Here is a 118,593-nt window from a genome sequence, read left to right as displayed (position 1 = left end):
AGAACAAACTTGGCAGTGTCAGTAGTGAGTTGTAGACAGACAGGCATGAGCCAGCTGATGAAGCCACGCCCCTGCATTAGGCCACGCCTCTTGTGTGAAGCCACGCCCCTCCACCGGACCACCTCCCACCTGAGCCAGGACCACACTGCTGAGCCACACTCCATCCATTTTGCTTTTTTCATCATCATCATCATCGTTTTTATTATGTAGTTGTCCCAAGGAGCTACAATTTCATGTCACAGATTATAAAAACATTGCTTCTTGGTCAAGGCCAAGCCTTCCCTCAGTTCTCCTCCATTTTCCATCGCTTGTTGGTTTTTACATACTGTACCTTGGTTATCCTGACTACATTTGCTCACCTTTGTTTTCTCTCTCTCTCTCCAGATGTTCTCGTGACAAGAGATCCTTCTTCCTCCACCTCCTGAGCAGCTGGGATGTCGGGCATGAATCACCACACCTAGGCCTCGTCACATGTCTTCATCCTTGGCAATAACTCTTCAAGGTAGGTACTGTCTGTTACTGCTTTTACAGAAAGGGAACAGGTAGTTCCCAAAGGCCAGAGGAGGTCACACAGCTGGAGAGAGACTGAGTCAAGATCTGCCTGAGTCAAAGTTACAGCCACACACACACACACAATTAGTACAAAGTATATACAGTTGGGATATAATCCATACACATATAATTGGGTGGTATTTGGAGCACACAGAATGTTGTACAAACCATCACTTCCAGATCATTTCATGAGCCTGTCCCCAGCCCCTGACAAGTCGCCTTCCCTGTGTTGGATCCAGTCTGTTCGGGACGGTTTCCTATCCGTGGAGCCTGACGCTCTCTGGGCCCTGCGAGTCTGCTGCTCTGGCTGAGTGCTTGGCCTCAGGGCCCCACCACATCCAGGGAGGGTCAGGATCACAGTGTGCACGAGCAGGGCCCACCCACCCTGGGTGTGCCCCTGGGAAGTGGAGCAGCCAGCCACGAGGGCCCTAGTGTCCCCCAAGGGCCTACTCAGGGTGATCAGACAGACCCACAATTCCTCTTCAGTGAGCAGAGCTGGGTGTGTTTTTCACACGTCTCAGGATCTAAGCCGAGTACCACACGTGGCTCTCTACCCTCACCCCCACTCTAGTCTGAGGCTATAACCCTCCTCAGCCTCCGCTCTGGGGTCTTCTCAGATACCCCTTCTTCCAAGAAGCCCTCTGGACAGGAGTGATTCTTTGCCTAGCTCCACCCACCCACCAGCACTGGCCCAGTTTGTGTGCTAGTTCTGGGACTTGAACTTAAGGCCTGACAGTAGTCTCTGAGATTTTTTTTTTTTTTGGTCGGACATGGGGCTTGAACTCTGGGCCTGGGCGCTGTCAGCTCTTCAGCTCAAGGCGAGCGCTCTACTGCCTGAGCCACAGCGCCACTTCCGGTTTTCTGGTGGTTCAGTGGAGAAGAGACGCTCATGGACTTTTCCTGCCCAGCCTGACTTTGAACTGTAATTCTCAGCCTCCTGAGTAGCTAGGATTATAGGCGTGAACCACCAGCACCCAGCAGATTTTTCTTTTTTTCTCTGCCATTTGATTCATAGCTCCATGTCTGGCTTTTTGGAGATATGAGTCTCATAGACTTTCCTGTCCGGGCTAGCTTCAAACCAAGATTCTCAGATCTCAGCCTCTTGAATGGCTGGGATGACAGGTGTGAGCCACGTGGGACAGGACACTGGGCCCACCGGTGGGTTTGTAAGGCCATTTTCCCATGGTCAGCGTTAGCCACACAGACTCCCAGAGGGATGGGAGGAGGTCTGTTTTCTCTCCTTCAGAGACCTCAGAATGGGGGCTGGGGGACCCAGTCTCAGCTGCTGGCACTTCTTATAGGCCTGTGGTTGAGTCAGTCAGTCCCCAGAGAAGTTGAGATTGACGTGTTGATAATGACCTTTCCTGTCCTACCTCCAGGACAGGCTGTCTTGTCTCTTGGCCTGGGGACTGTTGGATCCTGGCCACGTCTGATGACACCACTGGGCTCAGGGAAGCTGGCCCTGCGGAGGTGGCCAGGCGCGTGACCTCCTTGAGCTGTTTCCTCATCTAGTGCACTAGCATGGCATTGCTCTAGTAACGGCATCCCGCTGCTGGCCATGGTCTAGACCTTCAACGAATTAAAATAGTTTAAGGCTTGAGCTGGGGGGGCGTGGCCCAAGTGGTAGAAGTGACAGTTATTGCCTAATGGTGGGTGTGGCTTGAGGGGCGGGACTCAGATTGCAGGGGGTGTGGCTTGCATGGTAGAGCCACTGCCTAACAAGCTCAGAGTTTAAAGGAAAAGGGGGGCGGGGGGGGGGGGGGGTGGGGGGGCGCTCAGTGGTAGAGCGCTTGCCTTGCATGCATGAGGCCCTGGGTTCAATTCCTCAGCACCACATAAGCAGAAAAAAGCCGGAAGTGGCACTATGGCTCACAGAGTTCAGCCCCATGACCAACCAAAAAATAAAATAAAGGAAAACAGCCAGGCACAGGAGGCTCAGGCTTGTAATCCTAGCTACCCCGGAGGCTGAGATCTGAAGATCCGGGTTCTGAGTCAGCCTATTTATGAGACTCATCTCCGATTAACCATCAGAAAGCTGGCAATGGAGCTGTGGCTCGAAGTAATGAAGCACTAGCCTGGAGCAAAAAAAAAAAAAAAAAAAGCTCAGGGACAGCACCCAGGCCCTGAGTTCAAGCCCCAGGATGGGCAAAAACAACAACAGCAAAAAACTTATTCTTTTGGAAGTTGCACAGCTGTGTACCTTACTTACATGCTTCCTACCCGGGCACAAATGTGCATACACAAACACGCATGCGTGTGTGCACAGGGAAGAGTGGCCCATGCATCTAGGGTTCCAAGTCCAAATCTGCAGGTGGCGCCCAGCCTTTGAACAGACTGGGTGAACACTCTGTACCCCGATGTGTTTCCTAGTTAGAAGGGTACCAGGCATACTGGATTTGGGTCCCAATCATCTCAAGTTAATTGTGTACCCCCTTTCCAAATTAGACCACATTTTCAGGTTCCAGAGGTCAGTGCTTTAACACCTGGTGGTACTGGGGTTTACTTGAGACGTGCCCCCAGACCTTTTCCTTGTTTTTCAGCATCACTGCCAAAAGAGATTCTCCTATTTCTGCCTCCTGAGTAGCTGGGGTGGATGGCAGGTGTGCGCTACCGTGCCTAGCCCTACAACCTGATTGTGCTTTTTCAGTGCTGAAGCCACGTGGAACCCAGGGACCTCTCACAGACAAAGGTCAGCTCTTCCAGCCCTCTGTTGCCCTCTGTGCTGTGCACCCCCCCCCAGTAGGGAGCAGCAGAAGGGGTGTGGCACTTCCTGGGGAGATCATAAGCCTGGCTTTCCAGACAGAGCTGTCTTTTCTCCCAGCGTCTCTCCCCAGCAGGCCAGCCCTGCTCTTTGTCCCCCTCCAACTGGTCATCTTCCCTCTTGGACCTCTACCGCAGGGTGTGGCCCCCTCTGCCAGGCTGTGCTCAGCCGTGGAGGGGGGGGTCCTGGGAGGTGTGGGGTCCTGGGGCCCCAGGGAAATGCCTGGCCCCCTCCTCAACTCCTCCCGAATCTCGGTGCAGTCACATCATCACCACCCAGGGGACGTGTGCCACGCGGGGGGGGGGGGGAACCGCACAGCTGGGGGGGTCACGCTGGGGGTGGCTTCCCAGGCACAGCTGGAGGAAGGAGCAGGCTTCCCTTCGGCGCCCCACCCCTCTTCTCTCCCCGCATTGTTCCTCAGGCCCGAGCCTCCCACCCCACCTTTCCCCGGGAAGCCCCTGGGGCTCGGGCCCGCACCCCCTGGCACACAGCAGGCGCTCGGAAAATGCCTTTTGGAGAGCTGGGAAGGGGGGATGTGGAAGGACAGAGGTCTGACCCCACTGGGTGGGGTGTGGCTTGTTGCGTTGACCTCTGGTCTCTGCCGTTTCTCAGCCACTACTGTAGGTGGGCAGGGGTGACTCAGTTTCCCCACTCAAGCCAGGGAAGGTAGAATGGAGGGCGAGGCGAGGTGGGGACAGACAAACGCGCTCGCCGCCCCCCCCCCCCCCGGCCTCCACCCGGCCCTCTCTCCATCAGATCACATGGGGGTGCAGGGGGGCGCCCCGGGGGGGGGGACGCCCCTGGGCCGCGTCCCCCTCCGCGCGCCCTGGGCGCGCAGCCCGTGCGCTCCGGAGCCCGCGGCGGGGCGCGGCGGTGCCAGCCTCCCTCTGGTGCCCGCCGGGCGCGGTGTCTGCGGCGGCCGCGGGGGGCTGGGCCGCGGGGCGGGCCCGCCGCACAGACCCTCCTTTTGTGAGCGGCGCCGTCCCCCGGCGGCCTGGCGCGCTCGGCCCGGGCACCGCGCCAGCCCCCGAAGCCTCCACGCCCCACAGCCCCGGCCCAGCCTGACCTGCCCGGCCCGGCCGCCCCGGGCCGAGGTCGCGCGGGGTTGGAACCGCAGCTGCCTGGAGCCTCCTGGGGTGCAGACCTGCAGGTACCCCCCGCGGTGTGCACCCCCTTTCTCTTGCACGCCAAGGCTTACTGTGTGCAAGCATTCACAGGCTCCGTGCATCACCCACGGTGGGTGTGCAGGCAGGCGTGCAAACGGCCGTGGAGAGACGATACACGCCTGCCCTGTGCACGCGCGCGCTGTGCACACTCGCTCCGTGTACAGGCCAAGTTCACATAGTCCTGAGTGGAGACAGACGGAGCTGAACACTTTCAAACGTCTATGGAAGCACTGGGGTGGGGGTGGGGTAAAGTCCCCAGTTCATGCACTGTGTGCACCCCGATTAATAAGTCAGAGGGGACCCGGGCCTCTAAGTCAAATGCTCATGTGGGGCTGGGGATGCAGTTCAGTGCTAGTGCGGTTTTTGTCCCCCAGACGCCTTGGATTCAATCGCCTGCCTGTGCAGACACCGGCTGTGCACACAGATGCACCCCAACACTCCCTCTCTGCAAGCCCCCCCTCCCAATCTGCAGCTTACTTGAAGAGAGAGTGCTCTGCTTCAATTTTGTAGCTCTGAGCGCCCTCCCCCCCAGTGTAGCAGGGAAGGGGCTTCAATACCTCTTTGCTCTGTGGGTTTGGGAGAGCAGCTCAGGCAAAGCCCCGTTGGGGGCCGGGCCTGGATCCTGGGTCTTCCAGGAAGCCCTGGGGCAGGTGCGCAGGCAGCCAGTCTCTGTGGGCACGGTGCCAGTTCTTGGCTTCCCTGAAACTGGGCACAGTGGCTGGGAGAGGTTTCCGGGCTTCCTGGCCTCACCTGGCCCCGGGCACTCTGGAAGATGGGCAGGGCCAACAGGCGGGCGTCCAAAGAGCAGCCGGGCCTGGCCTGCACATGCCCGCACAGCCATCCACGGCTGGAACTGTGTGCGTGTGAGCAGAGGAGTGTGCATGTGGTCTGTATGCACATGCATGTACACACAAAGATCATGCCCGTGCAGATATATACTTATTTATACATGCGTGTGCCGGGACAGAATGAATGGTGACCGCTCAACACACCAAGGCACATGCTCCAGCATGCACACAACTGTGGTTACACATGAACACAAGCCCAGTCTCCTGAGGGCTCCACCCAGAAGCTCCCAGGAACAGACTTTTGTCTGCTTTGCTCCCTGGATCTCCAGCACCTGACAGTTTATGGGTGCTTGGTAAATATTTGGACAAGTGCATGAACACACGGACATATGTGCACATAAATAAATGCTCCCAGCATGCAGACACCTGTGAACAACAACGCCGTCTGTGGAATGGACCTCCGGAGCTCCTGCACTGGAGAGGGAACAGACTTCCACTTCCCAGGCCTTGGGCACACCCCCCATGTTGACCCCATGTTGAGTGGCCGGTGAGTTGGCTCTAGGTGGCTCATTTACAGAAACTGAAGATGCCTGTCATGCCCCACACCTCCTGAATTGCCACCTGCTTTTTTGTTGTTGTTGTTCCAGTCCTGGGGCTTGAACTTAGGGCCCGGGCACTGTCCCTGAGCTTCTCTTGCTCAAGGCTAGTATCTACCACAGTGCCACTTCTGGCTTTTTCTGTGTATTTGGTACTGAGGAATCGAACCCAGGGCTTCATGCATGCTAGGCAAGCACTCTAAGCCACATTCCCAGCCCTGCCACCTGCTTTTGCACACGTTTCCCTCCCGTGATCGCCGGTGCCACCTCCTCCTAGGGTCCCCCTCTAGAAGCTGCTGGGTGTCCAGGCCTGGGATTGGAGAACTTCCCGGGGTGTGGTGAACCCCAGACCTTCTCTTTGCAGAAGGTTTCACAATCTATAATTTGCTTAGGAGTTAAGCCATTGCCTGCAGAAAGCTCTAGGGAAAAAAAAAAAAAAAAAAAGCACAGCCAGGCTTGGCAGGTGAGATTTGTGTAGTGAGGCAGAATGGGTGCTTAGAAAAGATGTTTCCAGATGTCCTTAGCAGCCCTCTTCCATATTGCCACATGGAAGGAAACTGAGGCCCAGAGCTGGAGAAGGGCAGGAGGGACTTCCTGTCCAGCTGAACAGAGAGGGGTGGTGAGAAACAGATGCCCAGCCTTGGTCCCGCTCCTTCCCAGGCAGCCAGAAACCTAAAGTTCCCACAGCCAGTGGCAAGGGTGGGATAGGAAGATGGGAACCCTGCTGGGAGGAGGGGAAGGCAGGAGGAGGAGGGGCCTGCAGGGAAGAGGGAGGAGGGAGGAGGCTTTGTAAGCTCCAGAGAAAGATGCCGAGACTCCCAGAAAGGCAGGCAGACAGACAGACAGAAGCTCTGACAGCCACCGCAGACACCCACCCTGTCTGCTTTTCCTGTCAGAGCTTCTCAGTCCCGTCTCCCAAGAAGGTCCCATCCCAGTTGGCATGCGTGTGCGTGTAGGTGCCGGTGCCTATGTCATATGAGTGTGGGTGTCCCTGCGTGTGGGTGTGGGTGCAGCTGTGCATGTGGGTGTTTGCAGGGTGTCTGTGGATCTCTGTGTGTCTGCGTGACTGCTTCAGTGAAAGTGGACGTGCACAGGACTGCGTGCGTGTGCACAGCGCAGGTGCAGATGTTTGGGTGGCGCTTGGTGTGCGTGGGGTGGGGTCGGGGGGAGGAATGCAGCAGACGGAACATCCAGTACGAGTCTGGGTGACAGTTTCTCCCGGGTGACGCTTAGGTGTGGCTTCTTGGGCCCTGCAGGCCCAGTCTCTCAGCACACAAGGACACCCATCACCCTCCCCAGACCTTCCCGGGCCAGCCTCTACCCCCCCTTTCCCCCCCACAGACGGCCCCCAGGCTGCCCTGGACCCCACCCAGCGCTTCAGCCCCGAGCCGCCGCCGCGGGGCCTTGGAGACGCAGACGGGCGGCAGACAGCGCGCCGGGTTCACCTCCGCGGGCGCAGCCAACCCGTCTGGTCCCGGCAGTAATTAGCTCCCAGACGGAACCGTCTCGCAGCCATCGCGGTGCCCACAGGCCGCGGGTCCTGCGCCGCGCGTGAGGGTGGTGCGTGCGCGAGTGTGCACGCCCTCCCCCACCCAATTGCACCTGGAAAACCAAGCCAGGGTTCGTTTGCACCCCTGCAACGCACCCAGGGGCGCCGCAGGAGGGAGGGGCGGCTGGGGGCGGGGCGAGCGCAGCCGGGCCGCGTGGGCGGGCTCGCGCCCCGCCCCTCTCTGTACTGGCCCCGCCCCCACGGCGACCCTGACCCCGCCCTGGTTGGGCCTCGCACTCCGGTCGTGGCCACGCCCACGACAGTGACTCCGCCCACCACACAGCGGTCCTCCCCCGCCGTGTTAGACCACGCCCCCTGCGCCCGGGCCCCGCCCCCTGGCGCGAGTCCCGGCCGGAAGGCCCCGGGCGGCGGCGGCAGCCGCGGGCGTCACGGGTTTCCGCGGGCCGCGCGCGGGGGCCGGGGTTCCCTGGCGCAGGGAAGCCGTGACGGCGGCGCCCGCCTGCGTGGTCGCCGCCGCGCTGGGCCCGGCCCGGGGCTGACGTCAGCCCTACGTGACGGCGGCGGGCGCGGGCGGAACTGGAAGGAAAGTGACCGCCGCCGCCGCCGAGTTGTGTTTTTCCCCCCCGGGGCTCGAACTCGCGGCCTGGGCGCTGGGGCTGGCGCGCTACCGCAGCTCCACTCCGGCTGGTTGCTGGATCGCGGATGAAGAGCGTCTCACGGACGCCGCCCGCTCCGGGGCTGGCTTCGAGCCGCCGTCCTCCGAGTCAGCCCCAGCCGCCGCCGCCCTCCTCTCCTCTCATCGCCCCCCGAGTGTGCAAAGCGTCTATTATGGGGGGCCCGGCGTCCCCGGGGGCCTGGGGCGCTGATGATCTGTATTCGGGACTTGGGAAACTGAGGCAGGCACCGCCCTTCCCCCTCGCTCGGTCTCTGCGCGGCAGGGCACCGGGTCGGTGGCGTGGCCTGGGTTTTCCCAGAACCCTCTGGAATTATCCGATCTCCCTCCCCTCCACCCCCGGTCCCCACGCTCGCTGGGTGCTGGGTGCTGAGTGCTGGGTGCTGGGTGCTGAGTGCTGGGTGCTGGGTGCTGAGTGCTGGGTGCTGGGTGCTGAGTCCTGGGTGCTGGGTGCTGGGTGCAGGGCTTCCTGGCTTGGGCAGAGCTGTGCTCGGGCCGGGCCGGGCGCGGGGGCCGCAGGCGGTGCCCGCCGGGCCGGGCCGCCGGGGCCACCCGCCGCCCTGGTGCCGCCCGGGGAACCGAGTCTAAATATAGCCGGGAGGAGCCCGGGCTATTTTTACCCCGGGTGACTCGGGGCCTCCCCGTTCCCAGGTCAGCAGCCGCGGGGCGCGGGGCGGGGGGCGGCGGGAGAGAGCAGGGGCGCTCCCCACCCCGCGCCCCTCCCGCAGCCCTGGGGAGGGTACTTTGGGGGGGGAGGCCGGGTGAGAAGGGTTCCCCTCCCCCCTTGGAAGAGGGGGTTCCTCCCCCTCCTCCTCCAGGTTCACCTGGCTCCAAGTCTGTGCCCCCCCCCAGCCCCAAGCTGCCAGCCAGGCCTGGCCTTTTGTTGGGTTGAGTCTCTGGTTTCTATTTTTAGAAGGTGCTGGAATAATTTCCCTGGCTATTTTTAGCAGGTTTGGGGATTCCTCCACCCAGGCTGGCCCCTCAGCTCCTCCCTCCTCCTCCCTCCTCCCTCCTCCCTCCTCCCTCCTCCTTTCCTGCTTCCCCCCCCCTGCTGACATGCAAGCTGACCTAGCAGGGGGTAGGGGGTGCAGGCCTCTAGTGTGTGGGGGGAACCCCGTTATTTCCTGACTGTATGTGAAGGGAAGCCGTGAAGGGGCGGGGCCCACGTTCCCGGTGAGCAAGACATTCTCCCCAATACCTCTGACACCCCACCTCTGAACTCTGGCCTACAGGACAGGGCGGGGCTCTGACCTTTCACCTGCTTTCTGGCTTGTCATTCCTGCCTTGCTGAGAAAGAGGTGTTGACCCAGGGACAGTCTGGAGGCTCCTCCCACTCCAAAGGGAAGAACTGAACCATGAGGGTAAACTGAGGCATGGGGAGGCCAGCACTGGGGAAAACAGGGTTTATTGTGGGCTCGTCCTCAGTGGATTTTGTTTCTGACCACGCTCATGTCTTGTGTGCTGGGCTGCCATGGATTGGTTACTTCACCTCTCTAGGCCCTTTTAGGAAAAGGTGTGGGCAGAGAACTTGGATCCTGGCAGGGGCTGGGGCTGGGGGGGGCGGGTCCTAGGTAGGTGGGGGATCCTGGTGGGCTGCACGGAAGCCATACTGGAGAGACCTCCTAACCACTGGTGGGAGCAGCTCCAGGCTGCCTAGGGGATACCGAGGCCCTGGAATGATTCCACCAGCGCAGTGTCTCATGACAGGTGACAGGCTGTGACCCACGTCGTATTCCAGAGCTGCCTCCTGCAGGCCCTCCCTCACCCAGGAAGTATTTGTTGGGTACTGCATGAGCTTTAGACATCAGCCAGGGATTCGTGTGTCACGCCTGTAATGTCAGCTACTCAGGAGGCTGAGACCTGAGGATCGCCACCGTTTGAAGCCAGCCCGGGCAGGAAAGCCCGTGAGACTATCTCCAATGAACCACTAAAAAGCTGGAAGTGGAGCTGTGGCTCAAGGGGTAGAGCGCCAGCTTCAAGTGAGAAAGCTGAGGGACAGCACTGAGTCCAAGCCCCAGGACTCACACACACAGAGGAAGAGTTTGAGGTGGAGACACGGATCCTGGGTGATCCTGGAACTTTCTGTGGGACAGTGATGTGGAGAAATGCAGGCCGCGGTGGCAGCGGGGATGTGACCAAGCCGGGCAGGGAGGCAAGTGGCTGTGGAGGGCAGGGGTTCCTTCTCCCACTGCCTTCCCCAGAGTGGCCAGGAGAAGCAGGCAGAGCAGTTCGGAGACCCCAGAAGGGCCGGGACTCAAGGCTTCTGCCCCCTCTCCCCACGTTAGCCTGTAGTGCACCTTTGACCCTGAGGTGCACCCAGCCTGTCCCATAGAACCTGAGGAGGGATTCAACTTAGGGCCTCCTGCTCTCAGAGCCGGTGGTCTGCCCCTGAAACCCCGCCCCCAGTGCCCGAGCCACACCCCTGCCCCTGGAGCCACGCCTTCAGCTCCTTTTTATATAGGTTATTTACCGGAGCAGGTGGGTCTCACTTGATGCTCTGCGGTCCTCCTGTTTGTGCGTCCTTTGGGGTTGGTGGGCACATGCTATCACACCCAGCCATTGGTTGAGATGGAGTCTAATAAACGTTTTTTGTTGTTGGTGGTGGTGGTGGTCATGGGGCTTGAACTTGGGGCCTGGGCACTGTCTCTGAGCTTTTCTGTTTAAGGCTATCACTCTACCATTTTGAGCCACAGCTCCACTTCCAGTTTGGTTTTCTGGTGGCTCATTGGAGATAAGAGTCTCACAGACTTGATTTATTTTGAGATCAGGTTTTGCAAACTGAGGCCACATTGTCTTGGAATTTGTAATCCTCCTATCTGTGTTTCCCCAGGCTGGGATTACAGGTATGTGCTACCATAACTCCACTTGATTTGAGGCTGTAGAAGAGGGGGGCCATCTGTGTTACAGTATATTCAGTATTATTCAGTCCCAAGCCTGAGGTCAAGTCACTTGCAGGAAAGTGAGTGGAATTGGTGATTATCTTGCTAAGTGAGATAAGCCAAATTGGGAAAAACCAAATGCCATGTTTTCACGCACAAGCAGAGTCTAGATCTAAAAATAACCAGTAGCAGGGAGTAGGGGAAAAGGAGAGGGGTTGGTGGCAAATATGACTGAAAAAAACACATGTCATGATGAGACCCACTACAAAATATTTTTTATAAAAAAACAGAAGGGACGCCGGGCGCCGGTGGCTCACGCCTGTAATCCTAGCTACTCGGGAGGCTGAGATCTGAGTGATCGAGGTTCAGAGCCAGCCCGGGCAGGAAAGTCCGCGAGATTCTTATTTCCAATGAACCACCAGAAAACCGGAAGTGACGCTGTGGCTCAAGTGGTAGAGCGCTCGCCTTGAGCTGAAGAGCTGAGGAAAGGGACCAGGCCTAGTTCAAGCCCAAAGCTTGAAAAAAAAAGGCTGGGGGCGTGTCTCCAGTGGTAGAACACCTGCCTAGCCAGGTAAGGAAGGGCCTTGACTTCAAGCCTTAATTCTAAAAATGGGGGAGTCTGGGCCCTACATTCGGGCTTTGCACACCTTCCTTCCCCCCCCCCCCCCGCCCGCCCTCTCACCCATCTCTCTGAAGCTGGACAGTTGGGGCTGTGAACACGGGGCACATTGCTTTCTCCACCTCCGCCAGGAGTTCTGCCCGGAGTGAGAAACTTGGGGGAGAAGTGAGTTGTGCATTCCTGGGGCCACCCGCCCGCGAGGATGACATCACTGTTTCTGGGTGAACTCTGCTGCCCCAGGTCATGCGCACAGGCCTGCAGCACACTGGGCCCCGAGCCCCGCCGGGGACCCAGCCCCAGGCTGTGCCCCTGCTGCCCTCTCCCCCACCCCCAGGCTCTCCTGCTCTGGCTGTCCTGTCTGGAGGGTGGCCGCACCCTCACCGGCCTCCTTGGCTGCTGGGCTCTGGGAGCCTCCAGTGTCTTGGGGGACAGACAGGCAGGAGGGGTGGGGACTGGAGGTGGAGAGGGGAAAATGGGGGAGAAGTTGAGAAAGAGGTAGTCACAAATAGAAGTTTCAGGAAACAAGTGCACCCCCCCCCAAAGAAATTCTGCACCAGGCACTGGTGACTCCCGCCTGTCATTCTAGCTAAGATTTGAGGATGGTGGTTCGAAGCCAGCCTGGGCAGGAAAGTCCGTGAGACTCTTATCTCCAATAAACCACCAGAAAGCTGGAAGTGGCGCTGTAGCTCAGGAGTAGAGCGCTCACTTTGAGCAGAAGAGCTGAGGGACAGTGCCCAGGCCCTGAGTTCAAGCCCCAGAACCTGCAAAAAACAAACTGTCCTTTAATTTTCTTTTCTTTTTTTCCCCTCTGTGATTAATTGGAGATAAGAATCCCAAGAACTTTCCTACCGTGGCTGGCTTTGAACGGTGATCCTCAGATCTCAGCCTCCTGAGTAGCTAGGATGACAGGCGTGAGCCACCAGCACTGGCTCCCACCTGAAATTTCATTCTCACCCATGAGAGGTAAAGTATTGATGGGTTCTACCGTTTTCGGTTTTGTTATTGTGTGGCTCACAGGAGTCCTGATTTCTCTCTCCACACACCTGCGGCTCAACCGCTGAGGAAGGTCCAGATTTTCACCTTTCTGGAACAAAGCTTGGAAACATTTCCTTTAAGATCTTTTGGTTTGTTTCAAGACAAGACTCTCTGATTATGTCATTCAGGCTGGATGTGGCTGCATGATCCACCTACCTCCGCCTCTCTCCAAGGGCCGGGATTACAGGTGCACACTACCACGCCCAGCTTCCTTCCAAGTTGCCCCCCCCCCCACTCCCTCCCCCCACCCCCGCCACGGCAGGTGTCTTTTGTTTACTGGGTCATGGAATAGGTGGGTGCTGAATGTGATAGGAAACTAACTGTTGGATCTTTTTCCAAAGAGCCTGTTTGTCGTTCGTTCTCCAAGCCTGTCCCATTGCTCCACAACCTCACCCAACCCGCCGGGGTTAATTTTAGTCACGTAGGCGGGGTTGTTTTCTTTTGTTTTAATGGAAAAACATGCACAACAGAAACAAACCAAGTTCATTGTTTAGCGCAGTGGCCTTGAGCACATCACATCGCCAACCTCCACTTCCAGAACCTTCCATCTTTTTTTTTTAATGCCAGCCGTGGGCTTGAACTCAGGTCCTGGGCACTGTCCTGAGCTTCTACCACTTGAGCCACAGCATCACTTCCGGCTTTTTCTGTGTACATGGTACTGAGGAATCAAACCCAGGGCTTCACGCATGCAGGGGAGCACTCTACCACTAAGCCGCATTCCCATCTTCCAAACTGAAGCTCTGCCCCCATTCAGCACCAACTTTCCTCTACTTCCTGTCTCTGGATGTTTTAGGTAAGAATCAGCTTCCATGTTTAGTTTCTTCAATGGTGTGGGTGTTCTTTTCTTTTCTTTTTGTGCAGGCATAGAGAAGTTCTAAAGCTTTCAAATTGTCTGAGGAGGCTGAGATCTGAGGATCATGGTTCAAAGCCAGCCTGAGCAGGAAAGCCGTGAGACTCATCTCCAATGAACCACCAGAAAACCGGAAGTGGCGCTGTGGCTCAAAGGGCTACAGCACTAGCCTTGAGCAGAAGAGCTCAAGGACAGCAGCCCAGGCCCTGCGTTCAAACCCCAGGACTGGAAAGAAAGAAAAAAAGCCCCCCAAACCCAGAATGATCAACCAAAGGCCTCGGCTGCTTCTCTGAGACCTGCAAGTCCCCGCTTCACGTGTGGGATCTGGAAAGCCTTTCCTGGGTTTTGGGGTTCTCCCCCAGTGCTCCCCCAGCCAGTGTGGGCCCTGGAGAGGAGGAGGAACCCACAGCCACAGAGAAAGGACAACAGAGCCTTTTATTGTGTATGAATTCACTTTTTAGTAACAATAACCCCACACAATAGTAAAACACTGTGAGAAAGTGAAGTTTAAAATTAAAAAAAAAAAAAAAAAGCAATCAGAAACAAAAATCACCAGACACCCCAAAACACCGAAAGGGAGAGAAGCTGCCGGAGCAGCTGGCGGCTGGAACTGGGGGAAGAGGATCTCGGTGATGTCTGGCAACGTGTGTCTGTCCTGGGGTGGCGGTGGCGAGGGCACGTGGTGTCTGTCTCAGGCTTTCCACAATTTTACAAAAGAAGGGGGGCCCGGGGGAGGGGGCGGGGGAACCTGTCCCAGCAGCCAGGGCCCAGCGTCCGGTGCTTTCTCGAGTCCCGGGGCTGTGATGGTGGCTGCTTCCTGGCCAGTGCCAGGAAGAACATGGTGATGACAGGTGACAGCGCGTCTGTCCCACTGCGCCCAGAAGCCTCTGCAGGGGATGGAGTGATGTCATCCATAGGCGCCAAGGGGGTGGAGTCATGTCCTTACTCTCCCCCCAAAGTAGGGGAAGGAAAGGACGGCGGGGGGGGGGGGGAGGGGGGCAATGTGGCTGTCACCCCACGGGTGGCAGGGCTTCTGGGGGCAGTGATGAAACTGGGGTTCACCCCGTGTGTCTCGCCACCCACCTTGGTTTGGAGTGCAGGTGGGTGGCCTGAAGTCTGATTTCCCCTGATAAGGGGTATGGGAGGGAGCAGGGGAGACAGATACTGGTGTGTCCCCCAAAGCTTCCAGGATGGAGCAATGGGAACACGGGGTGGGGGGGCACAGGAATGCTTCCACGCAGGACGATGTTGAGCACGAGCGGGGTCCTGTGGTTCGCTAGGCCAAAGAGCCTGAGGCGCCTCCTGCTCGCTGTCCCCCCACTCCCCCCCCCCGCAGTCCCGGGGTCCTGGGCTACGTGAGGGCCAGGCTGGGGCACCGGGTCGGGTGTGGGCAGATCGTGCTCAGGCCCCTGAGCCGGTGTGGTGTGGGGGTCCTCTCCGGGGGACAGGAGGGTGTGACTTGGGGGACACAGCACACACTGTCATTTGGCTGACTTGAGCAGCCCCCCCTTTCCCTCGGCCCTGGGGTTCTGGGCGCCGGGGTCTGGCCAGGGGTGTTCAGGCTGGGCACAGCTGTGCCCCCTCCACCTGCACCCTGGCAGGGAAGGCGACAGGAGGGCGGCTGGGCTGCGGTCCCCTGGGAAGCCTGGTGGCCAGGGGCTCGGGGTGGCAGGGGAGAGAGGAGGGAGGAGGCGGGGAGGTGCAGGATGGGGCCGCTGCAGGGGTTAAGGCTTCTTTTAAAGAGAAACAGGGATGGGGGGGGCTCTCCAAATGGGAGGCGTTGGGGTGTAACCAGCAGCGCCTGGTCAGCCCCGCTGCCTGCGCTGCTAGAAATCCCTCCTCCCATAGTCCCATCCCCAGGCAGTCCCCTGGGTTTCCAGAACATTCTTTGATTCCTCTCGGCCATTCCCTGCTGTTCGGGTTGGTTGAGGAGGTGGGGCCGTTACCCAGGGCTGCTGGCACCCAGGGAAACACCAGATGGCTAGAATATTTTTTTTTGGTGGGGGAGAAGAGATGTTGAGGCTCTCCTGGTCCAAATGAGCCGGGCCCCCCAAAGCCCCACTGCTCTGGGGCCAGGCCCCCATGTGCGCCCCCCACCCCTGGAGCCAGGCAAATCCCTGCAGCCTCTCCTCCCGCACCCCAGCTTCCCAGACGTGCGTGGGGGCCCGTTCACAGCGGGGCAACCGTCCAGGGACCCCCAGCATCGGCTTCCAGCAAAGCCTTGGGGGGCTCTGAGTCCAGGGGGCGCGGGCGCCCCGATGCTCAGGCAGGGCGGCAGGCGACGCGGGCGGGCTGGGGGGGGGTGCCTGCAGTTGCTTCCTCCCTCCACCCATCCCAGGGGCCGTCCTCACGGAGGACCTGGTCACCCTGAACACAGACCCCGCCCCGCCCCCATCAGAAACATCCACGGCTGACCTGGGGGTCATCAGGGCAGACCAGAGATGGGGTACAGCCGAGAGACCGGGGCCACCACCAGGCCTTTCCCATCACCTCAAGATAATTTAGCAATTCGGCCTGCCCCAAGGGGCTGGGCAGCGCCACCCAGCACCAGGCCACAGCCTGAGGACGGGCGTCTCCATCCCGGCAGCCAGGGAAACTGAGCCACAGCCCACCTCAGGTGGAGACAGAACCACACACAGCCCACCTCTCCCCACCCCGCCCTGCAGTGGCCACTGCTCCCCAGGACAGGAGGTGTATGCAGCTCTGGGGTGCATGGGGTCCCCTGGGAAAGGGGGCAGCTGTGGTATGGTCAGTGCCACCCAGATGGGCTGTGCTGACACATAGAGGGTGCAGTTTATACATTAACCCCACACACACCCCGTCTCACCCCACACACACACCCCGTCTCACCCCCCAGCTCTATCTGGGCTGGTGTGGCTGCAGGTTCAGCCCCAAAGTGTTGATTTTCATCAGGATGCAATTGCGGGCCATCAGGACTCTGTCACCCACACCCCACTGATCAAAAAAACCAAAACCCCACACCAAAACCCAGCAACAGAGAACCATGTCCCGGCACTGATCTTCACGCCTGTCATCCCAGCTACTCAGGAGGCTGAGATCTGAAGATCTTGGTTCAAAAACTAGCCCAGGCAGGAAAATCCGTGACTCTCATCTCCAAGGAACCAGCAAAAAAGCCAGAAATGGAGTTGTGGCTCAAGGAGTAGAATGCCAGCCTTGAGTGAAAAAAAAAAAAAGCCAAGTGAGAGTATAAGGTCCTGAGTTCAAGCCCCAGTTTTGGCACACACACAAATCCCAGCACCCCATGTAGACTTTTCCCAATTAATTTCCAGATAACTGCCGGAGGCTGCCTGGGCCTCCTTTCTCTCTTGGTTCTGAGTCAGTTATTCAAGCAGTGATTGAGAGGTTTGTGCATTGGCCGGGCCGCCATGGTGGGCTGGGGGAGGCGGTGAGGAGTTGGGGTGCTGGGTGAGAGAGCCCAGCTTCACCAGAGGACAGACTGTGGCCCCTTCTGAGCATGGAGGAAGACTCCGGGGCCGGGGCTTTTGGATCTCACCCAGCACCCCAACTCCTTTTTGTGGACTTGGATGGTTTTTCTTGAATTAGGAATTGAAATGGGGCGAGGGCTGGAGGCGTGGCTCAGCTGGTAGAGTGCCAGCCAATGAGCCAAAGTGTCAGGTACTGAGTTTGAGTCTCAGACTGAGAGAGAGAGAGAGAGAGAGAGAGAGAGAGAGAGAGAGAGAGAGAGAGAGAGAGAGAGAGAGAGAGAGAGAGTGAGAGAGAGAGAGAGAGAGATGGGGCAAGCACACACAGAACAGAGCTAGAGGATGATGCAGGGCTTCTTGTCCTTGAAGGGGTTCTCAGACGCGGGGACACCGACCAGCAAGGGGTCGCTCCTGGCATGCTGCTCGCAGTAACTCATCAGCTCAGAGGAGGCTTTGGACACCTGTGTGTAGACAGATGGGGGGGCGCTGAGAAGGGGTGGGCCCAGGTGTGTCCACACCAGTGCAATCCACCCAGGCCACAAAGTGGAAATGGCCCTGAATGCAGAGGTGGATGTGTGAACACCCACAGTGTGGTCTGTCTCCATGCTGGAATATTCCTCAGCCAGGAACAGGCTGAGGTTCTGACATACGGACCCTGAGGCCACTGCACTCAGTGAAGGGAGCCCCACAGCGTGTAGTTCCACTGGCAGGCAACGCCTGCCCGCCACAGGGGAAGCTGCAGATGGGGTGCTGCTCACGGGGCTTGGGCTCCTCCTGGGGGGATCCCTATTGGAAGTCAACAGAGGGGTTGGCTACCCTATGTTGGCAACAGACCAAATACAGCCAGTGAGGGCTGGAAGGGTGGCCAGTGGTGAGGCTCTGGGTTCCAAACCCAGCAGCGCACACACAGACACAGACAGACAGACAGACAGACACACACACACACACACACACACGGACATAGATACACAGTCACACACATATACACGGGCTGTGTACCCTTCAGCAGCATTGCCAGGCTTTGAACAAGAAGGACCAGCAGGCTGGGAAGGTGGCTCAGTGGTAGAGTGCTTGTTTAGCATGCATGAAGCCCAGGGTTCCATTTCTCAGTACCCCATACACAGAAAAAGCCAGAAGTGGTGCTGTGGCTCAAGTGGTAGAGTGCTAGCCTTGAGCAAAAGAAGCTCAGGGACAGCACCCAGGCCCTGAGTTCAAGCCCCATGACCGACAAAACATCACCAATCAAGTCCCCACCCTGGGACCCAAGAACCTGGGCCTTTGGTGCTTCCCCAAGTTGCCAGGATGGGCTGCAGGACCCTGCCAAGCTGATCTGGGGGGGGGAGCACCCCTGACCCCAGAGCCACTCTTGGTTTCCACATGCAGGCTGCTACCCTCCACGGAGGCCCTGGAGGAATCAGGTTGGCTCCGGCATGGGGGGGGGGCCCCAATCTCTCCTCCCTTCCATTGAGAGAAAATCCCCTCGGGCCAGCAGGGCCCCTGGTGGAGCCCCAACTCCCCACCGCAGACGTTCAAACCCCCCTGGGGCTCCTCCAACTTCAAAGGACCTGATGAGCGGGAGGCCGGCTCTCCCGGCCCGGCTGGCACAGGGCTGGCACCGGCCCACGGAGGGAAAACCACTTCAACCAGGCCCTGCGTGTCTTCAGCCCCCAGGAATGCTTTGAGCGCTCCCTGCTCAGGTCTGTCCCCAGCTGCAGGAATCCGGGAACCCGTGGGAGGCACCTTGAGCCCCGCCCCCTGCTGCAGGGATGGGGACCCTCAGCTGAGAACAATCCCTTTCCTGACTCCTCCTCCCACACCAGCAGGTGTGTCTGTCTGTCTGTCTGTCTGTCTGGGACAGACAGGTCTGGGAGGACCTGAGGACTCATGTTGTGTCGCTACTTTAGATGTTGGTGGGAAGGTACTTTTTGAGGTGATGGTCACCGGACTCCCTAGACTCTGAGTAAGTTTGACCCTTTGATGTGGGTGGGCCTCGTCCAATCAGTTGAAGGAAGTGACTTAAGACATTCTCCCCTCCCCCACCGGCCTCCACAACAGAATGCTGTCTCCAGGCAGAGGCAAACATCCAGCCTTCCCTGTGTCCCCAGTCTGCCCGCCTGGCCAGCAAATTTCACACTCACCAGCCGGCACGGCACACCCATGGGGGCCAACTCTTAAAATAAACCTCTCTCTCTTCTCTACACACACACACACACACACACACACACACACACACACACACACACACACACACACACACACACACACACACACACACACACACACACACACACACACACACACACACACACACACACACACACACACAGCGTCCACGCACCACTGTATGCAGAAGTGGAAAATGTAGACACAAGTCATGACTTCCTTTACTGGGACTGTCTGTCACTGCTAGAGTTGTGCAACCCAGGGGTCAGAGGTGACAGGAAGGAACACAGGGTCCCGGCGCGGCTACCTGCTCCCGCTCGGAGCTATGGAGGAGACTGAGCTCTGGGTGTTCCCGGGAGGCTCCAGGTCAGCCCAGGCACCACGGGCTGCCAGACTCTATCTCAATGGGAGAGGCTGGGTGTAGTGACATATGCTTGTCACCCCAGCTATGGCAGGAAGCTAAAAACAGGAGGATTACTGTCCAGGCACTTGTGCGGGCAGGAAGTGAAACTCAAAAATACCCAGCATGAGCCCAGCGCACGCCTGTTATCGTAGCTACTCAGGAGGCTGAGACCTGAGGATTGAGGTTCAAAACCAGCCCAGACAGGAAAAGCCCATAGGTTCTTATCTTCAGTAAACTACCAAATAGCTGGAAGTGGCACTGTGGCTCAAGTGGTAGAGCACCAGCCTTGAGTGAAAAAGCTCAGGGACAGCTCCCAGGCCCTGAGTTCAAACCCTAGGACTAGCGCACGCGCACACACACACACACACACATAGACACACACACAGGCGTGGCTTAGAACTAGGGGTGCAGCCTAAGCATTAGGGGTGTAGCTTCAGTGGCAGAATGCTTGCCTAACAAATTTGAGGTCCTAAGTTCAAGCTTCAGAAATCAATCAGGGGCTGGGAAGGTGGCTCAGTGATAGAGCGCTTGCCTTGCATGCATGAGGCCCTGGGTTCGATTCCTCAGCACCACATAAGCAAAAAGAAAAAAAGCCAAAAGTGGTGCTTGGCTCAAGTGGTAGAGCGCTAGCCTTGAGCTGAAGAGCTGAGGGACAGCGCCCAGGCCCAGAGTTCAGGCCCCATGACCAGCAAAAAAAAAAAAAGAAAAAAGAAAAAAAATCAATCAATCAATCAATAAAGACAGGAAGGAAGGAAGGAAGGAAGGAAAGAAGGAAGTGGGCGGGGCTCAGCTCCATCTCTATCTCTGGCTGCTTCTGCCTGCTCTGCTGAGTACTGGGGCTCAGGGAGGTTCAGGGGTGGCCCCAGAGGGAGGCCCTGGTGCCCACAGCCTGCTCAGGGTCCTGGGGTCCGGGGCCCGGGGTCCATCCCCGTCCGCAGGCTCACCTTGATGCGTTCCATCCCGGCTTCGATGCGGAGTTGCTCCACCAGTTTCCGGGCCTGCGCTACGTTGTTAGTGGCTGACATTGTTTTGCCATCAGTGTGGGCCCCACGTCCAGAGAGCTGGGGGGAGGGGCACACAGATGTGAGCTGGCTGGCGACACCCTGGGACAGACACCCCTTCCAGGAAGCCCCCCCACCCCGCAGGCCCTGCTGTGGACAGGACTGGGTGACTGTCACCCGCATTCCCTGCCTGGAACTGGTCAGGGCTCAGCACTTGCTGCCCAGGGGCGATGGCTCGGAAGGTCGGGGTACTGGGGACGCCTGGCGGGGTTGTTCTCTGCGGGCACCCTGGGCCCTGCAGGGGGCTGAGCCATGCCCCTCATCTCTACCACCCCATGCCAGGAGCTGCCCAGTCATGCCAGCCACACATGTCCCCAGACGTGACCCAGTGTTCCCTGGAGGGGGCACCTCTGGAGACAGTCGCTGCCTGTGGATGGGGGTGACTCACTGGAGAGTCTGTGTATGTCGTCTGCTCTGGGGGTGCGGGTCTATGGCACTCATTCACTCCTTTATTCATCTACTCATCTGTGTATTCATTTATCCATCCATCCACACATCTACCATCCATCCATCTACCCATCCACATCATCCATCCACCCATCTCCATCCATCCACCCATCTACCCATCTACCCATCACCATCCATCCACTTGTCCATCCATCCATCCATCCACCCATCCATCCATTCATCCATCCATCATCATTCATCCACCCATCTCTATCCATCCATCCACTTGTCCATCCATCCATCCATCCATCCATTAATCCATCATCCATCCACCCATCTCTATCCATCCATCCATCCACACATCCACCTATCTACCATCATCCATCCACCTATCTCATCCATCCATCCATCCATCATCCATCCATCCATCCATCCACACATCCACACATCCACCTATCTTATCCATCCATCCATCCATCCATCCATCCACACATCCACCATCCATCTACTGATCTCTGTCTATCCACTTGTCCATCCATCCATCCATCTATCTATCAATCCACCCATCCAACATCATCCATCCATCGATTTATATCAATCCACCCACCTACCCACTTATCTTTCCATCCTTCTGTCTACTCATCCATCCACTCACCTTTATGTCTGTCTGTCAATCTGCCCACCCTGTCCCTTCCTCCCTTCCGCCAACCTGCCCAGAGCATTGTGGCTGTTCACCCTGTGTGCCAGAACTATGTTGAGAATTCATCTAAAATCTCCATGTGTCCCGGTGCCCAGGGGTCCGCACTGGGAAGCAGCGGCCGTCAGACCTGAGGGAGTGGGGCAGGGTCGGCTGTCCTGGAAGGCAGCCAGGTGCTGTGACCTCGGTTTCCACTCTGTGACAACCCCTCCCTCTCACTTCCTGCTGGGGAAGAGGCAGCAGGGGGCACTGGTGTCAGAAACTCTAGGACCCCAAGACTCAGCGGTCACGGAGGATTGGAGGGGACCACACAGTGGGGGTTCTGTGTCCTGGGGCTGCCATAACAAATGGCCACGACAGAGCAACTGGAAACCGCAGGAATCAACCTTGGATGGCGGGGGGGGGGGGGGGGGGGGGGGGGGGATCCAGGCTGTGTGCACACTAGACAAGCGCTCGGTGCTGAGCTGCAACCCAATCCCTCTTCTTAGAAGAGCCCCAGCCCCTGCACAGGGCCGGCCCTGCTTCAGTGTAACCTCTTCAAACACCATCACCAAAGGCTCCATTTCCCTTATTTGGAAAGGGAGCTATAAGGTGAGCAACCTTGGGAGTGGCTTCCTCCCGCTCACATGTATCAGTGTTTCGTTCCTTTTCACTGCTGTGTAATATTCCATGGTACAGATGAGTACAGAGTTGGTTAAAACATTCACCTGCTGAAGGGCTTCTGAGCCAGTTCTAGTTTGAGTCTATCTGAGTAAAAGGTGCCATAAACTTTCCCGTGGACTGGGACAGGTGCCAGGGAGGGTAATTACTGCTTGTATCGTAAATGCATGTGTAGAGTTTTGTTTTAGAAACTGCTAACTCTTCCATTTTACCCCTGCTTATCAGAAACAGAGAGGCAATGTTAATTTTTATTTTTCTGGTTTAGCTTTCCAAATCTTTTTTTTTTTTGGTTGGCCACGGGGCTTGAACTCCAGGCCTAGGCACTGTCTCTGAGCTCTTTTTTGCTCAAGGCTAACTTTTTTTTTTTCTTTTTTGCTCTATCACTTGAGCCATAGCTACATTTGTGGTTTCCTGGTGGTTCATTGGAGATAAGAGCCTCAAAGACTTTCCTTCTGAGGTTGGCTTCGAACCACAATCCTCAGATCTCAGCCTCCTGAGATCTAGCTAGGATGAAGGTGTGAGCCATCAGTGCTCAGCCTTTTCTGGGGCTTGGCTTCTTTCATTGCATTCTTTTGGTCCTGGGGCCTGAACTCTGGCCTGGGCGCTGTCCCTCAGCTCTTCAGCTCAAAGCCAGTGCTCTTCCACTTCAGCCACAGCGCCACTTCCAGTTTTCTGAGTGGTTTATTGGAGATAAGAGTCTCACAGACTTTCCTGCCTGGGCTGGCTTTGAACTGCAATCCTCAGATCTCAGCCTCCTGACTAGCTAGGATGACAGGCGGGAGCCACTGGTACCTGGCTTCTTTCATTGCATTTCTATTTAGGCATATCAACAAGGGGCAACTCTGTCCCCCAGGGCCCCTGAGCTATGTCTGGGAATGTGTGACTGGCACACTGGAGAGCTCAGCGTGGAGCACGGAGGGGGGAGGCAGGGAGGCAGGGATGCTGCCCTCCCTCACCCCGTTTAGCACCACCTGAAGTGGAGGTTGGTGCTATGTGTCAGTATCATGTCTAGAGAGCATATGTGCAAATGTCCTGGGGTGCCCTTGGTTCCAGGCAGCAGACACTCCACCAGGTATTTAAGCAGGACTCGGTGTCTGTGTTGCAGTCAGTGGAGCTAGGAAGACAAGTAAAGACAGATTTCAGAATTTCAAGAAATTCCTAGTTACTCATAAACTGGTATGTACAAATCTCCCTGGAATGATAAGGGGGCGGGTGGTTTGCCGGCCAGCCCTGATTGCTTCTGTGGGATTCCAGGCATGTCACACAGCGGGGTGACAGGGACACAGCATGGGCCGGTCTCTGGTTGGCAGAGGGGAGCAAAAGACCAGCATTTGTATGAAGGGGAGAGGGAGATGTGCACTACCCCACAGCAGTGTTAGGTCTGGTGGGGTGCAGAGGCCCCACAGCAGTACCCCTATAGGGAGAGGACACCCTCCCACATACACACATACAAGAACACATGGAGTTTCTGGATCACTGTGGCCGAGGACCTTAAGTGTTAAAAAAAAAAAAAAAAAAAAAAACCCACAGTGGATACTGGTTGCTGCAGCCTCTAATCCCAGCTGCTCAGGAGGCTGAGATCCACAGATCTCAGTTCAAAGCCAGCACACGTAGGAAAGTCCTTGAGTCTCTTATCTCCGATTAACTAGCAAAAAGGCTGGGAGTGGAGCTGTGGCTCAAGTGGTTGAGTGCTAAGTCTTGAGTGAAAAAACTCAGGGACAGCACCGAGGCCCTGAGTTCAAGCCCCAGGAGTGGTGCAAACACACACACACACACACACACACATACACACGGATGGATCTGTGTGCCTGTACACATGTGTACCTCTGCATGTGTGCACACCCGTGGGCAGCATTGTGTGTGCACGGTGTGCTGTATCACGCAGGCACCATGCGTGCAAGCCTGTCTGTGCACACGTGTGCCTGGCATGTGTGCTCACAGCGCGGTGTGACTCACACTCAGGGCCCCGGTGTTGCCACCTCCTGCTGTCCGGCTGCGCTGGTGTCACCAGCTGTCCTGACTCAGCCGTGCCTCAGCCTGGAGGAGGCGGGTGGCGTGGACCGGGCCACGCGGGGCGCTGAGTCAGCCCCCGGCCGGCCACCCTGGCAGGCCCGCCGGGCCGGCCGAGCGGGCAGGTGGGCAGGGGTGGGGCCCGGTGGAGGGAGGCCCCGGGCCCGGCAGGCCGGTGACCCCGGGCAGCCGCCCAGACAGGCAGGCCGGGGCTTGGCCAGGAGGCCCGGCGGTGAGGTTCTCTAAAAATAACCCGCAGTGGCCGCTGCCAGCCTGGCTGGCCCCAGCACAAAAGGGGGGATGCACGCCCCGCTTCCAGGGTGCCTGCTTTGCAGATGGGACACCCTGCCTGCAAGGTCACGGCAAGGACGCCCCCCCATCACCTCCAACCCAGAGCGCAGGGGTCAGAAGCACAGGACTCACGGGGCCAGGGACAGGCAAGGCCACCCGACCAACCTGGGCCTCTGGGCGGGCTCAGCAGAAGGGGCGGGGCATAAGATCGGTGGGCGTGGCTTTACATTGGTCCGCTAAGCCTCAGTAGAAGGGGCGTGGCTTACATAGTCAGGAATCACGGGTAGGCGCATGGCTTAAAGACAAGGGGCGTGGCTTACATGCCGGGGTGTGGCTTGTGGTGTAGGGGCGTGGCTTACAAGGTAAAGTCTTACGTTATAAGGCGTGGCTTAAGCACAAGGGGCGTGGTTTAATATAGCTTGTACAACAGAGGCTCTGAGTTCAATCCCCAGCTCAGGCAGGAAACTCACCATCACCACCAACAAAACCTAAAAGCTGCCGGGCGCTGGTCTGGGTGGCTCACGCCTGTCTTCCTAGCTACTCAGGAGGCTGAGGTCTGAGGATCACAGTTTGAAGTCAGCCCGGGCAGGAAAGTCCCTGAGATGTCTATCTCCAATTAACCAGCAAAAAGCCAGAAGTGATGCTGTGGCTCAAGTAGGAGAGTGCCAGCCTTGAGTTAAAAAGCACAAGGACAGCACCCAGGCCCTGAGTTCAAGCCCTAGGACACACACACACCCACACCCACACCCACACACACACAGAGTAAGAAATGTGGTAGGTTGGGATTTTGCACAGCAAGCTGGACAAATGGGTGGCCCGGCATGAACAGAGCAGAGCATCTGGACATTGGAAGTGACAAATGGTGTTCTAATCCCTCACTCTGGGCCTGGAGCCCAAGAGAGCAAAATTACAAGAAATAAAAAGCTATAGATAGAAGGTGCTGACCTAGTTGTTATTTATAATAGCGAGAAGTCGGAGCAAAACCACACGTTGTGAAACAAGAGGGCAGCTAATTCAACAGAACGCTCTCCCCGTGGGATGTTTTGCAACCATTAGAAACGGTAAGTGAAAATGTGGCGGGGAAGCCGGCAGGCATCAGGCCTGTCATCCATCCCTGCTACTGGGGGGGGGGGGGGGGGAGGAGGGCAGGGTAAAGGGGAGGGACTGAGATGAAGAGGATCACAGTTTGAAAGTCAACTTGGGCAGAAAACTCCATGGGACTTTTATCTCCAACTGACCACCATAAAAGACAGACTGGAGGTGTGGCTCAGATGGTACAGCAAGCTGAGTGAGAGAGCATGAGGGCCTAGGTTGAAGTCCCAATATTACCACCAAGAGCAAAATTACACGTAATGAAAGAAGAAAGAACCCGGCGCTCGTGGCTCACGCCTGTAATCCTAGCCACTCAGGAGGCTGAGAGTTAAGGATTGTGCTTCAAAGCCAACCTGGTAGGAAAGTCTATGAGACTTTTATCTCCATGAACCACCAGAAAATTGGAAGTGGTGCTGTGGCTCAAAGTGGTAGAACGTTAGCCTTGAAGCAAAGGAGCTCAGGGACAGCACCTAGGCCCCAATTTCAAGCCCCACAACCAACAAACAAAAGGGGGTGGGGAGAGGAAGTTTTAAAAACCAGGTGCCGGTAGCTCACGGCTGTAATTCTAGTTACTCAGGATCACGGTTCAAAGCCAGCCAGAGCAGGAAAGTGTGTGAGACTCCTCTCCAATTAATCACCAGAAACCTGAAAGTGGTGCTGTGGCTCAAGTGGTGGACCACTTGAACAAAAAGCAGCTCAGGGACAGTGCCCAGACTCTGAGTTTAAGGCCCAGGACTGGCAAAGAAAAAGAGGGGAGTAGTGACTATTATGATTCTTTTCAATGAAATACAATCCATTTTATTTCCACGCAGTGCAAATCACCCTGGTGGCTCATAGTAGTTGAGGTTTGGCAAATGCACATGGCTGTAACCCCCTTTCCTAGTATATGGAACACACAACCTTCTATAAACATTGCCTTGTTCTTTTTCATGGTTGAGTAATATTCTACCAGAGGATCAAATCATTATTTGTAGACCTACTGTCTACGAAGGGGGCATCTGAGTTGCCTCTAGTTTTTGGTGATGGTGAATGAGGGTTGGATAAATATTCAGGTACAGACCACAAAAAGGTAGGTTTCTACTTCCAGTTCCTAGGGCAGGGGTGTGATTAACTTTGTAAGTTAAACTTTTTCCCCCCAGGTTCCAAACACTGCATTAACTTGGATTCCTGCTAGCCATATATAGGAGATGAAATGGGGCTACTGCCTGGACATTATGACTTGGCTGCTGCCCTGTGCTATGAGAACAGAAGATTGGGATGAGGAAGGAGGAGAATGTGTATATATATGTGTAAACATATATTCATATGTATGTCTACACATATGTATGTGTGTGTGTGTATATATATATATATATATATATATATATATATATTTCTCAACAAGAGGCTTGAACTCAGGGCCTAGATGTTGTCCTTTATCTTTTTTTTGCTCAGAGCTGGGTCTCTATTGCTTGAGCCATGCCCTCTACAGAAAGACAATGCTTCCAGTGGGTTTTTGCCTTTAGTTATTATTTTTTTTCTTGATCATGGAGTTTGAACTCAGGGTTTGGGTGAGTCCTTGAGCTCTTCTGCTCAAGGCTAACACTACCACTGGAGCCACAGCACCACTTCCGGTTTTCTGGGGGTTCATTGGAGATAAGAGTTTCATAGGCTTTCCTTCCCAGGCTGGCTTTGAACTGTGCTCCTCAGATGTCAGCCTCCTGAGTAGCTAGGATGACAGGCGTGAGCCACCAGCGCCAAACTAAAGGTTCAAATTTCACCAATACCCATTGGGTGTGTCCAGGAGAAGCTGGGCAGGGCACAGCCTCCTTTCTCAGTGAGCAGAGGCAGGTGAGGTGCAGCATCAACTCCCCACCAGGCAGAGCTGCTCTGAGAAGCATGGAAGAGATTCTGGCCTTGGCTCTCCCAGGCTGTGTAGCCTCAAGAAAGTTGCCTACCCTCTCTGAGCTCAGTAGATGCAGAGGGAGAATCCTATTTCTGCACAGGTTCCTGGGAAGAAAATGAGGTCCCCACCCCCACCCCGAGACCAGCAGCCAAGTATTTGGTAAAAAGAGAGTTACTGCAGAGACAGAGGAAAATATCAGCCCCAAATGAGTGTGGGAGAATGGGTTTGCTGGGGGGAGGGGGGCGTGGGGTGGGAGGGGTGGGGGGTGTTGAGCAATCTTCCTGCCTCGGCTCACAGGCACCCAGCCACTGCTGCCTTGACCTACCCAGAGGCTGGGTAAGGTGGGACTGGGGTAGTGTACCTTGCTCCAAGAGACATGGAAAGAGCTGGTAGTTGATTGCATTAAAGGGCTGGGAAGGCGGCTCAGGGGTAGAGCGCTTGCCTTGCATGCATGAGGCCCTGGGTTTGATTCCTCAGCACCATATAAGCAGAAAAAGCTGGAAGTGGTGCTGGGGCTCAAGTGGTAGAACATTAGCCTTGAGCTGAAGAGTTGAGGGACAGCGCTAGGCCCAGAGTTCAGGCCTCATGACTGGAAAAAACAAAACAAGGCCCAGAGTTCAGGCCTCATGACCGGAAAAAACAAAACAAAACAACAACAATAACAAAACATGAGGGCTGGGAAGGTGGCTTAGTGGTAGAGTGCTTGCCTAGCATGCATGAAGCCCTGGGTTTGATTCCTCAGTACCACATACACAGGAAAAACCAGAAGTGGTGCTGTGTCTCAAATGGTAGAGTGCTAGCCTTGAGCAAAAGAAGCTCAGGGAGAGCACCCAGGCCCTGAGTTCAAGCTCCAGGACTGGCAAACGAACAAACAACAACAACAAAAAACACCAGCAGGCACCGGTGGCTCATGCCTGTCATCCTAGCTCCTCAGGAAGCTAGGATCTGGGTTCAAAGTCAGCCCAGGAAGGAAAGTCCTGAGACTTATCTCCAATGAGCTACCACAAAACCAGATATGGTGCTGTGACTCAAAGTTGTAGAGTGCTAGCCTTGAGCGGAAATGCTCAGGGATAGCACCCAGGTGCTGAGTTCAAGTTGCAGTACACACACACACACACACACACACACACACACACACACACACACACACACACACACACACACACACACACACACACACACACACACACACACACACACACACACACCATTCTGCATCTCCCAGTGGAGGTATGATGCCATCCCTCCATGCTCTGTTGCGTGTCCTGGGAGTGGAGAGCAATTAGTCATGCCTGGGTCACTTGTCCTTTATGGCTGTGATGACAAGCCACGTCCTCTGGTGGGTGAACTCAGCTGTGCAAACCTTTGCTTATTAACATTGCTGGGCCCATTCCAAGGCCTCGAGGTGGTCCCTGGACCTTGAGGATGGAGGGTACGGAGCATGCCCACAACTGAAAAACCACAGGTCTCCTCCTAGCCCCTGGGGGCAGGGCTCATCTGGGCTCTGTGTCTGACTTGATCTTGGCTTTGTTGACCAAGAAAGAAGAAGCTTGCTAAGAAAGCAGGTGCCATGGCTCAAGCCTGTAATCTGGGCTACTTGGGAGGCTGTGACAGGAAGGATTGATGTTGGAGGCCAGCCAGGTAGAAACAAGTTCCTGTGCCCCCCCCCCCAACCCCCATCTCAACCAATAGCTGAACCACAGTGGTACATACTTGTCATCTTTAGTTTTACGGGAAGCATAAAAGGTGGATCAAGGTTCCAGGCAGGAAGCAAGACCCTATCCAAAAAAGCAGCAGAGCTGAGGGGGTGGGGGGAGGCCTGGAGGGTGGAAGATGGGAAAGAATTTCCACCCAGGATCTGGGATGATGGACCGATGCCCAAGTGGAGGGGTGGATGAGTGGTTTCCTGAGAGAGTGACCTCCTAATGCTGGGGTCCAGATGCAGAGGTGAACGGTAAGGACCCCCGAGGGGGAGAGCTTGGCCAATGTTCCCCTTTGGCAGAGACAACCAAATCTAGAAATGCAGATGGGAAGGACACGGGCTCTGACAGCAACTGCCACTGAATTTTGAATAATGTCTTTCATTTCCTTTTTTTTTTTTTGGAGGGGGTAATAGTACTGCAGCTTGAACTCAGGGCACTGTCCCTGAGCTTTTTCACTCAAGGTTGGCAGTTTACAACCTGAGCCACAACTCCACTCTTTGCTGGATAATTGTTGATAAGAGTTGTGAGAGTCACACCGATTTTCCTGCCCCAGCTGGCTTTGAACCTACAATCCTCAGATCTCAGCCTCCTGAGTAGATAGGATTATACGTACGTGCTATGGGCACATCTTCAACCCCCGTACTGGATGCAATGGTCCCAGATTGCTAATAACCCTGGATGTGTGACAGAAATGAACATTTCTGTGGAGGAAAACTGCATCCATTCAAGACCTCAACTTACTTCTGTATATAAACTGGCAAATACAATGTCTAGCCCACAGGCTGACAAGGTGACAAGACCATATGAATGAACATCAGCAGGAAAGAAAATGGGCAATACAAATTGAACCCCAGGGATTCCACAGGCTGGAGTGGATGGAGATTTTAATGGTATTAATTACACTTGAAGAGATCAAAAGATTGGATGAATAATTTACCAGTAGATTGCAAAGGAAGGGTTAAAAAAGAATCAGCAGAGCCTGGCGCCAGTGGCTCATGCCTGTAATCCTAACTACTGTAGTAGTCTATTAGACTTTCCTGCCTAGGCTGGCTTTGAATCAAGATTCTCAGATCTAGCCTCTTGGTAGTCAGAATTACAGACATGAGCCACTGGCACTGCACTAATCAAGCAGTAAAAAAAAAACCCCAAAACCAAAAAACAACAGAGTTGGGCCCCAGTGGTTCACATCTATAATCCTAGCAATTCAAGAGGCTGAGGTCTTAGGATGGAAGTTTGTACCAAGCTGAGGCAGGAAATGCCATGGAACTCTTATGTCCAATTACCTGCCAAAAAGCTGGAAGTAGAGCTGTGACTCAAGTGGTAGAGCACAGCCTGAGCAAAAAAGCTCAGGGACAGCTCCCAGGTCTTGAGTTCAAGCCCCAGAACCAGTACAGCAAACAAGTAAAACCAAAATTAAAAACAGAAAAAAAAAAAAAAGAAGCTTAGGTTGTTAAAATAAAATCCACATATCCTCCCTCACCCCGCAGTCAGAACTAAAGCGAAAGATGAAACTGAGCAGGGTGCCAGTTGGCTCACACCTGTCATCCTAGATTTGAAGATCAAGGTTCAAAGCCAGCCTGGGCAGGAAGTCCCTGTGAGACTCTTATCTCCAATTTATCTACTCAAAAACCAGAAGTGGTGCTGTGGCTCAAGTGGTAGAGCTCTAGCCTTGAGCACAGACAGACTCAGGAACAGCTCCCAGGCTCTGAGTTCAAGCCATCCACACCCACACCCAAATCCACACACCCACACCCATACACACACACACACACACACACACACACACACACACACACACACACACACACACACGATGAAAGCAATCATAGGCTTGTGTTGGATGAAGAAATACAAACTTTGTGTTTGGGGGTGCTGGTCTGGGTGTGTCGCAAAGGGTGCCAAGGTCCCATGGACACCAGGTGTGCAGGGAATAACTGCTTGGGTCACAGACCTGGCCTCCTCCATGGCCCCTCTGAGCTTGTAAATGTCACAGCTAGAAAGCTGTTTTAGGGAATCTGACCGCCTGTGGGGTTCACTTGGCCATCCTTGGCCAGATTCCACTTGTGTGCATAGCATCGTCCCTCAGTGTCCTCCCAGGGAGTTCCCTGGGCCTCCGTGGGTACACAGACCCATGTTGGGAGAGACTCTGACATTCCCCATACACCTGAAGGCAGTGGCGAGGCCATTCACACACCAACAGACACTAGGCAAGCAAGAAATCTGTATGTGTTAGGCTGACATAGGTCCTTCCTTCCTTCCTTCCTTCCTTCCTTCCTTCCTTCCTTTCTTTCTTTCTTCCTTCCTTCCTTTTATTGGGTCTCAAGTCTTGAGCCTAGCACTTGGTGTTTTTGCTCATGTCTGGTGCTCTACCACTTGAGCCATGCCTCTAGTCTGGCTTTTTGTTGGCTAATTGAAGATGGAACCTCTAGGACCTTTCAACTGTGATCTTCCAAATTGCTGCCTCTTGAGTAGCTGGAATTACAGGCAGGCCATACCACATCAAGAAAGTGGTGTCCCCCCATCCCCCAACTCCAGCAGATTTTCCTGGCAGCTTTTCACAGGTGAGTTATATGAGATTGTGCATTCCTGGAAGGGGGTCATGGATGGGGCCACTGCCAGGGCCAGGTGAAGTCAAGCAAGGCCCCATTTCTGTCCCCTCCCTTTTAGAAGCTTCACTGGCATTTGCAGATAGTTTACCTTGAGTGTGTGTGTGTGTGTGTGCGCGTGTGTGTGTGTGCACGCGTGTGCACGCACGTGCATACGTGCACACTAGTTCTGGAAGTTGAACTCAGGCCCTGGGCATTATCCCTTAGCTTTTTTGGCTTAAGGTTAGTGCTCTACCACTTGAGCAACACCTCCACTTCTAGCCTTTTGATGATTAATTGGAGATGAGTGTCATGGACTTTCCTGCCCTGGCTGGCTTTGAACCACAATCTTCAGATAGCCTCCTGAGTAGCTGGGATTACAGATGTGAGCCATGGTGCCAGGCTCTTCTTCTTGATGAGGCATTTGGGGGATATCTGCCGGGAGCCAGGAGAGCAGCGGGGCAGTGCAGAGCAGAGGGGCACAAAGCCACCAGTGGGCAGCAGTCCTGGGGGGGAGGGGCTTCCACAGATTCTCCCACCTTCCTGGGGCTGGGCAGGGAACGGAGGGGTCCCCCCTCCCGCTGAGCCCCCCAGCCCTGGCTGTGATCTGTGCTGCCACTGCGACCCCCAGAGGTGCTGTGGTGATTTCCAAAGGAGGTGACAGAGGCGCAGGCCCGTGGTTCCCCTGAATTCCAGGCATAGCTGGCGTGGTTGGGGAGGCCACGCCCAGCGGCCGGCCGGCGGCCAACCAGGAAAGAACCGGAGCTTTCTGAGAATTGGCAACGGAGCTGCGTAGAGGGCCAGGAATGTGAGGAATGCAGGGGCGGGGGGGACAGGGACAGCAGTGGCGGGGGAGGGGGGATCCCCTGGCAGGTTCAGGAGGAAGGGGTCATCCTGAGGTCCCAGCCCCGAGGGCCTGGCCTGAGGTGTACCCCCAGGGGAGCCTGGTGCTGCCAGCAAAGCCCGTGCACAGGAGCCCGTGACTCAGGAGCCAGCTGAAGGGTTGGCTCCCTCAAATCTGCTGGCCAATGGCGGTGCCGGCTACGGCAGGTGGCTTGTTGACACTGGAGGGGGTGGGGTCAGAGCAGGGGTTCCCTGTCGGCCTCAGCGTGGAGGTCACTCAGAACTGGATTCTTCTCTGTGGGTGTTCTGGGCCCTGCAGGTCCATGGTGCCCCGGTGTCTGCAGCCGGCCGCCCCACCGGGATCTCCCCGCCATTCTATTATGTCTTACTTGACCTGCACCACCCCTTCAACAAGGTCAACACAATGGGGGGCTGGTGCCCACCCCCCATGACCTCGGATGACCTTTCCCTTTGAGTGCTGGCCTGGACCCCTCACAAAGTGGTGGTGGCTTAAGAAAGGGGGAGGGGTACTGCTGCTGGGCCTTACCTAATCAGGTGATCGTCCAAAAGGACCAGCACTCCCCCGCTTTTTATTGGGGGGGGGGGAGTGCTGGGATTTGCACACAGGGCTACACACTTGTTCAGCTTGATACCCAGTCCTACACCCATCTGGATAGCTTTAAAGATGATTTCTTGCTCTGAGTAACTCAGCAGCCTGGTCCATATTTCCACTACAGCCAAGTAAGACAGCCCCACCCCACCCCCAAAGGGGAGGATCCCCAGCTTGCCTGGCCCTGACTCCAGACCTCCAGAACTGTGAGATAACTGAAGTCCAGGCATTGTTTTAAAGGGCTCATTTGAGGTTGTTTGTTATGCAGCACTGCTAGCAGATACACAAGACCGGAATGGAGAATAACATGGCTGCTGGCGTGGGGGAGGGGAAGGGGGGGTTTACGGCATCAAAGTTTAGGCCCAGAGACTCTTGACACCTGTGCCAGGCAGTGACTGCCCTGCTCCTGGCTAGCCCTTCCACAAGCCGTGCCAGCTGGGTGCAGGCAGGGGCATTGTGGGAAGGGTCCAACTGGCCACAGCGGGTCCCCCTGCCACTGCCCAGTGCGTTCTCATGGTCTTTTTTTCTCCCAATCTCTTTGCTCTGACTGCTGTTAAAAAGCTTGGGAAAAGCCGGGCACTGGTGGCTCACGCCTGTCATCTTAGCTACTCAGGAGGCTGAGATCTGAGGATCGTGATTCACAGCCAGCCCAGGCAAGAAAGTCCATGAGGCTCTTATCTCCAATAAACCAATCACCACCAGAAAATGAAAGTGGCACTGTGGCTCAAAGTGATAGAGCTCTAGCTCTGAGCTCAAACCCATGAAAGACCCCCCCCCAAAAAAAACCTAAGCGGAAAAAACCAAAACCTAAATACCCCAAAACCCAAACAACAACCTCCGGGTAGATTCTGCAGGGTGAGCTCGCTAGCGCGCGCTCTCTCTCTGACATGGAGCCATCAGCTGGCCAAGCACACTATGTTCACTAGTCACTGTGTTCAGATACAAAAGAGCCGGCAGTGTTGACAGAGGAAGGTCCAAAACCAAACAAAACCGGAGTGAGGAAGGGAGGGAGGAGGGAGGAGGGAGAGAGGAAGGAGGGAGGAGGGAGGAGGGAGGACAGGTCTCAGACAGGCTATGTTCCCCAGAGGCACAGCAGGGTGGGGCTCAGCCATCGCAGTCACCCTTGGCGCCCCCCCCATCACCCATCTCACAGAGGCTCCCAGGGCTGGGGGGCGTGGGGGGTGTCTCTAGGTTACACAGGGGGCACTGAGGGACACACATAGCTGTCACAGCGGGGGGAGGGGAGGTCCTGGGTCCCCCCCGTGGGCAGAGGCCAGGGATGCTGCTGAGCCCCTGGAGGTGGCCCAGGATACCTCACAAGGAACAAGGGGACCCTAAATACCTACAGAGCTGAGGGGAGATTGTGGCTTTAGGAGAAGGTACCGGCCTGGACGCTGAGCTCAGGAGGGGCTGGATGCCGCACCCCCCTCCCACTGGAAGGAGGACTCCCCCTACCAGGCCCTCTGTCCCCAGCCAGCACCCACAGAATAATGCGAGGTAGCCCACACAGCAGGGCACTGGCTGGACTCCTGTGGACAGAGACACATCCCTGCTTCCCCAAACCCTCTGGGGGCTCCTCCAGCACAGTCCCCCCCCCTCAGAGACGGAGGCTCCCCGTGGCTGCAGTCACAGGGTGGGGCGTGGGGAGCAGCCACGTGAGGGCCGGGGTGGTGGTGCTGGTGAGTCTGCGGACCACGTCAGCCCCCGTCGCGGGGGCTTTGGGGTGATGTTCGTGAGGGATTGTGGCTAAAAAACAAGATCCTGTGACTCCCCATCACCCCAATGCCTTTGTCCCTGGGGCTAAATCGGTCCCAGGAGGCTATAATTAGAAAGAAAGGGGACAAGAGGGACAAAGAGCAGTGAGGGCCAGGTCTTGCTGTGGCCTCGGGCTCTGTGCACCCGGCCCCAAGAATGCTCCAGCTTGTTCCCCGGCCAGGCCGCCTGGATGACACAGGGTGACGGCGGCGTGGCGTGGGGCTGGTCACCAAGGTGACCGCAGCCGGAGAGAAAGCTGCTTTCTGTCTCCCGGCCTGTGGGGGTGGCAGCCATGTGTGTGTGGGGGGTGGTCATGTGAGGGTTTGTAAGCTCGGGAACGGAGGCCAGGCAGGCCAGGATGAAGCCCCCGTGCCTCGTGTCACTCCTGTCCTCGGCTTCCCGGCACGAAGGAAATGTTGTCACCCTGGCCCTGTGCCGGGGCGAGGGGGTGGCGCCAGGCTCATGAGGAAGCTCAGTAACGCAAGGCAAGCGGCCAGGTTGCGGGGAGAGCTGACAGGGCTGCACTGGGTCTCCCCACCTCTGACCCAGACAAACTCCTATGCGTCCTGCAAAGTCCCACGCAGGGGTCATGCCCTCAGTTAATCTCATCAACAGCCATGCCCCAGTGAACTATGCTAAAACTCACTCCCCACAGGGCTTTTCCACAGCTCCTGGCAGGTCCCTTGTGGGCTGGGAAATGTTTCAGCTACTGAAAACCACACATATTTGCCTGGGGCAGGTGGCTCATGCCTGTAAGCCTAGCTACTCAGAAGGCTGAGATCTGAGGATCATGGTTCAAAGCCAGTCCAGGCAGGAAAGTTCATGTGACTCATCACCAATTAACAATCACAAAACTGGAAGAGATATTGTGGCTCAAAGAGGGAGAGTGCTGGCCTTGAGCAAAAAAATCTCTGGGACAACACCAAGACCCTGAATTCAAGCCCCATGACTGACAGAAAAGAAAGAAGAGAAAGAAAGAGAGAAAGGAAGAAAGAAAGAAAGAAAGAAAGAAAGAAAGAAAGAAAGAAAGAAAGAAAGAAAGAAAGAAAGAAGAAAAGAGGAAGGAAAGAAAAGAGGAAGGAAAGAATGAAAGAAAAGCAGAGCTGGGCGCAGGTGACTCACACCTGTAATCCTAGGGAGGCTGAGATCTGAGGATCGCGGTTCAAAGCCAGCCCAGGCAGGAAAGTCTATGTGACTCTTCTTTTTTTTTTTTTTTGGTCATGGGCTTGAACTCTGGCCCTGGGCGCTGTTCCTGCACTCTTCAGCTCAAGGTGAGCGCTCTACCACTTGAGCCACAGCGCCACTTCCTCCATGCGACTCTTATCTCCAATAAACTACTAAAAGAAAAGCTAGTCAGGCGCTGGTGGCTCACGCCTGTAATCCCAGCTACTCAGGATGCTAAAATCTGAGGATCTCGGTTCAAAGGCAGCCCAGGCAGGAAAATCAGTGAGACTCTTATCTCCAATTAACCACCAGAAAACAGGAAGTGTGCTTTGGCTCAAGCGGTAGAGTACTATCCTTGAGCTGAAGAGCTCAGGGACAGTGCTCAGGCCTAGAGTTCAAGCCCCACAACCAACAAAAAAAAAAAAAAAAGAAAGAAAGAAAAGAAAAGAAAGGAAAAAAAAGAAAAGCTAGAAGTGGAGCTGTGACTCAAGTAATAGAACACCAGCAGTGTTGAGTGAAAAATTCGCTCAGGGATGGTGACTGGGCCCTGAGTTCAGGCCCCAGTAAAAACAAACAAACAACAAAAGAAAAGTGGAGTTCCGTGCTAGTTCCAGGGAGAGGGGCTGCGCAGTGTCGCAGGTGTGGAGCACACAAGCCTCCTCTAGAGGGGGGCAGTGCCCTCCGGGGGGACCCTGAGCCTCAGCTGGCTGCTGCAGCTGGGGGACTCCTGGCCTGGAGGAGGTGGTGGAGGCTGGGGAGGCAGCTCGGCCCCAGGAGGCCCGCAGAGAATGTGCAGAGTTGGGGGTGCTGGGCTGTGGAGCGATCCAGCCCAGGGCGAGCCTCCTTGTGAACCCCCACTGCGCTTTGGCCGCAGTGGGGTGACAGGAGAGGCCTGGAGCTGCTGTGGGATGTCCACAGGCCTCACCCCCCCCAGCTCCCCCCGCCCCCGTCCCAGGCCATGCGGCCCCAGTGTCCAGTCTCGGCTCTGCAGGGGTGGGGGGGGGGCACCAAATACAGACACCAGCACTGCCGGGGAAAATGTCTCAACACCTGGACCAGATCTTGGTTTGACATCAGCCCCCTTGTCCTGTCCTGGGCTCATCTACCATCTCACCAGAAAGAAGCCAGGAGGAGGAGGAAGAAGAGAGGAGGAGGAAGAAGGGGAGGAGGGGGAGGAGGGAAAGCCTGCAGTCTCATCCGAAGGCTGGGCTGGGGAGAACACATTTGCCATTAGCACTGCAATGTGCTGTACAAAATTTGGGGTGTCTTCCTGTGGAACCTCCAGTCAGCAGCCTGCTGCAGGGAGGAAGAGCAGGTGCAGGGCTTGCTCACGCCCCCCCCCCACCCCGGGGGACCTTTCTCTGGGTCCCTAGCAGCTTCTGTCCCAGCGGAGGCCCTGATGACTCTCGTGGAATTTCTAACAAGGAGACTGAGTGTGTGGTTTTGCTCAGACACATCCCATCCATTTTCCATTACGCCTTTTCTTTCAAAGGCCCAAACACAGCCAAGGCTGCCTGGGCGAAGGCTGGTTCGCATGAAGTCTTTATGGGACAGTTGAAGGAAGGCCAGGGTTTCTGGGGCAGGGGTGGGGGCGGCTGGCAGGGCACATCACCTGTATCCCCACTTCTAGCAGCCTTCCTTGGCTTCTTAAATTAAATGACTTGAGGAAGTCCAGGGACCTTTGAACTCTGGACCTTGTACTTGCTGGCCTGGCACCCAACCACTTGAACTATAGCTTCATTTCCTAGCTTTTTGGTGATTAATTGGAGATCAGTCTCATGGACTTTCCTGCCCAGGCCAGCTTTGAATTGTGAGCCTCAGATCTCAGCCTCCTGAGTAGCTGGGATGACAGGTGCGAGCCACTGGGGCCTAGCTTGGAGGCAGAATTTAAGAGTATGCAAAAAGCTGCTCATTGATAAAGCATATGTAATAGGTATCGTGTAATATGTATTGTGTGAATGTTAATGAAACCTTACTGCAAAACAACAACAAAAACCCAGGCTGGAATGTGGCTTGGTGGTAGAGTGCTTGCCTAGCATGCATGAAGCCCTGGGTTTGATTCCTCAGTACCACATACAGAGAAAAAGCTGGAAGTGGCACTGTAGTTCAAGTGGTAGTGATAGCCTTGAGCAAAAGAAGCGCAGGGGCAGTGTCTAGGCCCTGAGTTCAAGTCCCAGAACTAGCAAAAACAAAAACAAAAACCCAACAAACAAAACACCAAAAAACCTAGGTGGACTCTGGGCTAGTGCTCTACCACTTCAGCTACAGCCCTACTCCCAGCTTTTTTAAGTGGCTAACTGGAGGTAAGAGTCTCACAGACTTCTTTGCCCAGGCTGGCTTTGAACAATGATCCTCAGATCTCAGCCTCCTGAGTAGCTAGGATGACAGGAGTGAACCAGCAGCAGCCAGCGGATCCCAGTTTCAGGCCAGTCCACAACAAAAGTGAATGAGACCCTATCTCAACAAAAAAGCCAAGTATGTCTTGAATGATACATGCCTTGAAGTCCAGCCATGTGGGAGGTGTCAACAGGAAGATCAAGATCCAAAGGGGAAAAAATGAGACCTTATTTGAAAAATATGTAAAGTTAAAAGCACTGGAGGTGTGGCTCAAGGGGTAGAGTACCTGTTTAGCAAGCATCTGGTCCTGAGTTGAAACCCTAGCATCACCAAATGATATACTGTAATGAGTGATCTTTTTAGCCTGGCTCCCTCTACCCTGGTCCTACTTGATATTTAGCACTCTTGGGGGCCAGAGGAGACCCAGGAAGTAAAAGGTGGAGGAAGCCGAACCCCACTGCCCAAAACTCCCTCTCCGTTCCTGAGCTAAATAATGAGCAGGCACTATGGCAGGTGGTGTTTGCAGAGGTGAGGAAGTGGAGATCTGGTATGAACTCCTCACCCCCAAACCAGTCCTGCCTCCACTCATCCCATGAGCCCCACAGCTGCTCCCCAGCCCCCGTCTCAGCCAGCCATGTTTCCAGAAAGAAGTCAGCCCAGAAAATGAAAATGCACAGCAAGCTGTGCTATCAGGAAACCCAAAACACAGAAGAAAGAGGGGAGATCGCCGATCCTCACCCCACGGGATCCCTGTGGGAACCAGGGGAAAAACAAGCAACCATGGGGCGCCAACAGCTCATGCCTGTCATCCCGGCATCTCAGGAGGCTGAGATCAGAGGATTGCTGTTCAAAGCCAGCCCGGCAGGCAAGAAAGTCCATGAGACTCTTAGCTCCAATGAACCCACACAAAGCCAGAATTGGAGCTTTGGCTCAAGCAGTAGAAGGCCAGCCTTGAGTACAAAGCTCAGGGACAGCACCAAGGCTCTGAGTTCAAGTCCCATAACAAAAAAGAAAAGACAAGGAGCCCAACCCAAGAGAAGGAAGGAGCGAGCAATTGCCTACGAATCTGAGACCTAGGTTCTAAACCCCTCAAGGCAAAAGCCAAAAATTACACACACACACACACACACACACACACACACGCACACACACACACACACACACACACACACATACACATCTCGATTTCTTTGGCCTAACAGCCCAGAGTACAACCCAAAAAGATGAAACACAGCCTACCTTTACCTATTTCTTCTGGAAGAGAGGTGTTTTTTGTTTGCTTTTTGTTTTCCTGTTTAAAAAAAGAAAGAGAAAGACATGGTTACATAGACTCCAAATGTTGTCCAACATGTGGAAAATATAAAAGGACCACGTTCTCCAGACTCTCTGAGGAAGAATCAACTTTATTTCTTTTTTGGTTGGTCCTGGGGCTTGAACTCAGGACCTGGGCGCTGTCCCTGAGCTCTTTTGCTCCAGGCTAGCGCTCTACCACTTGAGCCACAGCACCACTTCTGGTTTTCTGGTGGTTCACTGGAGATAAGTGTCTTATGGACTTTTCTGCCTGAGCTGGCTTTGAACCATGATCCTTAGACCCAGCCTCCTGAGTAGCTAGCATTACAGGTATGATGGCGCCTGGCTTCTTCTTCTTCGTTTCTTCCTTTTGCCAGGCTCAGGGCCTGGTGCTGCCCCTGAGCTGCTTTTGCTTAAGGCTAGCACTCTACCACTTGAGCCACAGCATCACTTCTGGCTTTTTCTGTGTATGTGGTACTGAGGAATCAAACCCAGAGCGTCATGTGTGCAAGGCAAGCACTCTACCACAGCCCTTTTTTCTTTCTTTTTGAGCTCAGGGCCTCATGCCTGCAGGTGCTCTACCAGTTGAACCACACGTCCAGCTCTTCCTGGTTTTTGTTTCATAGGAGATTTCTTTTTTTTTTTTGTCAGTTGTGGACTTTGAACTCTGGGCCTGGGCACTGTCCCTCAGCTCTTCAGCTCAAGGCTAGCACTCTGCCACTTGAGCCACAGCACCACTTCTGGCTTTTTCTGCTTACATGGTGCTGAGGAATCGAACCCAGGGCCTCATGCATGCAAAGCAAGCACTCTACCACTGAGCCACCTTTTCAGGCCCTCATGTGAGATCTTATGTTTTTGTTTTTAAGGGCTAGTTTTGGACTGTAATGTTCCTACCTGAGCTGCCAACACAGCTGAGATTAAAGATGTAAGCCACTATGCCCGCTTTATTGTTGAGATAGGAGTCACTAACTTGTTGCCCCAGGGTAACCTTGAATGAGGCCCTTCCCAATCTGCTACCTCCAGAACAGCTGGGATTACAGGCCCACCTGTAATCAATTTAATTCTTCACCACCCATCCATTCCCAAAAGACAATAAGTTCTCTCTGTGGGGGAAGTGGGGTGGAAAGGGGTCACGTTTTTTTCTTCTTGAATTTGTATTCTTCCATTACAGAACACGAGGTTTCCCCAACTCGTGGTCAAAGTCTCCAACATCAGATGTCCCCCCCACCCGGAGCAGAAAAACAAAATTCTCCAGCTCTGAGTCTCCCTCCATGTGGAATAGCTGGGTGTTTTTCCGCCCTCTGCCTTTCTATTTGATGTCAGCCACGAGGAGGGAACCGGGAGCGCTGGAGGGCAGACCAATTAACCTGGGAAGGGAGGGCTGACAGGCTTAGGCAGCAGACCCCACCCCCCAAATCACATAGTAGCCACCAGCCTGGGGCATAGGTCAGCAGGAAGGAAATGAGAGCAGTGAGCGGACTGGGGAGGGTCTGGGGTGCTGCTGGATGGGGTGGGGTGCTCCAGGGGGCAGGAGACCCCCCCCAACTCCTTGATTCTGCACCAAATGGAAGGAGGCTGGCAGAGGCCTGGTGCATGCTGGGAAGCTGCAGGGCTGGCAGCCCAGCCGACCTCCTGTTCTTGGGGATCCCTATGCCTGGAGCCGTGGATGGCCCGGTGAGGTCACCGGAGGCCCACCCTGCGCCGGGCTTCCTGACCTGCTCGCTGGGGCGGCTCGCGAGGCTCAGGCTGTTTCTCCGCAGCCCTGGTGGCCCCTGTGGTCCCTGCCAGCCCCCAGCCCCCAAACCCCTCTTCCTTGGCAAACAGTTGGTGTTTCCCCCAGAATAACAGGGGTTTTCCAGCCTGACTGGAAAGCCTGGCTGCAGGGCCCCCTGCCCGGCCACGGGCCTTTCCAGCCACCCTGGGCTCAGGGCTGGGTGTTGGGAGATCTGGGGTAGGGAAGTTGGAAAGCTGCAGATCTCAGGGGCTCAGCCACAGAAACAGGGTGTGGGGGGAGAGTGGATGGGGCAACTTTCTGTTAATTCAGAGGCCCCTGCGCTCCCTGCACAAGGACTGGGTTGTTTCTGAGGGTGTCCCAGGCCTTGCAGGGGGCTCAGCCCCACCCATGCCAGGAGCTCCCCACAGCAAAGAATCACAGCCACACGTCCCCAGGTGGTGCCAACCCCATGTTAAAAGATGGAGGGGAGCTGGGTGCAGGTGGCTCATACCTGTAATCCCAGCAACTCAGGAGGCTGACATAGGAGATGGCAACTCCAAGCCAGCACAAGCAGAAAAGTCCATGAGACCCTTAACTCCAATGAGCCACTGAAAAGCCAGAAGTGGAGCTGTGGCTCAAGTGATAAGAGTGCCAGCCTTTGGGGAAAACAGGGACAGTGCCCAGGCCCTGAGTTGAAGCCCCAGCACTAAATGAATGAATGAGTGAATGAATGAATGAATGAGTGCATTAAATAAATAAAATACTCAGTTTCTGTCCAGCCAGGCAGGTTGGCACCTCCTGAGATACGGGTAGTCACCTCGCCCACCATGCTCCATGCAGAGGAAGATTCCAGAACCCCAGCACAGGCTCTGTGATCACTGTTACCCACCACACATCCTGTACCTGAGGCTGATGTGTGTGCGCGTGCCTGTGTGTGCGTGTGCGTGCATGCATGAATGGAGGCCGAGAGCTGGCAGTTCTTTGGGTCTCTAGGCCACGTGATCCTGAATCTTAGGGACCCTGGGCCAGGTCTGGGGACATGAGTGTGTGTCAGGACTTGGGGGGGGGTGCTCCTGGCCTGGGGGAAGCCAAAAGACACCGCTCAGGGCCCCCGCAGGACCCAGGAAGCCCCAGAGGGTGACCCGGCTGATTGTGCCTGTTACAGGGGGAGTCCCCAAATCGGCCCTTTCCTTCCTTTCCCCCTTGCTCTCATGGTGCCCGAGAGCGGGGTGGGGGGGCCCCCAGAAAGCAAGAAAGAGGAAGGACTGTGGGCCTCAACGGGTAATCCCCTACACCCCTTTTTCTCAGAAAGGACTCCTCCCAGCAGGGCTGGCTGGTACCCCTGATACCCCCTTGGTTTTGCAGGAAACTGCAGGGAGGCTGGCCGAATCTCCAGGCTGAGTCACATGCCAGCGCCCACAGCTGCCACCCTTGCCAGTCATCCCACACCCCAGAGGGCACAGCCACAGCACCACAGAATTCTTTTGTTGTGTGCCAGCCCTGGGCTTTGAACTGAGGACTTGAGCATTGTCCCTAAGCTTTGTCACTCAAGGCCCTCACTTTGCCACTTGACCCACAGCTCTACTTCCAGCTTTTTGGTGGTTCAACGGAGAAAAGAGTCTCAGGGACTTTCCTGCCCAGGCTGGCTTCGAACTATGATCCTCAGATCTCAGCCTCTTGAGTAGCTAGGATGATAGGCATGAGCCACTGGGGCCCCACTGCAGCTTCTTAAAAAAAAAAAAAAAAAAGCTGGGGGGGCTAGGAAGGTGGCTCAGTGGTAGAGCACTTGTCTTGCATGCTCGAGGCCCTGGGTTCGATTCCTCAGCACCACATAAGAGAAAAGCCGGAAGTGGCACTGTGGCTCAAGTGGTAGAGTGCTAGCCTTGAGCTGAAGAGCTGAGGGACAGCACCCAGGCCCAGAGTTCAGGCCCCACGACCGGACCCCCCCCCCCAAAAAAAAAAAAGCTGGGCACTGGTGGCTCATGCCTGTCATCCTAGCTACTCAGGAGGCTGAGATCTGAGGATGGTGGTTCAAAGCCAGCCTGGGCAAGAAAGTCCCTGAGACTCTTATCTCCAATAAACCACCAGAAAACTGGAAGTGGCGCTGTGGCTCAAAGTGGTAGAGCGCTCGCCTTGAGCTGAGGAGCTCAGGGACAGTGCCCAGGCCTAGAGTGCAAGCCCCACAACGCACCAAAAAAGAAAGAAAGAAAGAAAGAAAGAAAGAAAGAAAGAAAGAAAGAAAGAAAGAAAGAAAGAAAGAAAGAAAGAAAGAAAGGAAGGAAGGAAGGAAGGAAGGAAGGAAGGAAGGAAGGAAGGAAGGAAGAAAAGAAAGAAAGAAAGAAAGAAAGAAAGAAAGAAAGAAAGAAAGAAAGAAAGAAAGAAAGAAATCATCCTGGATTTAGGACCATCCTTGAATCAGCTGCTGAGTCAAGGTCTTCAAAAGAGATAGAAGAGGAAACAGGTTTGTGGAGATCTAATTTGCATACCACCTATGTTATTCCTTTTATTTTTGTTGGTCATGGGGCTTGAACTCAGGGCCTGGGCGCTGTCCCTGAGCTCTTTTGCTCAAGACAAGTATACTACCACTTGAGCCATAGCTCCACTTCTGGTTTTCTGGTGGTTCGTTAGAGATAAGAGTCTCACAGACTTTCCTGCCCAGGCTGGCTTTGAACCATGATCCTCAGATCTCAGCCTCCTGAGTAGCTAGGATGACGGGCATGAGCCACCAGCACCCAGCTCATTTTTGCTATTTCTCCAAGTGTACCAATCAGCAATAAAGCTGTGCTACTAACACCCACTAAGTCTAGAACATTCCATCAGTCCTGTCCCCAAAAGCAATCACTCCATTCCATTCCCTCTCCAACACCTGCCCACCCACAAGTCTACTTCTGGTCTCTGGTCTCTGTGGATTTACCTGTTCTGGATGTTTCTACCAGTGAGATTGTGTGTGTGTGTGTGTGTGTGTGTGTGTGTGTGTGTGTGTGTGTGTGTGTGTGTGTGTGTGTGTGTGTGTGTGTGTGTGTGTGTGTGTGTGTGTGTGTGTGTGTGTGTGTGTGTGTGTGTGTGTGTGTCAGGTCTCTGGTCTCTGTGGATTTACCTGTTCTGGATGTTTCTACCAGTGAGATTGTGTGTGTGTGTGTGTGTGTGTGTGTGTGTGTGTGTGTCAGTCCTGAGGCTTGAACTCAGGGTTTGGGTACTGTCCTAGAGCTCATTTTTTCAAGGGTAGGGCTCTACCACTTGAGCCATACCTCTGCTTCAGCTTTGTGGTATTTAATTGCAGATAAGAGTCTCATGGACTTTCATGTCCCGGCTGGCTTCAAACTTCCGCCCTCAGATCTCAGCTTCCTGAGTAGCTAAGATTACAGGTTTGAGCTACCAGCGCCCTGGCCTATTACCAGATCTGTAAGAGCAATTCCATTCAGGAAACCCTTTCCTTTTCCTTGACCCAACCCCATCCTGCAAAGCCTGAAACAGGAATACTATACAGCTAAGAACCAGACCAAGGCAATTCATGTCCACACTTGGAAGGCCCAGGAGGGAAGTGCTGGGTCAGAAGGAAAGGGCTTCCTTGTGGCCAGGTGGGGTACAGGCACAGTACTGAGCCCCCTCCTCTGGCACAATCATGCCCTGATGGGGACAGGCATGGGGTTCAGTGTCTCCTCAGGGCCCCAGCCCTTCCCAGCAGGGTGGCCGGGAACCCATCTCTTCCATGTTCTCTAGGAAGAATGATATAAATGTGGATTCTTTCCTTCCCTGGCGCTTGTGCAAGCGAGCAGGAACAGAGACAGGAAGGAGCTCGAAGGGCCCTGTGCGTGACAGAAATGGACAACAGCTGTTCCAAGACACCCCGGGATCTCAGCCTCTTGTGGCTGCAAGCCCAGCAGGGGGCTGCAGGGACCTTGCCTGGGTCCCCAAGGCTCCCCCGCCTCGCAGGGAGCCTGCTCAGACTTCTCCCCCCACGGGTTCCCCATCTCTGTGGGCTTGGGGCTGGAGGCGTGGCTCTGTTGGTAGAGTGCCAGCTAATGAGCAAAGCCTCAGGTACCAAGTTCGAGTCCTGATCTAGAAACAAAAATGAAAAAGAAAGAAAAAGAACAATGTGTGGATGGTGCCAGGCTGCCACTAGGTGACAAAGTCATCCCAGATTGGGGTAGGAGGGCAGTGGCTGAGATCTCCCTTCCCTCCTCTTCTCTCCCCTCCTCTCCTCACCTCTCTCTCCTTTTTCACTTGTGTGCTGGAACTGGGGCTAGGTGTTTTCCCTGAGCTTTTCTTGCTCGAGGCTAGCACTCTATCACACGAGCTACAGCGCCACTTCTGGCATTTTCTGAGTAGTTTATTGGAGATAAGAGTCTCACAGCCAGGTGTCAGTGGCTCATGTGTGTCATCCTAGCTACTCAGGAGGCTGAGATCTGAGGATTGCAGTTCAAAGCCAGCCTAGGCAGGACTGTCTGTGAGACTCTTATCTCCAATAAACCACCAGAAAACTGGAAGTGGCGCTGTGGCTCAAGTTGTAGAGCGCTAGCCTTGAGCTGAAGAGCTGAGGGACAACGCCCAGGCCCAAAGTTCAAACCCCACAATTGACAAGAAAAACAAGGGCTGAGAGAATTTGTAGAGTCCTTGCCTAGCATGCATGAAGCCCTCGATTCGATTCCTCAGTACCACATACACAGAAAGGCTGTTAAGTGGTGCTGTGGCTCAAGTGGTAGAGTTCCAGTATTGAGCTAAAGAAGCTGAGGGACAGTGCCCAGGCCCTGAGTCCAAGACCTGGGTCTGCCCCCCTCCCCCAAGAAGAGTCTCATAGACTTTTTTTTTTTTTTGGGTCTGGTCGTGGGGCCTGAACTCTGGACCTGGGCGCTGTCCCTCAGCTCTTCAGCTCAAGGCTAGCGCTCTACCACTTGAGCCACAGTGCCACTTCCAGCTTTTTTTCTTCTTGCTTATGTGGTGCTGAGGAATCGAACCCAGGGCCTTATGCATGCAAGGCAAGCGCTCTACCACTGAGTCACCTTCCCAGCCCCTCTCATAGACTTTTCTGTCCAGCTGGTTTTGAACCACCATCCTCAGATCTCAGCCTCCTGAGTAGCTAGGATTATAGGCATGAATACAGGCACTTTGGCTTCATCATTAATTATTTAAGATTAATTAATTAATTTTTTGAGACACGGTCTTACACTGTAGCCTAGGCTGGCCAGGAACTCATGATCCTCCAGCCTCCACTTCCGAGCGCTGGAATTGCAGGCGTGCACCACCGCACCAGGCTCTCCAGCACGTGATTTTTCTAAAGCAATCAGTATTTTCCTTTGTGGCTGGTTCTCTCCCGGAAGGCTTATTCTGATGTAAATAAATCAGCTTGAACTGTGTTCCAGCCACGTGCGCTGTGCTGCGGTCCCTCGGGGTTTATGGGAAGTGCACGCCCAGGGCTCTGCTCAGTAGCCTGAGGTTTTGTCCTCCTATGATCCTGAGAACCTGAGAGTCACAGCAGCATTTGTTTATCTCTGCTCACCACGGCTGCCCTGGAGCCAAGGCACTCAGGCTGGGTTGTTCTCTGAGGGGCGACCAGGGCTCTGATCCCCTTCCCACCTCAAATCCATGCCAGGAGCTAACCAGGGCCAAGAATGATGGCCACACGTGTACCCAAATGGCACAACCCCATGTTAAAAGACAGTGGGGAAAGCCGGGCACTGGTGGCTCACGCCTGTAATCCTAGTTACTCAGGAGGCTGAGATCTGAGGATCGCGGTTCAAAGCCAGCCCCGGCAGGAGAGACCGTGAGACTATCTCCAATAAACCACCAGAAAACCGGAAGTGGCGCTGTAGCTCAAGTGGTAGAGCGCTCGCCTTGAGCTGAAGAGCTGAGAGACAGTGCCCAGGCCCAGAGTTCAAGCCCCACGACCGACAAAAAAAAAAAAAAAGACAGTGGGGAAGCCAGGCACTGGTGGCTAACGCCTAATAATCCCATCTGCTCAGGAGGCTGAGACCTGAGGATCAAAGTTCAAAGCCAACCTGGGCAGGCAAGTCTGTGAGACTCTTAGCTCCAATGAGCCACCCCCCCCCAAAAAAAAGCAGGAAGTAGAGCTGTGGTTCAAGTGGTAGAGTGCTAGCAAAATAAACCCAGGGACAATGCCTGGGCCCTGAATTCAAGCCCCAGCACCAGCATAAAAAAGAAAAATGATGGTGGCAGATCAGAGCTAGGAAGGGGTGACCCAAAGACCAATGGAACAGATTAGAAGATCCAGAAATAAAATCACATATCTACCTGGGTGCCGGTGGTTCACGTCTGTAATCCTAGCTACTCAGGAGGCTGAGATCTGAGGATCGCGGTTCAAAGCCAGCCCGGGCAGGAAAGTCCATGAGACTCTTACCTTCAATAAACCACTAGAAAACTGGAAGTGGCGCTGTGGCTCAAGCGGTAGAGGCTCGTCTTGAGCTGAAGAGCTGAGGGACAGCACACAGGCCCAGAGTTCAAGGCCCCCTCTCCCCCCCGCAAAAAAATCACATACCTATAGTCAGCTGATATTTGACAAGAGCCAAAGACATACAGTGGAAGAATCATAACCTCTTCAACTATTGGTGCTGGCAAAACTAGGCAGCCACATGCAGAAAACTAAAAGTGGACCCCAGCCTGTCACCATGCGCTAACATCAACTAAAAATGGATGAAAGACCTTAACATCAAACCTGAAACTCTGAAACTACTGCAGGACAGAGTAGGAGAGACACTAGAACTTATAGGCACAGGAAGGAACTTCCTGAACAGAGTCCCAGGGGCACAACAAATTGGAGAGAAACTGGACAAATGAGACTACCTTAAAATAAAAAGTTTCTGCACAGCTAAAGACATAGCTGCCAAACTAGAAAGACAGACAACTAATTGGGAAAAGATATTTACCAGCAACATATCAGACAAAGGCCTAATATCCATTATCTACAGGGAACTCAAAAAAAAAGAATCCCTCCTAAATCTAACAATGGGCAAGGGAGCTAAAGAGAGAATTCTCAAAAGAAGAGATAAAAATGGCAAAGAAACACATGAGGAAATGTTCATCAGCCGTGGCTGTAAAGGAAATGCAAATAAAAACAACCCTGAGATACCACCTTACCCCTGTCAGAATGGCCCACATCCTAAATTCAGCCAACGAAATGCTGACGGGGATGCAGAAAAAGAGGAACCCTATTGCACTGCTGGTGGGAAGGTAAACTAATACCACCACTTTGGAAAGCAGTCTGGAGGTACCTCAGAAAGCTAAACTTAAACCTCCCCTATGACCCAGCCATACCACTCCTAGGCATATACCCTGAACAACAGGAGCCACGATACAGGGACACATGCATCTCCATCCATGCAGCACTGTTCACAATAGCCAAGATATGGAAACAACCCAGATGCCCCTCTATGGATGAATGGATCAAAAAACTGTGGTTCCTATATACACTGGAATATTATGCAGCCAATTAGAAAGGATAAAATAATGGCGTATGCAGGGAAATGGATGGAACTAGAACAAATCATTTTGAGCAAGGTAAGCCAAGAGCAGAGAGACAAATGGCACCTGCTCTCCTTGATATGTTAAATATGCTAATATGTTAAATCCAAAACACAAGGAGATATGACAAAGTAAACAGGACTCAAGAAACAAAGGACCGGCTGGGAAGGTGGCTCAGTGGTAGAGCGCTTGCCTTGCATGCATGAGATCCAGGTTCAATTCCTCAGTACCTCATACATAGAAAAAGCCGGAAGTGGTGCTGTGGCTCAAGCAGTAGAGCACTAGCCTTGAGCTGAAAAGCCGAAGGGCAGCACCCAGGTCCAGAATTCAAGCCCCCTGACCGACCAAAAAATAAAAAAAGAAACAAAGGACCTCCACTCAATTTGTCATATCATTTCTAAATGACTCCATGTTCTTGACCAGAAATATGGTGTGTGTGTGTGTGTGTGTGTGTGTGTGTGTGTGTGTGTGTGTGTGTGTGTGTGTGTGTGTGTGTGTGTGTGTGTGTGTGTGTGTGTGTGTGTGTGTGTGTGTGTGTGTGTGCGCCCCATCTGAGGGAAAGTAAGAGGAGGGCACAGAATCAGAGGAAAATGGGAAAATATACAACAGAGGGGCCCGTCAGCTGCACTGGACATGGCTGAAAATGAACTAAGCAACTCAAGGGCAGTGATGGGAGGAGGGAATGAGAGGGAACGAGGGAACAGCTCACCCTAAGCAAAAGGAAAGAAACGGACATATCACTTGATGTAGAAGAAATAGCTGCATAATAGCCGTATGGTCAAAGCTCATAGAATCCACAAACTTTATAGACTGTGATCATGACGATTTGCCTTGTGAAGGTTACCATGCGTCTGTGACTTTAACTAAGTTATCACTATTCCACAATACTGTGAAATATGTGAAATGTATGTAATCACTTCATCTCAATAAAAAATTATTTAAAAAATACTGATGGGGGGGGAGAAAGAAAAACGAGATGGTGGCAGGCAGAGCTAGGAAGGCGGGGAGCCTTCTGCATGGAAAGCGCCAGCCTGGTCCTGAGCCAGCAGCTTCCCTTTTCTGTCACTTGTGGGCCAGAGGCCAGGAAATGAGAGGAGGGATGAGAATCGTGCCTGCCACCCCCCCTCGGGTGGGGTTCCCAGCTGCAGAACCCCCGCCAGGACAGGGCCAGACAGAGGCCAGGCAAGGTGGCCGGGACACGCCTGTGGTTTGCAAGTTCATAGCTACTCAGTGCCATCGTTTCTGCCAAGGCTGCGCCTGGCTGGGTCGCGGTGACCTGGGCCCTGAGGTGGGGGGGCCTCAGAGGATGGGCGTGGCACCAGCCTGGCCCCAGAGGCTGAGAAGCCTCAAGAATTTGCCCCGTCCAGGCAGCGCTGGCTTCTGCCTGTCATCTTAGCTACTCAGGAGGCTGAAGTCTGAGGATCACAGTTCAAATCCAACCCCAGGCAGGATGCTTATCTCCAGTGAAGCCACCAAGATCGGCAGCTCCACCTGCTGCTACTTTCCTGGGGACCCTGGAGGGAGAGCAAAGCACAAATTGTGAGGGACAAATTGGCCCTCTTAGTCTGAGGATGGTGGGCATGCAGGGTCGGCTTCTCATCAGGGCTGTGTTCGAGTCTTGCAGCCGCTTAACCAAACTCAGGCTGGGAGGGAATGGCATGCAAACTGGAACCCAGAGCAGAAGAGGCAGGTCCAAGGGGCCACATCCCTCCAACGCCTGGGGCTATTGGCACCCCTTGGCTTGTACCCCTCTTGGACACACAACATACCACTGACCACTGGTATTTATTTGTTATTTATTTATTTATTTTGCCGGTCCTGGGGCTCAACTCTAAGCCTGGGTGCTGCCCCTGAGCTCTTCAGCTCAAGGCTAGCACTCCACAGCACCACTTCCGGTTTTCTGGTGGTTCATTGGAGATAAGAGTCTCATGGGACTTTTCTGTCTGGGCTGGTTTTGAATTGGGATCCTCAGATCTCAGCCTCCTGAGTAGCTAGGATGATAGGCGTGAGCCATTAGCACCCAGCAATAAAGGAGTAACAGTCCCAAACGCTGTTGCTTTTTTAGGGGGTGACATTTGGATTTGAACTCGGGGACTTGTTCTTGGTAGGTGGGTGCTTTACTACGTGAGCCACACAGAAAGTGTTTGTTGTTTTTTCAAGTAGGGTCTTGTCCTCACACCTGGGCTGGCCTGGGCCTTGATCCTCCTATCTATGAGGAGATACAGGAACTGGGTTATAGGCAGGAACTATGACCATAGCTTGTTAGTTGACATGGGATCTTGCTTGCATTTTTGCCAGCCTTGGCTTAAAATCATAATCCTCCCAACCTCTTCCTGCTGTCTGGGATTACAAGAAGGAGCCACTGAACACTTCTCTCCTGTAGCTTCCAGAAATCTTTTTTTGTTGTTGTTGTTGGTCATGAGGCTTGAACTCTGGGCCTGGTCCTGTCCCTCAGCTCTTCAGCTCAAAGCTAGCGCTCTACCACTTGAGCCACAGCACCACTTCCAGGTATCTGGTGGTTCGTTGGAGATCAGAGTGTCTCACAGATTTTCCTGCCCAGGCTGGCTTTGAACTGTGACCCTCAGATCTCAGCCTCCTGAGTAGCTAGGATTATAGGTGTGAGCCACTGGTGCCTGGCTTCCAAAAATGTCTCCTAGCACTGGCCCCAGAGTTCACACATGGGATGGGCTCGTGGTCCTGAAGCAGGTGGATTGGGCAGGGGTTCGAGGCCACACTCAGCACTGAGGCTCCCCCCCCCTCCTGCCACCCTGCCCTCACCCTTCACCCCCTCTGTGGAGGGGAAGGGCCACCACTCAGGGCATGTCTGCAGCTTTCTGCCTGTTCTCAGGGTGTGCTGTCCTCTCCCCCCCCCCCCCGCCATGTCACATGACAAGAAAGATTGGATACAAGCTTGCAGAGACCCCCTTGGCTCAGTTCTCGCCCCCCTCCACTCCTGTCTCCTGCCTGCCTGGCCCCCCAACCTGAAGGGTCATTAATCTCTGCTCAGCCCCTCCCCTCCCCCACTGGGAGGGTCTCAGGGTCAGAGTGTGTCCCCTGGTCTAGGTGACAACTCTACCCAGTTCTCAGACCACAGGGGGCTGAGAACAGGACGCAGTGGAGTAGGGGGGTGTGGGAGCCTCTTGCTGCCCCAAGCAGGGCAGTCAGATGGTACCCAGAGCCAAGGGCCCCTGCACCCCGAGATGGCTTTCCCAGCAATGTAGGAGGTGAACGTTTCTCTCCTCAGGACACACTCAGAGGCCAGCACATACACCACTGAGCCACAGCCCAGTTGGTCTCACACTCATGATGCTCCAGCCTCAGTCTCCAAGGTGTCGGGATTATAGGTGTGCACCACCATGCGGGGCCCCAACCTTCAACATCCAGTTTCTATTGGCCATGGATACATGGAATCGGGCCATCACAACCTTGGACTGTGTGCATATGAGGGTACACGTGCCAGACACAGACACACACAGACACACATGCACACACATGCCTACATGCATGTGTCTGCTCAGGCTAGGATGCATGAGGGAAGAAATGGGAGAGAGAAGCAAATGGAATATCTGAGAGGAAAGAAATGGTGGCTTCCCTTGTAGTATTTATTCCTGCAACTGCAGAAAATCAGAACTGTGTGAGAAGAGACAGAAGAGTCTAGAAACAGGCTAAACTGGTTTCCTCTCAATTGAGGCAAATTTTCATTTGGAAAAAAAAAAAAATGAATGCTGGGCACCAGTGGCTCACGCCTGTCATCCTAGCTACTCAGGAGGCTGAGATCTGAGCATCATGGTTCAAAGCCAGCCCGAGCAGGAAAGTCCCTGAGACTCTTATCTCCAATAAACCACCCAAAAACCAGAAGTGGTGTTGTGGCTCAAGTGGTAGAGAGCTCACCTCGGGCTGAAGAGCTCAGGGACAGTGCCCAGGCCCAGAGTTCAAGCCCCTGACTGACAGAAAAAAAAAAAAATAAAGGTTGTCATTTATATTGTATAAAATCCACCCTCTTAAGTGTCTCGAGTGATTTTTCAGGAATTTTCCTTCTTTAAGTCTTCCTGTATTGCCTGGTTTCTTGAAGCAATGACTTAAACCTATATTGTTTGTGTAAAAGCAAAGCAAATTGCTTGATTTCAGTCTGGCACTGGTGACTCACACCTATAATCCCAGCTAATCAGGGGCTTGAGATCTGAGGACCACAGTTCAAAGTCAGGCAGGGCAGCAAAGTCCATGAGACTCTTACCTCCAATGAATAAAACCAGAAGTGGTTGTTATGACTTAAGTGGTAGAGCACTAGCCTTGAGCCAAAGAAGCTCAAGGACAGTGCCTAGGCCCTGAGTTCAAGCCCCAGGATTGGCACCAAAAAAGAAGCAACAAACAAAACATTGGTTTTGGTTTTGGTTTTTTCCAAACTGATTTTGCTGGCCTTCTGTAGCCAGTGGATCTGGGATGGGGCCAGGCCTGGCTTTCTGGGGCTGTGTGTGGCTCTGGTGACAGGATGGAATCCAGGAAGGCAGGGTTCTGTGGCCAGTGCCAGCCCCTCCCTAGGGTGTCCCTGTCCCGGCCTCCTGCACTGGGCATCGGTCTCCCATGACTGGTCCATCATGCATGGGTCATAAACACAGTGTAAGAACTGCAGATGGGAACCTGGAGCATATGGGGGACAGCAGACAGGTAGCCCATGGCCTTGTACCCTTGCCCCAAGCTCAGATGCTACTGTGAGGAGTGGAGGGGGGCGGGGAGATGGATGTTCATCATCACCCAGATGAACTCGAGTACAAATCCCCATCCTTGATATTTGACAGTCAAGGAGAGTCAAGATTGATTCCTATCATTAAAAAAAAAAAAGTGAAGCCGGGCACTGGTGGCTCACACCTGTCATCCTAGCTACTCAGGAGGCTGAGATCTGAGGATTGTGGCTTGAAGCCAGCCTGGGCAGGAAAATCTGTGACTCTTTATTGCCAATTAACCAGCAAAATGCGGGACTGGAGGTATGGCCCAGGTGGTAGAGTGCCAGTCTTGAGTGACAAGGCTAAGCAATATAGTGTGAAGTCCTGAGTTCAAGGCTCAGTCCTAACTTCGTGGAGAAGCTGAGTGTGTGTGCCCTGCACTGAGTGACCCAGAATAAATGTGGCAGGGACAGCTCATGGGGACACCATGTGCCCTTGCCAGATGGGGACAAAAAGGCGCTTGACCCCTGAGGTCATCCTTGCCAAACCCAGAAGCCCAGAGTCCTGTGTGAAGACCACAGAACAGACACCAGTCTGACGGGACAACTTCTAGCCACCCTGAGCTGTCCCCAAGGCTGTCATGGTGGCAGGCGCGGTCACAGCTGGGGGGGCGGGAGAGATCTGATTGATACATGTCCTCATGGGGGCTCATGCTCTGGGGGTGTCCTGGGAGGAGGGGGGCGGGATGGCCTCTAGGTAAGGCTCTAGCATGTCACCTTGTCACAGCCAGATGTTTCTAGAAGGTGCTGGGAGCTGGGGCCCTGCCCCTGGGGACCCGGCCCCACCCATCCATACACCCTGCAGCCCTCCCTCTGCGTGGGGGACAAAGTCCACACACTCACAGGACCCCCCTACCCCGGGCAGGACACACAGCCCCTCAGCGGGCGGCCCATTCCTCTGATGGGAAAGCCAGCTGCGGAGGCTGGCAGAGCCCTGCGACCAGAAGCTGTCAGATCTCACACGTGGCCCTGGGAACAGCAGGCTGGGGTGGCTTCTCACCGCAGGGAAGCGGGGAGGGCCCCGGGTGTGGAGGGCCCAGGAGAGCCATCACGGGGCTCCTGGCACCTTATGGGCTAGTAGGAGTTGAACGCCCGAGTGTGCATGGCCCCCTGGGGATCATGCACTAATCAGGGATGACTAATCAGGGATGTGTAGCTTTTCCTCTGGGACTCATCCTTCCACCCCCAGGGAGATGAAAAAGGAGGGTTCACTTTAGCCAGGGGCTCCCCAGCCAGCACTGGGGTCACCAGAATAATGCTCATTCTCTGGGGTCCTTGCAGGTCCCTGGCCTCCCCCTGCCTCACACCAGGAGCTTCCCCCCCCCCTGAGAGTGAGTGCGTGTCCCCAGGTGTTTCCCAGGGTCCCCTGGGGGCAGAGGCCTCCCACCCCCATGGAGACCTCCAGGGCCAGGGGGGTGTTCTGTGGGTCCCAGGAGACTCTGTGTCTATGGTCACCTGGCCTGCTGGGGTCCTAGGATGCTGCCCACGTTGAAAGCCACACCCAGCAGGGGGAGGGGGGAGTGAGTCTCATAGCAGACGATAAGTCAGGGTGCCCTGCTTCACACATCTGCCCTCTTGCCAGGGTGTCCCAGTGGTGGTGGGATCAGGGAACAGACTAAATATTTTTCCAAACAATTAAACCAAGGTCCCGCCCCTTGGCACTGCGGGCACAGAAGTTGCATTATCTCTCTCCTAAATGCCTATCATCAGATGGATACATTCCAAATATGCAGCATGTGGCTGCATGTAGTAGCTCACAACGGTTATCTCGGCTACTTGGAGGACATAGGTAGGAGGGTCTTGAATCCAGGCCAGCCCAGGCAGCAAATTAAGAGAAGCGCTGCTCATCACAGCCAATAAGATGGAGGTGGCACCAGGTACCAGTAGCTCATGCCTGCCATCCTAGCTACTCAGGAGGCTGAGATCTGAGGATCACAGTTCAAAGCCAGCCCCGGCAGGGAAGTCTGTGAGACTTCAATTAACCACCAGAAAACCAGAAATGGTGCTGTGGCTCAAGTGGTAGAGAGCTTGCCTTGACTTGAAGAGCTCAGGGACAGTGCCCAGGCCCAGAGTGCAAGCCCTAGGACCAAAAACAAACAAACAAAAAAAGATGGGGGTGGTCACTGACACCTATACTTCTAGCTGTATGAGAGCCATAGGCAGGGGAATCATGGTCGGAGGCCTGCCTGGACCAAAAAAAGAAGAAAACAAAACCTCTAGACCCTATCTGAAAAATAACTAAAGCAAAATAAGATTTGGAGTTGTGGCTCAAGTTGGAGAGCACCTTGTTTGGCAAGTTTGAGGCTCTGAGTTCAAACCACAGTAACACCAAAGAAAGGTGCACGTGAATGCATATGTACACACACACACACACACACACACACACACACACACACACACACACACACATCCAATGGAGTACTATGCAGCTATAAGAAGAATGAAGTCCCATCATTTGTGACAATGTGGGTAGATCTCAGGACAATAGCTGAAAGAAGACAGACAAAAGAAAGCCTAAGTTCCATTTGCTATCGATCATCTGCAGAATGTCGACCCCCATGTCTTCCCAGCAAACACAATCCAACTACGCAGAAAGAGACTCCACACTGCTACCACTCAGGTTCCTTTCAGAAACTTAAGGGTGACTTAACACTCCAAAGCCAAGTGATTGCAGCCATCCCGGAGCACACACTAGAGCAACACTTCAGGAACCAGAGGAGCCCCCACCCCTGCCGGTGACCTTGTCCCTGAAAGATGGTTTCTTCTCATTAACCTCCCGATAGGGACATTCGTCCCCTGCTCCTACTCAAAGCCGTTCTGCAAACTCCACAGGGAGAGAAAGGGAACGCAGGACTTGGCTCCCATGGAGGCTGAGCTCCTGGTACACACTGTTCCCCAGGCCCAGGGAGCACTGAGTGCTTATAGACCCAGGGCATGAGCTGGGCACCTGTGGCTCACGCCTGTCAGCCTAGCTACTCAGGAGGCTGAGATCTGAGGATGGTGGTTCAAAGCCAGCCTGAGCAGAAAAGTCTCCATGAGATTCTTTTTTTAGGGGGGGGGGTCTTGACGTGGGGCCTGAACTCCGGGCCTGGGCGCTGTCCCTCAGCTCTTCAACTCAAGGCTAGTGCTCTACCACTTGAGCCACAGGACAACTGCCGGCTTTTTTCTTTTTGCTTATGTGGTGCTGAGGAATCGAACCCAGGGCCTCAGGCATGCAAGGCAAGCGCTCTACCACTGAGCCACCTTCCCAGCCCTCCATGAGATTCTTATCTCCAGTTCACTACCCAAAAAAGCCAGAAGTGGAGCTGTGGCTCCAGTAGTGGAGTTCTCGCCTTGAGCAAAAGAGCTCAGTGACAGTGCCCAGGTCATGAGTTCAAAGCCCAGTACTGACAAAAAGAAACGTGTGTGTGTGTGTGTGTGTGTGTGGGCATGCGCGCGCACGTGCGCATGCGTGCACATGCACACTGAGCAGAGACAGCTTCTGGGCTCAGAGGGGTCACAGGTGGGGACCAGGCAGGTGACAGTGTTGTTTGTGTCCCAGTGAGAAACTCAGTGCAGCAGAGTTGCAATAGATTGAATTGCTACTGACCTTTGCCCCCTAGCTGGCTCCCTGGGGAACCAGGGCTAAGGACATCAGATTAGCCAATGGCACCCAGATAAGCCATGGCCACCTCTGTGGAGGGACAGCCTCTGCACACGTCATGACATTTAGTCTCTGTCAAGTGAACAGCTGGAGAGTAGCAAAGAGCTAGGGGGATGGTCAGAGGGCCTGGTCCCCCTGCTCTGGTCTGGCTGGGAACAAGGCAGGAGCTCAGGGCGGCCCCAGCTGGACGCAGGCCAGTGTGGCTTTCTCAAGGTCATGGTCGTATTTCTTCTCCACTCACTGCCCTGACCTTCGCTCCATACCGCTCGCTGACGTCACCGCCTTGGCTGCTCTGTGGGAACTCCAAGTTCAGGGTGACTGGCCTGTCATGGTCAGTCTGGTGAGGTTCCCCGAGAGTGCCAAGGTCTTGGGACCCAGGACAGCGTGCATTTCCCCCCACATACACACAGCACCCCACATCCCCTTCCCAGGGAGGCTGGCTTCGCTCTGCCACGCTCTGGCCTGGTCAATGATGACATGTTGCTTGCTGGCTGCTCAGGGACGACATGGGGACATGGGTGTGACAAGGTCCTATGGCTTCTCTATCTTCTCTCATCACCCCCTAACCTTGCTCATGGGAATGCCGTTTTCTTTTGGGATGATGGAATGTTCTAGAACTGGATGGTGGAAATGGCTCTACATTCTGTAAATATATTTAAACACCATTGTACACTGGAAATGATGTGTTTTAGAGTAGAGGACTTTTCTTTCCTTCTTTTTTTCTTTCTTTCTTTCTTTGTGTGTGTGTGCCAGTTTTGGGGTTTGAAGTCAGAGCCTGGGCACTGTCCCTAAGCTTTTTAGTTCAAGGATAGTGCTCTGCCACTTGAGCCACAAGCTCTAGTTCTGACCTTTTGGTGGTTAATTGGAAATAAGAGTCTCACGGACTTTCCTGTCAAAGCTGGCTGGCTTTGAACCTCCATCCTCAGATCTCAGTCTCCTACGTAGCTAGGATTATGGGTGTGAGCCACTGGCTCCAGGCTCATAATTTTTTTTCTTTTTTTCTTTTTTTGTTAGTCATGAGGCTTGAACTCTGGGCCTGGGCTCTGTCCCCTAGCTCTTCAGCTCAAGGCTAGTGCTCTACCACTTGAGCCACAGCGCTACTTCTGGTTTTCTGGTGGTTTTATTGGAGAAAAGAGTTTCATGGACTTTCCTGCCCAGGCTGGCTTTGAATCTCGATCCTCAGATCTCAGCCTCCTGAGTAGATAGGATGACAAGCGTGAGCCACCAGCACCTGGAATAATTTTTTTTCTTAATAATGACATCTTAAAATAAATAATAGATAATTTTGTCAAGAGAGGAAGACCTTCATCCAAATGGGCATTGAGTGAAAGTTCAGGGACAGTGACCAGGTCCTCAGTTCAATTCCCAGGACTGGCACGCATATACATACACACCCCCTCTACAATATGTAAGCATTCACATAATATATACAGGCACCTTTTGTGGAAAGAACCAGCTCATGTGTCCAAAAATATTAGTATTATTATTATTTTGCTGAGCAACTTATTAAAGAGTATTTAAATTGGGAGTTTATCATTCAAAGAGAAGAAGGTTGGAACCATACGGATTCATAATGAATTGAAGTTACTTCCATAATTTTTTTTTAATTAAAGAATGGAATTGAAACTGATCTAACCTGGAGCTGGAAAGTCTGTTCTATGTGCCAGACTTGAAAATGGAAAGTTACGTTTCCAGCTATCACAGAGGGAGAAGAGGATCCTGAGATAGCAGGAGGGCACAGCAGGAAAGGGCTGTCCTGTGGGAGGCTGAAAGTTAAAAGCCACTAGGTAAGAAGCCCATAAGGGCTGGGTATGGTGGTGCACAGCTGGAATCCCAGCTACTTGGGCAGCAGAGGCCAAACCATCACAGCCCAGACTGGCCTGAGCAAGAAGTTCAAGATCCTATGTACAAAATAAGTAAAGCAACACAGGGCACCGGTGGCTCGCGTCTGTAGTCCTAGCTAGTCAGGTGACTGAGATCTGAGGATCTTGATTTGAAGCCAGCTTAGGGACTCTTCTAAGTAAATGACCAAAAAAGCTGGAAACAGAGCTGTGGCTCAAGTGATAGAGCGCTGGCCTTGGGCAAAAGCAGCTCAGGGACAGCACCCAGGCCCTGAGTGCAAGCCCCAAGTTCAGCAAAAAAAAAAAAAAAAAAAGTGCAAGAATAGCAAACAAGGCTGGGGGCGTGGCTCAATGACAGGGCGGGGCTCAGCTGGAAGGGGCGTGGCAAAGTGAGGAGCGTGTGTCTGCAGCCAGAGGACTCCCAGGCCTTCAGTTTAAATCCCATAATCCCAAATAAACAAGTAAAATACACCGGGGGCCAGCAGGGCCCACAGCTGGTGGGAGAGGCTCCCTCCCCGGTATGTGTGCAGGGGACCCTGCCCAGATTTTGCATGAACACAGGTTCAGGGCCTGACCTCCCTGAACACCCTTGTGTCCCTCTTACCCAAAGGGCCTCCTGTCTCCCTTGGCCATCTACTGAAAGATTGGGGGCCTGGGGACAGTCACTGCCATGTCCTCCCCTCCTCCCAGTGGGGCCTGGTGGAGCAGAACAAACCCGGAACACCAGCTCCCACGTCTTGTCTTGAAGAGTTGTGTGATCCTTAACCCCTTCCCATGCTGTGCCTGCTGCTGTGGGGGGCCAGGAGACCCCCCAAACCAACAAATGGTAGAGAAAGAAGGTAGTCATGCAGGGGACACCTGCTAATGCCCATGTAAAGTGATAAACCGTGACCCCTCTCTTCAGTCTGCACCCTGACAAAGGCACAGTGGCCTGGGAAATCTCCCCAGGGCTTTTTAGAAAAACAAGCGCATCACAGCTGGAATGTCATCAAGGAAACGGGGACCCTGGGAACCCCAGCCTCCTCCAGCATTTCACACGCACCTCTAATGTGTTTAGACAAGATGGGATTGGTGGAAATTGAGACACCAGCCAGCAAAAGCATTCATAAAAAGAGCTGGGCGCCTGCCATCCCAGCTACTCAGGAGGCTGTGATCTGAGGAGTGAGGTTCGAAGCCAGCTCCAGGCAAGAAAGTCCATGAGACTCTCCAATCAAGCACCTCCCCGCGCCCCCTCCCCCCAAAAAAAGCTAGAAATGGAGCTATGGCTCATGTAGTCGAGCAGTAGGTAAGCAAAAAAGTTCAGGTACAGTGCTCAGGCGCTCAGTCCAAGCCCAGTGATGGACACACACCAAAAAAGAACAAGAAATAAAATAAATCAATCCAACCTGTCATTCCGTGATCGCCCAGAGCAAGATGGTAGACACCACCTGCAGCTCCCCACCTCAAGTGCGTCTCCCCAGCACTCATGGAGCAAAGCCAGGCACTGTGCTATGGCTGTTCCTAAGATTATTTGAAGCCACACAACCTCTGAATCCAAGTCGTTTGCTTCTGTCTGGAAAAGTACCGGGAGTTGCGCTGAAATCAGACACGTGGATGCAGCCATTCCATGGCAGCCATTCCACGGCCACAGGCCCCCGGGGGAGGCTCAGGAGCACAGGCAGCCGCCCCCAAGCCCACTGGCTGTTGAGAATTTTGTTTCAGACAGGATATCATTAGGAAGCTCCAGCTGGCCTCTACCTCTACGATCCTCCCGACTCAGCCTCCCAAGTACTGAGATTACAGGCATGTGCCACTATTCTCAGCTTGAGAAAGGTGAATTAATTTTCCTGGCTTCTCCCTTATCACCTTCCCCTCCAAAAAAAAATAGGGGGGGGGGCTGTATTTCCTCAAAGGTGAGTGGGGAACTGGGAATGTGGTTAGTGGTAGAGCGCTTGCCTTCCCTGCATGAGGCCCTGGGTTTGATTCCTCAGCACCACATAAACAAAAAGAAAAAAAGCCAGAAGTGGCACTGTCGCTCAAGTGGTAGAGCACTAGTCTTGAGCTGAAGAGCTGAGGGACAGCGCCCAGGCCCAGAGTTCAGGCCCAACGACCGGACCCCCCCCCCAAAAAAAAAAAGAAGCTCAAGGACAGTGCCCAGGCCCTCAGTTCAAGTCCCAGGACTGGCAAAAAAAAAAAAAAAAAAAAAAAAGAAAAAGAAAAAGACTGGCCGGGAAGGTGGCTCAGTGGTAGAGTGTTTGCCTAGCATGCATGAGGCCCTGAGTCCGATTCTGAGCACCACATAAACAGAAAAAGCCCGAAGTGGCACTGTGGGTTAAATGATGGAGCGCTAGTCTTGAGCTGAAGAGCTGAGGGACTGAGGGACAGCACCCAGGCCCAGAGTTCAAGCCCCACAACCAAGAATAAACAATAGATTATAATTGTAACCCCTCTGTACAGTATTTTCACAATAAAAAATTAAAAAAATAAACAATAGATTAAAAAGCTAAGTAAAACAAAAAGTTTACAGGAAAAGCCTTCATCCAAATTTAAATCCTTTATTTTTATTTTTAGCTTCCGAGGAAGCCAGAATGAATGTGAAAAGACAACCCACAAAATAGGAGAAAGGGTTTGCAAATCATAGATCTCCAAAGGTATTTATGTCTCTAGAATATATAAAGAAAGTTTTTCCTCTCCATTTTTGGATTGGGAATTGGACCTTAAGCTCTATCCCTTAAACCACATCCCAGCCATTTTGTTTGTATTTTTGCTTTTCTGACAGGGTCTGGGTAAGTGCCCAGACTGGTCTCAAACTCATGATCTTCCTGCTTTTGCCTCCCAAGTAGCTTGAATTTATAGGTGTGCAACACCAGGCCCAATCAAAAATATATAAGGAAGTCTTACAAACCAGCAACAGAGGAGCAAAAAGTGTGTGGGCTGGGCACAGTGACTCATGCCTGTAATCCCACCTACTGGGGAGGGAGAGATGGAGAGAGTGCAGATAAGAGGCCAGGCCAAACATTAGTGAGACCCCATTTTAACCAATTATCAGGCACAGTGGCACGTGCCTGGAATCCCAGTTACCCAGGAGACTATTAAGTAGGGTATTGTGTTTTGTCCACCGTCTCCTGTGGCATTGGGTGACCGTGGGCAGAACACAGTACCCTACCTGAACATTAAAGCAAAAAGGAATTGCTTGTGTGGGTGGGCATGGTTCCAGATGTGGGGGCCTGGAGCGGGGCTCACGCCTTTACATCTGCCTACCACAAATTCAAGGCCTCGCATGCAAACCCTACCATTTCCAGAAAAGACAAGAAAAATGGCCAAGGCAGGGCACGAGTGGGTGGCTCACATCTGTCATCCCAGCCACTCAGGAGGCTGAGATCTGAGTTTGAAACCGGCCCAGGCAGGAATGTCCAGGAGACTCTAATCTCTAATTAACCACCAAAAAGCCGTAGTGGGGGTGTGGCTCAAGTGATAGAGCACCAGTCTTGAGCAAAAAAAAAATCTCAGAGACAGTGCCCAGGCCCTGAGTTCAAGGCCCAGGACCAACACACACACACACACACACACACACACACACACACACACACACACACACACACACACACACACACACACACACACACACATACACACACACACAGACGCATGCACGTGCACACACATACACACACACAAATACAAACGCTACCATAGGGGTGAAGATGCAGGTTCAACGGTGAGTGATTGCCTAGTAAATGGGAATTCCTGGGCTTAATCCCCAGCATTGAAAAAAAAATGGGGGGGGGATAAAAGGCTCTGAATAGAAACTTCTCCAAAAAAGGTATGCAAATGATCAATATACAGATGAAAAGCCATTCTCTAGCATTAGTCATCAGGGAAACGCAGGAAACCACAGAGTTGGCCCTGTGAGGGCTGCGATGGTGGAGACAGAAAGTACAGTGTAGGTCAGGCTGTGAACTCAGAACGCGCAGGCGTGGTGCGTGGGGACGTGAGGTGAGACAGCAGATTGGGAAATGGGCAGGTGGCTCTTGGAAAGGTCACATGTGGAGCCACCCCAAGAGCTGTGATTCCCCTGCTAGACATGCTGCCTCAGAGAAATGGAAACTCCTGCGTGGACGTTCACTGGGCCCGGTGTTAATTAATCCTGAGGGAGTATCATACAGCCAGGAACAAGACCAAGTTAGGATCCACACAGCAATGCCCAGTGTGAAAGGTCCCCATTGACACTGTGTTCGCTGAGAGAAAGAGACACAAAAGGCCCTCAGTGTGTGGCTCCATTGATAGGAAACATCTAGAACAGGTGAGTCCAGAGACAGGAAGTGGGGCTGAGGCTGGGAAAGGGACGGGAATGATGCTCACGGGGACATGGCTTCCTTTTGTGTGCGTGTGCGGGCTCTGGGGATTGAACCCAGGGTCTGGGCACCATTCTTGAGCTTCTTTTGCTGGAGGCTGACACTCTACCACTTGAGCCACAGCTCTACTTCTGGCTTTTTGCTGGTTCATTAGAGATAACGAGTCTCACAGACTTTCCTGCCCTGGCTGCCTTCGAACCATGATCCTCAGATCTCAACCCCCTGCACGGCTCAGATGACAGGCCTGGGCCACCAGCACCCGGATCTGTCTTACATTTTGGCAAGTGCCATTTCTGGCTTGATGGAGGGCATATTTGACCTTCCCAAAGACCTTGAGCATCCACAGGTCAATGCCTTCCTGACCCTGTCTCTCAATACTACCCGGCATCACTCTACAGCGCTGGGTACCAAGCTCTGCGTTTCCATGGCAACCTTGCCGCAGCCCCTCCCCACACTCCCCGGCAGAGTTCTGCACCCAAGCACTGCAGGTGCACAGAGGTGCACGTGCTCAAGACAGGAGCATGGATCTCCCCTGTGCTACCGTACCGCCAAGATCTCGTAGGGGAAAATGAGGGCAGATTTCCAGACAAGGTTTAATACTCCTCCCAGAAGTTTCAAGCAGCAAATTTGGAGGCAGCCCAGGGACAGGAGTTTTGTGGGAGGGATTCCGAGAAAGAGGCCCTGTGGGTCAGGCTGCAGCTCCAGTGTCTGCTCCAGTGTCTGCCCAAAGGCCTGGATTGACTTTGCCCAGCTCCCTGCCCTCCCCTCCTCCTTCTCCCCCCCCCCCCGCCCCGCCCAGTCCAAGCAACACACAGCCAGAAGAACAGCTTGTGCACAAGGCCTCAGCTCAGCTACACTGGCCTAGAAAGTCAGAGCAAATCAGAGCCAATGAATGCTGGTCCTCAAGCCAGGACTGGGCAGGCCAGGGTGGCCGCTTGGGGCTGGGAGTCCAAACCACGCCACTACGCATGTGCTGAGGCTGACGGTGTTCTGGGAACTGAAATGAATGCCGTATGCCAGACAGAGAACCAGAAGCGGGAGCCAACCCAGGGCTGGGCAGCTGGCCCACCCTTCCTCTTCCTGGCCTCCCAGTTCTCTTAGATCACAATTGCCTTTTATAGCCAGGTTAATATCGAACCATCAGGAGTCCGAGGATTGAGAAGTGAAACTCAGCAGTGTAAGGCAAGTGGGAAGAGCGATTGGATCGGGGCTGAGGTGTGGACCAGGAGACAGGGACTTAAGCATGGACACAGCCAGGACAGGCTGGAGGGGGTAGTTAGTGTCCAGCAAGAGAAGAAAAGACATATTTCCCACCTTATTTGCTATTATTATTATTACTACTACTACTACTTCCAGTCCCAGGATTTGAACTAAAGGCCTTGCATCTACTTGGCTGGCTTCCTTGACTGTTGCTTTACCCCTTGAGCCATGCCTCCAGTCTGGCTTTTTGATGGCTAATTGGAGATGTAATCTCACAAACTTTTCTGCCCAGGCTGGCTTTAAACGGAGATCCTCTAGAGCTCAACCTTCTGAGTGGCTGGATGTGAGTCCTGGGCTTATGTCTTGTTTTTCTTTTTATTGTTTCCCTGTGCCTATATTGGGGCTTGAACTCACAGCCTGGGTGCTGTCCCTTAGTTTCTTTCCTGCTCTAGGCTGGCGCTCTTCCCACTTGAGTCCTAGCTCAACTTCTGGGTTTTTTTTTTTTGTTGTTTTTATTGCTAGTTTATTGGAGATAAGAGTCTAAGAGTCTCATGGACTTTCCTGTCTAGGCTGGCTTTGAACCACAGGTCCTCAGATCACAGCCTCCTAAATAGCTAGGATTACTGGTGTGAGCCACTGGCACTTGGTGGGGCTGGTTTATAGAGAGAGGTTCACTGTTCCATCCAGTCATGTAGCAAGGGACAAGTTCATGTTCAGAAGGACATCTCACTGGCTTCTGCCAGACTGCTGAGAGGACGCTGACCCCCGACCGCAGGGGACATGCAGGGCAGGGTGGGGGGGATCAGGGACTCGCTAAGGCAGGAAATGCCAGGCAAAGAAGCTTTAAGGAATGCAACAGGCTCACTCAGAAATGCCAAGTCAGGGCTGTGTATTTACAGATTGGGGGGGATGACTGAAAATACCCCCCCCCCGCCCTGGCCTGGATTGCTCCTGAGGAGCAGCGGGCTAAATTTAGGAGGGCCAACTATGTGGGGAATGTCAGCTTGTCCGGCTGGCTGACAGGACTGGCTTGTCATCAGTTCCTAGATGGAGTTCTGAGCAGGCTGAGAGGCCTGGGGGAGCCTGGGAGTTTGTCTTAGCTGGCTGTATTTGGGGGGGGGGGGAAGGGGAAAACAGAGTCATAAGGAGGGGGTGCAATGACCTCTCTTGTGCCTCCTGCTTACAACTACTAGCATGCAAGCTTTCCCCAGGACCCCAGGACCCTGGCGGGTGACACTTAAGAGCATCCTACCACTCTAAAATTCAGGGGACGGTTTATTTAGATACAGCTGTAGGCATCCAAACCCTTTAGTGGTCAGTATGGGCTTCTTGTAGCTGCTGTAACAAAACACATCACTTTGGTGGACTAAAACAGCGATGCTGGGCACTCGTGGCTCACGCCTGTCATCCTAGCTACTCAGGAGGCTGAGATCTGAAGGTCATGGTTCAAAGCCAGCCTGGGCAGAAAAGTCTGGGAGACGCTGATCTCCAATAAACCACTAGAAAACCAGAAGTGGTGCTGTGGCTCAAGTGGTAGAGTGCTGGCCTTGAGCTGAAGAGCTGAGGGACAGCACCCAGGCCCAGAGTTCAAGCCCCACAGCTGACAAAGAAAAAGAAAGAAAGAACAAGATAAAAACATAACTGCTCAAGTCAGTGTGACACTCCTTCCCCTGGGGGCGCAGCCCAGCTCCACCTCCGCCCACGACCTTTCTTTTCCCAGCTTAGTGGCAGGGCTGCCACCAACTATAATATAAGGGGAAGAGGCCTGAGAGCTGCGCTGGGCCCGGGGAACCCCTGGGCCACAGAGGGGCTTTCTGGGCAGACAGAGCCAGGTGCAACGCAAACAACAGAACACGCGGCTCACAAGGCCTGTGCGAGCCTCTGCAAGGGAACTGAAGAGACAGCGTGGCATTTGGGAGGAAAGGTCACGTGAGCTGCGACTGTGTGGGAAAGCCCGTCGGGGAGAAGGGCAGGGCAGGCATGACCCCAGCTCAAAGTCATTGCCAGCTGCATGTGGCCTGGAGGAGACGGAGGAGAGGGCCAAGGACAAGAACAGAGCTGTCCGCTGCACCCACCCCCCAGGATGCCATCGGGACCCCTCCCCCATGCCAGCACCAGCCCGCACCAGGTAAAACCAGCTGAGGACAGCCACAGCCCCTCTTTCAGAGTGTCAGCTCAGAGGAGGTGGCTGCAATAGCCGGCGCTCTGGCAGCCTTGGGTGCTGCCTGACACCTCCCCCAGTGAAGTGGGGTTGTAATCCAGGGACAAGAGGAGGCACATCTGTGCACCCCAAATGGCCAAGGCTTGCTTTCTTCCCTATACCCTAAGGCCCGGTGCTCAGGCCTCTCCCAGCACCCCATTTCCAGGGAAGGGTGAAGAGGAGTTTGATCTTCTCAGGGTCTCCAGAGCATTAGAAGAGTCTTCCAGGACACCTGGATTTCAAGCTTGTATTTGCAAGTACCACCCCACACACCGGTGTCCACAGGAAGTCCGCATCCTGTTCCAAACTTAGACTCCCAACCAAGTTTTAAAACTTGCAGGGAGATTTGCATAATATAAGACTGACTGTTCTCAAATGAGTAAGTGACTCACGCCTGTAATCCCAGCCACTCAAGGAGAATGAGACCTCCGGATCCTGGTTCAAAGCCAATCTGGGCAGAAAAGTCCTCGTGAGGGTTTTGTTTTTTGTTTTCTGCCAGTCCTGGGGCTTGAACTTAGGGCCTGGGCACTGTCCCTGAGCTTCTTTTCCTCAAGGCTAGCACTCTACCACTTGAGCCACAGCACCACTTCTGGCTTTTTCTGTGTATGTATGTAGTACTGAGGAATCAAACTCAGGGCTTCGTGCATGCTAGGCAAGTACTCTTCCACTAAGCCACTTTCCCAGGATCTCTATGTATTCTCCCTTCATGTGGCATGTGTCTGAGCTCCGTTCCTGTTCATGGCTGAGTAGTATTCCAGTGCACAGATGGATCCCACTGTGTTTAGCCACCATCTGTTGGTGGGTGTTCGGATTGTTCCCACCTTCTGGCTGCTGTGGAAATGGTACTTCTGTCTGAAGATCTGTTTCCCACACAGCCTGGAGAACTGCTGGGTAATGACTTCTTACCTTTGGCCCTGACCACGCCTCCTCTCCTGCACGCCAGTGTGACTAGCTCTTTAGTTAGACTTGGCTGGTGCCTGGCTACCTCTGTGCTGTCCTCAGCCCCCAGCATGCACGCAGCAGCAGCGCAGGGAGGCAGGGCCCCCCAGGGCACTTTAAGTATAAGGCTCCCCCGAAGACAGACTGCTGGGCGCAGGGCAGCTGCACTGGTGAGGGTTCTATGCCTTGTTAGATCCTGGTGGAAACAGTCCTGGCAGGGACAGGAAGTGGGGAAGCCCCCGGTGCCTGCCCCCAGGGGAGCAGGGCCTCCTTTCCAGAGCTTTCTAGCATGCCTGATCTTTGGGGAAGCTCAGAGCCAGCTTCCAGTGGGATCTGTTTGGCAGATGGCACCAGCAGACATGGCTTCTGCCCTACCTGGCCCCAGCTCTGTTCCCCCAGCAGCAAGCTCTGGGTCCCCAGCTTCCTCCTCCCAGTCTGTGTATGTGTGTGTGTGTGGGGGGGGGGTGAGATACAGAGGAAACTTCTAGAAAGCAAGACCCAGCAGGGCTACAGCTTAGTGTCTGGTGGCATGGGTTCATTTCTGTCACCACTCCCGAATTCCTGAAGAATTCTCCCCACCCCCCAGGACCTCAGAATGTGACCTCATTACGGCTGATTGCAGATGGCGGATGACACCCCAGCCAAGCAGGATGGACTCTTAATCTGATGCAAGGAAATCAAGAGGGTCCAGGCGCCAGTGGCTCACGTCTGTAATCCTAGTCAGGAGGCTGAGATCTGAGGATCGTAGTTCAAAGCCAGGCGAAGGAGGAAAGTCTAGGAGACTTTTCTCCCCAGTGAACCACCAAAAAAGCTGGAAGTGGCACTGTAGCCTTGAGAGGAAAAAGCTCAGGGACAGCGCCCAGGCCCTGAGTTCAAGCACTAGGGGTTGCACTGGGGGTCGAATTCAGTGCATTGCTCTTGATAGGCAGGCATGGTGCCAACGGAGCCACGCCCCCAGCCAGAGCCACACCCCTCGGCTGGAGCCACGCCCCCAGCCTGTTTTCATGTTTGGAGTCTCTGCAACTTTTCCTGCAGGGCCTGGCTTTGAACTGTGATTTTTCAGATCTCAGCCTCCTGGGTAGCTAAGATGACAGGTCCCCAGCAAAAAGGGACATCTGACACAAATAGGCACGGTGGGGGTCAGGAACCACTGTGGGGAGACAGGCGGAGATGGGCTAGGATTCCCCAGGTCAGGGCCGGCCCTGCCCACACCCTGCCTGACCTCGGACTCTGGTCCTCCGGAAGGGATCGGAAGTAGGATGTTTTGCTGTGGAAGGCACCTGTGCGTGCTTCATTATTCCAGCAGAGCTATCCACTGGGCTGAGATCTGTCTTTAACTCCTGGCAGCCAGAGACACCCCCCCCCCGACAATGGGAGGGACGTAGTAGACCAGGGCAACTGCAGGGAGGAGGACCCCTCAGTGGTCGAGGGGAGCCAGAATGGTCTGGTGTAGGGGGAATAGGACCCTACAACCCAGCTCGGGAGGCGTGACCAAGTGCCTGCCCGGCAGCGGAGGCCCGGCAGCGGAGGCCCGGCAGCGGAGGCCCGGCAGCGGAGGCCCAGCTCCACTCAGTAAAGATAAGGGAAGAGAGCCAGGGGTTGGGGAAGGGCCCTGGGCAGGTGTCTCCCCCCACACACACACACCCAGGGGACAGCTCACTGACATCAGAGAATGTTACAAAGCCCAACTTTGGGGGGGTTGTGTTTTTTTGGAGGGAGAGGGGTGGTGCTGGGTCTGAATTCGGAGCCTCCACCCCCTCCCCCCTTATTTTTTCCAGTTAATTTTTTAATCTGCTGTCTCCTTCTGTTCCAGGCAGCCTGGGATGCGTCTCTCAAGCAGGCAGGGCTGGGCAGCAGCCAGACACCTGAGACACAGCTCCAGAAACTCCAGGCTGGCCTCCAGGGAGGCCCTGGGCAGGACAGAGGGCCAGCTGGGGAGAGGGGGACATTCTCAGAAGTCAGGCTGCTGGCTGCCACCTCCTGCCCTTGCAGCTGGGTGGCGTGAGGGTGGCGCTGGCCCCTTGCTGGGCAGCAGAGGTTCCCTCCCATGCCCCCACCCCTCACCTCCCAGCCCTTACTAAGCCTCTCTGTGGCGGGATCCAGGGCCCAGGCTAGACAGCCTGGGAGACACATGGCGGGAAGCGATGACGGCAAGGGATGGCAGCGCGCCGGCTCGGTCTCCTCTCCACAGGCTGACTACACGGGAGAGGAATTCCGCCGGCCAGTGTCTAGACTGCGGGGACCGGGGACGCAGCGAGGTGCAGCCAGAAGCCAGGGCGGAGGCAGAGGCGGGCTCTGCTGCCACCTGGCGGGCGGTCACAGCCTGCGCTTGCAGGTGCATGGGGGGGGAGCAGGGAGGGGAGGGTGCACGGGATGGGGGAGCAGGGAGGGGAGGGTGCACGGGACGGGACGGGGGGGAGGGGGGAGCAGGGAGGGGAGGGTGCACGGGAGGGGGGGAGCAGGGAGGGGAGGGTGCACGGGAGGGGGGAAGCAGGGAAGGGAGGGTGCATGGGACGGGGGAGGGGGGAGCAGGGAGGGGAGGGCGCATGCTGGGGGGAGCGGGGAGGGGAGGGTGCACGGGAGGGGGGAGCAGGGAGAGGAGGGTGCATGCTGCGGGGGGAGCAGGGAGGGGAGGGTGCATGGGGGGGAGCAGGGAGGGGAGGGCGCATGCTGGGGGGAGCGGGGAGGGGAGGGTGCACGGGAGGGGGGAGCAGGGAGGGAGGGTGCATGCTGGGGGGAGAGCAGGGAGGGGAGGGTGCATGGGGGGGAGCAGGGAGGGAGGGTGCACGGGGGGGGAGCAGGGAGGGAGGGTGCACGGGGGGGGAGCAGGGAGGGGAGGGTGCACGGGAGGGGGAGCAGGGAGGGGAGGGTGCATGCTGGGGGGGGGAGGGGGGGGGGAGCCGGCTCCTGTTTCATAATCTAGTCATATATCAGAAAAAGAGTTTTTGGCAGCACTGAGGTGTTTTTGTTTTTATGTTTTTGTGCCAGTACTAGAACTTGAACTCAGGGCCTTGGAACCTCCCTTTTGTTGTTGGTGGTGGTGGTGGTTGTGGGTTTGAACTCAGGAGCTGGGCGCTGGAATCTGAGCTTTTTCACTCACGGCTAGTGCTCTACTACTTGAGCCACAGCTTCACTTCCAGGTTGTTTTGTTTGTTTGTTTGCTGGAATTGGAGATAAGTCTCCACAACGTTCCTGCCCGGGGTTGGCTTTGACCTAGGATGCTCAGATCGCAGCCTCCTGAGTAGCTAGGCCCAAAGGTGTGAGTGAGCCACCACGCCAGGCTCAGCACTGAGGTTTGAACTCAAGACCTCACGCCTGCCAGGCAGGCCCTTTACTACTTGTGCCATACCTCCAGCTACGTCTTTTCACTGATCTTTTTTTTTTTTTACATAAGGGGACAGGGAAACTTCGGGGGTCCACAGAATATTCTGGCCTTAGTGGTGATGGCAGAACAATCTGCAAATGTGCTAGAACTCACAGAGGTGAGTTTCCTGATGAAAGCTCAGTGAAGTGGGGGGCTCCGGGCTGTAGGATGAGTGGTAAGTCAGAGGCACGGGGTGGTCCTCCCCCTTCACTCTGCGTGACATCCCTCCCCGCTGCCCACTCCTGCTCGAGACCCCTGAGATGGCTTGGGAGCCCACCCAGGACCCCACCCACACCCACAGCAGGGCCCACACCCCGGGACACCTGCTCCTCAGGTCTGCCATGAAGGCGGATGGCAGAATTAAGAGCCGCAGCCACTGACACAAACTAGAAGATCCAGGGCCGGAAGTCAGGGGCTCCCAGGGGGGATGGGCTTCTCGGGGTGGTGTACGTGGCCCCTTGGGGTCTGGGGCTGTGCTGCTCCCAGGTTGCCCCAAGTTCACAGTTGCCTCTTGCAGAGAACAGACTTCTGGGCTGCTGGGTTCCAGGTGGAGCTGGGAACTCCAATAACCTCTCTGGGCGTTTTGAGCATCTAGATTTGCTTATAAATGGGGGGGAAAATGTCCACTCTCTCCTCCCAGAATGCTTGGAAGACAGCAATGGCCACTTGACCTTTCTTCCCTCTTCCTAAATAACCCCTCCAGCCTATTGAGGACTGAGCATAGACTACCGCCCCACTTCAGGGCTGCATAGTGTCCCCCTCCAAAGAAAAATGCATCTACTGAAACCTCAAAAGTGGACAGTTAGGGGCTAATCTATATTCCTTTCCATTCCCTGTGTCATGGCGGGGGTGGTGAGTCATGCCTACAATCCCAGCTACCCAGGAGGTAGAGCTGGGGAAGACTGTGGTTAGAGGTCAGCCTAGGCAAAAAAAAAAAAAAAAAAGTTTGCCAAGACTTCATCTCAACCAACAAGTCAGGCTTGGTGATATGTACTATAATCCCGGCTATTCAGGAGCCATAAATAGAAAGGTTGAGGTCCTGGCGAGCCAAGGCCAAACCACGAGGTCCTCAAAATAACTAAAGCAAAAATAAAACCCACGCGGGGTGTGACTCACGGAGCAGAGCGCGTCTGTCTAGCCAAGCACAAGGCCCTGAGTTCAAACCCCAGTGCCGCAGATTTTTAAGCCCCCTAGAATGGTGGTCGTGTGTCTCAGTAGCAATTATTTGCACTGTCCCCCCCCCCAACTCCCTCCAACTGCTGTCCCCACAGGAATTCAGGCTGTCATTCCCAGGAGTTTTGTCTTGCGTTGAGTGAGCTGGTTAATTGAGCACCTACCATATGTGGGGGACACGCTCCCCTCCGGCCCTTAGCTGCCCAGACCCACAGGGCAGAGTGCTCAGCTTTACAAAGATCCAAAATGTGGCCCTGTCAAAACCAATGGTAGGCCAGGCATGGGGGGTGGGGGTGGGGGCTCACGCCTGCAATCCCAGCTACTCAGGAGGCTGAGATCTGAGGATGGCCGTTCGAAGCCAGCCAGACTTGGTCAGGAAAAACTCCATTGAAGCACCAGGAAACCAGCAGTGGTGCTATGGCTGAAGGTGGTAAAGAGCTAGCCTTGAGCAAAAGCAGCTCAGGGACAGTGCCCAGGCCCTGAGTTCAAGCCCCAGGACTGACAATAGAAAAAAAAAAGATGCCACCTCCTCCAGGAAGCCCTCCAGGCACAGCCTGACTTTCACCCAAAACAGTCTTGTCTTTGACAGCTCAGTCATCTGGGGGGGGTCTCATCCTGGGGGACCCTGTGTGTGGGGGTGCCATGACTGGGGAGCCCCTGGCTTGGAGCCGGTGGAGGCCAGGGGCCGGGCTCAGCCCTACACAGGGCCCAGGGTGTCCCTGGAGAACAACCCGGGTCCCCACCCTTCAGCAGAGAGATAAGCGGGCGGCCGGCTGTACAGTGTGGCGCCAGGAGTTGGGGGTGTCCTGGTTAATGGTTTTCTGGGGGGTGCTGAGGGCGTGTCCCCCATTGCTATCTCCCTGAACACATGTCCCTCCCCCAAAGGCTGGCTCCTCCCAGCCTCGGGGACAGGGAGCGGGCAGGCAGCCGGCTTGTGAACACTAGCTCTGGGCCCCTCCCCCTCCTTCTCCCTCCCCCCTCCCCTCCCTCCCTGGGGCTTCGGGTTCCAGGGGGACAGCTCCGTTCCCAGCCCGCTACCGACTCAGCAGAATGTGTGTGTGTGTGTGTGTGTGTGTGTGTGTGTGTGTGGAGGGGGAGGAACGGGGTTGGGGGGGGGACACAGGGCACTGGGGACAGGATGCCACATTCCAGAGGCTTCCAGCTCCATGGCTCAGCCCTTAGCCGGCAGCTGACTCAGCCAGGCTGGACGCGTGTGACCCTGTCTCTTTTGGGGGAGCACAACAGTTATGTTCTCGAGGCTCTCTGTGCACTGGGTCCCCCTCCTCCCCCCTCACACACAAGGTGGCCTCCGTGCGGGTCAGGAGAGGATGGTGGGGTTCTTTCCCTCCTTCTCTGAACATCTGGAAGGGCTTTCGCTCACGGGCCAGCTGCTGTGCGGCGCTGGGCACCGCGCGGAGCCTCTCTGTGGACTGTCTGCTAAGGCTGAAAGCAAAGTCTTGGTCACGGCGGGTGGGCGGGGGGTGGGGGGGTGGGGGGGTGAGCGGGGTGCTTCTTCACCTGGGATTGGAGTTCCTGTTCAAGTTCACCAGGGCTGGGCCCCATTTTCTGGCTGTTGGGGGGGGGCTGCGCTGGGGCAGCTCACAGCTGGGCTGATTCCAGCCTCTCTCTCTCTCTCTCTCTCTCTCTCTCTCTCTCTCTCTCTCTCTCTGTGGCTCTGTCTGTCTGTCCCACCGTCTCTTCATGTCTTATGGAAAATCTCCCCACTTTACCACTGCTGTGTGCTGGGCCCACTGGTACTCGTGGATTCTCACCTCTGTCCCCCATGGAGCCACCCGTGACTCCCCAGTCCCTAGGCCCCAGGCCCCAGAACCCACCATTCCTCTTCCTGTCTGAATCTGAGGCCCCTGGGTGTACTTCCGGTCTCTTGGATGGGTTCAGAGACAACCAGACAATATCCGAGTTCATGATGGGGGGGGGGGCTTCATTGACACCTGCAAAAGGCTTTCTGCCTATAATACAAACCCAGGGAGGGGGATTAGATAAGGCACGGACGCCCAAGGGTGCCATCCTGGAACGCAGCCATCTTGGAACGGCGCCATCGTGGACCGGTGCCATCTTGGAACTGTGCCTACTACACAGCAGGGACACACAAAAAAACATGCTGGCAGTGGCACCTCGGCAAACACACGACCAGTAACCTATAAAGAACGTGCCCCACGGAGTCCAGGCTCCATGACGGCGCAGAGGAGACTCCACAGAGGAGAGTGGAGAGAGGATCAATCCACTCGCTTTGTCAGGAGGTCTGTGCAGGCTGGGAAGCAAGGGGCAGGTTTAGCCTTGAGCTTTTCCGTGTCTCTGGGGATAGATGGCCAGTGTGCACCGCAGAGCTCAGCTGTTGCTTGAGATGGAGTCTATCAAGCGTTCAGGCCTGAGCTGACCTCTAATCCTTATCCTCAGATCTCCCAAGTAGCTGTGATTACAGGCCTGGGCCTGTAACCTCGCCATCTGCCTCTGTGTTCCTTACCCAGGAAGGCATGGACAGCCATAGCTGTCCATGGAGGGACACTCCATGGCTGTCTCCCCCCCCCCCAGCCCAAGTAGCTTCCTCAGAGAGACCTTTGACCTTTGACCACCTCCAAAATGACCTCATGATTGCAGAATTCAGCACCTGACAGTTCCACTTTCTGCTTCTTTGGGTAGTTTATTGGCAATAAGATTCTCATGGACTTTCTTGCCCAGGCGGGCTTTGAGCTGCCATCCTTACAGCTCAGCCTCCCGAGTAGCTAGGATTACAGGCGTGAGCTACCAGTGCCTAGCTTAGGAAGCCACTCACCCTGCTGGGCCTCAGTGTCCTATCTGTGCAGGGGGTGTGCAGCAGACCTGCGGACATCTGTGCGTTCTCAACAGAGAGCTTTCCTGAGACAGCTGGAGATGAGGGTGTGGCCCAGACCCATCAGGAATTTGGGGTGCTGGACTTGCAAGGGGATAGTTATCAATGGGGTCGGGGAGATTCAGAAAAACAAAAAAAAAGTCCATCACAGAATGCTGAAATTCTCCGAAGATCAAAGACTTGAAGATTGAAAAGACACACATAGGGGGCAGACAGAAAGACAGACACACCCACCCAACAAGCTGAAGGCTGGGTGTGGTGGCACATGCCTCGCATCTCAGCTACAAGGACAACAGAGGTGGGAGGGTGGACAATGGTCCAGGCCAGCATGACCAAAAAGCTTGAGACTTTTATATGGAAAATAATGGAAGCAGGAGCTGGAGGCGTGGCTTACATTGTGTGGGCGTGACTTAAGCGGTGGGGATGAGGCCTAGGTGGCAGGACTCATGCCCGTGGGCGTGGCTTGTGTGGTGGGGGCGTGGTTCAGTGGTAGAACACCAGCTTAGCAGATGCTAGGAAGAACAGAGCAGGAAGCTGATTGGCTCCAGGAACACCCAGAGATGCCAAGTCTACAAGGTGAATATCCTGATTGGTCTTGGGCTGTCAGTGGGGAAGAGGAGAAAGGCACCTCATCTCTGTGAGATGTTGCCCAAACTTAAGTCAGGGGGGGAAGAGATCCTGGCTAGGAGGTCAGTGTGAAGAACACGGGGCCAGCCGCCACACAACCAAGTTCTAAGTCTCAGAGGTGAGAGATGTCTGAGCAGCTGTCATGGCTCAGAAGAGCCCGAGGACATGCATGCCACGTGGGCTCCTGGACCACAGCGAGGGCACTAACTAAGCTGGGGGGTTCAGCTAAGTGCAGGTCATCAGAGTTGGTTTCTTAGCTGTGTAAAATGTTGCCGCAAAGAGAAACTAGGTGTGCACTCAATCTTGCCGGATTTTCTGTAAGCCCAAAGTGAAAAGGTTTTTCAGACTTGCCAGGTATGGTGACATATGCCTGTAATCTCAGTGCTGTGAAGGCTAAAGCCAAAGGATCTTGAGTTCCAGACCAGCCTGGGAGACATAGCAAAACCTTGGCTCAAAAAACCAAACCAAGGGCTGGGAAGGTGGCTCAGTGGTAGAGTGCTTGCCTCACATGTATGAGGCCCTGGGTTCGATTCCTCAGACCACATAAACAGAAAAAGCCAGAAGTGGCGCTGTGGCTCAAGTGGTAGAGTGCTAGCCTTGAGCAAAAGCAGCCAAGGGATAGTGCCCAGGCCCTGAGTTCAAGCCCCAGGAATGGCAAAAAATAAAAACTAAATAAAAATTATATATAAAACATACATTACACATATAGAATTATACATATATATATATCAAGAAAGAATTCAGAAACACATCTGGCAAAACAGCCCACATTAAGTAGTTAACCCTTCGCTGTCTAAGCTTTTCAGGTAGAGCAGGAGGGCTTTGTCAGTGGCCACAACTTTTTTTGTTGTTGTTCAGTACTGAGATTTAAACGCAAGACCTCCTGGTGGTGTACTACCATTTGAGTTAAGTCTTCAGCCCAGCTTTTTTGCTGCTTAATTGGCAATGGAGTCCTATGGGCTCCCTGGGCTGGTCTTAAACTTTGGTCCTCCAGATCTCTTGCCTCCTAAGTAGCTAGGCTTACAGGATTGACTCACCAGCATGGACTGGAGCCCCAACTGCTTAGCAGACGCCACCTTGGCCCTTCAGGCTGAGTCCCTGCGGCGGGGACTCTGAGGCAGAGCTCTGAGTGTGGATGCTGGCCTGACACAGGCTTTTTTTTTTTTTGGCCCAACCCTAATGAACCCTTTCCAGCTCCCACAGGGCTCCCCATGTTCCCACAGCCCCCAGACATCTTATCATACATGGCTCCCATCCCCATGAGTGCTTTGAGTCAAAGGAGGCCGAGGTTCCACAAATCCTCAGTGACCAAGCTGTGTGTCACTCCTGCTCTGTGGGAGGCTGACTGCTCAAGTGTGTGGTTGCTCAGCAACAGGCCTTATGCTTGTAGAAGCTGGGCTCACTGGGATAGCTCGCCCCCCCCCCCAAACCCCTGAGCCCCATTCTCACTACCCCGAACTTGGAGATGGTGGATATGAACCTCTCTGGGTGTTGGTTTCTTCATCTGTTCAACGTGGTGGTAGCAATGTTTGCTTCAGTCATAAAGCCCAAATCAGCTCAGGAGTGGGTTGCTATCCAAGGCTTTTGCGGGAACCATGGGAGTGTCATGACGTAGCCCCAAGCTGGCATGGAACTCTGATCCTCCTGTCTCTGCCTCCCAAGGGCTGGGGTTACAGGCGTGCGCCACCAGGGCTGGCTGAGAGGAAGGGCTTAAGTCACCCTGTGAGGTAAGCTTCTGGCATGACAGGGCTCTCCCTCAGCATCATGGGCTCCTGGGGCAGGAGCATTCGTTGTTTGAGGGGTCATCCTGCGTATTGCCTGGTGCTGAGCAGTGTCTCCAGTAGGAAACATCTAGAAATCCTGACAGTTAAAAATATCTCCTCGCCATCACGGGTAATGACTAAGTGTCAAAAAGAGGCTTTTTTTTTTTTTTATTTTACAAAAAAGTGATAACTGATGTGGCTTTTGTTTCTGAAGCCTGGTTTCCTCCTTCTACTAGAAAACCTCATTCATGCCACGTTTTTTAAAAATGATTTTTTTTTTTTAGTCAAAGCACCTTTAATTCGCTCTAACGGTACGTCTTGTAAAGAGAAATTTGTGGACTTTTTCAGGTTTCTTTACAGTATGTGACAAATACAAGACTCATTTCTAGACTTTAAATTACCAGCCTTGATTGATACCATCCGCTTCCATTTTTAACTTGGAAATTAATATGTTGCTAGAAAATATTGGTTTTTTACAGTATCCAGTTTGGAAATGTAAGTTACCAAAACTTAATATGGTGAATTTGTGTAACCATGTTGTATTGTCGAGAATGTATTTTTATTTAAATTTTATTTTCTTATCAAGAGTATTATAAAAATTTAAGACTTTTGTAACTGTCGCTTGGAAATAACTCAAATAAATGACAAGAAGCCTGAAAAAAAAAAATATCTCCTGGCATGGAAGTGGCGCTGTAGCTCAAGTGGTAGAGCGCTCGCCTTGAGCTGAAGAGCTGAGGGACAGCGCCCAGGCCCAGAGTTCAAGCCCCACGACCGACAAAAAAAAAAAAAAAAAAAAATCGGCTGGCTGGCGCCAGTGGCTCATGCGAGCCAGAGCAGGAAAGTCCATGAGACTCTTATCTCCAGTTAAACACCAGAAAATCAGAAGTGGCTGAAAATGGTAGAGTGCTAGCCTTGAGTAGAAAAGCTCAGGGACAGCGCCCAGGCCCAAGCCCCATGACTGACCCCCTCCAAAAACAAAATAAAACAAAACAAAAAAACACAAAAATCTCCTAGAGGCAAAAACTGTTCCAGCCGAGAGCCTGAGTCTGGGATCCCAATAGACCCAAAGAAATTCTGCATCCATAGTTATCTCCCCTCCTGGAATCCTAAGTCACTCCCAACTTGGAGTGGAAAGAAGAGAGGATGGCGGTTCCCAATGCTGAGTTTCCCCAGCAGTGTGTCCTGCTAGCTCTTGGGAGCAGGGAGAGGACTGGATTTTGTCCCTAATAATTAATGCAAAGTCTTTCCCTCTGTCCCCAGGGCACCAGGGCTTGGTTGCTCTTTGTCTGGCGTGTCTCTGACCTCCACCTCCACCATGACAGGCATTCCCAGTTGTGAAAGCCACATACCCCAGATAACCCTGCAGGGTTTTCTGCAGAGGGCAGGACCACCCTGAAGTGACCCCGGCTTCTGGGGTGTCGGTGTCATGCTTGAGCTCCCTACGAAGCAACCCAGCTTCCCTTTGGCTGCAGACAGGGCAGGGAGAAGGTTCCAGGCATGGTGTGCTACAAGCAAGGGGGCCCCTTTGTTGGGTCTCAGCACAGCACCCGTAATTATGCGTGCGTCGTGTATAATTATGCACAGCCAGCAGCCCTGACCATCCTCAATCAGAACGCTAAGGTTTCTACTGGATTATCTTGGCAGATCTTTCAGAGAACAGCTTGTCCGCAGAGAGAACTGATAATAACATGAGTTTCAACACGCCCGCACAGACTGCAAGGTGGTGACCAGGCAGAGGCCTGCTCTGATGTGGTGGATGGCAGCATAGGAGGTCCACTCTGATTGGTGGATGGTGAAGCTGGAAGCCTGCTCTGATTGGTAGAATGAGGCACTGGAGGCCAGCTCTGACTGGTGGGTGGTAGAGCTGGAAGCCTGCTCTGGTGGATGATGAGGAGGACACTAGAGGCCCGTTCTGATTAGTGGATGGTGAAGCTTGAGGCCTGCTCTGATTGGTGGACTATGGCACTGGAGGCCAGCTCTGATTGGTGGATGGTAGAGTAGAGATCAGCTCTGATTGGTGCATGGTGCTGGGGGTCCACTTTGATTGGTGGATGATGCTGGAGTTTGTTCCCACATGAGGCCACTCTCCAGATAAAAATCTCCCATAATAGCTGGGCAATGGTGGCTCATGCGTGTCATCCTACCTAGACTGAGATCTGAGAATCGTGGTTTGAAGCCAGCCCAGACAGGAAAGTCTGTGAAACTCTTATCTCCAATTAATCACCAGAAAACTGGAAGTGGCACTGTGGCTTAAGGGGGAGAAAGCTTGCTTTGAACTCAATAGATGAAGGAGAGCGCCCAGGCCCAGAGTTCAAGCCCCATGACTGACCAAAAAAAAAAAAAAAAAAAATTCTCTCATGACACTTTTTAGAAGAGACCTTTACTAACTCTCCTGAAGAACAAGGAACTCTGGAAAAACACACTCAGCTACTTGAAGGGCACAGGGACAGTTTGTGGTCTAAGATGAAGTGCTGAGTGATAGACACAGCTTGTGTTGGGGTGACGATCCCCGCAGTGTGATGAGCCAGCAGATCATTCTCTGGGGTTGTCCCACCCTGCAGGGGGCTGAACAGCGTCTCCCTCCACCTCGGGTCAGGGTCTCCCCCAGCATGACTGCCACATGTCCCCAGACCTCTCCCAGAATCCTCAGTGCCTATAGAATAGCTCCAGCAGTAATGACAAGAAAGCGAGCAGCAAGCTGGGTGCGGGTGGCTCACGCCTGTCATCCTAGCTACTCAGGAAGCTGAGATCTGAGGATCACAGTTCAAAGCCAGCCCGGGCAGGAAAGACCGTGAGATACCTATCTCCAATAAACCACCAGAAAACCAGAAGTGGCGCTGTGGCTCAAGTGGTAGAGCGCTCCCCTTGAGCTGAAGAGCTGAGGGACAGCGCCCAGGCCCAGACTTTAAGCCCCACGATCAACAAAGAAAAAAAAAAGGAAAAATAACTGAGGTTGCTCCCACACCAAGAACCGATGCCCAGAACCCACACGTTCGGGCTGCAAGTGTGAGCGAGGAGACCATGGCTTCTAGGACCAACCACGCTGTCTATTCGCAGTGACCACACTCACAAACCCCAGGGCAGGGGACCCCCACGTTCTCACCCTGCAGATGAAGTAGTCTACAGCCATCTTCGGGGAGAAAGGAGGACCTGGAGGAGGTGACAGCCAGCCCGGTCCTGACACTTCCCTTGGCAGGGTCCCTGGGGGGGCCATGTGTCTATGCCCTGGTCCTGGTGGGTTGTGGGGTTTGTACCTCCTCCTCCTCCCCAAACACCTAGCAACAAGGGGCCACAGAGTCGGGTGGTGGGTGCGGGCGCGGGGAGAAGCCTCAGGTCTGTGATGGGAGGCCACCGGACAGTCTGAGGAGCAGAATAATGTCCCTGCCAGCTGACACAGTGGACCCCAGTTCTCAAAGAGGCGTGTGAGATTTGCCACAGGCATCTAAGGGGTGGCCCAGCGGCCTCACCTCCATCCATCTTCACTCACCTGCGTTTCTACACCCGCTTCCTCAAGCTCAGGGCCAGGCCCCTGAAAATTGTCAGCCTACTCTGCCCCCTGGTGGTCATTTGTGATAATAACAGGCCCTTGAACCACAGAGCAGGGGACCACCAAGGATGTAGGGTTGCGGGGAGGGGGTGCTGAGGGTCTCCCTAGGGGACACTGTGGCTGGCCTGGATACAAGCTCGGGACTCTGTCCCCAACACAGTGTCCAGTCTCAGTATGATTCACACTAGGGCCAGGTCCTCTCTGGGCTGTCCTGGGCCCTACAGGGAACTGAGCAGGACCTTTGTCCTCCCCAATCAAAAACAAGTGTCCTGAGCCAGGGGCCGGTGGCTCACGCCTGTCACCCTAGCTACTCAGGAGGCTGAGATCTGAGGATCACGGTTCAAAGCCATCCTGGGCAGGAAAGGCTGTGAGACTCTTATCTCTAATGAACCACCAGAAAACTGAAAGTAGTACTGTGGCTCAAAGTGGTAGAGCACTTGCCTTGAGCAAAAGAGTTCGGGGACAGTGCCCAGGCCCTGAGTTCAAGCCCCACAACCAATGATTTTAAAAACAAAAACAAAAACACAACAGTCCATCATGAGCAAAAGCTAAAATGTTGAGATTCTCAGAAAAAGATCTGTAATATATGTAACCAAGAGACAAATACACACACACACACACACACACACACACACACACACACACACACACACACACACACACACACACACACACACACACACACACACACACACACGCAACTCCAACAGGTCAGGGACAGAAAAATCCCCCATGGAAAAGTCAGCAAAGGGGCCCAGTATGGTGGGGCGTGCCTGTAATCCCAGCAGTAGGCAGGCAGAGGCAAGAGGATCTGAGGCCAGCGTGGGTTACTTGGTGAAATCGTGTCACAAAAAGCCAAGCAAATCAGACCAAATCAAAACAAAAAGTGAGGCCAGCAAAGAACACAGGGACCGCTCAGCTCAGAAACCCAAAGATGACCCGACACGACAATAAAGGATTGTTTTTTGCTGGCCAGAGTTGCAGAGGTTTTAAGATTGCACTGGGACTGGGCGCCAGTGGCTCCTCAGGAGGCTGAGATCTGAGGATCGTGGATCAACCCCAGCCAAAGGCATGAAAGTCCATGAGACTCTTCTCTCCAATGAACCACCAAAAAGCCGGAAGCGGAGCTATGGCTCAAGTGGTAGAGCACTAGCCTTGATCAGAAAAGCTCAAGAGACAGTGTCAGACCCTGAGTTCAAGCCCCAGGAGCAGCGCGCGCGCACGCATGCAAACACACACACACAGAGGAACTTCATCAAGATATAATTCCTAGACCATCCAACAGGTCAATTCACCAATAACTACTTCTAGAACATTCCATCACCTTGAAAGTATACTTATCCACACTGGGTGGGGGAGGGAGGGGTTGCATGTGTTGCTCATGGTCCCTCCACACTGTGGCTTGCGTCACAGACCTGTCTTGTTCCTGGCTGATTAATATTCTACCCTGTGGACAGATGGTGCTGTGTCTGCTTGGCCCTCCACCGGCCCTGGACTCATGTATTTCTACATGCGTACACGCACGTCCTCTGCTTTTTAAGTATGTCCAGTTCTAGATCATTTCCTGTCATCACGGGCAAAAGGCAGGAGTGGCTGGGTGACCCAGTGAGGGACGGGTGCGCCGCCCCCCCTCCCCCCGCATCCTCCCACCCCAATGTCTGCTGTGGCCTCCAGGACCATAAGCTAGAACAACCTTTTTGTCTTTCTACAGCACCCAGCCTTGGGTGTTTTCTCACAGCAACAGAAAACAGACAACCAAGTTCCAAATGTGCATCACCTCCAAAGACTTCGTGTGTCTGCGGTGACGTGTGAGGGCCGGCCACGCCCCCATGACACCTGGAAATGGGAGGAAAGGGCTGTGGAGTGGAGCTCAGACAAGCAAGAGGCAGATATTACAGGTGTGCACGTCTGCACTGGCACGACACTGTCTGAGGTTCTGGATGACAGCTCCATCAGCACCACCATCTCCGGCCACGCATCAGTGGCCCAGGACCACACACCTGAGCGGGCTCTTGTAGTCACAGCCAGATGCGGTCTCTGCAGGAATCAATATTCCCCCCCTCCCCTGCATCCCAGCTTCACCCTCCCCAACTCCATAGCAAATGCAAATAGAAATATCACAGTGCCTACCTGTGCTGTGGGCTCTGCCTTCCCCTGCTCGATTCCAGCCCCGAGCTTTCTTCCCTACAAAGAGAAACAGCACATTAGCCGGGAAACGCCAGCTGCTGACCTGAGTTCATCCCCATGGATGGTTACGATGGTGACAGACATCACTTTGCAAGTCCTGCCTCCAAGTCGCTCCTTCAGGCTGAGGATGGCACCAACCAGAGGCCACCAGAGGCCCCCAGATGCTGCCCGCCAAACCCAAAGGGAAGCTTTTGAAAAGATGCGAGAGACCAAGCCGGGCGCCGGTGGCTCACGCCTGTCATCCTAGCTACTCAGGAGGCTGAGATCTGAGGATCACAGTTCAAAGCCAGCCTGGGCAGGAGAGTCCGTGAGACTCTTATCTCCAATGAACCACCCAGAAAACCGGAAGTGGCACTGTGGTTCACAAGGTAAAGCGCTAGCCTTGATTTGTACACACAAGATGTTCATCTAGAGGGCCAAGTGCCATAGCTCATGCCTGTAATTCCAGCTACCCAGGAGGTGAAAGTGGCTATATCTAAATCTGAGGCTGCTCCAGGCGAAAAGCATGCCATTCTATCTAACAACCTAACTAACACATACAGGACTAGGGGAATGGCTCAGCCTCCCAAGCACGAGATCTAAGTTCAAACCCCAGTAATCCACACTCACAAAAAAAGAAGCAAAATATTTTTTTGCCAGTCCTGGGGCTTGAACTCAGGGCCTGGGCGCTGTCCCTGAGCTTCTTTTGCTCAAGGCTAGCACTATACCATTTGAGTCACAGTGCCACTTCTGGCCTTTTCTTTGTATGTGGTACTGAGGAATCGAACCCAGGACTTCATGCATGCTAGGCAAGCACTCAACCACTGAGCCACATTCCCAGCCCAATAAAATGAATTTTTGTATGTTTTTTATTGTAAAGATACTGTACAGAGGGGTTACAGTTACATGAGCAAGGTCAGGAGTACATTTCCTATGGAGCATTGTTGCCTCCTCTTTTGTTTTTCCCCTACCATCCCTTCCCTCCCACCTCCACAACTGTCGGTCATGGGGCCTGAATTCTGGGCCTGGGCGCTGTCCCTCAGCTCTTCAGCTCAAGGCGAGCGCTCTACCACTTGAGCCACAGCGCCACTTCCAGCTTTTTCTGTTTATGTAGTGCTGAGGAGTTGAATCCAGGGCCTCATTTATGCAAGGCAAGCGCTCTACCACTGAGCCACCTTCCCAGCCCAAAATTAATTTATTTTTAACCCCGAGATGTAAAAAAAAAATTTTTTTTTAAGGTTTTATTGTTTTCTTCCTGAGCTTCCTCCAATCTGCTGTCAGCTTTCAGGTAGAAACCTGTAATCCCCACCATCACCTGCAGGGGGCACCATCGCCCCAGAAATGTTCTGAACGTCCTTAGGGAAGCACGGAGGCTGGGACTGGACAGAATTTGAGGCCTTGGAGCTCCTGGGGCCCTGAGGTAAGTGGGGGACCGTCCAAGCAGATGATGTCAACTGGGATGACAGATGAAAAGGCTGGCACAGAGCAGCCGGAGGCCGTGCCTCTACCTTGAGGACCTGTCTGTGCTACTTTGGACTAATCAATTAGAATTAAAAAAACAAAACAAAACAAAACTTGCAGAGATAGGATAAGGAGGTTCCCAGGCCAGTGGTGCCAACAGTGACACACAATAGTGACTTTATGGGGGCGGGGGAGGGAGAGGAGAGGAAGAAGGAAGAAGTACCTCACACCAGTAATCCCTGCTACTCAGGACACTGAGACTCAGAAGATTGTGGTTCAAGGTCAGCCTGGACAGAAAAGTCTGATGACTCCATCTTCCATGAACCAGCAAAATGCCAGATTGGGGGCATGGCTCAAGTGGTAGAGCACCAGCTGTGAGCCACAAAGTGGAGCAAGTGCTTGAGTTTGTGAGTTCAAGCTCCAGTACTGCACCAAGAAAAGGAAGGAGGGAGGGAGGTAGGGAAGAGTAAGGGAGAAATGGAGGAAGAAAGGGAGTAGGAACTTATCCCAGGCACCATGTTGGTTATTTTAACAGCTGAATTTGCTCAATAAAACAGACAACTTGGCCCGAGAAAAAGCCAGGCTGGCCTTGGTCAAATGTCCTTTCCAGCAGACTGTAGGGTCATGAGCAGCTAATGGCTGAAGGTCAGGTTTGTCTCCCCCTCCTGCCACTCCTTTGTCGAGCTCTGTAGGGCTCTACATGAGTCTTGCCCACCCAGTCCAATGTGTGCTCCCTGACCGGATACAAGGCCCTCCTCCACTCAGGTCACTGCACGGGACAGAGTCCCTTTCTCTCTGCCCTGCTTTGGACATCATAGTCAAAGGTGAAAGCTTGAACATGGCCAAAAGAGTAGCACCACTTCTGGTTTCCTGGTAGTTTAGTGGAGATAAGAGTCAAGGCACCAGCCCTGAGTTCAAGGCCCACGATCAACCAACAAAGCAGGCCTGGGCAGGAAAGTCTGTAAGACTCTTATCTCCAAAAAACCACTAAAAATCCAGAAGCAGAGCTGTGGCTCAAGTGGTAGAGCACCAGCCTTGAGCAAAAATGCTACGGGACAGCGCTCAGGCCCTGAGTTCAAGCCATAGCACTAGCATAAAAAATATAGAAAGAAAAAAAAAGAAAAAACTGTAATTCTACCCAGAGGGCTCCCAGAATAGAATGCGCTAGAAAACTGACAGCTGCTAACTCCTGGTAAAATTCTCTATGTTCTACACCATTCCCCAGTCGTAGTAAGTGGCATGCCTTTGTTGTTTTGTTTATAGGGATGTGAGCCGGTAATAAGGTAAATGTGCCCATCTTTACCTTCATGTTGGTTTAGAGATAGGGTCTTGCTGTGTAACCCACACTGGCCTGGAACTGGAGATCCCCCCCCCCCCCAGCCCTGCCTGCTGTGTGCTGGGACTATAGGTATGTACCACCATGCCCAGCCTCCATCTTCATTTTCAGAAATAAGCTTAACTGCTTCTCGTTTCCTTAAGGATTCTTATGATTCTGCCTCCTGGTGTCCAAGCCTTTGAGTAGAATGGTCCCACTTCCTATCAGGCTTATTGTCCATGCATAGAACATTCCAGAAGCCAGAGGTGCACTTCCAAGGCTAACTGGTAAAAAAGAAAAAGAAAAAGAAAAATCCCACTGTTCTTTGCGGACTCTTCTATGGATCAGGTGCTGTGGGGCAAGCCTTGTCATGGGTACACTCAGCTCTGGAGAGAGGCTCATGCAGCCCAGCCCACACTGCCCGCTCAGCTGTTTCCTCAGCAGGAGTTGGGCGGGGAGGGCTTGCTGGTGTGTGAAGCAGGGTGATCCATCACTGCCACGGAGTCTGGGGCACACCTGCCCAGGAAGGGCCGAGCCACCTGTCAGCTCCAAGCAAGCAGGTGTGTGGCCACCTACAGAAGTGTGTCCCCCAGAAGGGAACACAGGCCAGGTGCTGGTGGCTCACGCCTGTCATCCTAGCTACTCAGGAGGCGGAGATCGGAGGATCGTGGTTCAAAGCCAGCCCGGGCAGGGAAGTCCATGAGACTCTTTTTTTTTTTTTTTTTTTTTTTTTTTGTCGGTCGTGGGGCTTGAACTCTGGGCCTGGGCGCTGTCCCTCAGCTCTTCAGCTCAAAGCGAGTGCTCTACCACTTGAGCTACAGCGCCACTTCCGGTTTTCTGGTGGTTTATTGGAGATAGGAGTCTCAAGGTCTCTCTTGCCCGGGCTGGCTTTGAACTGCGATCCTAAGATCTCAGCCTCCTGAGTAGCTAAGATTACAGGCGTGAGCTAACAGCGCCTGGCTCCATGAGACTCTTATCTCCAATAAACTACCAGGAAACCGGAAGTGGTGTTGTGGCTCAAGTGGTAGAGCACTTGCCTTGAGCTGAAGAGCTGAGGGACAGCGCCTAGGACCAGAGTTCAAGCCCTAGGACAGAAAAGGAAGGAAGGAAGGAAGGAAGGAAGGAAGGAAGGAAGGAAGGAAGGAAGGAAGGAAGGAAGGAAGGAAGGAAGGAAGGAAGGGCACAGAGAACCACGCGGGGCACTCGGAGGAACCCCTAGGCCAAGAATGCATTTTGAAAATGATCAAAATTGAGTGAGACGGGTGGGGTGACCTTGTCCAAAAAGGAAGGTACTCTTCACCTGACTTACGTAACTGCCACCCCTCTGATAACCTTTATAATAACAATAGATTGTGTTTTAAAGAAAGAATCTCCAGCCGGGCGCTGGTGGCCTGTCATCCTAGCTACTCAGGAGGCTGAGATCTGAGGATCGCGGTTCAAAGCCAGCCCGGGCAGGAGAGACCGTGAGACTCCTATCTCCAATATACCACCAGAAAACCGGAAGTGGCGCTGTAGCTCAAGTGGTAGAGCGCTTGCCTTGAGCTGAAGAGCTGCGGGACAGCACCCAGGCCCAGAGTTCAAGCCCCACGGCGGACAAAAAAAAAAAAGAAAGAATCTCCATCGTGTTGAAGGTCCTCAAGGAACCCACGCTCTCTGTTTCTCTCCATCTCCCTCCCTGGCCTCCACCCATTCCAGGCCAGGAGCGTCTCTCCCCCCAAATGACAGCCACACGTGTCCCCAGTCCGGGCTGTGTCCCCTGAAGGACACGGTATCTTCAGGACATTGGAAGGTCAGGGACAGCCAGGGACAGCACTGGGTGCCAGGGCCCCCCTCCCCCCCACCCAGTGCATGGTTCCAGATCCTCCTGGGACCTGAGTGGGTGGGTGGGTGGGTGGGTAGAACATGACAGCCCCCCTCTTCCCACGCTGACGTCAGCACGTGTGACCGAGGACGCTGGATATAGAAAGCTGAAGCTGTCACCCTCAGCCTTCATTCATCACCACGGCAACCATCTAAATATGTCACCGCGGGAGAAGCGCTGATTGCCAAGACAGGGGTGGCGGAGCCTGGGGGAGGCCTCCCGCCCAGGCTTGGGGTGCAATAGAGTCAAGGGAAGGTACCCCGAGCCTAGGGAAGTTTATCAGCCAATGACAGAGCCCGGCCAGGCCAGACCCAGAGCTGGCTGTGCACCAGCCCTGAGCAGATAAGGCACAGGGGCAGCTGGGAGACAAAAGATAGAATAAGGGGCGGGGGAGATATTCCCAACCCTACCTTCTGACCCCGGCCTCAGTTTCCGGGTCTTCTTAGGGGCTATTAGGTAGCATCTGCCTCCTAAACTTGTCAATAGGATAGAAACTATGAGTATCTATACCACACTTGAGCTGGCCAGGTACCAGTGGCTCCCGCCTGTCATCCTAGCTACTCAGGAGGCTGAGATCTGAGGATTGCAGTTCAACGCCAGCCTGGGAAAAGGAAGTCTGTGAGGATCTGATCGCCAATTAGCCACCAAAAAACCAGAAGTGGAGCTGTGGCTCCAGTGGTACAGTGCTAGCCTTGAGCAAAAAAAAGCTCAGGGATGGTGCCTGGACCCTGAGTTCCCTAGGCTTTTCCACTTATGGCTGGTGCTCTGCTACTTGAGTCAAACCCGTACCTGGCATTTTGCTGGGGGTTTTTTTGAAGATGGATTCTGAGAGTTTTCTCCCCAGATCAGCTTTGAATGAAGATTCTCCAGGTCTTAGCCTCCTGAGTAGCTGGGATTATAGGCATGCACCACCACTCACTTTTGGCTTTGTTCCTTTTAATTCAAATCAGGACCATTGCTTTGTCCCATCCTCATTCTTCCGTGTGCAGATACCGCACCATTTTCTTTTCTTTGTGCTGGTTGTGGGGCTTGAACTCAGAGCCTGGGCATTGTCTCTAAGCTTCTTTTGCTCAAGGCTAGCACTCTACCACTTGAACCACAGCACCACTTCCAGCCTTTTCAGAATAGTTTACTGGAGATAAGAGTCTCACAGACTTTCCTGCCCAGGCTGGCTTTGAACTGCGATCCTCAGATCTCAGCCTCCTGAGTAGCTAGGATGACAGGCATGAACCACCGACACCCAACTTACCTCACCGTTTTCTACTGGTTAGAAAATGTTGACTGCATTCGGCTTTCCACATACCTAATTTTAGTGACAACATTTTCATGTCATTCAACTCAGATCTGCATCCCGTAATGACCCCTTCCCTGGGTGACAAACCTTCCCACTGCCAGAGAAACAAAGGACACACAGCTAAATCTGAATTTCAGAGAAACCACACATTGGAGAAAAGCAGTGGGAACTGAACTCAAGACCTTGTGTAGGTCTTGAGTGGCTAGGCAGGGAGCTACCATATAGCCACGCCCTCGGTGCCCTGGCCACGCCCCTACTACTGGAGCCAAGCCTGTTATCAGGCACAGTCATGCCTCTACCACTCAAGCCACGCCTGTTAACACTGACCACACCCCTGATGCTTTGGCCACACCCCCAACCTCTTCTGCTTTCAGTTTTTCAGATAGTCTCCCTCTTTTGTTCTGGGCCATCTTCCTATCTTTGCCTCCTCAGTAGCTGGGATTGTAGATGGACACAACCACACTGGCTAGATTTTAGCATAAGGATGACCTAGGCAATATCTGAGATATACACAGGACTGTTTGATTTCTGAATCTCTGCTTTTGGTTATGTTGAGCTCAAAAAGGCAAGAGCTCAAAAGGCAAGAAGGGGGAGACGGGGACACGGGTCAGGAAGGGGCAGCATCAGGCTCTTCCTTCCAGCCATCCAAACCTTGAAACTGATAGAGAGCTGCTCCTACTATGTGGAGCACTTATGAAGTACTCATTATACTGGGACATCTGACAGCCTCACTTCTGCCAGGTGTGCTCAGGTGCCTGTCTGGAGAGCATGAGGCCCTAAGTTCAAATCCCACTACCAGAAAAAAAAAAAAAAGTATAAATTCCCGAGGGTAGAGAACAAGGAATACCAATAGAGAAAGCCTGAGGAAAAAAAATGTAACAGTACCACTCAAAGGCCAAGTATTGTGGCTCATACTTATAATCCCAGATACCTGAGAGGTAGAGATTGGGAGGATCATAGTTCAAGACCAGCTTGAGCAAAAAGTTATGGAACCTACTCCTCATCCCAACCAACAAGCCGGGTATGGTGGCTTACTCCTATCACCCCAGCTAGGGGGGTGGTATAAGCAGTAGGATCAGAGTTCAAGGCCCATCCTAGTGAAAAACTGTCAGAGTCTATTGAAAATATAATTTAAAAAAACAGGGCTGTGGACAGGGCTCAAGTAGTAAAGAAGCCTGCCTGGCAAGTTCAAGGTCCTGATTTCAAACCCCAGTACCACCGAAAATAAATCAATTAATAAACAAGTAACTTGTGGATCCTGGATCGAGTTCTGAGGCAGAAAAAAGGACCGTGGGGCTACGTGTGTGCAGGGTAATCTGAGTGCTGTGTGCACCTGGCGTGCATGAACACGGGGCTGTTCACGGAGACAAGTGTCGCAGGTAGTCGTTAACGACAGGCACAGTGGGTGTGGAGCGGCGCGCGGGGGCCTCTGAACTGAGCAGATTTAGATTTAACAATCTAAAATGCTTCTGAAATGAACAGCTTTTTTTTTTTTTTTTTAAAGAAGAAGAAACAGGGAGGAGAGAAGACAGGCAAGAGCAAGACAGGAAAGGAGCTACTTACATAGAAGATGCTTTGGAACGTGAGGGAGGGGGCATTCAGGGCTATGACAGCCTCATAATGAGACGATTATATAAAATTGAAAAGAAAGGGGCTAAAAACAGGATATGCAAATTGGCTAGCTCGCATCAGAGGAATCGGAGAGGAGACAGGTGGCTGAGCCCACTCCTGGAGGAGTGGGGGACCTCCATGTCAGACCCCAGTACAGTGAGAACATGATATGGCATGGAGGGCACGCTACTGCTTGAGCCATGCCTCCAGTCCAGCTTTTGGCTGGCTCACTGGAGTCTCTCAGACTTTTTTTTTTTTTGTCGGTCATGGGGCTTGAACTCTGGGCTTGGGGGCTGTCCCTGTGCTCTTCAGCTCAAGGTGAGCGCTCTACCACTTGAGCCACAGCACCACTTCCGGTTTTCTAGTGGTTTATTGGAGATAAGAGTCTCACGGACTTTCCTGCCCGGGCTGGCTTTGAACCGTGTTCCTCAGATCTCAGCCTCCTGAGTAGCTAAGATGACAAGTGTGTAACACCAGTAACAGTCAATTCTGATTTTTGTTTTTGTTTTTTTGTCAGTCCTGGGGCTTGGACTCAGGACCTAGGTGCTGTCCTGAGTTTAATTAAGTTCAAGGTTAGCGCTCTACCACTTGAGCCACAGCTCCAGTTCTGGCTTTTTTGGTAGTTAACTGGAGAGAAGAGTCTCATGGGCTTTCCTGCCTGGCTGGCTTTGAACTGTGATCCTCAGATCTCAGCCTCCTGAATAGTTAAGATGATAGGCGTGAGCCACCAGTGCCTGACAATCTTTTTCTTTTTTTCTTGCTTGTCCCAGGTCTTGAACTCTGGGCCTGGGCACTGTCCCTGAGTCTCTTTTTGCTCAAGACTAGTGCTCTACCACGTGAGCCACAGCACCACTTCCAGATTTTTCTGATTAGTTTATTGGAGATAAGAGTTGCACAGACTTTCCTGCCTGGGCTGGCTTTGAACCGGGATTCTCAGATCTCAGCCTCCTGAGTAGCTAGCATGACAGGCACTGGTACCCAGCTCAATCCTGGTCGTCTTCTTTTTTTTTTTTTTTAAAGGACAACTTGTTAGTCATTTGCACTTATAGCTGGGTTTTTCTGCCTTGGTGCTGACATTTTGGTCGGTGTTCTCTGTGCTGGGCACTGCAGGGTGGGGGTGGGGCTGAGCAGTGTCCCTGGCCACCACCCCCTCCATGCCAGGAGCTCCCTTAGCTAGGACAGACAGAGTTCCCGGGGGCACAGTCCTTCCCCCCACCTTTGTCTTATAATAGCCAATGCAATCAATCCAACAATTGCATAGGCTATGAATCATGCTCATTTTATAGATGTGGAAACTGAGGCTCAGAGAGGAGCTAAAACTAGCCCAGGTAAGGAAGCACTCAAAAGTGTCAAAGGGCCTGCCAACTGGATCATGTGGATATCATAGAACCCAAGTCAGAAAGCCAAATCCGGCCCCATCATTTGTTCTTGTCAATAAAGTTTTATTGATACAGTCATGCCTGTTCCTTTACAAACCATGTTTCCCACAGCAATGACAGAGCTGAGCAGCTTCATCAAGGACACCACTGGCTGGTAAAGCTAGTTATCAGTTCTCTGGTGCTTTGGGGCAAACATCTGTACCACTTGGGTAATGACTACTTCCCTTTTCATTTTAAGACCTCTGACTATCTTGTTGTAAACTCTAGGGTAATATTTTGTTGTGGAAAAGAAAAAAGAACAAAGCCCAGCACTGGTGGTTCACGCCTGTAACCCTAGCTACCCAGGTGGCTAAGATCTGAGGATTGCAATTCAAAGCCAGCCCAAACGGAAAAGTCACATGAGACTCTTATCTCCTATTAACCAGAAAACTGGAAGTGGTGCTGTGGCTCAAAGCGGTAGAGTACCTACCTTGAACAAAAGAGCTCAGGAACAGCGCCCAGGCCCCAAGTTCAAGGCCCATGACTGACTTAGAAAAAAACAGAAGTCTTCCTGGGAGTAGAATGAGCTCCACCTGGTCTTGGTTAAGGTGACCGTCATGACTAGCCTGGCGGGAGAGGGAGGGACTGGACCCCACTAGCTGGGCTCCACTATCACCACCTCCAGGGCCCTATGTGGGCTGCACTGTCACATGGGGTGCCGGGGGACTCCGCAGCCAGCTCTGGGTCTGCAGGGCTGGTTTTGTGACCCCCACAAGGTCAGCTGGCCACAGGCACGTGGGTGGGGTATATGGGGGGGAGGGGGCGAGGAGACAAGACCTGCTGAGTCGACACCAGATGCTACGGTTTTCCCAGGGCCTGAGCTCAGCGCTGTCTCCAGCTCAGCTCAGTGTCCTGTGCTGAGATCACAGAATGTTCTGTCGAGGTCACCTTCATCCCAGGGTCTGCCCTGTGTACACTGGGCTGGATCCATCTCTGGGGGGGGGGGGGGTGTCCTGGGTACTGTGGGATCAGAACAGAGTCCCTGACTCCTACCTAGGCCAGGCCAAACACTACAATCCAGCTAAGCCCACCTCGCCTCAACCCCTCATCCCATCCGGAGCTCCCTATGAACAAACAGGATATGCAGGGCAGGACCCATCTGGGTGACTGACAGACACTGAAAATTCTGGAAATCTTTCCCTCCAAATTGGCACCTGGAAGATTATCCTAAAGCAATATGCCATCTTAGGAAATTACTGGTTGCACCAGGAAACAGAAATAACAGTCAGGGTGGCCAGGTATTGGTGGTTCATGAATGCCTGTCATCCTAGCTATTCAGGAGGCTGAGATTGGAGGATCACAGTTTGAAGCCAGCCTGGGACAGCCAAAGTCCATGAAATTCTTATCTTTCATTAACCACCAAAAAACTGAAAGTGGCTCTGTGGCTCTAAGGCTAGAGCACTCTCTATTTTTGTAAAAAAGCTCAGGGATAGTGCCCAGGCCCTAAGTTTGAACCCCAGGACCAGCACAAGACAGAAAGACAGAAAGAAAGAGAGACAGAGAGAAAGATAGGGGGGGAAGGAAGGAAGGAAGGCAGGCAGGAAGGCAGGCAGGCAGGCAGGAAGGAAGGAAGGAAGGAAGGGGGGAACATAAGAGAAATACAGTGAAAACAGGTGCTGGTGGCTCACGCCTGTCATCCTAGCTACTCAGGAGGCTGACATCTGAGGATCATGGTTCAAAGCCAGCCCAGGCAGGAAAGGGTGTGAGACTCTTATCTCCAATAAACCACCAGAAAACTGGAAGTGCCACTGTGGCTCAAGTAGAGCACTCTCCCTGGGACAGTGCCCAGGCTCTGAGTTCAAGTCCCATAACCAAAAAAAGAAAAGAAAAGAAGAAAAAAAGAAAGAAAGAAAGAAAGAAAGAAGGAAGGAAGGAAGGAAGGAAGGAAGGAAGGAAGGAAGGAAGGAAGGAAGGAAGGAAGGAAGGAAGAAATACAGTGAATTCAAAGCTTGGCAAGAGCACCTCTTGTTCAACCAAAACCTATTCTGTTCCCCTTGGTCCCCTTGGCCCCCCTCAGCCCCCCTCTGCCCCCCTCGGCCATCTACCTCACTCACCACCAGTCACATCTAGCAACATGGAGGACACTCAAAGACAGTCCCCCAACTCCTGGTCTTCAGGACATTCATGATGGCTCTGCCTGAGAGTGAGGAGACCTACCCATGACTTGTGCTAACTAGCATAACATGGTGGAGGAGAGGGGACTTCCCCTTCTGTGATTAGTTCACACTAGAGCCATCTAAGTAGCAAACTGTTTCCCAACTAAGTTTCCATAGGGGAAGTTCCCACATCAGTAGCCAATAAACAGAGTAGGCTCCATGAGAAAGTAGAGTCCACCAACAGCCACAAGCGTGAACAAGTGGGCAACTCTTTCCCCTGGATGAGTCTATGAGACCACAGCCCAGGTCTAACATCTATCTTGAAGCACATGACAAATCCTGGGCAGAAGGCCAGCCCAAGTTCCATCCAGATTCCTGACCCATGAGAATTGTTAATGGTATGTGTTGTTTCAGTTCATTAATATCAGCAGTACTTGTTATGCAGCAGTAGCTAACTCATACAGGCTGTCTCCTGAGATTCAGATCTTCCCTTCAAAAAGAAAAACCGGAAAAATATTTAAAAGGGACATCAAAATATATAATTCAGATCTGTGGTGTGGACACCCCCCCCCACATACCTCCCAGATGCCTTTTAAAAAACGAGACAGGGTGGGGGCGAGGGCCTGCAGATAAACAACATCCTTAGTTAACTCTCGTAACAGACTTGCGGGCTCTGTACCAACTACTACAAGGGGCAGTTTCTCTATGTGATGAACAATCTAGTTATAAGAATGCTATATTGTTATATATACCATGATGCTTTGCTTAAAACAGAACTTCTCCAACGCCTCCCCCTCTGGCTAGGACTAGAATAGACAGAAATCCAGATTGTACACACGGGGGACTGGAAATGTTGTAACACATGGAGAACGCCACAGCTGACAATCTGCATCCTACTTTCCAAATGTGTCTTCTGGGGTGCCAGCCACTCCTTGCAGTCGGGGTTCTGGCAAAAGAGCCAAAGCAGATCATGTGTTTGTTCCGAGGGAGAAAGACAGACAGACACACAGTGAAGGGTTCCCTGTCCCTGTCTTCTCCCCCACCCCAGCACTAATGCAAAGCTCTCTGCATCAGAAGAGACCTAACTTAATCCCTGAACTATTTGACAAAAAAAAAAATGGTTTTAAAAAATTATGAAGACTCCATGATGAGAACTTGTTTTGTTTTTAGTATCATATCAGTCGTGGGCTTGAACTCAGGGCTTTTTCCCTCAAGGCTAGTGCTCTATCACTTGAGCCACAGCGCCACTTCTGGTTTTCTGGTGGTTCATTGGAGATAAGAGTTTCATGGACTTTCCTGCCCCAGCTGGCTTCAAGCACCATCCTCAGATCTCAGCCTCCTGAGTAGCTAGGATGACAGGTATGAGCCTCCTGCCCCTGGGGAGAACAATTCTTTTGCCAATTGTTTTTTGACAATTCCATTGTCATCCATGGAAAAGCTACAACCACAAAGATCAGGAAATGCCCTGAATGACAACCTGCAATGCCAGCTTCAAGGAAGGCAGGGATTGAGAAGATTGTGGTGATCTTTGAGGCCAACCTGGGCAAAGCATTAACGAGATCTGATCATGGCAAACAAGCTGGTGTCTATCTGTGGTCTCAGCTGTGTGGGAGGTGCAAATAGGAGGACTGAGGTCCAGGCTAGCCAGCATGTAAGTTCAAGGGTGTGAGTTCAAGACCCCAGTGCCACTGAGAAAAAGAAAAAGAGAAAGTGAGGCTAGCTGAATGTCCGTAGCTCACACCTGTCATCCTAGCTACTCAGGAGGCTGAGATCTGAGGATCACAGTTCAAAGCCAGCCTGGGCATAAAAGTCCGTGAGACTCTTATCTCCAATAAACCACTAGAAAACTGGAAGTGGTGCTGTGGCTCAAATGGTAGAGCCCTATCCTTGAGTTGAAGAGCGCCCAGGCCCAGAGTTCAAGCCCCATGACCGACAAAAAAAAAAAAAAAAAAAAAAAAAGGTGAGGCTACTGGGAGGAAAAGAAGCCAGAAGCTTTCAGAGCAACTGGGTTGTTTAACGACTAGAAAACAGATTACAAAGTCCCCGCTGTGGACAGCGCTGAGGGACAGCTCTGACCTCTATGGCTCAGCAGGGAGACTTGCCTCAGGATACAAGCAAAGCACTGGAAAGATGCACGCCTGCCGTGACATTCTTACAAGGGTGGGAGTGGGGGTAACGGCCTCCAGGGGACCAAGGGTACATGCTGGGGCTGTCGGGATCAGGGGTAGATTGGAGGGGGGGGACAGGGCCACTGATACTCAGCCCCCACCCCCAGGGCCCACAGACAGGGAGACCCTGGGTTAATTATGTGACAAAACTGATTTTCACTTGGATGTCACAGAATATGACCTTATTTGGAAATAAATCACAGCCTTCAGTAGTTCAAGTGAGAGCACAGAAGACAGGGTCTGAAAGCTGCTGGTGGCCTGTGTCCTCGAGATGAGCTGGGTCTGAACAGACACCTGGGGGGGGAGTAAGGGGGGGGATTGGCCAAGGGAAGGCAGAGGCAGAAACAGAAGAGATGGGGGCCCAAAGCATAAACTTCAACTTCCGCCGCATGAGAAGCTAGATTTGGCACAGAAAAGAGGCAGTCCTGGGGCTGGGAAGGTGGCTCAGTGGTAGAGCGCTTGCCTTGCATGCATGAGGCCTGGGTTCGATTCCTCAGCACCACATAAGCAAAAAGAAAAAAAAAGCCAGAAGTAGTGCTGTGGCTCAAGTGGTAGAGCGCTAGCCTTGAGCTGAAGAGTTGAGGGACAGCACCCAGGCCCAGAGTTCAGGCCCCACGACTGGACCCCCCCCCCAAAAAAAAAAAAAAAAAAGAAAAGAAAAGAGGCAGTCCTGGCCCCTCCAGACCACGCCTAGCCCTGCCCTAACCTGGATCTCAGACTCGTGGGCTTCAGGATTGTTTCTTGGGGATTTGGTGTTTGTATGGGCAGTGCTGAGGACAGACCCCTCCCCCCCCCCCCTCCCCCCCACCGGGCCTCACCCAGGTTGGGTAAATCCTCACCACTGAGGCAGGACTGAGAGACGAAACCCCTGCCATTCTGAGGCTCTCCCTGCATTTACAATCGTTTATGGTGGCTGTTGTTTATATGTAATATATTCCCTGTCCCCACCCCCCACAAGGCTCCAGTGTGGAAAGGCTGGTCGCCAGCAGGTGGCACTTCTGAGAGGGGACTGGATGGCCCCTGGGACCCCAATAGGGTCATCCAGAGAGGATGTGGGGCCTGGCTGGAGGAAGTAAATCACTGAGGGTGACCTTTGAGAGGTGTGTCCTCTGTGTGTGTGTGTGTGTGTGTGTGTGTGTGAGAGAGAGAGAGAGAGAGAGAGAGAGAGAGAGAGAGAGAGAGAGAGAGAGAGAGAGAGAGAGAGAGAGAGAGAGAGAGAGAGAGAATGTGTGAGAGAGTGTCCTGGGGCTTGAACTCTGGGCCTAGGTGCTATCCCGGAGCTTCTGTGTACAAGGTTAGCACTCTACTACTTGAACCATTGCATTCCTTCTAGCTTTCATGTTGGTGGTTATGGGGCTAGAACTCAGGGCCTGGGCGTTGTCCCTGAGCTCTTTTTGCTCAAGGCTAGTGCTCTACCACTTTGAGCTCTACCACTTTGGAAATGAGAGTCACATGGACTTTCCTGCCCAGGCTGGCTTCAAACCACGGTCCTCAGATCTCAGCCTCCTGAGTAGCCAGGATACCGGACGGGAGCCACCCACACCTGGCCGAAGGTTTATCTTAACCCCAGCCCCTTCTTCTAACCTCCACTTCTCTCTGCTTCTTGGCAGGCAAGAGCTGAGCACCTTCACTCCACCAGCCCCTCCTGCCACAATGCTTGGTCTTACACTGACAATCTAAAAGTAACCAAGCTGGGATTACAGGCATGTGTCACCAACCACACCCAGTTAGTTCTCACAATGATGCAATAGTGACTAGCACAGACCCAGGGAATAAACATCCCCCCAAATATCCAGACTGCAACCCCAACAGGAGGTCCAACTATAGCTACAGGGAGACCCCCCACACACACACTAATAGGCCCCTAGAGACCCCAGGACAGCCATTCCTGTGTCACTTCCCCTAGAAAGAATGGAGTATAGCCAGGCACCTGGGGCTCACGCCTGTCATCCTAGCTACTCAGGAGGCTGTGATCTGAGGATCACAGTTCAAAGCCAGCCCAGGCAAGAAAGGCTGTGAGACTCTTATCTACAATAAACCACTCAGAAAACCGGAAGTGGCACTTTGGCTCAAGTGGTAGAGCACTAGTCTTGAGCTGAAGAACTCGGGGACAGCGCCCAGGCCCAGAGTTCAAGCATCATAACTGACAAAAAAAAAAAAGGAGTGTGTGAAGCCAGCTGTTGGTGGCTCACGCCTGTAATCCTAGCTACTCAGGAGGCTGGATCTGAGGATGTGGTTCAAAGCTAGCTGAGGCAGGAAAGTCCATGAGACTCTTATCTCCAGTCAGAAAACTACTCAAAACAAAACAAAACAAAACAAGGGAGCTGGGAATGTGGCTTAGTGGTAGAATCCTTGCCTAGCATGCATGAAGCCCTGGGTTCCATTCCTCAGTACCACATAAACAGAAAAAGCTGGAAGTGGCACTGTGGCTCAAGTGGTAGAGTGCTAGCCTTGAGCAAAAGCAGCTTAGGGACAGTGCCCAGGCTCTGAGTTCAAGCCCTAGAACTAACACCAAAGAGGAAGCAGGAGGAGGAAGAAGAAAAGGAGGAGAGGGAGGGGGAGGGGAGGGGGAGGAGGAGGAGGAGGAGGAGAATGAAGTCTGGTTTTCATGTGGGCAGTGGGAGGGAGACCCAGCAAGACACAAACTCAGATCTCTGCCTGATTTCAGCTTGGGGAGCCTCCTTCCTGGCCTGACTCACACCCAGGTTTGAAGGGACTTGAGTAACGATCTATCACAGGACACAAATCTGTGTCACTACCGCAGAGGAAAAGCGGCCACTTAATTACACTGCCGAGTGCTCTGCAGAGAAACCTTCCCAGAGAACAGAGCGGAGGGCGAAGGCCCTGGGGAGAGGAGCAAGCACTCCCCAGCGGGTGGACGGCGCTGGGGCTCTGATCCCAGCTACAGTCTATCAACATGGCAGCACAGAGCCCTACAAAGCTCCACACTGATTTTTTTTTTAAAGCAGTACTGGAGGGCTGGGAAGGTGGCTCAGTGGTAGAGCGCTTGCCTGGTATGCATGAGGCCCTGGGTTCAATTCCTCAGCACCACATAAGCAAAAAGAAAAAAAGCCGGAAGTGGCGCTGTGGCTCAAGTGCTAGCGCACTAGCCTTGAGCTGAAGAGCTGAGAGACAGGGCCCAGGCCCAGAGTTCAGGCCCCATGACTGGACCCCCCCGCCCCCCCCCAAAAAAAAGCAGTACTGGAATTTGAACCCAGGGCCTCAGAGTTGCTAGGTAGATGATCTGCTCTGCCTCTGAAGCCACAGCCTTCTCCTGCTTCTGCTTTATTATTCAGGGAGGGGCTTACGATTTTGCCCAAGCTGAAACCAAGAGGTGGGTGGCTCATGTTTATAATCCTAGCTCTTCGGGAAGCTGAAATCTGAGGATCACGGTTTGAAGCCAGCCTGGGCAGAAAAAGCCCCGTGAGACTCTTATCTCCAGGGAACCACCAAAAAGCTAGAAGTGGAGCTGTCTGGCTCAAGTGGTAGAGAGCTAGCCTCAAATGAAAAGTAAAGCCAAGGGACAGCACCTGAGCCTTGAGTTCAAGCCTCAGGACTAGCAAAAACAAAAACCCACCATTGTAGCGTGTGGAGGGCAGCGTGTAAGTCTGTGGCAGGGCTCCACGGAGGCCGCGTGTCCTGCAGCCTCAGCTCGCGGCCCCTTCCTCTCTCTTCGCAGCAGCCCATGCTCTCAGTCCTTTGGCCTCTGGCCTCCTGCCTCCTCTCACAAAGACCTTGTGGTGGCGTTGGGGGTCCCCAAGATGACCACATCCAGAATGCTGAGCTTGATTCCAGCTGCTGGGTCCCCTCTGCCACGGATGTGGAGGGCGAATAGCCACAGGCCCCTAGGGTGCAGCAGGACACATTTCTAGGCACCCTGGGGCCCACCACAGCCGCTTCCTGTTCTCATTGTCTCAGGCTTTTCTCTGAATGCAGACCCCCTACACACACACACACACACACACACACACACACACACACACACACACACACACACGATGCCCTGCCCGATGCCCTGCCCTATCCTCTGCAGCGGGCTCACCTACCCTCGAGGTAGGGGCACCCATGACATGACATGAAGAACAAAAGGAAGATAGGGCCCCACCCCTCCCCCACCCCTGGGGAGGTGGGTGTCTTCTGGAGTTGTCACCTGAGCACAAAGCTAAAGGGTGATGAGGAGAGGAGGTGGGTAGAGAGTGGGGGGGGAGTAGGGGGTGTGGCTCATCAAAGTCAATAGTAAGAAGAAAAACAGAAAGAACCCCAGAGGCAGGAGAAGAAGCTGACTGCCACAGGAACTCGGGCTGGACGGGCTCAGCTTGATAAAGAAGCTACAAATGGACAAAAATCCCAGCGGGCATAAAGGCGCACGCCGAGCATGCTCAGTGGGTTATGCAAAGTGCACAGCGGCCCTGCTGTGACCCTCGTGGGGTGGATCTGAGAGATGGAAACGCACGGGACACAGAAGCCTGGGTACCGATGTCCACGGCAGCCCCCGTGTCCCAGGATGGCTGGGTGGATTTGCACAATGGGGGTCTCTTCACACAATGGAATATTTATTAGACCAGAAAATCTGAATGTAGATGAACACCAAGGACATTGTGCAGATAAAAGCAGCTGACATAAAAGGCCACACAGCAGGATGTGACCCCCCCCAAGGATGAGAAATGTCCAGAAAAAAGTGGACCTGTACAGAGAGATGGTGGTGTTGGCTGCACAGCGGGTAGAAGGCTGGATGCCGCTGGGCTGGGCACTGGCAATTAGTTACATGGCTTCTGTTCCATGTAATCTGCCACAATCAAACACAAACAAGCCAGGGCCAGTGCCTCACACCTGTAGTCTCAGCCATACAGTAGTCTGAGATCTGGAGGATCAAGGTTCCAAAGCCAGCTCAGGAAGGAAAGGCCTCAAGATTCATCTCTAATTAACCAGCGAAGCCAGATTAGAGGTATGGCACAAGTGGTAGTTTGCCCAGAGGGAGGTAGGGCCTTAGTGGAGGTGCTTAGATCATTGAGGACTGACCCCAGTGGGACCACCCTGTGGGGCCCAGTGTCTCTCTGTCACACTCTCTGCTCATGCCCAGACCCTGAATTCAAGCCCCAGCACACACACCCCCCCCCAGAAACCTACAACCCTACCAGCCCAGAGCAGAGAACAGTCCACAAAGACCTCAGCCAGGGCTCAAGACAGTCAAGGTCACAAGACATCAAAAGTTGAAGAATGTGGCCTAGCCTGAAGAAGCCCAAGGAGAGATGGCCACTAAATGTCACGTGGGATTCTGGGCAGAAAAAGGGTTTTTAGGGGGAAATGATTGAGATCTGAATAGGATGTGGAAATATACCAAGTTAGCCAGGCACTAGTGTCTCACAGTTGTAATCCTAGCTACTCAGGAGGCTGAGATCTGAGGATTGTGGCTCAAAGCCAGCCCAGACAGGAAAGACTCTTAACTCCAATTAACCACCAGAAAACAGAAAGTGGAGCTGAGACTCAAAGTGGTAGACAAGTAGCTTTGAGAAAAGACAGGCCCTGAGTTCAAGTCCCATGATGTACATACATACATACACACATACATATATACATAAAGTACCCGGTTAAGGGCAGATGTAGTAGCTCATGCTTGTAATACCATCCACGAGGGAGACTGAGATCGGGAGGATTGAGACTCAAGGCTAGCTTGGGGATTAAAAATTCACAAGACCCCATCTCAACTAATGAAAGTTGGCATAGGGGTATACTCCTGTCATCCAAGTTCTGAAGGAGAAGCAACGTCCCAGGCTGCCACTGGGGAAAACCACTAGACTCCATCAGAAAATTAAGGGAAGAAAAAAAAAAAGAATGGGGACGCGGCTCAAGAGGTTGGGGGTTTGGCTAAAGTGATAGGGACACGGTTCAGGTGGTAGAATATCAAACTCTCGGCCTGAATTCAAATCCCAGAGAAGGGGGGTGTGGAGAAAGGAGGAAAGGGGAGAGGGAAGGTAGGGGTGAGAGAGAGAGAGAGAGAGACAGAGAGACGGAGACAGAGAGACAGACAGACAGACAGACAGAGAGAATATGGAAACAGACGGAAGGAGAAAAACAAAGCTAATTTCTTGCCAGGACAAAGGCACACAGGGCTTTATGGGCAGGATCTGAGAGTGCAGGAAAGCAATCTGCGAGGCATGTGGGAGCTCTCTGGTGGCTCTGGAAATGTAAAACCACTCCAAACTAAAAAGATGGGTTTGTTTTTTGTTTTTTTTTCAGAAAGCGTTGTGCACCAGGACTCAGACTGCTGTTTCCTTGAGAGGCAGCCAGTGTCCGGCAGCCCTGTGGGACACTGCGCCTCGTGCCAGGCACTGGGCAACTTTGATCCAGGAAGTGATGGATGCCACTTGTGGTTTTCCATCATCCTGCGACCTGTGTCACAGCCAGGATGATGGGGAGGGATGGGGGACGGTGCCACAGAGGCAGAGCCAGGGCTGGAAGGACCAGTGTTGACAATCCACGGCTCCTGCTCCTGCACATCTGCATCCCAAATCTACACACACCATCTGTGGAGTAGAAGCACATGTGCTTGGGTTTTCTTTACTCTGAATGAGAGCATCTGAGAGAGAGGGAGAGGGCAAGGGAGCCCGCATGCGCGCACGTGAGAGACAGACAGACAGACAGAGACAGAAACAGTAAGATGGAGAGAGACAGAGAAAACAGACAGAGAAAAACAAAAAGACAGAGACAAAGATGAAAACAGGAAGAAAAAGAGAGAGAAGCCAGATTATTATTTGTCCAGTAATAAGACCTGAACTCAAGCTGGGCACTGGTGGCTCACGCCTGCCATCCTAGCTACTCAGGAGGCTGAGCTCTGAGGATCACGGTTCAAAGACAGCCCGGACAGGAAAGTCCATGAGACTCTTATCTCCAATAAACCACTAGAAAACCGGAAGTGGCGCTGTGGATAAAGTGGTAGAGTGCTCGCCTTGAGCTGAAGAGCACATGGACAGCACCCAAGCCCAGAGTTCAAGCCCCATGACCAACCAAAAAAAAAAAAAAAAAAAAGACTTGAACTCAGGGCCTAGGCGCTGACCCTAACCATTTTCACTCAAGGTTAGTGCTCTACCACTTGAGCATAGCTCCATTTCCCTCTTTTGGGGAGTTAATGGGAGATAGTCTCACAGACACTCCTGTCTAGGCTGGCTTTGAACCCTGATCCTCACATCTCAGCCCCCTGAGTAACTAAGATTACAGATGTGAGCCACCAGGTGCCCAGCTCAGATTATTTTCTAAAACAAATAAATAAATAGCCAATCAGGGCTGTAGGTTCAGAAGTGATGACCTAACATAACAAGACCTGGATTCCATCCCCAGTACCACAACAAGAAAAAAATCATTAAATATGTACAACTATTATGATCCAATTTTTTTAAAAAAGCAAACAACTGATCACAAAACTCCAAGGGCTTCATTTCTTCCCATCTCCCCTGCAACTTGATCTTTGAAAATTCAAGTGAAAAACAATGATGTATTTTTACAAGTAGCAATTTGCAAAAATAATCCTAATAATAATTAAATTAAAAATTCAGAAAAAGCACTCCTCTGATGAAAGGCCTAATGGTGTCTCAAGTTCCCAGCTCACCAACGACAAACAGAAAACATTTGTGCCTGCTGACAGCCATCAGGCTCTTAGAATTTTACTCAGACACTGTGCCTGGCAAGTGGGGACCCTTCAAATACCATCTGAATAAACCCATGCCCAGCCGAGCACTGGTGGCTCACTCCTGTAATCCTAGCTATTCAGGAGGCTGAGATCTGAGGATTGCAGTTCAAAGCCAGTCAGGGCAGGAAAGTCAGGGAGACTCTTATTTCCAATAAACCACCAGGAAAGCGGAAGTGGTGCTCACCTTGAGCTGAAGAGCTGAGGGACAGTGCTCAGGCCCAGAGTTCAAGCCCCAGGACCAACCAAAAATAAGAATAAAAAAGAATTAGAGATGCTTACATGAAACAAGAAAAGCTAAAGGATCAAATTCTAAAATCAAGTCCAGCCTTCCTACTAATAAGTCAGTAAATCCCCAGGTCCCCATCTGGTCATTGGTAAAACAAAGATTGGACAAGAGAGACCCATAGACTTTCCCTGCAAGGCACCCTATCTTCCAGGTCTGCAGCTTCGTGGGACATACTAGGTCTGTGCGGCACCCAGCGGACCATCCTTGTCTGCACAAGATGGGCTGAGTGTCACCCAAATGCAGCCTCTAAGGCCCAGAGAGGAAGGAGGATCGAGGAGGATGGATAAGCAGCTTACTCGCAATTTGTCCTATATCAAATGTTCAAATGGTAAGGTTATATCTCCAGAGCGAAGAGCAATGTACCACTAGAATGAGTTTCCACCCACTTGTTATTCTCTCTGGAATCAGGCTGGGAGAATATTTAAAATTAGGTAGGAACCCAGGGTGGTAATCCCAGCACTCAGAAAGTGAAGACAGGATTGTTAAATTTCAGGCCTAAACAACATAGTGAAACCTTTCCTCAAAAACAAAAAAAAGGGCCAGGCACCAGTGTAATCCTAGCTACTCAGGAGGCTGAGATCTAAGGATCACGGTTCAAAGCCAGCCAAGGCAGGAAAGTCCGTGAGACTCTTATCTCCAATAAACCACTAGAAAACCAGAAGTGGTGCTGTGGCTCAAGCGGTAGAACGCTCACCTTGAGCTGAAGAGCTCAAAGACAGCACCCAGGCCCAGAGTTCAAGCCCACGACCAACCAAAAAAAAAAAAAAAAAAAAGGCACCTAATATATGAAATCATAACCCCTTTGTACAAATCCTTAAAAGTAACAATAACAAAGATAAAATAAATAATATATGCACGCATATATATGTATATATATATATGGGCTGGGAATGTGACTTCGTAGTAGAGTGCTTGCCTAGCATGCATGAAGACCTGGGTTCAGTTCCTCCGTACCACATAAACAGAAAAAGCTGGAAATGGCGCTAGAGTGGTGGTAGAGTGCTAGCCTTGAGTAAAAGAAGCTCAGGGACAGTCTCTAGACCCTGAGTTCAAGCCCCAGGACCAGCCCCCCCCCAAAAAAAAAAAGTTTTTTAAAGGCTGGCAATGTGGCTCATGCCTATAATTCCAGTTATAAGGAGGCAGAGATTGGGAAGGTTGTGATTTGAGGCCATCCTAGGCAAAAAGTTTGTGAGATCTCCTATGCCCCATTTCAGCTAATAGCTGGGCACAGTGGTGGAACACACCTACCCTTCAGTGCTGTGGGCAACAGAAATAGGAGGATCAGGGTTCCGGCTGATGTGGTAATAAATGCAAGACTCTATTTGAAAAACTAACTGAAGTCAAAAGGACTGAAGGCTTGGCTCTGGTTGTAGAGTATCTGTCCAGCAAATGCAAAGCCCTGAGTTCAAATCCCAGAATCACCATAAGACCGAATGAGCAAGCAGACAAAACCCAAAGGAAATGAGAAAGAATAGGTATAATGTTTTCACTGTGCTCCCTTGAGTAGTGCTGTTTCTTAGGGTGAAGGGCTTGGAAGAATCTGTCACCAGGCCTGGGGTATAGCTCAGTGGCAGAGCCCTGAACTTACTGCATGCCTAGAGTCCCACTCTGAAATAGACCATGGTCAGCTCCCCCAAGGTCACACAAGGTCACTGTACTGAGCTTATGTCACAAAATACACTGGGGAGGGTAGATGGGTAGGTGGAACACAGGATCCTTTTTTTTATGTGTGTGTGCTGGTCCTAGGGCTTGAACTCATGGCTCAAGGCTAGCACTCTACCACTTGAGCCACAGCGTCATTTCCAGCTTTTGTAGTAGTTAATTGGAGATAAGCACCTCAGACTTTCCTGCCCAGGCTAGCTTTGAACCTCCATCCTCAGATCTCAGTCTTTTTATTTTTTTAAGATTTCTTTTTATTATCTGTTGTTGTTGTTGTTGTTGATTGAACCCAGGGCCTCATGCATGCTAGGCAAGCACTCTACCACTAAGCCACCTTCCCAGCCCTAGATCTCAGTCTTCTTCAGCTAGGATTACAGATGCGAGGCTCAGCCTCAGTTCCTCTTCCTCCCTTTTGACTTTTGTGAATTATGCTGCTGTTTAAGGGGTTTTGTTCTGGGGGGTGGGGCGATCACTGAGCAGCATCTGAGGTAATCTTTGCGGGGTGATTTTGCCTCTGCTAGCACCCCATGTTACAAAGGGGCTCTGAGCTTCCACACGGGCTCTGCCACTCCAACCCAGTGATCCCCTGCACATGACCAGAATTCCTTGGGTCAGCCCAGGAGGACCGCAGCTTCTGCACCTTCACCATCCATCACCACTGCAGGAGTCCTGCCAAACACCGCCCCAGCCCTGCTGCTACCAGAGTTCCCAGGGTGTCCTTGGCTGGAACCCCCTTCGCCAGCTCCCCCGGCTGCGCCCCGGCACTTGCCCTGGCTTCCTGGACACCTCTGTTGCTGTCTCCTTTGTGTGAAATGTTCCTTCCTTCCTTCCTCTCTTCAACAAAGGCCTGTTGTGTGCCTATTTTAAGCCTCAGAACTTGTGCCAGGGCCTGGGAGCGCCACGTGAATGGGGTGCTTGTGAGATGCCTTGGGGGAGTAGGGCTGGAAGCCAGGGGCCATTCCAGTGGTCAAAGGTTTGCTGGGCCCGGCTGCTCATCTGGCTCTTGGATCTGGGGCCTCAGGCAGGCCTGGGCATCTCATCAAGTGCCAGGCATAGTGGTGCACACCTGTAATCCCAGCGCTTGGGAAGCTGAGGCAGGAGGATGGAGAGCCTGGATTACACAGGGAGACCCTATCTCCAAAAGAGAACGAGAGGGGAGAGTGGGGGGAAGCATCAGGCCAAACCATTTGTAATAAAAGAGCTTATGATTCTGTGATTGCTTTAAAATAGTCGGATACATTTGGGTTTTTAAAAATAGACTGTTTTTTTAGAGGAGTTTTAGGTTCCCAGTAAAATTAAGCAGAAGTCTTCCCACACACTCCCTGCCCCTCCTCACTGCCAGGTTCTGCCACTACAAGTCCCTGTCAGAGGGGACCATTGTTACATCATTGTCACCTGGGTGGGGGCCAGAGGTGACACTAAGGCTCATTCTATAGGTTTGGACAAATATACAACAACATGAATCCACCATTATAGGGCTGAACAAAACCACTGCACAGCCCTAAAAGTCCTGTGACCCAAGCCAGGCAATCGTAGCTTGTTCCTGTAATCCCAGCTACTCAGGAGGCTGAGGATCACAGTTCAAAATCAGCCTGGATAGGAAAGTGTATGAGACATAATCTTATCTCCAATTAACTACCAAAAAGCCAGAAGCGGAGCTGTTGCTCATGTGGTGAATCACTAGCCTTGAGCAAAAAAGCTGGGGACAGCACCCAGGCCCTGAGTTCAAGCACTAGGCCTGGTACCAAAAAAAGAAGAAGAAAAAAGAAAGGAACAATCTGGGCTGATCCATAGATGATGGATATGTGGATAGGCGGATGGAAGGATAGATAGGTAGAAAGTTATAATGGATGGTGGATGGAAGGATGTGTGGATGGATAGATGAATGGCTGGATAGGTAGATGGATGTGTGTGGATGGATGGAAGGATATGTGGATTGATGGATGGATAGACAGATGATGGATGAATGGATAGATGGATCAATGTGTAGATGGAGAGATGGATGATGGATGGATGGATGGATGGATAGATGATGGATGGGTGATGGATAGATGGATGGATGAATGGATATGTAGATGGATAGATGATGGATGGTTGTGTGGATAGATGGATAGATGATGGATGGAATGGATGAATGTGTGGATGGTTGGATGGATGATGGCTGATGGGTGATGAGTAGATGAATGAATGTGTGGATGGATTGATGGGTGATGGGTAGATGGATGAAATGTGTGGATGGATGGATGGTGGATGATATGCAAATGGATGGATAGGTGGATGAATGGATGGACACCACAGCATGGTCCATCCACATGCTAGAATACTAGTCACCTATGAACAGGATGAGCTCTGACCCATGCCACAGTGTGGAGGGACCCGAAGGCACCATGCTCAGTAAGAAAAGTAGACACTAAAGGCCCCCACAATGTATGGCCCGAGAACAGGAAGATGCAGAGGCAGGAAGTGGACTTGTGGGGGCCAGGGCCTGGGGAGGAGATGGGGTGAAGGCTCAGGGGAAAGGGATCTAACAGGGTAATATCAAGTTGTAAAAATCAGTTTATAAGCCAGGTCCAGTGGCTCACACCTATAATCCCAGCTATTCAAGGGGGCAGAGATAAGGAAGACAGTGATTTGAGCTAGCGTGAATAAAAAGGTCCCAAGACCCCATACAACCGGTGAGCTGGACATATTAGTGCATGCCTGACATCCCAGGTACTCCAGACACCATACGTGGGAGAACTGAGGCCTGAAGTCAACCCCAGCAACAATGCAAGACCCTACCTCAAAGACAACTAAAGCAAAACAGGGCTGGAGATGTGGCTCAAGTAGTAGAACACCTCTCTTGAAAGTGAGAGGCCCTGAATTCTAACCCCACTACTGCCTCCCCCGCAAAATCCATTTATGGAAACGGCTGCATAAGCTTATCAAAACCCCCTAAATTATATGCATAAAACAGCTGAATTTTAAGATATGCAAATTATGCCTCCATCCATTTAAAATTCAAAAGCTGTGTAAGACTTCTCCCTTTGCAGAAATCTCGAGAAGAACCTACAATGGCATCCAGAAGCTCTGAGGAGCTCTCACCTACCAGTGGTGTGATGAGACATGAGGGGTCCCCCAGAAACCCAGGGAGAATGGGGCCCATCCCCACAGGAAAAGGGGAGCAAACACGCGGAGGCTGGTGTGTGCCCACAGACAGCTGACCCCAAACCTTAGAACTTCCCATTTAGACATCACACTTGCTTTTTTCCCCCAGCTCTTAGGGGACAGGGGCAGTGGATGGACACTGGGGTTTGAACTCAGGGACTTAAGAAGAATTGCCTGTGACAAACCTCCCCTTGAAGGAAAAGCCAGCTCAGGCATTCACTCACGCTGGGCTGCCTCCAGGACACAAGGCAGAAACTCTGTTTCCATCAACCCTGACCGGTGCCATGATGGCCACAGCAATGGTCTTCTCTAGAAAATTCCAAACTCAGAGACCAAGCACAGCCCTTTTGAAAGAAATTACAAACCCACCCAAGGTACTGGCGGCTCACCCCTGTCATCCTAGTTACTGAGAGGGCTGAGATCTGAGGGTCCAAGTGAGAAGCTAGCCCAGGCAGGAAAGTCCAGACTGGAGAGGTGGCTCAAGTGGTAGAGCTCCAGTCAAGCAAGCAACCTGAGCACACTCGAGGCCCTGAGTTCAAGCCCCAGGGCTAGCACAAAAAGACAAAACAAAATGAATTACAAGCCAGGTGCAGTAGGATCCATCTGTAATCCCAGCACTTGGGAGACTGAGGTAGGAGGATTCAAGGGCAGCTTGGCTACATTAGAAACAAAACAAAATAAAATAAATATAGTATTTACAACGGTTGGGACGTCGAAGAATGAAGTTTAACTACCATGCACACAGCTTGGGGTTCTATTTCTAACACAAAAGGAATAAAGGAAGGGAGGGAGAGTTATAAAGGTTTTTTGAGGCAGGGCGCCTGGTGTCTCATGCCTGTAATCCTAGCTACTCAGAAGGCTGAGATCAGAGGATCACAGTTCAAAGCAGGAAAGTCTGTGAGACTCTTATCTCCAATAAACCACTAGAAAACCTAAAGTGGTGCTATGGCTCAAGCACTGGCCTTGAGCTGAAGAGTGCAGGGACAGCGCCCAAGCCCAGAGTTCAAGCCCCACAACCAACAAAAAAGAAGAAGTTAAAAATTTAAATTTAATAAACACTTTTGCTTGTTAAGTGTGTGTGTGTGTGTGTGTGTGTGTGTGTGTGTGTGTGTGTGCGCGTGCGCGCGTGCCAGCAATGGGTCCTAAGCTCAGGGCCTAGACACGATCCCTTAGTTTTTTTGCCCAGGGCTGGTACTCTACCACTTGAGCCACAGCTCCACTTCCAGCTTTTTGCTGGTTTTTTGGAGATGAGTCTCACAGAGCTTCCTGCCTGGGATGGCTTCCACCTGTGATCCTCAGCTCTTGGCCAGCTGAGTAGCTAGGATGATAGGCATGAGCCACCAGCTCCCCTGAAATCAACACCTTTTGGGGGTTCTATTTTTGCTGTATTGGGATGAAAACCCAGGTCCTAAGGAAGTGCTGGCCACTGAGTCACAACTCAGGCCAGTAAATACCATTTAAAAGACCATCTGCTTCCAGCTGCAAATGAGAAAATCTGCTACAACACCTTGAATAGAAACTCAACTTTTTAAAATGTTACTATGCAGTGTACAAAAAAAAGAAAATCCATTCAGTAAGCACCAAGCCAGTGAGGTATATGAGTGAAGATAATTCCTGTGTACTTTTCATTCAAACAACAGGGTCCCACGCTTGACGAAGCATGAAACTCGGACAGAAAATAAGAGCATTACTCAACAGATATCCCCCTGAATGCTGTTCCCTACAAGACCAAGAATCACCCCAGGACCTCAAATGTCCTCCCACCACCCACCCCCAAGCTCCACTGAAAACCAAAGACAGAAATTGTCCCCATGGCCATTTTTCCATGCCTGCTGCTGGTCAGTCAAGTCACAAAGGAAAAACAAATCACTCTGTGGAGAATTCTCTAGAAGCAGTGTGATTCCTTTCTCCTCTCCAGGTGAGATTTTTTTTTTTTCTTTTTGTACTGGTCCTGGGGTTTGAACTCAGGGCCTGGGTGCTTTTTGGGCTCAAGGCTAGTTCTCTACCATTTGAGCCACACCTCCATTTCCAGCTTTTTGGTGGTTCATTGGACATTAAGAGTCTTATGGACTTTCCTGCCTAAGCTGCTCTGAACTACAATCCTCAAGTATCAGCTTCCTGAGTAGCTGGGATTACAGGTGGGTCCAACTAGCACACAGGTGTGAGCTTGCAATGATTTCTTACAGGGTTGGCTCTAAATCGGAATAATCAAGCACCCTTCTCTCAAATAGACATGTTGTTTCTTCACCATTGGATGTGGGATCCAGACATATTCTTCCTATTTAGTGTTCCCTTCACTTTCACTCATATATTTATTTTCTATGTGCAGTGCCTGGTGAGTGCTAGGCAAATGCTCTTTTATTTCTTCTTCTTCTTCTTCTTCTTTTTTTTTTTTTGTCAGTTCTGGGGCTTAAACTCTGGACCTGGGCTCTGTCCCTGAGCCTGTCTGTGCTTAGAGGTAGCGCTCTATCACTTGAGCCACAGCACCACTTCCAGCCTTTTCTATTTATGTGGCACTGAGGAATCAAACCCAAGGCTTCATCCATCTCAAGCACTCTTCCACTAAGCCACATTCCCAGCCCTAATTTATTTTTGTTGGCCGTGGGGCTTGAACTCAGGGCCTGGGCACTGTCCCTGAGCTTTTCTGCTCAAGGCTAGCCTTTTATCACCTTGAGTCACAACTAACTCCACTTCTGGTTTTCTGGTGGTTAACTAGAGATAAGACTTGCACAGATTTTCCTGCCCGGGCTGGCTTTGAACCTTGATCCTCAGATCTCAGCCTCTTGGGTAGCCAAGATTGTTAGTGTGAGTCACCAGCACCTGGCCTCTCTTTTTTTAACAATATGAAAATGTTTGCTTGCTTGCCTGTCTGCCTTCATTCCTTCTCCCTCTCTCCTTTCCTTTTGTCCCTTATTTGCAAATTCATTTTTGAAACTCCTGGGGTTCTTCTTCCATGTACCAATATGGTAGTGCAGGCCTTGAGCTGCAATTCTTTTCTCTCTTCTATGACAACCCTGTCATCCCCCCCATCTCCTCCCAGCCCCCCAAGAAAATCCTTAATTTAGAACACTGTGTTCAAAGCTTCAAACATGCTGTCAGCCTAGGGGAGTTGGCCCTGGCACATGGGGGGGGCGCATGGGGAGGGGGCGCATGCGCAGGGGTGTCCCCACCAGGTATACCATTGTCTTTCTCACGCCCTCTAGATGGGGGAGGAGGGAGGAGCACAGAAGTGAGACCAGCTAAAGGCAAACTCTGAACACAGGTCCATCCATCTCCCAGCGCTGGGACACAGTCTTGCAGGTCCCTGGCTACACCAGGACACACGCACGGACGCATGGACACACGCATGCGCATGGCACAAGACCAGTTTGTGAACTTGGCCTTGGCGGTTTGACACCTAGCAACACCATCACAGCCTCTCAGCAAGTCACCAGCCAATCTCCAGCTGTCCCCCTTCACCCCAGGGGAAGAAATGCCACCCACATCCTTTGGCATCATCCCCCCCCAAACTCCCAAGGTCATCCCTAAAAGATTCAAGCCCTGCCATGAGCCTCTCTGCACCCCAGCGTGGCTCCATGGGCCCCTCCATCCTAGAAAGAGACCTTGGGGTGTTGATGCGCCCTTCTTCCAGGGAGCTTCACCCCATCTCAGTCTGAACCCCAGGTGATTAGTGCTCCCTCCTCTCCAGGGCCTGGAGAGATTAGTCTCCAAATCTTTAGGGGAAAACCCATCCCAGCCCCTCCCAATTCTCCTAAGTGGCCACCTCCATCCAGTAGGGCACCTGGCCTAGGCCATCTCAGCCTCTGCCCCCACCCACCTCCTCCCAGGGACCCCAGCCCTCCCTCCTGATGAGGCCCCCCCCCACTCCTCCAGATCAAGCCTGGCCCTCACCCCCAGGTAGAACCTCTCTGTTCCTCAAGCTCTGTCCTAACTTCGCTGGACCTTTCCAGCAAACCCTATCCAGGAGCCCTCCCATTCCTCTCTAACTGGGACTCAAGTATATTCCTCACCCCCTGCCTGGCTCCCCCCAACTTCTAACGGCTTCTGCTGCGCAAACCCCACTTCAGACTCCAGCCCCAATTCTCCCCAGCCAATCTGCACCCCAACTCCTGCCTCCCCTTGTTCACCTGAACCTCAACTCCAGCTCCTCCTCTGGACCCCAATTCCAGACCCTTGGCTAACCCGGACCCCAACTCCAGCCTCAGCCCGCCTCACAAACCCGGACGCCAACTCTAGCCTCAGCCCCCGACTCCAGGCCCCCTCACTAACCAGAACCCCGACTCCAGCCCCCGGCCCCCGACTCCGGCCCCCCTCACTAAACCCAGACCCCAACTCCAGCCCCTGGGACCCCGACTCCGGCCCCCCTCACTAACCCGAACCCCGACTCCGGCCCCCCTCACTAACCCGGACCCCGACTCCGGCCCCCCGAACCCCGACTCCAGCCCCCCTCACTAACCCAGACCCCAACTCCAGCCCCCCTCACTAACCCAGACCCCAACTCCAGCCCCTGGGACCCCGACTCCGGCCCCCCTCACTAACCCGGACCCCGACTCCAGCCCCCCTCACTAACCCGGACCCCGACTCCGGCCCCCCCCGAACCCCAACTCCAGCCCCCCTCACTAACCCGGCCCCCGACTCCGGCCCCCCGAACCCCGACTCCGGCCCCCCTCACTAACCCAGACCCCAACTCCAGCCCCTGGGACCCCGACTCCGGCCCCCCTCACTAACCCGGACCCCGACTCCGGCCCCCCTCACTAACCCGAACCCCGACTCCAGCCCCCCTCACTAACCCGGATCCCGACTCCAGCCCCCCTCACTAACCCGGACCCCGACTCCGGCCCCCCGAACCCCGACTCCGGCCCCCCTCACTAACCCGGACCCCGACTCCAGCCCCCCTCACTAACCCGGACCCCGGCTCCAGCCCCCCGAACCCCAACTTCAGCCCCTCACTAACCCGAACCCCGACTCCAGCCCCCCGAACCCCAACTTCAGCCCCTCACTAACCCGGACCCTGACTCCGGCCCCCCTCACTAACCCGGACCCCGACTCCAGCCCCCGGGACCCCGACTCCAGCCCCCCTCACTAACCCGGACCCCGACTCCGGCCCCCCGGACCCCAACTTCAGCCCCTCACTAACCCGGACCCCGACTCTGGCCCCCCGGACCCCGACTCCGACCCCCCTCACTAACCCGGACCCCGACTCCAGCCCCCCCGGACCCCGACTCCAGCCCCCCCGGACCCCGACTCCAGCCCCCCGGACCCCGACTCCAGCCCCCCGGACCCCGACTCCAGCCCCCCCGGACCCCGACTCCAGCCCCCCTCACTAACCCAGACCCCGACTCCAGCCCCCCTCACTAACCCGGACCCCGACTCCGGCCCCCCTCACTAACCCGGACCCCGACTCCAGCCCCCCTCACTAACCCGGACCCCGACTCCGGCCCCCCTCACTAACCCGGACCCCGACTCCGGCCCCCCTCACTAACCCGGGCCCCAACTCCAGCCCCCGGGACCCCGACCCCGGCCCCCCTCACTAACCCGGACCCCGACTCCGGCCCCCCGGACCCCGACTCCGGCCCCCCGGACCCCGACTGCAACTCGCTCTCCTCAGCCAGCTTCGACCCCACCAACCGCACTCCTTCCCGAGAGAACCCCGCGCCCCAACTCCAGCCCCAGCCTCCGTCCGCCGGCGCCGAGCCCCAGGCCGGCGGAGCCCCCGACGGCGCGGGCGACCTTACCTGCGCTCGGCCGCGGCCGCCTCAGTCCCGCCGCGCAGCCGAACCCGCCGCCCCGGCCCGCCGGCGCTCTCCCCTCCGCAGGGCGGAGCCTGCTGCCGGGGGCGGAACCCAAGGGTCCCGCAATAACCAATCACAAGCCACGACTGCAGAGGCCGGAGCCGGGGGCGGGGCGCGGAGCCGGCAGCGGGGTAGGCTGCGCGGAGGAGAGAGGGGCGGGGCTTCGGGCCCGGCCAGAGTCGAGGGGAGAGCTGTGAGTGACAGCGCAGCTGGCCACCCGCGAGCGGGAAAAGCGCGGGTGGGCGGGATATGCTAATATTGGCGTTCCGTGGTGGACTTCGCGGTGGGCCGGGTGAGGCTTTCCGGAGGTGATTGCGTGACGTCGAGGAGGCGCTAGTCAGCCTCGAGTTCGAATCCCGGGCGGGGACACAGCTTCCAATTCCTGACTCCTAGCTCTGAGCGTTTTCTTGAGTGGAGAGAATGTCAATAACAAATGATTTCATGAGTGCTGCTTAGGCTCCCCCTCGTGGAACCTCTGGGAATAAGGCCTGGATATGAAATTATTATAATTATATTAACTCACAGTTTAAAAAGTGGTAATGGGGTTTGAACTTGATCCTGGCCCTAGCTAGGCGAGCATTCCACCACTCCTCGGCTCTTGCTTGCTTTATTTTCCAAGTTGGGTGTCACCTTCTCATCCAGAGCCAGCCTGGACTGTCTTCCTCCCTGTACCTCCTAGCTTGAATGAAAGGCACACATCACCATGTCCACCTTATTGATTGAAATGGGATCTCACTATTTCCCTCCCCACCCCCCCACCCCTCCCACCCCCCCACCCCCCCACCCCCCCACCACCCCCCACCCCCCGTTGGCGCCAGCCTACATCCTCCAGATCTCCAACTCCTGAGCAGTCAGGATGACAGGCATGCGCTACCATGCCTGGCCCTGGCACCTGCATTTTTAACCAGTCCTGCTGTACTATGGGGCGACAGAGTGTCTCTGAAAGCAGTGTGCAGTCCTGAACGGAGTCTTAGCTAGGAAGGAGAAAGCAGCCATCATAGTCAAGTGACTAAACTTGCTCCCACACTGGTGTTCTGTGATCCCAAGCTAACAGGCTCCCCAAGGCACCTGTCACCCCGGAAGGAGCCTCTCTTTCCTTCTGCTAGCCCCCAGCTGTCTCTGACTCTGGGTATAGGGAAAATGAGGCCCCTGGGTGTGGGTGTTTCCCTCCCTGTCTGTCTGTCCCCCTGGATAGCCCCTGCCCCCAGCCCACATCCCTCATGAGAAGTCTAAACAAAGATGGCAGACTACCAGTGAAATGGGATCCAAAAGTCTACCATTTTTTCAATTCCTTGTTAATGAGCCAAGCATGGTGGTTATGCTGTCTTCCCAGTCCTCAAGTTCTAGGCCAGCCTGGCCTACCACACAGAGATGCTGGCTCAGAAAAAGAAGAAAAAAATGAATCTGAATGTTTCCCCCAAAGAAAGTTTGATTTCCAGGTGTTCTTGAAAAATCAGAATACCTAGAATTTTCCTGAAGTTACCGGATGTAGTGACTGAGAACACATCACTGAGGTGAGGCTGAAGCCAGCACAGGCTGGGGTGGAGGGGAAGAGGACATCTGATCCAGACCCTGAATTTAGGGTATTGGGGGGGGGGTAGGTACAAACACTGAGGCTTAAACTCAGAGGCTAGGTCCTGTCTCTGAGCTAGCTCAAGACTGGCGCTCAATCACTTGAGCCACAGCTCCACTTCTGGCTCTGTGTGTGTGTGTGTGTGTGTGTGTGTGTGTGTGTGCACGTGCATGTGTTGTGTTTAATTGAAGGTGTGTCTCATGGACTTTTCTGCCCAGGTTGGCTTCAAACCCCAATCCTCAGCCTCCTGAGTAGCTACAATTATAGGCATGAGCCGTCAACACCCAGCAGAATTTAAGGGTTTGGTTGTTTTGTCGGTCATGGAGCTTGAACTTTGGGCCTGAGAGCTATCCATCAGCTCTTCAGCTCAAGGCGAGTGCTCTACCACTTGAGCCACGGCTCCACTTCCAGTTGGTGGTTTATTGGTGATAAGAGTTTCACAGAGCTGGGTGCCGGGGGCTCACACCTGTCATCCTAGCTACTCAGGAGGCTGAGATCTGAGGATCGCGGTTCAAAGCAGCCTGGGCAGGAAAGTCCGTGAAACTCTTATCTCCAATAAACCACCAGAAAACTGGAAGTGATGCTGTAGCTCAAGTGGTAGAGCTCCAGCCTTGAGCTGAAGAGCGGAGGGACAGCCCTCAGGCCCAGAGTTCAAGCCCCACGACTGACCAAAAAAAAAAAAAAGTTTCACAGCCTTTCCTGCCTGGCTTTGAACCATGATCCTCAGATCTCAGCCTTCTGAGTAGCTAGGATGACAGGCATGAGCCAACGGCACCTGTCTATAAATTGTTAAATTGACCTATAGCCTAATTTGTCAGTTTTTAAAATTAAAAACTTAAATTCTAGCCGAGCATAAAATTAAAAGTCTACTCAATATTTTGAGTGTGTGTGTGTGTGTGTGTGTGTTCACTCAAGGCTGGTGCTCTACCACTTGAGCCACGACTCCACTACTGGATTTTTGCAGATTAACTGGAGATTAATTGGACAGACTTGCCTTGTCTAGATTGGCTTCTAACTTCAATCCTCAGAACTCAGCCTCCTAAAAAGCTAGGATTACAAGCATGAGCTACTGGCGCCTGGCGCCGGCTACTATTTTTAAATGATATTATTTTTAGCTTGAGATCAGGACACAGTCATGCAGAATTAATAGAGAGGAAGCTTGTGTTTGCTCTCTCAGTTCCGGGCTATGAGGACCTCTGTCCCATACAATGTCAGCCAGGACAAGCACCTGGCTATAACACGTTTCTACCACCAGGAGGATCCCTCCAGCTGCCTTTGTGGTCATGCCTGCTTCCCAGCAGACGTGGCCAATCAGGGTCTCCATATGTGTCATTCCTGAATGCTGTATAGGCAGTCAGGCCTAGTGGCACCTGCCTGTAATCCCAGCACTCCACAGGGGAGCGGTGATGGGAGTGGAGGGGATGGGGAGAGGACCCCATCCCCAAAGAAAAGATCAATGGTTATAAAGGATGTCAGCTTTGTCTATTGGCTTATATATTTCCAGCTCATATCATTACTTGGAGATGGTGCTGAAGTTGTGGCTTCTATCAACATTTTGCTTCTTTGTTTATGTCAGGATTGAACCCAGAGCCTTTTTGTATGCACTCTACCACTGAGCTATGTACCCAGACTTCTCCTTTTTTTTTTTTTTTGGTCAGTTGTGGGGTTTGAACTCTGGGCCTGGGCGCTGTCCCCGCGCTCTTCAGCTCAAGGCGAGCGCTCTACCACTTGAGCCACAGTGCCACTCCGGTTTTCTAGTGGTTTATTGGAGATAAGAGTCTCACAGAGGCTGGGAAGGTGGCTCATTGGTAGAGTGCTTGCCTTGCATGCCTGAGGCCCTGGGTTCGATTCCTCAGCACCAC

At 53.3% G+C, this 118,593-nt stretch overlaps 1 protein-coding gene across 2 annotated transcripts; it reads right to left on the bottom strand.

Moving 5' to 3' along the window:
* Positions 1–13,850: 13,850 nt before the first annotated feature.
* LOC138813930 (guanine nucleotide-binding protein G(I)/G(S)/G(O) subunit gamma-7) lies at positions 13,851–115,186 on the bottom strand. Of its 2 annotated transcripts, none has more exons than XM_070002526.1 (5): positions 115,102–115,186; positions 83,331–83,384; positions 39,758–39,809; positions 20,383–20,499; positions 13,851–17,333 (listed from the first exon to the last, which is right to left on the bottom strand). In XM_070002526.1, the coding sequence occupies exons 4-5, from the start codon at positions 20,461–20,463 to the stop codon at positions 17,208–17,210; spliced, it is 207 nt and encodes a 68-aa protein (XP_069858627.1). In that variant the 5' UTR covers positions 20,464–20,499; positions 39,758–39,809; positions 83,331–83,384; positions 115,102–115,186; the 3' UTR covers positions 13,851–17,207. The 2 variants fall into 2 exon arrangements, with proteins under 2 accessions (XP_069858627.1, XP_069858628.1); XM_070002527.1 differs by having other exon boundaries at positions 39,764–39,809.
* Between the last annotated feature and the right edge of the window lie 3,407 nt (positions 115,187–118,593).

This window comes from Dipodomys merriami, unplaced genomic scaffold (assembly GCF_024711535.1).
Source record: "Dipodomys merriami isolate MVZ:Mamm:240054 unplaced genomic scaffold, mDipMer1.0.p SCAF_6, whole genome shotgun sequence".
NCBI classification, from domain to species: domain Eukaryota; kingdom Metazoa; phylum Chordata; class Mammalia; order Rodentia; family Heteromyidae; genus Dipodomys; species Dipodomys merriami.
This window is presented reverse-complemented; position numbering and strand designations above follow the sequence as displayed.

What these genes read in the sequence shown, in the direction of transcription:
- LOC138813930 (XM_070002526.1), bottom strand. Translation starts at nt 20,463, where the DNA reads ATGTCAGCCACTAACAACGTAGCGCAGGCCCGGAAACTGGTGGAGCAA. An exon ending in CCGGGATGGAACGCATCAAG is followed by an intron (nt 17,334 to 20,382) that starts GTGAGCCTGCGG and finishes GTCTACACACAG; the next exon opens with GTGTCCAAAGCCTCCTCTGA.